Source organism: Apteryx mantelli, chromosome 2 (assembly GCF_036417845.1).
Source record: "Apteryx mantelli isolate bAptMan1 chromosome 2, bAptMan1.hap1, whole genome shotgun sequence".
NCBI classification, from domain to species: Eukaryota; Metazoa; Chordata; class Aves; order Apterygiformes; family Apterygidae; genus Apteryx; species Apteryx mantelli.
Window position 1 is genome coordinate 7,502,981 of NC_089979.1, and position 144,179 is coordinate 7,647,159.

General features: G+C 38.1%; 1 protein-coding gene across 4 annotated transcripts; it reads right to left on the reverse strand.

Moving 5' to 3' along the window:
* Positions 1-18,501: 18,501 nt before the first annotated feature.
* Positions 18,502-120,739, reverse strand: KHDRBS3 (KH RNA binding domain containing, signal transduction associated 3). 4 transcript variants are annotated; one of them, XR_010883265.1, is made up of 12 exons: positions 120,289-120,739; positions 90,905-91,023; positions 80,164-80,280; positions 73,662-73,808; positions 67,048-67,187; positions 53,184-53,294; positions 51,519-51,711; positions 40,983-41,065; positions 26,078-26,136; positions 22,891-23,040; positions 21,488-21,544; positions 18,502-19,257 (listed from the first exon to the last, which is right to left on the reverse strand). XR_010883265.1 is itself a non-coding variant. In XM_067290123.1 (10 exons), exons 1-10 carry the CDS (start codon positions 120,374-120,376, stop codon positions 22,949-22,951), a joined length of 1,146 nt encoding a protein of 381 aa, XP_067146224.1. In that variant the 5' UTR covers positions 120,377-120,739; the 3' UTR covers positions 22,437-22,948. The 4 variants fall into 4 exon arrangements, 3 of the variants coding, with proteins under 3 accessions (XP_067146224.1, XP_067146223.1, XP_067146225.1); XM_067290123.1 differs by lacking the exons at positions 18,502-19,257; positions 21,488-21,544 and having other exon boundaries at positions 22,437-23,040; positions 53,184-53,291; XM_067290122.1 differs by lacking the exons at positions 18,502-19,257; positions 21,488-21,544 and having other exon boundaries at positions 22,437-23,040.
* Positions 120,740-144,179: the final 23,440 nt, after the last annotated feature.

The window sequence follows — 144,179 nt, forward strand, 5'->3', positions numbered from 1 at the left end:
CCACCACTTCTTTTTTAAAGCAAAGAATGGCTTGCGCTCTTGGGCTCTTTGTAACCCAGGATGAATATACCTACAGCCCTTGAGACACACAAACAACAGGGGATTTTCTGAGGGGGTCATAACAATTTAACAAAAGTTATCACCTTGGACTAATCTGGTGGCTTACAAGTCTCTTGTGTAGCATCACTTGGGAACTCCACAGTCGGTGAAAAGGTGGTATCCAGTTCCTCAGTTTGATACTCAGCCATGACAGGCAGAAAATCCTCTCTCCCCTCCCCTACTCTGCTTTTATTCATCATACACCTTCTAATTGCTGCAAGAAGCAAGTTCTCTAGGCGGTGGGGCACTTTCACTACACAGTCCTGATGCATCTATGGAGCAGGTCCAAAACAGGCATCTGACATGTGCACACACTTATGTTATCAGTGGTTGGAAGGTAACATATATTCATGAAAGGCATCAGTTCAAGTGGCACAGAAGATGTTAGTTCAGGTGATTCCCAAGCTGTATGTTGTATATATTAAATAAACATGAAAGTAAAACTTAACAATAAACAGGTTTCTTCTTAGGAGAAGACAGAAAGGGAATCTTTGTTTTTGGGTTACAATATGGTTAGATGGTTATGCTAGAAATTTATATGTGTCTGGGATCATTCTTTGGCACAAGGTGGCCCATATCTGTACTGTTAAACTCGCCTAGCCTGCAAAACAGGGCGAGCACATCCAAACGGCCGACCGGAAATGGTCCCTGGTGTGTGCTGATTCCCAAACTGTGTCCAAGCAGTGTGTGGGAGCGTGCCAGCTGGCCTGGGCCAAAACCGTAGCAGGAGGCGTTTAACAGGAGGGGTGAACAAGTCCCGGTCCCCGTGGACGTTCCCTGGTGCCCTTCAATTAGCTAGCATAGATCTAGTCCAAAAGTCTAAACTAATTACCATGAAAAGAGACAGTAATTCAGTGGCAGTGTTTAATTGCCATATGCTGGCATCATTGGGGTCTGGAGAGCAAATAAAACCATCCTAAGTAGAGCTATGATAAGGGAAAGCTTTGAAAGACAACTGCGATAGGGAAGCCATTGCAGGCATCATTTGCTGCATCACGAGTAGTGTGAAGATGAGCGAGGGAGGAAAGAAGACGTCATAGGAATGGGACAAGATGAAACAGTACTTCCCTTACCTCCTTTCCTACTATTTTAAGGGAAGGAAAGTATCGTAAGAGGTTGAAGACACAAAACACCTAATTACTTATGAAGATGGGCTGAGTAGTTTAAAAAAAACAAAAAACCCCCACACCTTGAACGTCATATTGGCATTGCTGGACTATGGAGTTGACCACAGCCTTTTCCATAGAAAGATCACAAATGGTCTCCCGTTTAAAAATTTCAAGATATGGCATCCTGAGACTGTGTCTAGGAGACAGTTATAGTGAGGAACATTTACAAGAAATAGAAACACTTTATTAGGAAGTCTTACCAGACAAGGCAAGTGTACTAGCAGCCCAGAGTCAAAGACCCTCAAATGTGTAGCCTTTGAATAGTGCACAGAATTTCCTTTCTTTTTCCTTCTTCCCCACCCAAATTAGAAAACATTTTCAAAGGTATACATTTCCTTTTAAAAAAAAAGGTCCCTTTTTATTATTTCATACCAAAATGAAAAGCACAGTTTGGTCGTCATGGTTAATTTTTTTTCTTGCAAGGGAAGCATGGGTAAAAGGAGGCCCTTACAGAACAACATTTTTCTTTCCAGTTATCCAAAATTTTTGATGATTTTTTCCAAATATTTTTCCTACACCATACACACTTGGCCCTTGTAAAATCTGAACTTTTCAAGTGCAATGACAATTGCAAATGATAAATCCCTCTTTAGGTTAAATTACTTTCTTCATACATACACTCTCACACACAAACACACACAAACACACACACACACACACACACACACACATTTTAGAAAGAAATATCAACTAGTCCTACTCTGGCATGGATTTACCAATGGGCTAAAGGAGCTGAAATGATCTATCTTTTTGCAACTACTATTTGGGTCATGCACTGGGTTGTAGGAGAAGGAAGACATTGTATTGTCACATTTTGTTTTGCTACTGGTCTTGCATCCATACCTGTCAAACCTCTGGGGCCAGCACTTGTCTGGCTCATGGGAAACCATTGCATCGGCAAGGAGGCAGACAGCTAGTGAAAAGACCTTTTCTTGCGCTGTGGCACCGTATCAACTAAATGATGCCCTGTGAATACAGATTGATCTCCAAGGGTGGAGAGAGAGGGTGATAAGTTCTCTATGTTTACCAGAACACCAGTTGTGACATATGACAAATGTCTCATCCTTCTCTTGCTAAATGGAAAACTTCTGACTACTGACCTCCTCCAACACAGCTCAATAGTGAAAAGAAGTCTATTATAACCATTTTCTCTTTGGGTGGAAAACATACATGTAGGACATGATGGACACAAAGATAGTTTGGTTGCATCTCAACAAGTTCTCCTTTATCTGGAGAAATAAAGAAAATGCCTCTGAGATGTGCCTCACTGACCATTTGCATCTTGTTATAAGGAGAAGTTGTCACAACATGATCTATATACCCTGTTGGTTTTAACCAACCTCCACTCACTAAATTGTGGGAGATGGATAAAGGTCAATTGGTGGCTGAGAAAACTGAGTTTAATCACCAGCCATCTAAGTGAGGAAAGATATTACCATCTGGCATTAAATAGTACATTAAACTGACTCTTCTTTGGCCTGTAAAGGTCATTATACGTTGTGTGGCAAAGGTTGCTCTGTGGAAATGCTAACCGATTTTTAATACTGGCTGATTGTTTTCTTGTAGAGGATGTCAGGTGCCTCTTGGGAGTACTTGCTGACACTCACTCCCAATTTAGTCATAATTCCCATCCCATGCCACCAAAATCAGATGGATTTTTGACATTCAGTCCAGCAAAGATGGAAAAGGATTAGAGACACAGTTAATAACCATGACTCTGCCACTGAATGACTGTACCACTTTTGTCCAAGCTGGGCAGTACCTCTGCATCTCTCATCTAAAAAGCAATATGATATGTTCCTCTTGCCCATGGGATTCAGGGATGGAAAGGGCAAGTTATCATTCACTGGACAGTTCCAAGTACTGTTCAGAGCACTTGGTCCCAGGTCCAAAGGGTTTTGAGTGGCTAACTTGCACTATATTTCAATTGACTTAAACGCAAGTTAAATGTCCTGAGGATCTGGGCCTTTATCCTTACTGGATACAGGGAGAGCTGCTTCAGTAGAGCTGGTTTTAGGCAGATTTGGTCCTTTTAGTATGAGATGTATTACACAGTCAGTGACTGATTTGAAAGAGCCCCATTAATGACAGGTTAACTATACTTATATCTGCATGATGGAAAATTTGGCTTATGGATGCATGCACACAAGTGTCACGGGTTTTGCTGGCTCCACAGAAGACATAGCCTTCTGCCATTATCCTATCTGGCCATGCAAGGCTCAACTCAAGAATGAGGGATGAGGCCAACAATATCTTGGGCTGTATGAACAGGAACACAGTCAGCAGATTGAGACTCATTAGACCACATCTAGGTACTGAGTCGAGTTTAGAGGGAAGAAGTGGGCAATACAGGAAAGACAATGACAAGCTAGAGTGAACTTAGCAGAGGGCCACCAGGATGGCTGGGGCTGGAGCACTTGCCCAGAAAGGAGAGGCTGAGGAACCAGAGTTGGTTCAGCCTGGAGAAGAGATGGTTTCGGGGGCACATAACAGCAGCCCCCAGTAAACTACAGGGAGGTCATCAAGAAGACAGAGCCAGGCTCTTCACAATAGTCCATGGTGAGAGGACAAGAGACAATGTGCTCAGAGAGGCTCAGGATGGATACAAGGAAAAGCTTTTTCCCCACAAGGAGAGTCAGGCGGTGGAGTGGGTTGCCTGGGAAGGTTGTGACATCTCCATCCCTGGAGGTTTTCAAGAGCCAAATGGATAAAGACCTGAGCAACCTGGTCTGACTCCATAGCTGACCCTACTTTGAGCAGGAGGTTGGACTAGAGATCTCTTGAGGTCCCTTTGAACCTGAATACCTTATGACCCTAGGAAAGCGGCACTTTGGTGCTGGATACTCCCATTGTGTGAGCTGTTTGGGAGAATGGACAGAAGCAGGGCAGGGTAGGAGGTGGCACTCTCCACCTCCAGCACAGAAAGCATTCAGACTCCAATGTATTTCCACAGGCTTCTCCAACCTCCTCTGAAGAAGGACACCTCAACACCACTCTCTGCAGGGCAAAGAGCTCAGTCTGCATGATGATGATTTCCTTCCCTTCTGAAATAAAGCCAGTTGATAAACTTATCAGGCATTTACATACATGCAAACTGCCTGGCTCACAATGATGAACAGCAATGGCAGGGAAAGTCCTTGGCATAGCACTGGCAAATTTCTGTGTTGGTAATTCCCAGAACCCTAAAACGAATTCTGGAAGGCTGATCATCAAGTGTAACAGATCACTAGCATGTAGGTATAGCCACAAGCTGTGAAAGAAAGTAGACGGAAGTTAACATTGAAGGCACTTAAAATAATAATAATAATAATAATAATAATATAAACTTAGCTATTTCAGAAATGTACATTTCTAGAAAAAAATTAGCTTTTGAACTGAGACTTTTTAAAGTGACACTTCTAGCAGTTTAGATGTTACATTTATGTTCAACTTGTCACAGCTTTGCACAAATGCTTAAAATGAGAAAAAAAACAAAAAGGAAATGAAAAAGCACTACCAGGGCTTAAAAGGAACAGAGGAAAACAAAAGACGACTCACTCCCAGTGCAATCCAAGCTCCTTTTTTTGTCAGATTTAAAGAATTTTATCCATTTTCCCCATTAATCAGCTGATAAAGGGGATCCACAGTCTGACACAAAGCATAAGATAATGTCAATGTTATTTGCAAACTGCTACATTACAGTGACAGCCTAGTGTTTATTACTGTCAAATTACTGTCATTTTATTAAAAGGACCAAAAGAGTTGGCTTTGCTAAGTACAGCTCTCGGTCCCACTAGACTCGCGAATCTGCTCTCTCTTCCCCCTTGCTGTTCTCTGCGACTGGAGCGTGGTATATCCATTAGCTCGTACCGACAGCTCTGTGAATATGCTGGCTAATGAACAATGCATAGAATTTTAAATAGGAGGAAACCTTTTTATCTGAATACCCTTTGTTTTTGGTTGTCGTCTTTCCCTCCAACACCTTCATTTGTATTATCGCTGCAGTTTGTTCTAATATGTTTGGGCTGTTAGGGCCAGATTCTGCTAGACTTACTCCATTTGAAGGAAAATTCTCTGCTATGTCAGTTCTGGCCCTTGGGGAGAAACAGGCTATGCGATTTTAGCAAAATATCAGGATGCCACCTTCTAGATTTGCATCCTCTGGCCACACGGAATATAACATTTTCAGCGCCTATGATCTCCTAGTCCACTGTAGAAACATTTGGTAACCAATCTGGGCTAATTCTCTCCATAGGCTTGCACGTCAGCACCCTAAAATGCTTTTGACCTTCTTAGCCTAACAAGAGCTGGAAGTCGGACATCGCAAAATTCAGCCTTGAAATCAGTGGCAGTTTCCTAGAAGTAGGATTGTTAAGCACTGATACGGTGCTTTGGAAAGTACTACTGGACTTGCATTTTTTGAAGGAAAAAGGACATGAGTCTCCCTTGATCACCGGTTACGGACATGAGCAGGAATGGGATTTCTTGTGCTGCCCTCAATTTATTCATAACATAGTGGTTCGGCTGACGGTTATTCATTTCTTGCAATAGAACTTACCATGTCAGATTATCACCTGTAAAGGTCAGAAGGACTTTTTTTTTTCCCCTCAGTTACATGCATTAAAGAAAAAAAATAAAAAAGCATCAGAAGGACATGTTCTATTGTGCTCCACTGGTCTGTGTCTACAGAACCAGGCTGCTTGGCATGACCCTTGCCTCCAGTGTTTGCTTTTACAGCTGCAATTAGTTGGCTCAAACGAGAGTTAGAATGATCATTTAAACTTTTTAGAACAGAGAAAATAAACTCTGGACACGCCCCTCTACACATAGGTGAATACATCTCAGAAATATATATTAAATAGCAACATACTTACCTGTAGTAACATACTTAATACGATAGGTGGAAAATGTAATGCTCAGAAGTAAGCTGAGGGTTAAGAGCAGTTGACCTTGGCTGTCATTGGCAGATCTGTTAAGTATTAAATATTCCTGGCTAAAATATCCTCATCCCCCAGCCCAGATCTGTGTCCAAACCAGGAACCATTCATCTATTTGAGTTTTACTAGCTGACTTCCAGATCTGAAACTGAAGTTGGAGGAGTCAGCCACAGCAAAGCAGAACCAAAAGAAACTTTGTTAGGTACCTTCACAGGAGAAACTCGTGACTTCTCCCAGCACTTTGTAAGCTAAACTCTTAAGAATTCTTAAGAAGCTAAGAATTTAGCTTCTAAAGTTAAATTTTAGCACTTCACTTGCTAAATTCTGAAGCAGAGCATCTCGTATGAGGTTTTATGACTCTTAATTAATCCATTTTAAATTAATGTCTTTGGTTAACTTGAATTCCTTATTTGATGTCCTCCATGTAGAGAAGCACCTCACCCTCCAAGCAAGTGACGATCTCTTGCCCTGTTCATGTGGAAACAACCCATCTCTCACATGAGGTATCTGCTCCACACTGTAGAGATGTTTCATGTCCCTGCTTGCAGCATTCCTGTGCAAAGTTGCCAAGATGAAGATGGCCATGGAGATTACAGAGCAGGTACACAGAAAAAGAGCAGTCCTGAGGGTCTGGGAAATTAGCATCCTCTGAAGACTGGAGGAGAACTTTATGACTTGACTTGGCTAATATTAAAAAACACAAACAGCTCATAACTGGATCTTTTTCAGTGCCAGGAAGGAGTAACCTGAAACATGCTCCTTGCATACCACACACGTCTAATTGGGAATGAGCTTTCTGCATCAAGGCCACATGTTCACTGTCCTCATTCCATGTTGTGTGAAATTGCCAAGATGTTGCTTCTGCTTTCTTGGGCAAGTAGGCACTTTTTTTTCTTTTTTTTTAACACTCATTTGCATCATAGATAGTTTGCTTATTATTCAATTACACCAAAACACTTAGGTCAGATCTTCTTGTGATATAAACTGTGGGAGTCAGCTTAAAAATTGCAGTAGGAATAAAAAGCAAACTCAAACTAAATATAAGTCATCCCAAGAACAGACAAGATGAGCGCATCTGCTAAAATCTTAAGGCTGTTTCTATCAAAAGTTAATTTCAAATACAAATGACCTCCAGCACACTGAAATTTAATTGCAAACATTTAGTCTGATTTAGTAACCCTAAAAGTCTGTCTGTTCCAGGAGAGATCACTAAATTATTACGGGGGAGAGGGGGGAGAGAACTAGTCATCTGTAGGGATATAATAATTTAAGGACACATCCCTACCAATACCTAAATCATGGCTCTTAAATCTGCGGATAGGTGTGAAAAAAAATTTTAAAGTCAAATGAGGCAGAAGAGTAAGAGCTCTTTACTCCTAGGGAATTTCACATGCTCGAAGAACAGCAATTGCTTTGTCTTTTCGCTGAAATGCAGCTCTCTCTGGGGTAGGAAGAAGCAGCTGTGTAACACCACACAGCAGTGCCGCACAGGAACTTGACAGGAAAGGAAAAATCACACATGCAAGCACAGCGGCCTCGGAAAGTTTGCTAGAGAAACTGTGCGGTCTTTACCCATTTAGATCACCGGGACAGAGATGGGAATTAGTCTTCCTATGCCACAGGGTCTTTAAACACCCCTGTGCGGCAAAGGTCGAAGCTTGATGTCGTGTCTGAAGGTTGGCAAGAACCACCTCGCAGGGCCCTTTGCTCCGGTACTGCTGCTGCAAGTGCCGTTCTCGTGTCATAACTGCAGATACATTTTCATTGAGGAGCAGCATTTGGTTACAGACGGAGTTTGCTGGTGCTAATAACTTGGGCTGCTTCCAAAAAGGAAAAAAACCCAAAAAATAGCAGGAAAGGCAACAATCCAAATATGAATCAAAAGCTGTGCAACCCACTGAGTCAACAGGGACCTGAACTGAGACAGTAAATACCTGGCTCCGGATGAACATGGGAAGCCCTAACAATATAGTTCGTGTGCTTCTTAAAGCAGAAAGTGTAGGGTGAAAAATGAATGCAGTTACCAAAAATCTGAAAGAAAAATAACTAGCCTTGCGAGAGGCTCAGGAGATGGTGGGTTTGCCCATAAAGGAATTTGCTACAAATGATTAAAATATTGGTAAAACGTAAAAGGCATCTAAAGAAAGAGTACCTAAGCAGTTCTTGTGAGACTCACAAATCACTGCTATAAACAGGAGGCAGGTCTGGTTACTACCTTCCATGGGTTTTGAGTCAGCAAAGAGTTCCCATTTTTCACAGCTACACTTTGCATGACCTACCCCTATCACTTTGTCACTAACCTATGGGCTTCCTCCGGAGAGCTAGAGATGCTTTTCATGTCCAAAATTTCATATCCAAAATATAGCAACATGAGCTTGTGAGTCCCACTGGAGGCCTGATCTATACAAATGACAAAACCACTGCCTGCAGCAGCGCTGGAGTCAGATCTGCTCCTTTCTTCCACCGTATATGGACCCAAGGTCTAGCAGCCTTGTATACTGAGGCATTCAAACCATCCACTCTCTATACTGCACCTCTTGTGCAGTAAGTACCTTTGCCTTCCTTAGATATCTTAATCAGACATCACTATATGAGACGGGAGCAGGGAGACTGATCCAAACAAACCTCATCCAGAGGCCATTACCCCTTAAATTTTTTCAGCTTATTTTATCCCCTTGAAATTATTACGGCATACTGCTATACATTACCATAACAGTACAGTATTCGTCCTGGAGCACAGTATATAGATAAGTAAAAAGAATTCATGATTAGAAATAATTTCAGAGAGTTATAGCAGAGGAACGAGAAACAACAGATGATCCTTCAGGCAGGGCATTCATAGGGCCAGCAGGACACAGTTACACTGAAGGCCGTGGGACATCTGTTCCTAACTCATTCTGCCATCCTGGAAATGACCCTGAAAAAATTCAGCTCTTAGGACCCTCAGAATTTGTCCCCCCCTCAGGCGGACAAATTAAGCAAGAAAAGAACTGTCAACCCCCATTTCAAAGTCTCATCTCACTTAGCAGCTCTGCCTTTTTCGGATGAATATAAGAGCCCTGACTTGCAAATAGGACCCTAACAACAAAATTGTGAACCTTATTTGCTTCAAGACTGGAGACTTGTACTTTTGGGTGAGCAGCTGTCTAAACCAAAGCTGTAAAACTTTTGAGGCTTGTTCTGTCCTAATCAAACTACAATACATTACATCAAGGCACTTAAAATTCTGACTGCTGTTCATTTGAAAAATACAGATGGATCAGGAGGTGTCCTATAATATGTCTGAGGCTTTTTAAATTTTAAAGCCTATTACACAGAAGTAACAGGAACAATACATTCACAGATACGTGAAATAAGGCACTGTTGCGTTCTGCCCGCTAGATGTGAAATGCTGCAGGTGCTCAAAAGAAAGTAAATAATAAATTGCAGTGGGCTATTTTTTTCTTTTTTTTAATACTAAGAAACTCATTGAAAAATAAATGCCTGCATATAATTGAAAAAGTTGCTTGCTCTCTAGATGTATCTGTAATAGAACAAAAGATCTGCAGGGATGAGTAACAAGTAGCACTGTTTCTCAAGCAGCTATCTGATTAACAGCATTCCCACTTACACAATACTCCACTTGAATTCGCAGAACAGGGCGTCTTCAGTGAATGACACTAATGGGATTGGTGGTGGGGTAGCATAAGGAAGTCAGTTCTTTCCTGCTAACACATGCTGATTATCAGGAACTTATTTATAATCAGCTCACTTACAGTCGGTGTTTGCACAAGAGAAAATAGCGGAGGGAGCACGGACTCAATGCTTAGTGCATTAATTTATTACTAAATTAATTATATTAGTATGTTAACAACTGCTGTTATTTCAACAGTAGTTCATGAGGGTCAGTAAGGAAATGCCGACTAACCTCAAGCAACCAAAAAGGACTTCGAGCATAGGAGGAAAGTCCTCGTGTGTTCCTGAGGTATGCCAGGTCATACCCTGCAGGCATGTCTCTGCCTTTCTTCCACAGCTCTCTCTCACAGTTGTCTATAGAAGAACCTAGAGCAACTACAGCCCAAACGTAAGATCTCACTAGCTGGGATAATCCTAGTCCAAAATACCTGAAGTGCATAAGCCTGGCTATGAAGTGGAGGGATTTACACACCCTGACACTGTAAGTACCTTTGGCAACCCCACAGATCCTTAGAGAATCTTTCAAGAACGGGGGCTGTAATGAACAGGATTGTTGTAACGGTCCAGCGCCTGTTGGCAGCAGGAGAAAAAAAGGTGCTTAAATATCTCTCATGTGTAAGAAACCATGCCATGAGCGCCTTAAGGAGAAAAAAGTAACACCAAGAAAGTATACAGTATATTTTTAACCTTCTTTTAATGTATTTTTATAGCGGGGAACAAAGGAAGGATCTCTCTAGTTTTAGGTTCCTCTCAACTACCTTGAGTTACATAAAAGTTGAGCAACTAGTCCAGTGTACTAGATAATGCAGCACGGAGGAACCTTCAGGGGAAGATTCATATTGCTTCAATGTTTTTTTTTATGTTGGATGCATCAAATCAAATCAAATTTGGCAAATGAGTGAGGTTCCTGATGACTGGAGAAAGGCAAACGTCATGTCTATTATCAAGAAGGGAAAAAAGGAGGATCTGGGGAATGACCGACTTGTTGGCCTAACCTTGGTCTCCGAGAAGGTTATGGAGCAAATCCTCCCAGAAGCTTATTTCTAAGTGTATGAAGGACAAGAACATGATTGGGAACAGCCAATATGAATTTACTAAGGACAAATGATGCCTGACCAACCTGATTGCCTTCTGTGATGATATGACAGCTTCATAGTCTTGAGGAGGGCAGTAGACATCATTTACTTTGGCAAGAGATTTGACACCCTTCAGCCAAACTGGAGAGAGAAAGAGCAGTTGGGAGGACTGTGAGGTGAGTGGAAAACTAAGCTGGATGAAAAAGAATCTGCACAGCTGGGCTGAAAGGGTTGTGGTCCTTGGTTTCCATCTGACTGGCAGCCAGTTACTAATGGCATCCCTCAGGGATGAATACTGGGGCCAATACTGGACAATAGGACAGAGTGCATTGCAAGCAAATGTGTCGATAACGTCACTTTTGGGGAGAGGGAGGCAGGGGACCAGTTAATATACTGCAGGGCAAGGCTCCATTAAGACAGACCTCAGCAGGCTGAAGAAACAGGCAAAGAGAAACCTCTTTATGTTCAGCCCGAAGAAGGGAACTGTAAGGGGGTGTCTAATTGCTGTCTTAAAATACCTAACTGGTTATCAAAGAAAAGGTGCAGTCAGACTTTTTCCAGAAGGTAAGAAATGAATGGATCAGAGGCATTAGGCACAAGTTACAACACAGGAAATTTTGAATAGATACGAGGAAAAACAAATTCGCCATGAGGAAGAGGCTGTCCAGAGAGGTTGCGGGATCGCCATTTCTGGAGATCTTCAAATATTGACTAAACGAGACTGTGAGCAACCTCATATAGTCGGCCTTTCTTTGAACAGGGCATCAGATCTGATGGCCTCCAGAGGTCCTTCCAACCTAAATTATTTTATGTTTCTATACTGTTTCTGTATGTAAAATGCACATCCTAAAAGGCTCCCCACTACCTCTCTTTGGATCTTTTCAAGGACAAGATGGCTTAACTGTATACAGGGGTTTGTTGTTAGTTACACCTTAATTGTACATCATTCATCTTAAGACATAAATGCCTTAGTGGCTCTCTAAAAACCTGTTCATGACCTTCAAATCAACAATTAACTCCTCTGTGACTGAACTACAAGAATTCACTTTGTGATAATCTGTTTTCTACCCTAACACACTAACAATTCTGTGCAACTGAAAAGCATCTATTTTTTGTAGTAGATGAAGTCATATTATTATGTTTATATAGAGAAATGCAGTTTGTGCACACATTAGGGAGTTCTGCATCAGAATTGTGGCATTCTTGTCTCTGTTTTTGTTTGGTTGCTTGTTCTTTGTTCCCTCCTCTTTTTGCTCCAGTTGAATTTCTCATGTCTTTTGAGGGGCCTTACAACAAACACCAGGAATGTCTTGAGAAAAAGGCGTGCTTTAAAAATACATATCTTTGGAAAAAAAAAATTTGAAGCAAGTTTATTTTGAAATAGTAACTTTGTTTCCAACATGTGCTTTTTTTTTTCCCCCCTAAAAATGTTTTCCTGGGAAAATTTGTGTTTGAGAAAAATCAAAATTCTGAGTTTATTAAAAAGTTTTATTGGTACGGAATTATCCTCTGGAAAATTGCACTGATTAAAAATTTCAAGCTTGTTTCGGCTCCTCTTCTGTATAGTGCAAAACAATCTACATGTATTACCTCTTCCTTAACACAACAGCATTTGAGAGTTAGCGAATTCCTCAGATGTTAAGAACCATGCAAGTGTAAAGCCTTAGATTCCTGTTAACAGAAGTGTTGCATATAAGGGATTTTTGAACTGAATTTTCTATTTCCTAGATAAAAAGGTTTCTTACACATGATCCAAAGAAGAGCTAATCTTATTCATACAGCTCTTGATAACTGGATAAGTACATTGAAGGTGTTTATTTTTCTCCTATTCTTCTTTTCTTCTATTTTTATTTTCCTTCTAATATATTGCTTATTAGTGAGGGCTGGATACTAATATTTTAGACACTATGCTGAAATAGGAAATCTTTCACTTCCAATTGTCAGTGTACTAAGCTTTTAGGCATAGAAATTCAACCACACTTTCTAGTCTCTAGTCTTTCCTTTAGCCGATCCCATTTAAATGTCTTCCAGCAGCAACTCACATTTACAGATAACCATAAATTTCTTCTTGCCTGAGACCACTCAGCCAATCTTCTAGCTAATCCTTAGATTTAGAGTGCTTATGAGCAAACAAAACCATGAAGCCATGTTTAAAAGGTTGTGGAAACACACTGTGTGAGAAAGTGTCCTGATAAATATATATGCCAAGAAGGCCGCGTCAGAAATCTTTGGAAGCGAAAGTCATCAAAACACAGTCTACTTTTCTTTTAATTAGTTTCAACTAACTCAGACCTCCTTACCAGAAAAGTTGCGACAGAACCTAGAGAACAAAACAGAAAATATAACTATGCAACCGTCAATCTGTTAAGTTCTGGTCTCCTCCATCTCATGATGATACAGCAGCAGTGGGAAAAAGTACAAAGAAGAGTTAAAAAGGTGATCAAAAGAAAAACTAGTTTCCATAAAAGGAGCAACTAACTGGACTAGGATTCTTCAGCCTGGAAGAGAAACAGCTGACAGAAGCGTGATAAAAATAAAAGTCCAAAGGTATTTAGAAAATACACGTGAAGAGCACCTGAAGGTCAGTTATTTGATGATATACACATAAAATAGCTACGTATAGTTCTGACAAAAGTGACCCGTTCCCTAACTATTGTCTCCTCCTCCTGAGTTGCAAGCAGCAGAGCATAAAGCTTTTACTTACAGATGGATGGATGGTTGGTTGGATGGATGGAAGGGAGGAAAGAAGGCAGGCAGTGAACATGGTTACGTGCTCATCTTCTCATCTACTCTATTTGGAATAGTCCCCTCTATATTGGGTACCAAACCACATCTTGCACACACAACACTATGAGGTCTGTCGTCTTCAATTTTTCCAAGTTTCTAGTTATGTCAAGACCCTATCACTTGCTGCTGTCTACAAGGTATCAAAAAAGCTGAATTTGGAACATAAATATTATGAGTGGGATCCACCACACATCACTTTAGACATCTGAAGTGAAAACACACAAATTTAATCACCCGTAAGAGTCAAAGGGGAGGAATCAGGTGCTTTCAGAGGATGAGTCACCTGATCTCACTGTACTTCTGTTGCAGATAAAACTAGTTATTCTTTGCTCGTTTCTCTCTGTTGACTATAAAGGGAGCCTAGGCAACCAGCCTAGAGGTTGTCATCCGGTTGGTAGATACATAAATCAAAACTGACAAACCCACCCTGTTTCTTTCCTTCAACACAATTTACAGAGACTTTTGTTAACTTAATAGGTAGATGATGTTTTTTAAAAGGCATAATTTGCAAGTCAACTACAGCAATGTACAAGATCTCTAAATGGTTCTTGTATGAGGAACAGCAGTTGTGTTGGGCTGTTAATATCAGTAAATACTGGCTTACAGTTGTTTTCACCATTTGCAAAAGCAATTAAGAGTCATGTAGCACCTTTTCTTTTTTCCCATATAGAAATGGAGAGCTCATCCTTGTTAATAAAATGTATTTTGATTATCTTAGCCCTCACAGATTACTCTACCAGCTTGCAAATCAGAAAAAAAAAAAGCTTTCTTTTCTTTCGCTGTGATGGTTAGAAGTTTTATACATTCATTATTGATCCACAAATCTCGAGTTTGGATATGGTTATTAGATCATTCAATCTAGCCTCCTACATGGAAAAAGCCGCAGAAGCCAGTTCGCCTGAACGCAGTTTGCTGTGGTTAATGGCTCCCATTTGAACCTAATCTCTCATTTAAAACTGCAAGCTTTTATACCCAACATTAGATCTTTTTAGTTTTTTTTTTTCACTACTAGATTAGTCATTTAGTACTTGTTTTCTCCCTGTGCATGCAATTATAAACCATAATCAAGCTTTTTAAAGTATCTCTTCTTCCGTCCCTTGAATCATTCTTCTGAAGAGCATTTACCAAATACGTATATGCATGCAGAAATATTATACAGGAGTACGCAAAGTGACCTTTCAAAGGGGTACTTGTGGCATTTACAAAAGTCACCTGTTTATATCTTTGAAGGATGTCACCAAAATTAATGAGCTATTACTGCTATATGAGAGATGCCAATGCCAGACTAGCTAGATACAGAGAGGAAAAATGGTACAGGGATTATAGACCGCCTTTGGGACCTAGATTTGCTCTTACAGGGTAGCCCTATGATCCTGCGCGGATCCACCTTTTTAACACCAAATATGCATAAATCAATTTTGTTGGAATGGCACTTACCAAAGAAAGGACAGTTTTGAGATTAGCAGCTATTGCATGTGTGTGCGTGTGTGTGTGTATATATATATATATATATACATACACATATACACACAAAAGTAAATACAACTCAAGATCATCACCAAAACACATATTAAGAAACTGCCACAATTCCTTTATCTCAAAGTTTATTCAAGGGGAATAACAGCCTAACTAAGGATCATGTTTCCTTAACTTATACTTTAAGTCTTCTATCAATCTTAGACGGCCTCTACTTCTGAGGTAACAATAATTTATTCTTGAACTGAATCTTGAAAAAGTTATACCCTCAGTCTTAATCAAATGCTGAATAATAGAGCCATCATTAGAAAAATTTAACTGTTTTACTAGTTAACTAGTAAGAGCCTCAACTGACTTAAAAAGAATGAAACTATTAAATAAACAGAATAAGGTTAATTTTCACGGTTGAATAATTCTGAACATCATCATTAAAGTCAGATGACTTCCAAAACACACAAAGGTAGCATTCATCAAAGCGTACATTTGGTCTTCTCATTTGCTTTCAAGCCTCTAATTAAATATCCTGAAGGGTCTAATGAATTTTTAAAACAATAAATATTTATATTGTGATATGAACATAACAAAATGATTTAGCAAGAGCCCAAAATCCGGGAATACACATTTAACAATGTAACTCCACAGCTGTTCTGCATGCACCTGAAGTAAGAGCATCCATATCTATAGATTTTTTGAGCTGTTTGCCCATAACTGCACTATCAGAAGAATGAATTTAGAAAGATTTTTTTTTTTTTGCTTCTTTTTTAGTATACCTTTAACTTCAGTATACTTGGAGCCTGCGTATTCTCTCTCAGTAAGAGAAACACAAGAAACAGCTACCTCCACATTTAAAAAAAAAAAGTTAACAAAAGAACTAAGAAATAAGATAATTTATGGAGGTCAGTAAAAGATTTCCTTTTGACTTCACAACGGGGCCAGCATTTCATTCCGGGTAAATCCTTCCTTCTTGATTCTAAATTTCAGTAAGAGTATAAATTAAGGTAAGATCATTTATCATGTTATATCAAATGGCATAAAAAATTGGAGAAGTGTTTAGCTTTGCAAAAGCAGAAACTGAACTCCATGGACTGATTTACATTTGATTTTGCTCAGGGTAATAAAAGCAGAACCTTGTTTAGTCAGGAATCCTAGCTCAGAAGCTTTCTATCTTGAAAGAGCATGAATTATTTTGATTACTTGATATAGTAAAAGACTTCTGAGAAGTTTTGACAGACACTTTTATTAAATCTCAATTTTAATTTCATAAACTTCAAGTACGCCTCTGACTGAAAGCTAGAGGTTTCCATTAAGCCTGTTCCCTAATTTGCTATTTTTAGTAATAGTGTAACCATTTCATGCATTCTTAATACTTTCCAATGATGAACCTAAAAGAACTACACAGCAAATCAGCTTTATATCTGCCCTTGGCTACAGTTTCTAAGCATTTTTAAAATACAAGTTTGTCAGGGATGTTCTCTCAACCTGCAATCCTATGAAAAGCCTGCCTGGAGACAAGGGTCAGTGCGCTGCAAACTCATTCAAGTATCTAAGACCACACAAACATCTATCATCCTCACAGTATGCGCTTTAACACTAAATACCTTCGATAATTTCCATTACCAAAAGGGTTTTCTTCTCCCTACTAAAGAAATGCAGCTGTCTTGGACAAAGTTTGCGCTAGTGAAAAAAATGCTGAGCCCCTTGAACTGGTTCATCTTTTTCATAATCTTGAAATCAAGAGATATTCTGATTCTTGCTGTGCACTAGTTGAGCTGCGACAGTGCCTACAAAAAGCTAAACAGAATGCTAAAATACTAGGAAAAAAAAAGTAGTAGTGCGTGGAGAAACGGCAACTATCAAGGTCAAATTCGATCCTATTTATCAGCAGGTGTGTGTGTACATGTGCATATATACACATATACATACTATATATTATATATATATATATATATAAAAATACATAAAAACTTTACCACTTTGTATTTTGAGCAGTTCCTTTACCTGGAAAGACAAGGAGTTCCAGCTTGAAAAGTACGTTCCGCAACACCCTTGAGAAAAAAGTACGACTTCAAGGTTTGTTCCAATTCATAGCCACAGCATATTATTAGGAACGCTTAGGATCAAAATTATTCCTCCAGTTTCAATTATAAACATGACTAAAGCTGTACATAACAGGGAGATGCGCACCTTAGGAAGACCACCACCACCACCGCTGGAAGTACTGCTGTGCAGACTGAATGCATTTTAGGCAGCAGGCTCACGTCCTTGCTCTAAAATCCTTAAGTAAGGCAACATCATGTAAAACCGGTAACACAGAACAGACTCAGGGCTGCTGCCTCGCCAGGAAGGTTAAAGCCATCAGGGCAGCACAGAAATAGCTGTGCTACTGCCATATATTAAAATAAGTCATATGAGCAAAACATTTGAGCATTGACTTTAGGAAGCTCTGCCATTGATGTAGTTTTACTGAAGAGCAGTCCACCACTCCAGAGTGAAAACCTGATGCTTTACCCATTAAATAGTTCACCTCACTCCTCAAATGAGACTGTTGGTAATCTTAGTGTCCAGCCCAAATTACAGCTAGTGAAATTGCATTCTGCTTATCTAAATTCCTCCCACAGTATTTTTGTACAATTTTCATACCTGGCTAGCATTTAAAACGTTAGTTGCTGTTTCACATCAGAGGTTCCAGCCTATCAGTGTGAAGCAAATCCATTATTATACATATCTCTTGATCTTATTCACATTTTAATTTTACTTTTATTTAAATAATCACCATCTATTGCTGTGGAAAACATTATAGAAATGCAGTTGTAGTACTGTGAAAGATGGTGGTAAAACGTTTTGGGATTATGAGAGTAACTGATTGCCTTAAGTGTTCAAAGGTAAAAAATATATATATACACACAAAAACAGACTTTTTTATGCAATGGTCAAAGCTTTTTACAGTCTATTAAAAATGGTATCATATTCAAATCAAGATACTTTGATAAGTGTGAAGAATAATATGAAAACTTAATTTCCCCCCCACAGCCCTCTAAATTTCAAAGCCATTCTTCCACAGTCAGTATATTGTATCAGAAAATATCAATACATGTTGAAGAGGAGGTATTTGGTGTGAAGAAGCTATTAAGTGATATTGCTCATTTTCAAAATAAATGTAAAGGAGGCAGGCCCAATTTATGCTCTTCTGGAGACGAATCTGAGATTCAGTGAATACAGGCCACACAACGGATGGAAACACACCTGAGGTATGGGATGACACTCACGCTTGGCAAGCGGCATTTACAACAAGAGCGCAAGGAGTTAAATTATCAGAAGTTTATTTCTGTTACAAATTATCACAACCACAATTAATATAAAACAGAGAGAGCATTGAGGAAACATGACTGTTTGATACAAGATTTATCAAGGCATAAAAGCCTCATCCAGGATTCTACCACTAGAAAACGTGTGATTGTATAATATTAGAAGAAAGCACTTCTATGCAAAGACCAAGTGAAAGAGAATAAGCAGTATAATATACTCAACAGGGATTAAAATACGTTCATGTTGTATAACAAGTTGCTGAAGGAAGTGGAAGTTGGAGCATTATTTCTAACCAGGAGCCTTGTTCTGAGTAGGCCTGTTTACATTCAGCTAAAAAGAAAAGCTTCAGCATGAAACATTAATCTTCATTTTTAACTTATCCATGTTGCTCATACATTAGACAAGCTATTTCCAAAAGCATATTTAAACTTTAGTCATGGGACTTCACACACTCTCTCTCACACTTGCTGCATAAGGCTAAAAAAGTCACTGAAGGAACATGAGGTTGAATTATTGCTTGGTACAAGAACTGAAATGAAAATTCTTTATTGAGATCCAAATAAAACACTGTTGAGTCACTAAACAATTATGGATTTATATACAATTTTTTAAAAAGTGTATAATGTTATACACTTTAAGGCTTTCATACAAGATACAGAACAGGATTTTCATATTCCGAAGCCAGTCTCGTTGCCTAGGTACGCTGACAAGTGCAATGCTCTAAGCAGTCCGTAATTAACATGGCAGAAGTCCCTGAAAAAGAGCAAAATGGAATTTATTTGTATACGTCTGGAGATGAATGATTACCAAGTCTCTGGGGACTGCCAGATTGCAAGCAATGGGATCAGGCAATTAAGTAGGTAATAAATGTATGTAGATTTATGGAAACCATTGCAGAAACTGTGCTATCACTGTAACTCAGTGCAAATATGATCAAAAGGTTCTGTTCAATAAAGGCCAATTAATAATATGATTAATTATAATGATTATCTTATTTGTTTGACCATGTTTGACACACAGCAATTGACCAGTGTAAAAACATGAAATCCTACTAGAATGGTTGAATGTTCCTAGCTAAAGTTTGTTGCAATAAAGGAAGGCCGATTTCTACACAGGAAAAAAAAATTAGGCACCTTTTTAGATTATTTTTCTCCCTATACGAAAGCTAACCAATTCCATTTCATAGATTAATCTAAAGAGGAAATAACAACAAAAAAACCCTAAACAGAAATGCAATAGCAGAACACAATGCTAATGCATGTTATTTCAGGAACTGTCAAGAGAAGTTTTGTACTGCAAATTCGCAGTTTCTAAGAATATCTAAAAAGCAGCTGGTTGAACTGATGTAATTCATTGTATACACAAGTATAAGACATGAGCATTTATATAAACTTTTTTTTTTTAAAAGGCATGAAAACTGTCTTATTTCTGCTAAGAAAAATCTGATGAGTGTGAGGGACTCTGGTTTTAAAATTCATACCACGCTATTACAGTCAATATACATGCAGACAGTTTTTTCTTATGTATCAGATTCTGCAACTCATTAAAAGAGCAATTAAAATTGGACTCCAGTGTTAACCTTTTGGTCAAGGTGGGCCACAGTTACTTAAAGGCAGCACTGTATGTCCACAGAGTAGGAGGAAGTGCAAGGCTCACAGGCTTTTTGGGACAGAGCAGCAGCAGCAAGACAGCAGAAGAGGATGCTACTCAACTCATCCTCCCTACAGTAGGCACCAAGGAAAGTTGCCATCAAGAAACACAAGTTGGATAAACACTCTGGCAGGCTGAAGTCACTTCCAATTCAGTCATTCCTCTATTACTCATCCCTGCTACTCAGTATTTCAGATTGAAGCCATCGTGTTTCCTCGTAGATAGTATATGTAAACTTTGTGTTTACCAGTGAAGATCTCATATGGCTTATGTAACACTCCCTGATATTACGCAGCTTCAAAGATGTCAACAGAAGGATTTGACCACTATGTATTTTAACATGATTTATTTATATACTCATTCTGCTGTAGCAGCTCTAGCTAGCCTTGCTGTTATTGAACCTCTGCTCTTTGAGTCCCAGAGGGCAGAAATCTTGTCTGACCTCTGCTAACCTGTACAGGGCCCTTTTATTTAAATCTTTATAATGGTCTCAAATTTGTTCTAAAGCTATTTTATATGTGCAAAAGGTTCTTTCTGCCTGCCTGTGAAAGCAATCACGTGTGGTATCCAGAATCAGTGCAATATGTGCAATATTTCAAAATATAGAGGTCTAAAGCACAAATTAAGACACTGAGTTCCTGAAATTAGTAGGAAGAATTACCACTCCAAGTATAAAGAAAAAACTCTTCTATTTAATTATGTATATATACCTATTCTGAGGACAAGCATGGCCAAATTATTTTATACTTTAAGTATTAAATTCATCAGAAACAGTAAGGCAAGCTATTCTGCAGCTAATGTCTCTCAGAGGACTTGACCTCTTTAATATTAAAACCCAGTTCACTCCTTGTGCAGAAACGCTCGACTTATAAAATTACGTTCTACAACGCTTTCTTCAGCTTTGTCAAACAAGCTTACTGACGTGTTTACTGACTGGACTAGAGTTTTAAATTCTCATTTGAAGACTACTAGCATAAAATTACATTCATTTTCTCTTGCCTTTATCTGTCTGATGAAACTACCTACTCAGCTGAAGTGTAATCAAAGCTAAGTACATCTTTTAACTTCTAATCACAGGTGTAGTTAAATTGTAAGCACCAAAAAACAGCCCATAGGACAGTGTCCACACACCAGCATAGCTTAATGTCATATTACTTTTTAAAAGCTGTGATTTTTCCAGAAAATTCAAAGTAGCCAATAATTTTGACCAGTCTTGGGGTCAGCACCTGTAACCATTATGTAATTAAAGCCCTGTGTATACAAAAAAATTAAGGACCTGATTGAAAGTCCCATTACCTATCTCAATTTCACAGATGAGTAGAGAGATACCTACCAAAGAATCAGAAGATTAAGGTTTTTGTTCTCCTGGCTCTCCAAGGAGTTGGGTTTCCTGACAAGAGGAAAAACAAATTTACTAAATATGAAAAACTTTCAAATAAAAACTGAAAAACCAATGAAAATTAACTATAATTAAAAGCAACTTAATGATTAATAAAAAGCTTTAGATAACATTTGTAAGTTACATTTAAGTTACTAGAATTTATGGAAAAAGAATATAGTACAAACTGTTGGTTATGAGGTTTTACATTTGTTTAATAGGGAATAGTTTGCCAAAATTAAACTAACTAAGCTGAGGCTTTTTAGATTACTAACACAAATTGAACGTTTTAAAAGGAGAATTTAGGTGATCTTGAAGCCTTCCCTGAACTCTAAAATGAAACTAAGTTGTAGTCTCCCTGTTTTTATTGGTTATATAAATTGAGATTAAAATCTTATTTGATTTATTTACCTTTGCAAATGAAGACCGTTTTAAGGGTTACACATCCTCTGCCTCTGACGAAAGCGACCTCAATTAGTCAAGTCAGAAAGTCTTTAAAAGCTTTGTGTTTATTGCTTCCAGCACGGAGCGAGGTGGTCATTAACGTACCAAAATTCTCATAAAAATTCCAAAGTTGCACTATTGAAAAAACGCTCAACAAGATGAAAACTAGTCACATCTTTTTCAGAAAATTCATTAGCTATTTTAAACCATTTTTAACAAAAATATTTTGATTTAATGTGGCACTCAAGCAGATCCATACCATTTGGATACTTTAAACATCATTTAAATCTACTGTGAGTATATAAGTGTACATTTAGGTTTATACCATTTTTTTTTAAGGTGTGCAGTGTTTAATATGAGCCTTTTAAGCTGATCATTGTTAAATGGATTTCTCCCTGTTTACTACTATTTATGAAGTTTTATTATAAAATAAAGCATAAAATTAATCTCACACACACTGTTTTTCTTTCAAAAGTTTATTTAGTATCAAGCAAGGGTAAAACTTTGCTTAACACTACAGAACATTTCAAGACTTGAGTTACAAAATACCACATTATTTGCATTTGTACTTTGCTTCCCTTTTTACGCATATTTGCAAAGAGAAAAACTAGCAAATGGCTGAAAATAAAAACTAAAAACTAAATTGTTGAAAACCTTTAAAATAAAAGGTTACGCTTATGTTAAAAGAATGGACTAACATATTTAGTAAACCTAGTTTTTTAACACTAGTTAATCAAAGGTTATTTTTTGATTGCCTATTTTTCAAATACAGTTTGGAAATAACAAAATTCCTTGTTTTACATATCTTTCTGTCCAGGTTGTTCTTTCAACAACATATTTTAAGTTCAGTCCATCCATTCAGATTTTTAAGCACTTTGATTTAATAAAAAGGGATTGTTCATAGAAAAAATTACTTTGAACAGTATACAGGACTGGTGGAGATTGGATATTTCACAACATCAGACAGTAAAATCAGTATCTGGCATATGGCTGGTCTCTGTAGACTCCTTTTGTTGTCCTTGCTGAAGGTGCCTTGTGTCTTGAGTTGGTCCATTCTTCTTGCCCTACAAGAAGGGAAAGCATAGTTAGACTTCTTTCAGTGTTCTCGGAGATACTGTACTTAATTTTTTGGTCATTTAATTGTGAATTAAGACATTTACTCAGAACTGTAGAAACTGAAGTCTACAAGGGAAAAGCCTCATTTTACTGCAAATACCTGTGGCTTCCAGTATAAGCTAGAGGTAACATCGGACTTCACTGCAAAGATACTTCCTCTAAAATGCAAGAGCTAGGAAGGCAGCTTGTTAAAAAATTAAAAGGGCAAGGGACATTGCTCATTTGAATTGTGACAAAAGAAACTTGTGGAAAACCTTTATGTGCTATATTTAATGCTTCATAATCCTGTCATTTTAATGGTAATATTAATGAAAAGTAATGATATGATAATAAATGAGAAACAGAGACCTACTGTGCCAGGTATTTACAACAAAAGGAATGATGCAAAGCCAAGAGCAAAACAGGCTATAACTACTGAAACAGGACTCAGGTGGGTTTTAATTACTTAAAGCCAGATCAGAATACCATTTAGCCCTGGTGAGAAAAATCACCACCACGACCCCACATATCTGAAAAGAGCGTATGTGCTTTTGTTCTGCTTTTTGGGAATTGCCCTGCCCTAAGGCAGACAGGTGCCTAAGTGAATCCCATGTAATCCAGAAACTGGGGGTGGAACTGGGTAGTTCAATGACTAGATATGGTCAACCAAAATGTAAGCACCACCCTGTCTTTCTATTGAATAGAAAGTCAAAGTCAACAGTCAAAGAACCCCTGAACTTCTCCGAATGGGCTAAGTAACTCCCTCAGATACCTCAAACCAGGTGACAGGATTCCAGAAAGCTCCAGAGGGTCCAATTCCATAGTCTTTTTATAAAAATCTCATCCGAGCTACCCAACTTTTAAGATTCGGGTGTTGCCTATGGAGTGTAAATTAAACAACCCATTAAGTGGACAGAACATTTGTCCAGCAGGTAAATGGCACAAATTCAATTCCGCTGCCAGGCTGGAAGAATAAAACCCATAACTTAGGTGAGCTCCCCACCATTTGATTACAGGGTAACATGCATGAGAATCGACCTCTTGCGCTTTGTCGTCACAAGCAAAGCAGGATTCAAATCCAGAAAGAATAAGAACCCTGGCTTAACAGTTAAAGCAGCTGGCTGAGGGGAAGTATTAAAGAAAATCTCAGATTTTAAGCACTGCTACAAGAAACTAAGTTTAAATGTAAAAAGCAGTCTTGGTTAAGTAGAAAGAACAGTCTAAGATGACTACTTGCTCCCTTTCAAGCGATTTGCCAGATCAGTAGGCTGAAGAGTCACATTCCTTTCTATTTGTTCTCTTTTTGGTGCCATTAGGGGCTCTGAATCCTAAAAAACCCTTCTTCCTATATGCTCTGGACTTCAGCTTCTCAGAGGAGGAAAAAATTTAGATACTTTACAGGACACTATTTTTTCAGGGCCAACTCTAAGCAGCTATCTGCTCAGTTATGCATCTTATTCTGAGGCATCTAATGTTCCTCACGTACTGTATAGGTGATGACTGGTATCTAATTCTGCATTTAAGGATTTATTTGCATTAAGAAATAAAGTGTCTGACTTGTAGGCACAAAGACTTCATTGGTTGCAATCCATATACTTTCTCCAAGGTATTTACAATCTTCTCCTCAATATGAGGAAATAAGTCAGCATTCTGAGTGGCTGTTCTTTAAAAAAATAAATTCTAATAATTATATAAATTATTATAATAAATGACAAAATCAATTTTAAGTGCAAAACCAGTGAAAAGTAATTTCAGTCTTAAATACTGCAATCTACATTTTTCCTCTTAATTAACTCTACCTAGATTAGACTGTTTTGTACACTTTTCCCCATCAAATTTTCATTAATGAAATACTCATAGAAATCAGATTTACACTGGCTAACAGTTTATTTTAATGCTGAAATACAAAGTGATTTAAGGCATAAAACTATCACAACCAATTGAAAGTGCTGGCAGACAGAGGAACTTCAAGTGACCTCTTCTTTTGATGAACTGATCTTTCCCTTTAGCAAACTGAATTAGTTTAAGTAGATGACATTAAACAAACCTCCACATTAGATGCATTTATCATGACAAATAAATCTTAGTGGAGGTAATTTTTGTTTTCCACAGGAAACACTTTAAGATGAAGTTTAAGAAATACACCATAGAATACTTTCATGTGGGTCCTAAAATCACTGTGATATCCACTACCCAGAATCACAACTCGCATTAGTTACTAGCAATCCTCCAACACTGAAGGCTCTTGAGTGATCAACAATTCTGCTTCTCTGATCTCTAGCCAGAGACTTAACATTTATCCCTTAAGCAAAGGTGCCTTTTAACATGCTTCATGCTTCTAATCCATAACATTTCTTTAATTAAACCTGTCACCACTGCACTTCTAGTTCAAAAAAAAAGTAATTTATCCCACTGGCATACGCCTTTTGCTTCATTATGCATTGTTTTGTCTCCGTATGAGTTACCCACTGCCCTTATGTCTATGAACTACCTAAAGTACTTTCATAACCTTTACATAACGACTCCCTGCTTGACTTCATGAGAGTGCAGCTTGAAAGTGAACTAATACCAAAAGACCATACAAGTTTAAAAACACACTCAGTTAGGCCCTGATCCAGCAGAGGACTTCAGCATGTTCTTAGCTCATACCTAGTTTGGTGCCAGCTGTGCCCCAAAACATCTCCTTTCATGGGTGAACAACTCCTGAACTAAGGCTATGCATCCCCAATATTTTCTTAAGTATCATCGAATGTTACATGAAAAGGGTACGCAAGCGTACTTAAAAATCAAACCAAACAACAAAACCACCCCACTTTCACATGATTAGAGTAGCTAACAGATCATGGAGACCTCTTGCTGTATTTGTCGCAATACCCACATGTGGAGCTCTGTGTCAGGAATCTCTGAACAGTAGTTATCTGCTACAGAATTCAGGTTTTCCTTAGGGAGATTCTTTTACGATTATTTTTTCAGAAGCCTTCCCTACTTTAACCATACGCTACTCACCGTAAGAGTCGTACGTTTCTTCACTCAGTCCATGCCCATAGTCATAGTAATCTGCTCCACTGTACAGGAGGAGGAGGAGGGAGCAGAAAGAGAAAAGGGAACAAGATATAACAGTTACAATTTAAGAAACAATGCTTACCATTTCATTCTATCTTTGAAAAGAAGAAAGCCGGAAGGACGTAGACATGTCCTCCACCAGGGAAGCTTAGCACCAAAGAACCTAAGCTGTCATTGCATCACATCTGTCCATTTACAAGAAGGGAAAACAAACTCTAAAGTTATTTACATTCACTTAGGATTGTTTTACATCAATGAGCCCCTGGTCCATAGTGCTAAATGATGCTGCGGGATTTTTATACTGGAGAAATCTTGGGAAATGAACATGCATTCAAAAGCACTTTGCATTGTATTTTCTTAATTCATGGTATCTTATGTAGTTGTTCAAACATTACACCTCCACCAAACAAAAAAAATCTTTTTGTGAAGTGCCTCCAGGCTATGAAGACAAAGAAACCTCTGTATATTTATGGAAAAGTGTCACTAGATCATAAACAGAATTGACTCCACTCTTCCCTGGAGAGAGATGAACTGTTAGCACTACTTACAGATGGGAAGGTTGAAGGTCTTAGAGTGCCAGTGAAGGAATAGCGTTAGGTCTAGGTATTGAATGCAATTCCTTTGCCTTACAAACCTCTCTACTCACTACCTACCATTGTCTAGTATTTTGACTTTGCATCTCTCCATTTTGAGAAGTCTATTAAAAAATACCTCAATTTTGACCAGAGCAGTGAATTCAAAATTCACTGGTAGAAAACACAAAGGACAGGCAACATACTGATCTGAGGGCAAAATACTGTCTGAGGACCAGTCTTCAAAACAAAATGAATGTACACAGATTCAAAGACTATCATTTTAATAATTATCCTAGAAATGGCAACAGGAACTTCAGAGTTAAACAGAAATCTGCAGCAGCTAGGATTCAAGAATCTGTAGTAATATTATAGCCCATGGGCCAAAATAGCCTTTGAAATTCATTATGAGGCTCAGGAGGAGATGATACTCAATGGACTATGAAAAATCTTGAAACTGCTTGTAAGTGGAAAGCAATTTTGTAACTTTAGGACTTATTTCATAATGGCATTTTTATTAATATACAGACCACTGAATGGAAATCCCAGGACAAGCCTTATTCCATGTTATTTTTTTATCATGTTTTCATGTTTCATATAACTGTAGCTGTGGATAGCCTTTATAGTCTTCCATAGCCTATATACAGCAAAGTCTATTAGACATGTTTAGAGGACAAACGCAAGTCTCTAAATTTGTTGTTTTTATAAAAAAGGACAGAAAGATAAATGATTGTTCAATATCCCATAACCTGATCAGGGCTGATATTTGGGAAAAAAAATACTCTGCAAACCGATGCTTTACCTTTAGACCAAGAAGGAAATCACTTTAACATATGATCACTAACAAGCAATTACCAACATTGACAAAGTGTTCCTAACATAAGATTGATTACTAACATAAGATAAAAATCAGAGAGATAAAGGCAATTTATAGTCTTAAAGCAAGTTAGCAGATAGAGCTTTCGTATAATACAAGTTATACCTAAATCACAATTGTTTAAGCTGAACAAAATTACAAGACAGAAAGACAGGTCACTTTTACTAACGAAAGTTTTAAATTACAGAAAATAATCCAGGCTAGAAGAATGAACATCCTAGTGTCTGCAAATGCATACCGAAAAAATGTTGGTGAGTATTTGTTATTCCTAGCATATGAACCAGCATTTTAAATAAAAAAGAGAAAATAAAAACAACCTAGACACTATCAATGGTTTGTCAGCCCATGCAACACAGATGAGTGTAGCAAGGATGAAATTTGAAAAATAGGAAATAATATAATTTTGTCCTGAAGCAGCTCAGTGATAAACAATCTTTATTCAGACAGTTAAGAACTCAAAATTGACATTGACTATCATTCCACATGGTATTTGACTATTTATTTTAAGGCTGTCATCTAGTTTAGAAATATATAGCAGCTGAGCCCTATCACTGCATCTGTCAATCCTGTCAGAATTACTTCAGCAGGGTTTCATTTCACAGACCTAAAATATCTATTAAACAAAAAATGGCCGATTTTATGGAATGTAAACTGCAAAACTAATAAATGTTGGAATGGAAAAACGTTTCACTTGCACTGAAAGTTTACCATGATCCATCTTTATTAGTGGACACAACCTTCAGAATTAATAATCTGCCCCAAAAGTACAAATTTATAACATGCAGTTTCTCAGTGTGGTGCGGTACTCTATTCCGAGCACTTTCATTTGTGCTCTGTAAAGAAAACACCACTAACTCTCTCAACTCAACTGTATATTAAACAAATGCAAAGCTTCAGGAAAGACAACTGAAAGACTATGACCCAAAGAGTACATGCAGATAGCTGCAAGGAGTTCTGGGTAAAAGCAAACCTGAATAAAATATTTTGTTTCACATGTAACAGTGTCTGAATTGGTCTTGGCTGTGAAGCCCAAGGGCTAAGGTATCCCTGAATTTTCTAGGAGAAATTATGCAAATAAATCTAGTATTATACATTAAGTTAGCAACAATTTACAGAACTGTGTTCTTTCTGAAGCAAGCACCTGCTAAAAGGAAAACTAGTCAAAGGAATCTCTAATATCAGAAACAAACTTCTCTCCAAATTGTACGTTCAAACTCATTAACTAGAGATAGCGGAGGTCAATTCTGTTGTAAGGAATTTAATATCTACAACAAATGATACTTCCTCTAGGCAGGAAGTGTGATGTCAAAACAGATGTCTTAAATTTCCAGACTACCACCTACTGTAAAAATCACTACACATCAGTAAAACAAAAACACCAGAAGGACCTACCTGTATGATTTCTGTTTGAAAATCAACCTTGACATCCATTTTTTTATATAGGTTCTACAGCATCTTAAGAGTTCTGACCAAAGACTTAATATTTTACATTTCCTTTTAACTGATCTATTCTGCAAAGGACTGTTTTCCTCCTATTCCCTCCATTTCCTCTTATACAAAGGAAAAGGTGGAGGAGGATGTGTTTTCATTTATGTGCCTCCCTCCTTCCAAAAGCCAAGGAAAAACTTATCACAGGACTCCTTTCCTCTAACCCAGCAAGGCTAAGTCTGGAATCTGCTTTGAGTTAATACACTTTTAGATGTGTCTTGTTAAGGCCATTTTCCCCAATTTTTCTGAAGTTTTTCTTACTTCTCCAGGTGCCCGTTAGCAATTTCTGCCTAGCAGCAGATAGAAGCAGTACCTGAAAAATTTGCGGTGTCTATCTTGTACATGGATCATTGTATAATTTATTATAGTCGGGTGAGCTTTTCAAGTGTTTTCCTAACCATCAGGTAAGGAGTACAAGTATAATCAACACTGAAATATCAGCTGTGAATCAGATCTTCTGTACAGAGCCCTTGTTTGTACCTACTCATATTTAATAACTTTTGTATTGCCATGCTGGCACAATGTCTTTGGTCTGACAGGAAAGAAAAATGAGCAATAAGGAAAAAAAAGACTCTTCGATTCTCCATGTCAACATAAAAACAAGGAACCTGCCAAATCACTTAGTGGTACAAAGGGATTAGCAAACAACAAAGTACGCTGCTTCTAATTGCTGAGAGCTGGACATTAATCCTATAATGCTTAGAGAAAGTGTGAAGTGAGGCCTAAGTAGTTTTAATATGCCCAAGGGGAAAGTGTCTGCTCTCTGTCCAAGAAGCAGCCTGATATCCAGTAGAGCGAGCTCAGATTATAGCACTGCATCACTGATGAAGTAAAGCCTTAGAAGAGCCGTTTTCTCCAGGAAAACAGAAGACAGAAGCTACCTGCCAATTTTCTAGAACGATTGTGTCTTGTGAGACAAATACTTTTAATTTAGAGGTATTCCAGATAAGCTCTCAGAAAATAACCTTTCTTGGGCTTTTCTGCTGAGCTGATGATTTCTGAAAAAACCTTGATGACCCATAATTAAAGAACAATTTTTTATTAAATAGCAATAATGGTTCTAAGCATTACAGTTAAGTCTTAAGGAGCAGCTACCTTTAATACTACGTTAACCAATAGCTTTTTCTGACTAGAGATGCTGGGATGTTCTCTTGGTGACAGATTTCAACAGAACAGTTGAGTTTCAAGAAGCTAACACTCATGCAGGTGTCAGAATAACTCATTAGGCTATTTTGGGGACAACCCTAGAATCAGCATGTCAACCACAGTGCTGATGTTCGTGTATTTAATGCAAATACTACAGAAGACAGACAGAACATATTGCAACTAATGAATGTGATTGCACAGCCCTCTAGATCAGGTATCTTCTAGTATCAGTATTATGCCACTTCTGTGTTTGAAATAGCAGTAGCATGACAGGGAGCCTGACTGCTAAGGGGAAACTAAAAGGTCTCCGCTGCAAGCTTAGAGTTCAATGGAAACGCCCAGGCTGTTAGTCATCAACAAGCCTGGTTACTGGATTTCTAAGCACAAACTGAACCAGCACTCTCTTCTCTCCCTCAGTGACGAAAAACCAACTTCTTTACAACCAGTTCAGGTTCTTGAATTAGTTCAACACATATTAGGGGAAAAATGGCAAAAAAATCCTTTTTTTCTTGTGCACATTGGTATCAGAAGTAACTTGGAGGCTGATCCCTTTAACTAGGAGTCAGGGCAGTTTTTCAAAGACCAAAGAAAGCTACCCAACGTGGAAAGCTACTTTAAGAATAGCTCCACAAGCATCATCATTGTCCTTCTACAAAGATATAGCACAGAACAACAGCAAAGAGAAAGAAGAAACAAGGAAGTTTCTAGCAAGTGGAATTACATGGTAGACCCCGACTGATACAATCACATCTGAACAGAACTTTTCCACAAGGACAATGCTTTGCTAGCTTCCTATCAGCTTTTCAGGCTCAACTGGTTCTGATATCAAAAACATCTGTCAACAATAAGCAGGATGTTATCCCAAATGTTATCGCTAAGACAACTACTCACTATAGCAAAGCTTGTCATATCTCCAAAATCTTTTGGAACATTGAGTTGAATACCTGATCTTAATGCTTTTGTGGATCATAAAAAAAAAGATTCTGTAACTCTGCTGCTTTTAGTATGGTAGCATAAAAACAGGATATCAATAGGAAATCCATGTTTTTTCTTGCATCTTTCAGATAAAATTTTATGTAATGCCCAGCTCTGCCACTTATTGGCACAAGTACCTTGGGTAAACTACCCTCATAACCCTGCATCTCAGTTTATCCCTCAGGAAAATGGAGACAATGATCTCAGAAAGCAATTGTGACCTATATGTGAAAGCTTTCTAAAATTCAAAAATATGATGTGATAATCCTTAAATTATATCCTATTGTAATGTCATATGAATAATGCCAATTGCAAATCTATTTCATATAATCTTAAAAGATGACCAGACTGTCCTCTCAAGGATTCCCTAGCTATCAGTATTTAGAAACTACTTTATGGCTGAAATTGTAATAAGTTTCACTTTTGTAGAGGGACAGTGAAACACCTTCAGAGACATCTGCATTCTGTTGCTAACTACCAGGCACAGAACTATGTCTATCTATATATTTCTAGCAGAAGACTATACTTTGTCCTAAGGCTAGCAGCTTTACCATCTGAAATATCCAATTTTTACTCTCTGGGAACTTATTTAGTCCCCCCCGACTCATGTCTCGTCTCTCAAGACACAAGAGGTAAATGGCAAGTAGCAGCGGTGGCCCTGAAGCACACTGAATGAATACATCAGGCTTTCTCTCAGGAGCAGCAGTAGCAGGGAGCTATAGCTTCATCTTGAAACCACAAGTAGAATAGAGTAACTATCCATTCCCAAACATGGGAGACAAGTAAAACAAAAATTTTCCTTATCAAACAAGAAAGAACCAGCAGAGAAACTAAAAACCTCAGGACATACATTAGCTATTTGGTTTGGCCCATTAGAATCAAACCCCAGTCATTCCCACATCATCCGTCTGGTTTGCAAAGCAGTTATGGGGCAAGTGAACTAGATCCCTATCAGAGGAAACTAAATGGGAAGGTTTAAAAAAATCCAGGGGTGTACCAGATGTGTTCAACCCCCTAAAATGGGCATAGAGATCTGAACCAACATGAACATTATTATTAAAGAGGATGTGCAAACAGACAAGGCCATTCAGGACAAGAGAAGCGGCAGAAACTAATGAAGATTTGACCAGTATCAGTCAAGGACTTTTAAGAGTGCCCACTGCCATATGGAAATGAGGGTGGGCAACATACTAATTCCTTCTCTTATCCAACATACCTCTCGGTTATTCCTCTTGCATCCTGCATGAGATGTTGTTAGAGATTTGAGATAACATAACTTGTCACAGATTGGAGTACAAGATAACAACATCCCCTATAATACATTCTCATCCATAAAACCTGCACAGACAGTATGCCACCATTCTGGTATGATATACATCATACCTTGTCTTTCTAATTTATTGAAGAAATACAGTACAGCTTTCAAACTTTCCTATAAATTTGATACTCTTACTCATCAGTGGGAATTTAAGAGCACTTGAGAGAAAAAAATATCATTCCATCCCAGTTTTATATGATGATCATTCAAAATAATAAAAGTGCCATCAAGTAATGTATTTGGTTAAAGAAAGACTGCGTCTAACTGCTTTCAGGGTTGTGTAAATTGCAAGTATGTGGCAGATCTTAAAAGCAAACATTACTATGTTTGAGATCTTTCCGCTGCCTCCCTAATGCCCCTTACACAAGTCGCTAGCAAGGTTCGCGTCTTGCCTCTCCAAGCACCATAAGGCAGACCGCTTCCACTTGTGCTAAAAAGATAATTCAGTGCAGCTAACTGCTAAGACTTGTTTGACTTGCTCCTTCTGTGGGCTCCATTACTTGTATCAACGTGTATGCTGCAAGTGTATTCCATATTGCTCCCACCTGACACACGACTATTCCACAATAAACTGCAAATTCTGAGGGATACTAAACTGAGCATTTTTCACTATTTGGCATCTGAATGATGCTGTGACCACCTGATTTGAGGGAGCCTGATTTCTCATGCGCTTGTGTCACACAACCGAGACACAGGCTAGGACAGTGTGAGCTTCCAGGGAAGTTCCCTTTCACTCCCTGCTCCCAACCCCAAGAGTGGAGAAATAAACCTGCCCTATGTGTGTTCTTCACTAAGTGTGAATTTGTGGTGCTGTCCTTACTTTAATCATAGAGACACTGCGCAGCCTCTCTGTCCTATCTGGGTATTTCTTTTAATGAAACTTGTAGAAAATTAATCATGATGTATGACATTTGAAAAATTATTTAAGTTCATAATAATAAACTTAACTTATAAAATTTGGAAGCTTGATTATCCACATTCTGCGTCCAAAGACCATATATCTAGCGGTCATTGATACAGCATCCTAAATCCTAGCTGCTGGATACTTTCCCCAAAACATGTCTTTCCAAATCCTTTTTGCTACTTACTAAACCTAACTTATTTGTTACCTCCATCATCTGAGCTTAAATTACCTTTGTGAAAACATACTGTAATTAAATTGGAATCCCTCATAATTAAGATATTTTTAAACTATGACTAATTCAAAGTCACTATTAATAATCTACAACATTGTATTTTAATTATTTTATCACTTTTTAATGAGTTTCTCTCCATATTAAAGACTTCTTAAAACAAATATCCTCCTTGACCTATCCTTTTCTTATGACTTCAGCTGTGTAGTCAGCCAAGGAAAAAATCCCAAATCTTACCAATATTCATCCTCTAATTGTATTGGGATAATTCAAACACACAGGTTGAAGAGGCTGTGTAACCATAAGTAAAATTAAGTCATTCATGCAAAATAAGTTAAGTCTGAACAGAACAAATTCCTTCTTTGCATTCCCCAAATATTTGAAGTTTGACATTACTATACCTGTCCTTAAATGTTTTGAAAACATGTACAAAATTCATTTAAAAATAATTTAGAGACATGTTGGAGAATTCTTCAGGAGATGTTATAGTGGTACAAAAAAAAGTAAAGTTAGATAGCGATCCCATGAGAGAAACCAAATCAATATTATCTAAAGGCCATTTCAGAGTATTAGTACAAATTTAAAAGTAACCTTAACAACTATTAAATAATCTACTACCATACTTGTGTTATGACTCATTTTTCCTTTAAAGATAAGGGTTTTTCCTTCATTCCACTCAAATAGCCCTAATCGTATTCCTGTTTACAGATTTTGCAGATCAATGATTTCTGCAAGCCACATTTTTTATTTTAATTCAAACAAGTATGCTAAAGTCAATTAAACACCTCTGTGCTAAAGAGGAAATTCTGAATATTTTATCTCATCACAGCTTCACAGATGACAAAAAAGGAAAAACAAATACTTAAACCTAAAAACCACCTACATCCGAAGGACTGCAGAAAACACTTTTCCAAAAAACGGGCATAAAAATTTACACAGGCAACCCCATGGCAGGGATTTTCAAACTGATCAATTCCTGAAAACCTGGAACTAATTTTCAGTTAAAAGATACATTATCTTGCTTATACGAATGCTCTGAGGCTTGATTTGTACAGAATTATAAACTCCAATAAGCACAGGAGCAGCAGCAAGTTGCAGAATCCTAGCCATTTGCACTATCACAGGAAATCAGACTGCTGTGGCTTGGTTTGATCGATTTCTGCACAAGTCAGAGCATGACAAATAAACAGCTACTGGCATTAAAATCCAGAGAATTACACCTTGAAAAGTGACAGTAGCAGACACTGTTTTGCATATAATGCATATTTATACACCCTGGAAATGCATGATTGCTGACAAACTTAATGTAAATTTAAAAGGCTGAGCATTGCAAACAAAACGCTGGGAATTAACTTTTAAATACCAATCGCAACACCTCCATGAACTAGGTTCTAATATGCTCAATGCTTTATTAAAATCATCTTAAACAGTAATGATATCTTTTGTATGATTGAGCCTAGTTTCAGCATGTGCCTGAGAATTTGAGCTCCTAATGGTGAACATCAAGGAATTTGTCTCTGGGTCTTGGCAAGCAATTAGTTTTTTCAAAATTAAGGTACTTCTGGCTTGGCACAAATTCAGGGGCTTAGGAACTTGAATTTTAAGAAACCAAATCACTTGTACTATTTAGACATTCAGTCTGACAGTGGCATAAGCGACCTGTGCCTTTTTTAGTCTTTTAAGTAACTACCACAAGCTACTAAATGTGAACTTCCTCAAACCTTTCAAACCACTGGCTCCTTGTTCATGGTCTTCTCTACTTAAGTCAAACTCCATGCCTTGAATCATCTACGGTTTCAATGAATGCTAAAGAACAAACCTCCCCCTGCATTGCATCCGTACTGTGGGGTTTTAGCATGCTGGGGAATTACCATATGTGCAGTTATTCTTTCATGCTTTTAGATAAATAATTGAAAATAAAATTGCAACACGCACTTTACACTTCCCAGCACGTTAACAAATGAACAAACACGACCTAGCGAGTTAGATGCACAGAGTAAACACAGGTATAACTGCAGGAGATTTGTCATTTCCCCAGAGGATTTCAGACTAGCTTGACTGGATGACTAAGACTTTGGGCAACTTGCAGTTATTTGAATGTATTGCATTTGGATGTAACTGGAAATGGTAAGTTATTTTTACACATGCAGAAAAGTGACTGAGAAACACACTTTACGTTTAAGCCAACCTCCAAGAGAAAACTAGAGCATTAATAAGCAAATGGGGAAAACAGAACAGTGCAAAAAACTGAGCAAAGCCAGCAGCCACAGCAAATCCTAATCTTTCCCCTTTTATATCAGTGCCTAGATTAAATACTCTTTTATAATAGCTTCCACAACTCAGTGAAGGTGAGGTCACCCAGACCAATGATCTAAAGCTGAAAGATATTGTGTATGAACATCTATTTCACTTGCAATACTTCTTCCTCCTGGACTGATTCAAGGATAGAGCTAAATTACAATTAAACACCAAATGATTACATTACTACATGAACAAATTAACATTATTTTCCTCCTATGCAGACATAAGGCTCGTAGAGCTACGCAAACTATTGCTTTTACAGTTGAGACTGCTAACCTCTATTGTAGGTGAAAAACAATGAAGCTAGTGAAAAGCACCCTTTTTTCAGGGGAAAAAAAAGTTATTTTATTCAGTAGTAAATATCAGCAGAAAAGCCTATAAAACATTATTTGAAACCTCTGCGTGGCCTAAGGCAGACAGATAGGGTCTCTGTAAGATCCTCTACGTTTTTTGGGTAACAGTATTAGCTGCTATCTCTTGATAGTGTACTTAAAAGCAAATAGCAAACCTTCAATGCTGTTGGAGAGGTAACAGGCATCCCCTTTCTCAGCAACCTTGTCACATAATCTGAATTTTAGTAACAAACCTCGTTCTCTGGCATGTTAACTCACTGCAGCATCTGTCACTGCTATGAATGGTTGATCATAAGTACCTCTGTAGTCATCTCAACGCTATTAAGCAGATGGCAGCGCTAAATCCGAATGATGTAGTACATCTCCCTAGTGGACTTTGTTTCCATACACTACCATTATTCTACAATTCCTCAGTGATAAATCTTATGTATTCTGGAGAACATTAAATAGTGAACTGACAGTGCCAATTGATTTATTAGCACCCGTTTCCCTTTGCCCTATTATTGCCTTCGCAAACACTTGTGTAGATCGTGCATGGAGCCACTAAGGGACAAAAGCATGTCTGTTTAATCTGTAACATAGTATTTCAGAGATTTAAAATTAATAGAATTTTTCTTCACACCAAAAATGTTTAGAAAGATTTAAATTAAGACCCAATTAAATTTTTTGTTTCCTCCATAATCTCTGAACTTTCATAATAAAATTGCTCTAGCATTAACATCAGATCATTAAAATAAATCCAAGCAAAGAATTACAGTTCAAGACAGATTTGAGAAGTCCTTTAGGCATCAGTCAGGTTTTGTGAGTAACCATGCACGTGGGTGAAGCTCACAAAACTGCATGCACGCAACCAACATCAGCACCAAGCGTCACGAAAGGAGGCTGGGTTGGGGGCATTTCACACATGCAATCCACATTCTACTGTAAGATTGCAACCATGCGTCCCGCATACAACTGTACGTGTTAAACTACTGCATATATATGTAGGACAGGTGTCACGAAAGAATTACTGCCTCCGTAATGCAAAACCTGCCCTCAGAAAAGCTATTCTAGGGGTGTATAGTAACATTAATTTTAGTCTTTAGTAATTTCTGCTTTCCTTAGTTTGGTGTTCAGGATCATTCAATGACCACAGCTTTTTAGAGTCTTCAGTACACTATTCATGTGAAACTGTCTGACTGCCAATTTAAAACTGTTTGCTAGCCTGATTTTCAGAAGTTGAGAAATATTTCACTTGTTAATTTTTTTTTTTTTTTAAAAAAACAAAAAGTACTAAACAGCCCAGATGATTAACCATGCTAGTTTGCACTGGTATAACTTTCATCTAACATTAATCCTCTGAAAAAAGCTATATAGTTTAGTCACATCTCTTCTAAAAAAATGTGGCGATGACCATCCAAGTTTGGTACAGCTCCTACGGATATTTTTTAAAGTCAATTTAACATGAAAAATAATTCTGTTAAGACATCCTCAAAGCACTGTTTGGTGCTTTGTTGTATAAAACAATTGTGGATTAGAAAATGTTTTAAAGGACAACAATTTCTATAGGATTACAGGGCATTAAGATGGATGAGAGCTGAGAGAACACTCCAATGATTCTCTCCCTGTTAGTCTAGGGACCAGTTTTAATTAAAGCTACAATTGTCAAGTACAAGAAAGGACACAGAAGTGGCACACGATGACAAATGCAATGCCATTAAAATTTAAACAAATATGATCTGGAAATAGCAAACAGGATATAAAAAGGAAGGATTGTTCATAAAGGTGTGCAAAGCCCCAAACTACCTTAATGCACACAGAAATACACAATACGTTAATCCTCATATCTGAACATATCACCCATCCCAGGCCCTCTCAGATTTGGCTATTTTGGGGAAATACACTAGACAGACATCTGTGGAAAATCAAAAACAGAACAGGAGAGTGCGGCTGGGTTGTACTGGATGGTCAAATTTGGAGAGCACACTCCCGTGCACAGACATCACGCCAGAGAGGTGCTGTCATGGAACAACACGCAGTCAGCCGCACACCTACAGAAAAACTGTACTTCCCCATTCTATTGCAGATTTCCATCTTCAACAGAAGAATCACTGAAATGGGCAAAACTTATAAACAAAATGAGCATTTCAATTGGCTCCACTGTATCACACACAGGAAGAGAGTCTTGTGAATGAAAAACAAGTTTGCTGAGACTCAGGAACAGGGATTATATGCTTAAAAACTAGTGCAAATAATTTAATGAACAAACTTATATTTTCACTTGAGCTATTTCTGAAGTTTCCTCATTAATACACAATATAATATGATTAATATCATAGTCTATTGGAAAAAATATTGGAAGAAATACTAGAAATTCTATTCCTTTTTTCCATGGAGGGAAAGAAAAATTGTTTTACATGATAATCACTAAAGGGTGTGTTTTAAACACGTAAATGTCATCTTTGCTCAAATGCATTTTCCTTTCATGCTTTATGAGGGCAAAACGTCAAGTTGATATACAGCTGAAGTAGGAAAACAATTCTATTTTCCAGAACTTGCTTCACACTAAAGACATTGTAATGCACCTAAATGTGATAAGTATCTCTCAGTGGTTCCAAATGACATTTTGCAATACGGGCTACTATTTGATATTCAGATTAAAAATAGGAATGTTGTCCTAGGTAGCTCAGATGGCTGTTTATAGTTATTACTTTTTTGCCTGCCAATACAATCCTAAAATTCTTTTTGCCAAGCCAGAAAAAAAATGCCAGAAAGTGAGTGTTCATACCATGTGAGAAATGTATGAGTGAATCATTTGTGTTTCTTTTCTTTTACCATGCAGCACTTAATGTAAAGAAAAAAAAATGAAGCAATCATTCAGGAAATAATAAATTAAAAGAAATCTAAATGTATATATTGTGAAACTACAGATAAATTATAATAAAACAACTGTTTTATGAGGTGCCTCTCTTTCCAGATCAGGCTAAGAATACACTTTATGTATTCTTACATATGACATAAGAATATGATACACACTACGTACAATAATACTTTATATGAAGAATTTCATTCCTTGGGAGATTTGCTTTTTGCTAATTTTAGTTCAAAGGAAGAAAAATCGTAGTTAAAGCCTTCTTAGCATGGGGGGAAAAAAAAAGTAATGTTTTTAGTTTTGGCACAGTCAAATGGCTTGGTAATGAAATCCAAATGTTTGCGTGCAATAAACCCTGTTACCAACACTAGAAGCAGTAACACAGAATAGAATTACCAACATAAAAGTTGAGGACTATTTTGATAATCTTCTTTTTGGAAAAAAAGATTACCAGCAGCTGCTCTCTAAATGTAAAATCCTACAGAGACTCATATTTTGGAGGTCCTGCACTGCTGGTGTCTTAGCTCATATTATTGTTTATCGATTTTTGGAAGCTTACAAGACTCTGTAGGAGTAAAGTATCAAGAAGGAGGATATTTTCATCATGATCAGAAATTTCAAAGCAGTTTACAACAATGACGACACTTCAACTTTCCATTAAGCTTTTTTATATTGAACAAATCAGAAACTATTCAATTCTGTAACAAAATTTCAGTTGGGTGTGTCTGCACCCAAAGCATTTCCCGATTTTGGATCTAAAGGGCTTTGTCCGCAACTGTGCTGAGAGTAGTTCTGTGGTTTTTCAGATGAGGCTACACTGAGAAGAGTTGTCTTAAACATGTTTAGTGGAAGGTAAGTTCTCAATGACATTACAAAAGCTACTACTGCTCAAGTTACGAGGGTTTGTTCTGGAAGGAAAAAAAGGAATAAATTACAACCAAGTAAAAAATGCACAAAATTTCCTTTTCTTTTTTTTTTTTTTTAAAGATGTGCACATTACAACTATACCTCATACTGGGACCATCAGCCAAGCCACTAAATGTGCCACTTCCTATTTGCCATTAAGCTTTAACTATGACTTAAGACAAGAAAGTAGTTCATAATTCACTGCATCTAGTTCTTTCATCACTGGAAACTGACAAGAATTTTCTTTGCAATTCACGGAATTTCAGAATCATAGAGACTCATTTTAAAGAAAGTAAAATAAGTAAGTTAGAATTGCTTAAAAATACTGTTGGCAAAGTACAGTGGGAGAAGGGACACAGGTGGCAAGAGATTCAAATTCATCAGAAAGATCATTCTACAAGGGAGCAGAAGAGACTAGAGGATATATATATATATTACATTGCTGTAAATATAAGGTAAAATATTTGAATATAACAATGTTTTGAAAATGTGAAAATTCAATGAGCTCTGTATCTCACATGATTTAATACTTTTCATAAAGTTCTCCTTTCCAGGCAAAGATTAGTTTCTCTTTGTAAGAAAGTATCCCCCCCCCCCAAAAAAAAAAAAACCCAACAACAACTCTTGCCAGAAGGAAAAAAAAAAATCTTTCCTGAATTAACTTCACAAACTGCTAAAAACTATGATTTACAATCTGTCATGACTAAAATTCTTTATTTCAAGATCTCTATCCCTACTTCTTTCCAACCAATCACATTTTCAACAACTGTTTTGATACTGGATACAAAAATAACACTGGTGGTTATTTCTAATAAAACTCATAACATTCTTGCTGTTTAAGATGAAATTGAAAAAAGATCATTAGCATAAGAGAAAACTTTCCAACTGCGGAATATTTCAGATGCAGCTAGAGCAGTTTGAGACTTACCTTTGTGCTTGAGCGCTATAGCTGTTATCATAGGAATCGTAACTCTGTTCATCATAAGCAGTTCCATAACCATCATCATACTCCTGAAAGGAAACAAAAAGGTAATATTAACCTTAAGCACACTCTAGAAACAAGGTAGCAACCTAGTTCTAAATAGGAAAGACAATGCTCTTCCAAAATAGATTTCTGCCACTACGCTTGGACAATGAAGTGGCAAAATCTTAATGCTTTTAATAATAGACTAACTCCACCTAAGAGGCCACCTACTTTTAACATATTGTGTATTTCGAGCTATTGGCAGCCACGTGCTTGGAAAAACAAGAGACAGCGTTTAATTAAACGCTGTCTCTTGTTTTAATTAAAAAAACACTTGCTTATACAGAAAAAACAGTACAGCTATCCCTACATACTTAAATTTGTGACCTTAAAGAAAGCTCCAGGAAGGACCTCTGTTAAGAATCAAAGCATCCAAATAGGACTGTGCAACTGACTTATGTAGCAGCCTCTTAATTTTGGACACTAAATTCAATATTCCTGCATAGACTACAGATGGGAAAGGCAATGAAATTGCCTAGAGATAATGTTTGCAAGAAATGCATCTTTTACTTCTTTTGCCCTCTGTACACACTTAAACTCGTAGGATTTTAGCATTCAGCACATTAGATAAGACACTACTGAAGTAAGGACTGCAATATTGCTCTTCCCAAAATAGCACTAGATTTAAATACCAAGTTGAAGAAACCACATTAACTCCAGGTGCAAGCCATACAGGAATTTGAACAAAACAAATATGACAATGACCTTATCTTTTCCTTGAGAAAGATGAAGTGTGGAAATCCAATGAACTGTCACTAATTTAGAGTTTGACAATACATCTGAGCTAAACAAATGAGGACTAAAAATGATGTTTCCTTTGTATTGATCCCTAGAAGTCATATGATGAATTAGGAAATCCTATCCAAATCTCTCAGGCCTCAATGGATATTTGGGGTATCTCATCCAGTTTCACAAAATAAGCATATCTGAAGATGACACTTTTCATTGGACTGGGTCCCTATTCAAATCAAGCATCAGCTTACAAATGTATAACAGGAACTAGAATGGTGTCTTCAGAATATATGAGTGTGCATCAACCTGGCAAAATAAGGGTAAAGTCTCAAAAGAACATCATTTCTCCTGGGAAAACACATCCCTTCAATGAAGACTCAAAACAATCAAACCAACTACTGGAATAAGTTAGGTAGGGAATACCCAAATGATGGATTGTTTTGTAGAACACACCTCCAGTGATTCAAAGCTGACAGCTTTCTAGATCTCAGAAGGAAAGCCTTCCACAGCAGGAGCAGCCAAGGACATCCTTGAAACTAGAGAGATGAAGCTGTGAATTTCCTGTCTGTTGAAGTGTTTTGGGAGGAGGTTGTTGGATTTCAATAGCATTTTTCCTGTCATCTGAAATTGCTTCTAAGGAAAACCAGGCAATCTACCATCAATACTACCTCACCATTGCCAGATCAACAGATATGATTATTTCCCCACAACGGTTGGTGGAAATGCGTCTGAATGTTTTGATGCATAAATGAGTCTGACAGCCTACTGGTGGCCTACGGAGAGAAACAAGGTTTGTTCTAAACGCTTGCAAGGAAACCAAGGGAAGTGGTCCCACTTGAAAAGTAAAGAGATCATCTTCTCTTCGAATAATTCATTGTCCCGAAGCTAAAAATTAGAATCGAATTTTAGCATTTTCTTTCCCATTTGATAAGGATATGGATTTTCCTTGATGAGCAACACACTAAACCCACAAAACCATTGCCTCCTGGCAGTTATGAACAAGCACTTTATTACTTATTGATGCAATACACAGACATCTGTTAACATCACAGACATTGATCAACAGCAGAAGCAATCTCAGACAATTCGCTCTGTTCCAGAACATTTACATGACATTTGGTCTCTTCTCGTAGGATCTACGAACTGTGAACCATCCATCCCAAAGAGGGGGTCCTAAACTTAGTATGCACACATCAGTGACAGCAAATGAAGTAGAGGATTGAGATTAACCTTTTCCCTTACATTTTAGGAAAGCTTTGCCACTAAGGTATCCTTGGAGAATTCTAAGCAATTGGTCCCATTATTCACACTTCTATTAACTGTTTTACTAAAAAATTGATCATGAAAGAAAAGGTGGAAACAGACTACTCTACTGAAGCTATGGTATATCTGACTACTTGTAGACAGAAGCAAAGGAACAAAGTAAACCTGAAATAGGAAGAGTCTTATTAGGCCAACAACATCCAGCAGAATGAAAGTAGAGTGCTTGGGAGAAAGGACAGACTTATATTTTGTATCAGACTTAAGTGTTGATAGTATTATTGCTTCTCTTCCATAAAAATTTTGCAGAGAGCTATTGCTTATCATTTTGTATTGTAATTTCAGTAGTAGTGAGTTTGAGCACCCTATATTGTGATTTTGCTCAAGATGACACTCCTACTTCTAAGCTTTGAATATAAAAACTAGATATAAAATATCTTTCTAGGTAGGATTCTTGTCACTTAGGTTTAACAAGATCAACCTAAGCAGTCACAGTGACCATAATCTGCTAAAATAGATTATCAGTTTTTTCTTTTTATTCCTGTATTTAGTTATAAAAAACAAAATTATATTAAATAAACTGCATGCAAAACATGCTGCAAAAATAGAATAAGACCCGCTTTCAATGACTTGTTCTGTTGAGAGATAAGAGATCCAAATTCCAAAGCATTTGTTACCATGGACAAGTCCCTTAAAATAACAATTATGCAGGGGCAGCTCAAGTATGTTTCAGAGCTTTCACTTAATTAGGCCTGACATACTATTTTCTCTCCATCATACAATATTTGAAAACTTTCCCTTCTAGAAGGTTACAGATAAGGTTAGCCAAGGTAAAATATTTTAAGATTAAATCCCACTATTGGAATATTTTGCTAAATTTGCTTCTGAAATACCAGACATTTTATGGCTTCAGTGAACATTTTCTCTAACCGTATTTAGTATCCATGAGAAATATCCTCAGCCATCTGACACATTTCAGTACTATAAAATATCATGTTAACTTGAATGAAAATAGGTATTTTTACATTTATAATGGAGGCACAGAAGAAAGAACTTTGTTATGGAAGAGCTGTGTATACTTAAGTACATCCTAGATAATCACTGACAGGCATTGCTATAAGGATTTCTTTCTACAGAATACACAAAAATCACACCTTCATACTTTTCCTGCTGAGTTTCCGACACATTTCAGGTATTTATTGAGGCTTCCAAAGTATTTATTTTTATTTAAAACCATTTTTCTTCATAAAGACGACAGCATTTGAGTTATACCTACCAAATACAATATACTAGCCTCCCCCCCCCCAGAGGTATGAATACCTCTTCATAAGAGTAATTAGTAATCTATAAATAGTGTCAGTTAACTAATGAAGCCGTATTTGCTCTCCTACCCCAAAAGAAAAGCCCCAAATCATTTATCTTACGGACAGAAGCATTTTGTTTCCATTACTCATTATTCGACTATTCAGGAAAACCTAGAAAATTAACTCTGAGATTTAGTCAAATATGCTCTACAGTTTATGTTTACAGTACAAAAAATACAGGAAAAAACATACTGGTCTGAAAATCCTACAGTCCTCTTAAAACTGCACACCTTTTCCACAGCACATTTGAAATAAAGAGAATACCAAGAGATATTGTCCTGATTTCTGCTCATTTCAATTTTAAGAATTTCTCCAAAATAACAGAACAGGTCGAATTACAGGAGAGATCTTCTGAAAGGTATATGAAAGGGATGCGTTTCGTAAAATAGCTCAAGCCCGGATCGCATATCCTTTGTTAAGCAGGTCTGCAGGAATCACGAACTGTCTTGGAGAAAGTTTGTGCCGACAGTTGTCCCAGTGATGGTGTCTGCAGTCGATGTAAATCCCGAGAGCGGAGAGCAGCACTGCTACCAGTTATTGTTCAGTTCAAAGGGAGAAAGTTTTTCATGGACAAAACTAAAAGCAATGTGTAAATATGTACCCTTCAAACATATTAAAGAGCAAGTTACTGTCACAGGTCAAAAGCTAATGAAAGCAATGAGAGCAGTCTTGGCTGAAACTTCTACAGCTACCCAACACATTACAAATCATGGCAAGTCTTGCTCGTCTGCATTTCTTCCTAATTATTAAGTACTTTAAACATAGCCTTGTTCATAGAGAATAGGAAATGGTGGCTTTAAATTATAATCTGCTGGCAGTGACAATGACAGACTAGTACTTGGCCCTTCTTTAGGTGGAATTAACAATGTTTCAAAGAGAACAAGACAGAAGTAGGAAGAAAAAGAGGATAAAAAGTTCATTTTAACAAAAAAAACATTTGCAGTGTTGGGGGGAGGGGAAATCAAATCAATAAGAAATTAGTTTCCCAGCTCTCCTCAGCCAAGTAAATACATCCAAGGAAAAAAAAAATTAAGGCTGTTATCACTACCACTAAAAGGCTGTTTTTCCTCATCATTCTCTGAAATTAATACTTACAACAGTAGCTTATCACAGAATACTGGTGGAATGCTTTCTGTTTAGATAAACTATCGCATCCAAAAAATCTGTATACAGAGACTGAGTAAACCAAAGGGGGAAGAAGGAATGAGACTACATCAGCATGGTGCAATAAAGAATATTTTTGGCAAATTAGTATTCCAAAGGGAAGGAATAGCCATTCTGCTGTGCAGAAGGAACATCTCCCCATCACTCACTCAACAGGAATATAGGGCAAACAGAACGATTATGGGCAGCTACTACCCTCTAAAGTCTGAGTGAAAATATTAAGGACTTTAGCAGCAAATATGCACAGACTAAGCTCTTATTTCATAGATTTTCATCTGGTTTCATTTAGGAGCCTAGTGCACTTTCAGCCAGAACAAATAAGATAAGTGGAGTAAGAGAGAAGTACAAGTGTATTTTATCTTCACGCATCTTTGAAAAGAAAAAAAGGGGAAAAAAAGAGTAGCTAATGAATATAGGCAGTGACATTTAAACCAGGCAAAAAAAGAGTTTGGTTTTCTACATACAGTGGCAGGAAAGAAGTGTCAGAAACCAGAGAAGGACTTGTGCTCCTGCAATAATACCATGTCACAGAATGGTCAGCTAAGATTAACAGTTTAAATTTTGCAATAATTTGAGAAGGAAATAATTTAAAAAGACATTATAGGGTAAGTTTGAACTTCAACATATACAGGTGGAAAAACAAGCTTTTCAACCTTTCCTTCAACAAAAGCCTTCCACTGGTTTCACAGCCACAAAGAGATGTCTGAGAAAATGACATTTTTCCACTCTCCCCACAAAAAGGCAAACAGCTAGGAAAATGTAAAAAAAAAGTTTGAAATGAAACAAAACAATAAATTGAGGGATTAACAGCAACTTTTTAAATTTTTTTTGCTTGACCTATTCAGCTAGAAAGTTTCATGAAAATATCAGAACAAGAACATTCTGATATCTGTAAAAAAACTTATTCTGAAAACATTGAGATAAAATGTTCTGATATTAAGAACTTGCTTTCCTCTCCCCTGTTCTAACCAGAAGTATTAACCGAATTCATCCTGAATTAAAGAATAGTTTTAACCCTTCTGAAATGTCAAGGTTCGGTATATTAAAAAAATTCAGAGGATTTAAGTGGAAACCCACAGCATTCTCCACAGAGGTGGAGAAAAATATCATTGTTCCTGCAGGTCCTAGAGAATGAAGTTACCTCAAACCCTTCTCTAGGAACAAAATAACTCCACATTCAAAGCAACCAAACAAAAAGACATCTAAAATTAATTTGGTTAAAATTGTTGCAAGTTATTGGGAACCGATCAATATTCAGAAGACCAAGGTAAGTTAAACAAAACATGGTGTGGATCTTGCAAAGTGAGATTATAATCATACTGGAACTCAGTCCAGAGAGAGTTTCTAGTCTTTTCAAAGTCTTATGATCTCTGTACTGACCACCACTTTGCTTAACTTCCCCCTCCCCCCTGAGGCCTCCCAGCCTTTTTCCCCACTGAGAAAGGTTCATTTGTAAATAAAAAGCTTTCCCCCCCTTATTTCCCCTTTTTGGTATAGATCTTCCCTATTCAGCCAAGAACAACGAATGAGCAAATGAGTGTGAGACAAATGAGAAAAAAGTCTACTTTAAAAATAGGTTACCCTGCGAAATCAACATTCTCTTAATAGCTCCAAGAAAAGGCCTTCAGAAGTGCTTTATCCTCATTTTCAGCTTTTTCCAGTATCTTCTACATCTGATCTCAATGAGGAGATAAGAAAGGATCCTTATAAGTCAGAATGGTGTCTTAAAAGGGTTATCTTTAAAGTATCAAGTCAACTAAAACAGACTCCATATAGACTGCAGATGCCCCCAAACTAATGTTAAAACACCTAATTGGAGAAATCCACCTAATCCAACAAACAGAGTATAATACTGGGGGAATGAAAAAGTGTATTTGTGTCTTAAACAGCAGCTCTTTAGGTCCTGAAGCATATCCCCCTGCACACAGAATCCATAGTACTAAACTCACCCACGATTTGGCATTTTCTCATAAAAAGACAGAAAAAGGGATATTGTTTCCACTTTTGGCCAACATCCAGCAACTGCAGAATTCAGGCTGAATGCTCGAGATCAAAACTGAATTACTTTTCCGTGACAGAATCTGAACCAGCTTTTGAGGAAGACACATTAAACAGCCTATAGGTTATTCAGCAGAATAGCACTCACCTGTAAATAAAAGACTCTCCGGCTTCATTCTTTACAGTAATGGATGCATTCGTATTTTATAAACAGCCACAGAAACATGAACTGGAGTCTGAATTTCTATCTTTTGTCATTCACCCTAAATATCACCTGTGAGCATGCCCCCCCCCCTTCCTCCAGTTCTCCCTCCAGATTTGTAAGGATTCCCTGCAAAACATAAAGGACCAAAATCACTTCTTCTGATGCTGTGTACACGAGAACAGTCAGTAGCCTGGTGGTCAGCACACCCTCTCCAGAGACCTGAACTTTAGTTAAAGACATATAGCATCACATCTTCTGTTGATTGTTCGGATGGGATACCATTAGCCAGAATATTATGGTAACATCTTTCAGGCCCTTTCCCATGAGATATGGGGATAGAATTACAAAATACTTAATTGTGAAGCACTGCATTGTCCACCACCAGCAACAACATAGTTCCGGAAATATCCAGAAACATGTTTCAGGAACTACAAATATTTAAAACTTAGCAATTTCTAAATTTTAGGCTCTTCCAAAATCAGAGTAACTGAATGTTGATTTTAAAGATTAGATTTTGAAGGTTTTCAGCATATGTTACACATCTGAGCATTCTGTGCACCCTTCCTCAAGTGGGTATCTTCAAATTCAAAAAATGTTGGCCCGTAATTGGAAATAGTACATAATGTTTTTTCAAGTTAAAATTTAACATTAGAAAGGATCCCTAGGACTAACTGGTAGACATTTCATCTTAATTAAATTTCTTATTACAGAAGGCAATCTCATTAAAGCATTCTAATTGAAGTATCAACTGTTAGAAGTTATACATGTGGTCAGCGCATTAGGAAAATCTGCTATTAAGGTAACCCTTGTCTGAACACAAAAACAAAACATCAATAAAATAGCCAGACAAAACTAAAGCTCTGCCACCATTTTTTTCCACATACTAAGAGGAACAACTGGAATTAATCGCTTTTCAAAGTAGTGGTGAAGCAAGTTTTGGCCATAGCTTGCCAGTTTGCTGACCTTTATTTTTCAATGCAGACACTCCCCCAACGCCACAACAACAGGTTCAAAAGCCATGTTTTAAAGACGAATCCTTGATGCCTATCTAGAATCCAGCCATCAGCTTGGATAAATCTAAAATTCCATTTAACACATTGACTTGACATGGAATCCGCACAGATGTTCAAAATACAAAATTCAAATATGTACAGAATATTACCTTTATGAAGTGAAAATATCAAATAAAACTAAACTTAAAGTAAAACTTCTGAAATGTTGCTGCACCGGTAATTTAGAAAAAGCCTCAAAGGTTTGAAGCTGGTGGAAGAGGACAATAGCAAGAGGCAGAAAACCTCAGCTAGGCAGTAATTTAGGATGAACTCTTAAGTTCAAACTTATGTTTGACTGAATATTGGTTATGCAATAGACACTACAGAAACCAGTGAGCGACTAGCATACTACAAAGCTTTCTGCTTCTTGAAGATTACAGAAAAGTTTAAAATCTCCAGCTAGTAGTTATAAACAATTTCTATCTCTTATTTTAATAGAGTTCTATCAACTTAAAAATACATGGAAAATATTTTATTATACATTTAGTTTGACCCAGTGAACAGAAAAGCATTCTCTTATAATTAAGAAAACAATGTTTCTCAGACTATCTGTAAATGCTCCAATAAATCCGGGGAGCACCTAATGTTTTCCCTTATCCAGGTATTATAAAAAATAATTCTGCCCATGCTATGTATGTGCTACTAAACTTTCTCCTGACCTGAGTGGCTTGAGAACATAAGTAGAAGGAGAATCAGCAGATGTAAATGAAAATCAGGAATTCTAATCACATAAAACAAAGAGCAACAATGTTAGAGCAGTAGTTCTGAAGATGGCTGGCTATAGAGGCCCTTTTTTCCTATTATCTAAGCTGATGCTACAGCTTCATGGATCCTTGTAGGCTTTCTAATCCTCTGCGGAAAAGTTCTAAAAGATGCTCTGTAACCTCACTGGATATGCCCGTCCGCAGCCCTGAAACTATATGCACAGAGATGTTGTTAAAATAACTATGATCCCCACAACCTCATTAATGGTCTCATTCTATAGGGATTTCAAATTGTGACACTACCCTGTTCAGATATTCAGGTTTGGAAACCAGTGCTTAATACTTGCCTACTGCTAAACACCTATTAGTAAGGAACAGACAAACATTACTGATGACTCTTACCACATTACTGTAACTCATAAAATGTACAGTTAAGGCACTTTGATAATGTACTACAATTGGGTGACTGGGAGAAATATCATGCATCCAGTTTAATATTTGACACACCATACACTAATGTTTCGTGTTCTAGCAAAATTTTATTGTAACGAAGCTCCATTTTAACAAAGGAGACTCAGAAAATATGGTAATCTTAAAAATGGATCAACTAGCACTACTTTATCAATTGTTTTAAATCTATATATCCCAGTTCAGATACCTTGTTTGGATCCAGTGATCCAGTTCTAGGGAACTTTTTTTTAAGAAGTTATGTAGCATAGTACTATCTTATTTTCTAATCATTCTCTCAGAAGTTAAGAGTGTATGATTCAATCAGCTATCCATTATTACCATGCCATACACTATGTCTGCTACCTGCATGCATATAACTCGAAATCACTAAAACAAGTTTATTTTCTACCACATTGCCACTTTTTACAGTGTAGGCCTTTGGAACAGGTCCTGACAAGAAGTTTAATGGAAGTACAATGCTCTCGAAGCAATTGGCAATAACCACCTACTTGCAGTACCCACCTTGACCAGTCAGTCGAGTACAGGCAGAGGATATTTAGATACATTGTTCAAGTACAAGTTCTCATAAGATTGATAAACTGCATTAGCTTCTTCTGAATTGTTCAGGTTTATATAAGTGTTCACGCTTATGGCATTAACCTTACTTCTCCATGAGCCTATGAATGTTACTTAGGAAACTCAGATTTCTGATCAAAGGAAAATGGTTGAGATTTGATTTAGGGTGGATGGGGGTGGGGGAAGAGAGAAGAGAGGTTAGGAAAGGTTTTGAGAGAAAAGCAAAAGTTTGAACACCACCACTTTCTTGAACAGGAACTCCTTTTTTGCTAGTCTGAATAATAAAGACTAAGTCTTGACAACAGCCTTGGCTGTAAAGCTTTAAGACTTAAAATCAAAAAATGTATTTGAAATCGTTATTAAGATTAAATCCATTTTTATGAATATAGCTTTGATTTGGTAAGTTTTGTTCATCCCACTGCTCTAAGTTTTATTATGTTACAAATCAAGATAAATATGTAAGGCTTATTGAGAAATGGCTATATAATTGTTAAAACTTTAGGATTGCATTCTGAAGCTTTGATAAAAACACTTTGTTAAATTGTTGAACAGTTATTTGACCATAAATATGACTCTAGAAAGAGGAGCAGAACATCATTCTCCCAGCTTTAGTTAAGAATTAAAAATTTACTGCAATTTTTGCAAAGCAAAAACCTAGCATAACACACTTAGGTACATAACTATTTTGCCCAGTGCACTGCAAATGTCTTTATCTGATCATACATAAGCCTAATGTTTAGTAATATGAAATAGTTCATCATCAGGTCTGGAAAGGTGGTGAGAGATTGCCACGTTCTCTGTAGATTCAAGGTGCAAGACTTAATTACACACTAATTAAAGAGATGCTACCAAGAGCTGAAGTGATAATTGGGATCATCCCTTCAAAATCAATACATGTGTAGTATGTCAACAGCTCTGAGAAGAGCTCAACTTACATATTCGCCATAAGTCTCCTGTGCTGGCGGTGGTGGAAGGGGTCGATAGCCTGCAGGTGGAGGTACTCCTCTTGTGCGGGGTGCCAGAAGTCCACGGCTACGACTGACTGGTCCTCTACTGGGAGGCACTCCTCTTGGTGCTGGTGCCCCTCTTGGTACTCCTGCTGGTGGCGGAGGGACTCCTCCACGGCCCCTGTGAATAAATGGATTAGATATCACACCCTTGGTCTCCCTTTCAACAGATCCCTCCCCCGCCTCACAACAATTGCTTCACTACAACCAGACACAAATTCTGTGCAAGGGTAGGTTTATAGTTTGGCATTTGTCTGTACACTTTAATGCAATTATACTGCATTATGCAATAAATACTGAAAGATACAAATTAGGTGTTCATGACTTAGCGGTGAACTTATTAGCTTGAGCCATTCTTTTGGCTAACTGCATATGCAAAGACACCCAAGCCAATTTACTGTGATCAGTCAGCTTCACTACAGCTTGATTTATTGTACATGAAATTCCAATCATAGACTATCAGGTTAATTTGAAGCTGTCAGGCTATATTGTACTCAAATTCTGCACAGAGGAATCAGTTGCATCTCCCTTCTGATCCCACGTAGGCTTCTGAATGCAATCCAAAGATCACTCTGCATGTAAGAGACCAAGTGGGTCAGAATATATAGACTGTATATATATTTTTCTGATTCTTAAGAAAGACAGACTTCCAGCTGTGCAACTGCACAGTCACAGGAAATATTCAAAGATGTATAGTATGTGCAGGGTGATTATAGGATATAATCTGATGTTGTGTGCACTTGAGGACAAGAAACAACTTTATACATTTTTATACAGATACGCATACATACATTTGTTTTAAAGTTCTGAAAGAGTGATAAGGGTTAAATTGCATTCTATTACTTGGACACTTCACATATGAATAAAATCTGAAACCTAAACTGTGGCAATTTTCAAAAAAAAATTTTGATCAATTTAAAGGTGGAGTCCCTTTGTATATCTTTAGAGTCTACATCTGAGCTAGTTCCCCCCGCCATCTCCATAGTGGCCAAAGGCAAGACCAGAAGGCACAATCAGTGCGAAATTCAGATCACTTATCCTCTTTTAAACAGGATGTTTAAAATATGACTAATAAACAACTTTAAATCCATTTCTCCCTATTGACTATAACTGAGATTAAGTGACTGCTGTGTAAGCACATATACTTGTTCAGATGAAGTAACACCCTTAATGTCTACCCTAACAGGTAGAACAGGAACACTCAAGTTCTACACTACCTTCTCACCTATCACAGCATTATTCTACTTAATCTCAACAGTAGCAATTGAGTGAAAATATTTTGCCCTGATATCAATACAAATTCCTGACTCAGCCAATAATATAAGACCCAGGTATGCTCTTGAGTTTTTCTATCTCATTTCAAGTAAATCATACCATATCTCATCAGTTAACTTATCAGAGAAACAAAATTCTCATATCACAGCTAATTAGTATTTGAAAAACCTGCATCAGGGGATGAAAAATCAGAAATGCAAACCCTGACTATAAAATCAGGATAGATCTAATTAATCCTAATAACTGATCAAAAACAGTCACAGAGCAGAATATTTTAAACAAGCCTAGACAGTAAGCGATTAAAACTGTGCTTATTACTTGGTTTTGGCTAATCTGTAGAATGCCTCCTCAGCACAGGGTACCAGCTGCTTATTTGACTTCATTGTAGTGGGGGCAGGGGTGAGCAGTGAGCTTCCCAGACACAGCCTGCTGAAGCAATATAAAGAAATAGCAAATGTGATATTTTCCAAGTGAAGCCAAAGAAAGGGAAATGAACCTATTGGCACAGACAACTGTCAATACCACAAGTTTAAAAAAAAAAAAAATCAGATAGACTCAAGAACCACTAGCCATAGTTTTCTTCATGGCATTCTTCAGATAACCTGCCAGGGAAACAAGCAGGAAGTGGGACAGGCTGAAAAAAACATGGAAAAACATTTGAGGGGAAAAAAACAAGAACAATTTTTAGAGCTAACAGATTTATTCTTGAAGAGGTATTACAATACCAGATCCACATGATGACAAGAGGGTCTTTTTGCCTTTTGAAAAAAGAAACAGTTAATAGGACTGGGGTGGTTATGGTGCAAAATCATATTTCTCCTGTGTTAGAAGACTATTTGCATAGTCTCCTGAGGGGTTCCTGTAGCAATCTTAAGCTGAGAAGTGTAGTTCTGCATTACACCACTCAGTGGTTACTGCACCCAGCTGAAGGGGACTAGAAAGGTGCAGACATTGAAAACCCAGTAACACGAGACTTCAATTACCACCACACAGACTGAGTTAATGTCAGGGCACGAAACTAAGGCTAAATTTTTAGACACTGTAAATTGTTATTTTAATAAGAGTTACCAGGGAACTAAAGAAACCGATTCTGACATGAATAATGAACAAACTGACTCAATGCTGAAGAACCACTTGAATAGGGATCATTGTATACACAGGTAAAATGAAGATCAGTTACAGTACTGCTTAACTGAAAAGAAAAGGGTGTTAAAGATTTATATGGGACAGCTAAAAGAGGCATGTAGGCAGCATGGGAAAAAGCATGAGCAGTTAGAGCAAATATACAACAATTGTCAAAAGAAGGCTTGAGACAGGGCAACAGGAACCACTAAGACTTCAGCGGCAGAATAAGGAAGAAAAAGCTGAACCCATCTCAACTCAAAGGATCAAAAACTTTAATAAAGCAAAAATTAAAATAGCCAGAAAAGCAGGTTAGACAGTTTAAAGAACAATTTGTAAAAAAAAAGTTAAAAACGTTTTTCAAACACTCTGGAGTCAGGAAGCCTGCCAGAGCCCAAGGTCAAATTGCCCATGAAGAAAACTCTAAGACATGTACATATATGTATATATACACACATATATTAGAACAATATAAGTGTGTATATATACATATATAAAATATTCATTTTTTGCTACATAACCAAGACTGGACAAGGTTCTTGGGCTAGAGCCTTTCCTTATGGGGCATGCACTGGGTAGTGCATGCAACTGATTTATCAGGACAGATTACAGAACAAAAGTAGCAAGTAAAAGCAACTATAAATTACAGTGGGAGTTTAGATGCTAGTTCTTTAATCTGGAACAGAATCCCAATCTGAATGTCAAGGAAAGGAAAACTAAACAAAATTCAAAGCAGAGCCCAAAAGAAGTTGCACATGGGAGTTTCAAAACACACACTCCTAACAGTATACAAAGCGACAGGCTTTTAGCTATTACTACCCATAAAATGTTTATAACTCCAAGACCGGCCCAGTGGTCAACATGGTAGAAAAATAATCAAATTTTAGAAAATATGAGAATAGAACACAGAAAACATCACTGCACTACTGTATACATTTATGGCACACCTGTGTCTTGAAAATTACTGCAATTGTTTCCTCATTTGAAAAGAACATAAAAGAACTAGAAGAGCATCAGAAATAATGTCAAAGAATCAACAGTATGGAACAGCTTATACATAAAGAATAATAAAAGACTAAGGCTCTGCAGACTACAAAAGACAGCTGAGGCTAATATGACAATTCTATAAAAACATGAATTGAAAAGGTACAGAAGAAATGATTCATCGGCCTTTCCCAATAGAAGAAACAGGTGACATGAAACAGGAGAGACTGGATACTAAATGGGATAGTCCTCAGGTCTGAGCCACTACAGCTCTTCTCATGAAGAGCAATGAGTCCACAAAGTCATCTTATACTCATGTCCACCCAGCAGAGCTCCTGGGGCAGAACTGAAGGCACCATGCCAATTGACTCCTTCCACCCATGCATCCCTTTTATAATCTTTCCTTGCTAATCCTTCCACTTACCTCAGCTCTGATCTGTCTTGCCTGCTCTTGCTCTCCATTTACTACTTTATATATTTCTCCAGTTCTTTTGTCTCCTACTTAAAGTTTAAGGTTTTTTTTTTTGCGGTTTTGTTTGTTTTTAGGTTTAAGTCCCCCCCGCCCCAAGCTAACATACATGAACATAACCCAGTTTACTTCAATTTCTAAGTTCACTGAACTAAGTTAAATAGACTTTTCTCTTCCATTTCCACCCTAGACAGTCAGTGGTGTGCAAATACATGCCATATTAGAAAGCACTCTCACTGGGTATCTAATGACCTGTTTTCAGCTACCTTCTCCATGTTTCCTCCACATATTCCATGTGGTGTCTCCCACTGCTGATCCAGTCTCATTTTTCCTGTTGAAACCTTGTTTTATTTTTCTGGGCTTTCCCTTCCACTAATAACCTGCTTTTCAGGGGCAACTATCACCAGCTTCTTCAACTCTCTGCAGAGACAGCACAAAGTTTCTTCTACAACCATCTCACCTACAAATTTGAGCACCTTTGTGCATCTCTTAACATTTAGATTCATCCTTCTACTTGTATTTCATCCAAACAAACAAAAAACCCCCACTCTTTTCTATCACCTTCGTACAGATACTTTACCATTGACTCAAATTCAACACGGCTCTTAGTCCCTCCAAGTCCTTTTTCACTGCTTGCTTCCATGATGACTGAGGATATCATCCTGCAGGCCAAATTTCAGCTGTCATCACCAACTCTCCTGGTCCTTGGACACAGCCTACACTCATACTGTGGGTTTTTTTTTGTTTGTTTGTAATATGAACAGTACCAAAAATATGGCCTTTCTTTTCAATTCACACAACTTTGGCATGAAGATTTTAGGTGACATCAGAAGTTTAAGACAATGAAAGGATCCCCCCAACCCCTCCCCATCAGACATTTTCATATGAAACCAGGGTTTACAAAAGTAGATTTTGGAATTTTCTGAAGTTTCAGTGAATAGATACCAAATTCCCATTCATTTTAATGAAAATCATGTTGTATTTGTTCAAATAACTATGAAACACCACCATGATCCACAAATTAGGTTCAAATATATAATCTATGGTTTCATCACAAACAGCACAATTACTGGAGATATATTTTTTCTTTCAACTAAGAACACTGTGCTATATTAACATCCATTCAGGCTGCTTCTGATTCTGAAATTTGATCATTCTCTTAATACATTGCATTTGTTATAAAGGTCTTTGTTTCCACTTCTAAAGGCCACAAAGCATTATCTCCAAACCTTACACACTGTACATTATCAAAATACTCATTCTCCATCAGCCAGTGATGCCAGCCTTCATTATCTGCTCATTATATTTGAGTAAAAGGGCCTTTTTGCCATTTTGTTTTCCCTCCTCACTACTGTGTTACCTCATTCTCCTTCAGAAGTCTTCTGAATGTCCTCTTTGCCCCAAGGCCCATAGGTACATCTTTACACCACTGAGACTGACAATACACATAAGCTAATTCTGTACCTAAATGGACACTGGACCCTCCACATGTCTGCCTTCAGACTTTTCATATATTTTGACTGTTAGTACTTTGAAACATGGTTACTGTGCAAAATGGTATATGGTCCTCATCCATGGTCCCTCAGATCTATGATATTGCAAATACATAATTATGCACATGATCCTACAATAGTTAAGCATCACAGGAGACATTAGGGGTTTTTTTTGCTATACTTCACAGAATCACAGAATCGCTGAGGTTGGAAGGGACCTCTGGAGATCATCTAGTCCAACCCCCCTGCTCAAGCAGGGTCACCTAGAGCACATTGCACAGGATTGCGTCCAGGCGTGTTTTGAATATCTCCAGAAAAGCAGACTCCACAACCTCTTTGGGCAACCTGTTCCAGTGCTCTGTCACCCTCACAGGGAAGAAGTTTTTCCTCATGTTCAGATGGAACTGTCTGTTTCAGTTACTTATGGAAAAAACTATATCATTCTGAATCTTAAGTCAGTACACTATCCAGAATCCCACAGAATTTCTCTGGGTGAAGAAAATCCTCTTTCTTAAGTACCTATTAACTGTATTGCTTACTCAGACTGTAGTAGATATATAGTATTTAAACACAAACTCCTAGCTTTTAGCCAGGTACTATTATCACCACATCCATCCATGTTTTAAAGATAAAATGATAGCATTATGTAATTAAGATCACTCCCAGACCTAGTCTCAAAGAAACAATTTACTGTGATAAAACAGATTAGGAAGTTTGAACTAATTCTCCATTTCATCATCAGTTTGGTTTTGATTTCCCAGCATTTAGTAATTGGTAGTTGCGAATCCAGTAAAGGAAATTAACCCTTCCCCATTAAGTGTACAGGCAACTTAGGTCATTAAATTAAAAATGACTTTTACTCATAGAGCTTGGTAATTAACTTCTAGGCTTTGCACTGAAAAAATGCACTTTCAGTCTAGGGCCCAGGGACAAAATAAAGTAGAACTTAGTAACTCTCTTTTAATATCCTTGCTTTTTGCTACACAGCATACTGGAGAAGTGGGAAAAAAAATTAATGTCACAGCATCCCTTGAAGGTAGTGTCAAGAAAACTATTTTTGTCAGCAAATGAAGCTTCCTATAGTACTGTTTTATTATTGCACTTGTGATTTGGTGTGAGAAAGTGAGGACAAAAGACAGTAAAAGCTTCAAAGGACTTAATTTCTATATAGCAATATTCTCAACCTATCATAAATACACTAAAGAATGGGAAAACAGATCTTTCACAGAAATGTTAGAATATGGCTAGTATGATTTTTAAGGATAGTACAGTGTAATTACAAGGAAAATTTTATTGTACAGAAATTCCTTAAGTAGTACACCTTACCTCAGTACAGTTAAGAAAAAAATAAGCATTGTGTTTTGTAATATCAAACTCTTCGTGTTTGAATACAGAGTTTGACATGTGGAAAAACATTCTAAAAATCTAGTACCTCTCAGAACCACATTATACTATTTGTTAGGCTGAGAGAACATTTCTGAACATTTCAAAGTAATTCACAGATTATTAATAGACTCCTTGATTGTCAATGATGCAGTATTTTACTGGCTCGTAAAACTTAAGTACATCCTTACAGAAGTATTTAAACACTTCTGCCTCTTTAGCCTTAATTAGTAATTTTACCATATCTAATTTATAGTAGCCCTATATTATTTCTGCAATTTGTTTGCAAAAACTAAGTTATCATCCTTGGCCACAGCCACCATAGCTTCTAGCTGAGACTCCCTATGAGCTTCCCTCAACAATAATTCTACTTCCTTACCTTTTCATTTATCACTACTTCTCCTCTCTTCTGTTATACATTTTTATTTCAGGTTTCTTCTTTCACTGTACAATTGAATGGGTTAATAAAAGTATTCTGATTACAAAGTCACAACCACAGTCAGTTCATAGCTTTAACTTTCTATGTTTTAGTAGAAGAACAATGCAAATAAAACTAGTTCATGCTACATGAAGCTCCTTTTCAATGCCTCCCTCCAGAAGACAAAGTAAATGCAAGAATGACTAAAAGAATACCTCCGAAATTTAGAACCAATTCCCTAACACCTTATTATTACTTATCAATGAAGAAATAGTTTGAATTCTTAAATTTTAGCACTCATAGTTCCATCTCTCTGCAGAGATTTAAACTGTTCAATAAATGGGTATAATTTGTTACAGATGTTGAGATATTTTCATTCTTTGAGCATAGGCAACTACAGCGTTCTTCAAGCAGTATTTCTTTTTTATTTAAGATTTTACATTAGATATCTGAAAAACAGAACTGTTACTTTTATATTTTTAAGTCAACACCAAATATTGAACACTGATATCTAGGGGCCAACTATAGATACAGAACTAGGATTTCTGCCTTTTCATCATTACATTATTTTTTAATATATTTCACCACTGAAGTAAGCAATCCTATAAAAGTTTTATTTCACATTTTTATCCAAAAGCAATACAAGTTCAAGTTTCATTTTCTGTTATAAACGCAAGATTTATCACATGATAAAAGAAACAAAACACACTGAACAATACTTTTTCCTGCTGATTTCTGAACCTGTTCTTCCAAGATTTTTTGTGCTATAGTAACCTTTCAGAGGACATTTACATGTTCTCAACAAGGAGTTATTCTTCAAAGAAACCAGTTGATTCCAGACATTATACAACAGGAGTGACTTAAGTTTGATCTGGTGACTCAAAGAACAGTTTAAGTTGGAACACACTACAGCAGTCATCCACATCTCATATCATTTCCAACTTAGTTCAGCATATTCTAAACTATAGCCTTTGTGTAACATTTTCCCCCAGATGTTAGACATAGGATCACAGCCTGCACACGTGGAAATATGAAAAGAAAATGGAAGTAAAAAACCTGCAAACTCATGCAAGCATAAGACAGAATTTTGTTATTTTTAATTATACTATTCATATATATTGGCTCTATGAAAAAACTATTTCAATTGACAATCCTGATGGAAGATCAGTTCCACAGAGGCCACCACTGCAGGACAACAGCCATACTCAAGAGAAACTTGGAATTTCTCTACATAGCTCAAAATCTCTTTGAAACAGTACAGACCCCAAAACCACACAAAACATGGTAGGCACAACATTTTGAGACACTTAGTTCTGCAGCCAGACAGTAAATTTCAATACAATAGTTTCTTTAAAGATGCAAGCATCTGCAGTGCATAAAGACAACATTGAAGTCATGCTGCGCATATTGCCACAATTGGTCCAGAAAAAGGTGAAGGAAGTTCCATTCAGAGTACTTCGAGTCATTGTTGTTATTCATCCTGAAACTGCTCAAAGTCAAATACTTTAAGAGAAGCATGAAAAAAACATTAACGCTCTTTTGATTGACCAAAAGAATTTCCTTCCCTCATCCTAGTGAAACCAAAATATTTGCTTTCAGATATATTTCCTCTCTCAATCTGGGGAGTGAACTCAATCTGTTTTTTCAGTTATGCACAACTGTTTGGGTCCAGATGATTTCACAGTAATGAGTTAAATGAAGCTAGAAAATGTGCTGAATGACAACAGCAATTCTCAGCTATTAATGACACTCATGACTCTCCCCCTCACCCCACCCTGGGGTAGCAAGGAATGTTAATCTATCCATACCCTTAGTATCACTACTACCATCCTCAAATTCTGCTCTTCCAATGCGTTTAAGCTTGAGTCAGGATTCAGATTCTTAAATCTCATTTTAGCTTAATCATAAAATCAGACCTTTAAGTTGCAGAGAGGAAGTGCTACTTTTATAGCTGCAAAATGTCGTCAGAGGCATATATCAACATGTGTAAACACATGCCTGTATATGGACTCTAGTTCATCAGATGACTCTGTTCACATTTAAGTCTTACCTATCATTTATACAGCATTGACTCTGGATGGGAATTCAGATGAACCTTTATTTAGAGAATTTACAGTTAATGTTGGTTCTATAAAATTCCTATAAAAGTATAGTGATTTTCTCTACACATTTTTGTTCTTACATTCTTAGCTAAGTAATTTATTGCACAATGCATCTATTCTGCTGCTTCTCTTAATTTAATGTTATTTAAAAAAGTGATAATTATATAGAGAGGTTTACTTCTTTAGCACTGTAGTCAGCCATCTGTAAGTGCTGGCAAATTACAGTAGAAGTCTTACTTGCTTTCCTGTAATAAGGTGGTGTTTTTGCTAATTTTATTTAATGGTTTGGGTGGCAGTAACATTCCAAGAGGGAGTAATAGTAAATGTAGCTTTGTTATAAAGGGATTTGCACCTCCACTGGAAAAAGTTTGTCTGCACTGAGAAATATTGAAAACAGTTCTTTCGGTACTGATCAGTAGTATTTTTGGCATGAAAGTCTTCTATAAAGGTGTATGTGTTTACTCATGTTATTTGCTTCTGTAAAATGTATCTGAATTGCTATTGTAAATTTGATTACTATCTACAGATATCTGTCTTTGCATTTGTAGTATCGAACTCGAGTTAATTTCCACTTTGGATTATATTTTCAATTACTTTTTTAGTAGTGGATAGTCCATGAAATTAAGATTTAGATCTATTTCTTTGCATATTTAATATATTGGTATACTGCTTTCTGTGAATGTCATTTTTTTGCAGATAAATTCTGTTCTTAAATATCTTTAACTTTTCCATAAACATCTGTGACAGCTCTGCTACACATACTGTGGGCTCAGTACAGACTTGCAGTTCTATTCCATGTTTTCTTCATTATTCACATGTCTGTAAGCTGCTGTGATACAGTAGCTGGTTGTTTGGTCAGATCTGGTGTTTTTATCACTAAAGTTTTTTGATATCTGATTTCCAGTACTAAGTATCTACTCAAATGCTTAACTAACTATTGATAGCACTGAATTTCTAACATAACTTTAGTTCCATCTTCTGTGAATTTTGGTAACTACTTCCTTTTATCTAAACCTGCTTCTAATGAAAGACACTTATGCTGCTTTGTGGCTCACTATATCTTTTGTAGTTCATCCTATTATCATACAACCGTTGGAGCATTTTCAGAGAATCTAACTGTTATTAGTATTTGATTTGGAGGTGATCTTGTAAATACAAAATGAAATTATGTCCTCTCCCTTTTTCATATACTGTCTAAAAACTGGAAGCTTTTCTTTTTTGACTAAAAGACTCCTTAAGTGATACTTATAACATAGCTGCTGAGGTATGAAAGCCATTGCATTAAAGATCTCAAACTTCATGTAATGCCAATTCTTTTCTTAGCACCAATTGACTTCAGTGAGTAATACTTTCATCGAAGGAAGGCTTTGTTAAAGGCTGTGTCTTATTGTGTTAAATAAAAGTTTGAATAACAAGCATCCCTGAGACCTCCAAGAGGCTGCACAAAGCTTGTAAATGATACTTGTGTATCTTCAAAGTAGTCTATAGCCTGAGAAGACTTGTAAAACGAAATATAAAAAGCTCTTTAAAGTATCACACCTCAATCCTACCTCTCTTTATTCGGTAGAATGTCTTTAGGGTCTTAGTCTTGACCCTCAAATCATCCTGTTGAGGATGTGATAAATGACTGTGTTAAAGTTGCTAATTTTAAGCCTTTATATACTATATTATTCCTGAATAGTTTTAATTAGTAAATACTAATTTATGCCTTTTTACTCCTTATCAGATATGTTGAGACTGAAAATAATGCATCTTATCAAGTGCTTTCTTTTAAGATGACATATTACATGTATGTTTAGCTTAATATAAAAGTTTTACTTTGTGGAAAACAGTATGTTTGTTCTACTTGCATATGAAATTCTAGCTTGTGCACAGGTGTTCTTGTATATGATAAACAGTTTCCTAATGGCTGTGATTTGACACTAAATTTTTCTACTATTTCTAGATAATGTTTTTGATTCGAGCCAAATAAGTTTTCTGTATTAAAGTTGGAATTTAATGACTGTAGAAGGGTCATCTACCTTTTGAGCTTCATCTTGAGGAACCTGCTTTTTCTTCTTGCCATTGATCTTGGGCTTAGAGCTGTTTCCTTCTGCCCTCCTCTCCTCTATTTCTTTTTGTTCATTCCTCTTAATACAGTCAAAGATGACCTTCAGATGCATTCATAGCATTCCTACCTTGAAGCTGTGGGGATTATGCTGAACATCTAACCTTTGTAGATATTACCTGCCCATTCTGTGCAGCAGAAGAGAAAGGGACATGAAATTTGCCCTGGTGAAAGTCCAGTTTTTATTCCTTGAAGACTTTTTTCCATTTTAAACTCTGACACTATTCATTCTTAAATGACTTCTTGGAGACAAATACATAAAGGATTATACTCTTTAACTTACTGTGCAAGCTTAGAGTATCATTTTGTTTAGTATGAAGCTGCTGCATCTTCTAGCTACTCGCTATAACACAGCTCCTCTGGAATCGGTGTTTCTTAATGCATCTGAATTTTAGGAAAGACAGGCCAGGAAAGCGAGGTGGTGGAGTTGCTCTTTATGTGAGAGAGCAACTGGAATGTATTGAGCTGTGCCTAGGGGTGGATGAAGAGCGAGTCGAGAGCTTATGGGTAAGGATCAAAGGGCAGGCTAATAGAGGTGACACTGTTGTGGGTGTTTACTACAGGCCACCTGATCAGGATGAGGAAGTTGATGAGGCCTTCTACAGACAGCTGGAAGTAGCCTCACGATCCCAGGCCCTGGTTCTCATGGGGGACTTCAACCACCCCGATATCTGCTGGAAAGACAACACAGCTAGGTACAAACAGTCCTGGAGATTCCTGCAGAGCATTGGTGACAACTTCTTGACACAGGTGGTGGAGGAGCCAACAAGGAGAGGTGTGCTGCTGGACCTCGTACTAACAAACAAAGAAGGACTGGTGGAAGATGTGAAGGTTGGGGGCTGCCTTGGCTGCAGTGACCATGAGATGGTGGAGTTCAGGATCCTGCGAGGAGGCAGCAGGGCACCAAGTAGGATCGCAACCCTGGACTTCAGGAGAGCAAACTTTGTGCTCTTCAGGGACCTACTTGGAGGAATCCCATGGGTGAGGGCCCTGGAAGGAAGGAGTGTTCAAGAGAGTTGGTTAATATTCAAACATCACTTCCTCCAGGCTCAAGAGCGGTGCATCCCTATGAGTAGGAAGTCAAGCAAAGGAGGTAGGAGACCTGCATGGATGAGCAAGGAGCTCCTGGCAAAACTCAACCAGAAGAAGGAAGTCTACAGAAAGTGGAAAGGGGGACAGGCCACTTGGGATGAATATAGGAATGTTGTCAGAATATGCAGGGATGCGACGAGGAAGGCTAAGGCCCGTTTGGAATTAAATCTGGCTAGAGATGTCAAGGACAACAAGAAGGGCTTCTTCAAATACATCAGCAGCAAGAGGAAGACTAGGGAAAATGTGGGCCCTTTGCTGAATGGGGTGGGTGCCCTGGTGACGAAGGATGCGGAGAAGGCAGAATTACTGAATGCCTTCTTTGCTTCAGTCTTTACTGGTCAGGCCAGCCCTCAGGAACCCCAGACCCTGGAGGCAAGAGAGAAAGTCTGGAGAGAGGAAGACTTTCCCTTGGTGGAGGAGGAGTGGGTTAGAGATCATTTAAGCAAACTTGACACCCACAAATCCATGGGCCCTGATGGGATGCACCCACGAGTGCTGAGGGAGCTGGCGGACATTATTGCTAAGCCACTCTCCATCATCTTTGAAAGGTCATGGAGAACAGGAGAGGTGCCCGAGGACTGGAAGAAAGCCAATGTCACCCCAGTCTTTAAAAAGGGCAAGAAGGAGGACCCAGGGAACTACAGGCCAGTCAGCCTCACCTCCATCCCTGGAAAGGTGATGGAGCAGCTCATCCTGGAAGCCATCTCCACGCATGTGGAGGAAAAGAAGGTGATCAGGAGTAGTCAGCATGGCTTCACCAAGGGGAAATCATGCCTAACCAATCTGATAGCCTTCTATGATGGAATGACTGGCTGGGTAGATGAGGGGAGAGCAGTGGATGTTGTCTACCTAGACTTCAGCAAGGCTTTTGACACTGTCTCCCATAGCATCCTCATAGACAAGCTCAGGAAGTGTGGGTTAGATGAGTGGACAGTGAGGTGGATTGAGAACTGGCTGAATGGCAGAGCTCAGAGAGTTGTGCTCAGTGGCACAGAGTCTAGTTGGAGGCCTGTAGCTAGCGGTGTCCCCCAGGGGTCAGTCCTGGGTCCAGTCTTGTTCAACTTCTTCATCAATGACCTGGATGAAGGCACAGAGTGCACCCTCAGCAAGTTTGCTGACGATACAAAACTGGGAGGAGTGGCCGATACGCCAGAGGGCTGTGCTGCCATTCAAAGAGACTTGGACAGGCTGGAGAGGTGGGCAGAGAGGAACCTCATGAAATTCAACAAAGGGAAGTGCAGGGTCCTGCACCTGGGGAGGAATAACCCCATGCAGCAGTACAGGTTGGGGGTTGACCTGCTGGAAAGCAGCTCTGCTGAGAAGGACCTGGGAGTGCTGGTGGACACCAAGTTAAGTATGAGGCAGCAATGTGCCCTTGTGGCCAAGAAGGCCAATGGTATCCTGGGCTGCATCAGAAAGAGTGTTGCCAGCAGGTCGAGGGAGGTGATTCTCCCCCTCTACTCAGCCCTGGTGAGGCCACATCTAGAGTACTGCGTCCAGTTCTGGGCTCCCCAGTACAAGAGGGATGTGGCACTACTGGAGCAAGTCCAGCGAAGGGCCACAAAGATGATTAGGGGACTGGAGCATCTCTCTTATGAGGAAAGGCTGCGAGAGCTGGGCCTGTTTAGCTTGGAGAAGAGAAGGCTGAGAGGAGATCTTATCAATGTGTACAAGTATCTGAAGGGAGGGTGTCGAGAGGATGGGGCCAGACTCTTTTCAGTGGTGCCGAGCGACAGGACGCGAGGCAATGGGCACAAACTGAAACACAGACACTTCCATCTTAACATGAGGAAAAACTTTTTCACTGTGAGGGTGACAGAGCACTGGAACAGGTTGCCCCGAGAGGTGGTGGAGTCTCCTTCTCTGGAGATATTCAAAATGCGCCTGGATGCAATCCTGTGCAATATGCTCTAGGTGACCCTGCTTGAGCAGGGGGGTTGGACTAGATGATCTCCAGAGGTCCCTTCCAACCTCAGTGATTCTGTGATTCTGTGATTCTGTGATTCTGCATTGTGTTAACAATCAAACATCAGGAATCAGGATATACATAACTATATAAGCAGATCTTTCTAAATAGACTAAAGCACCTCAGTGCTTTTTCCCTTAACACACTTAATCCAAGTTAAAATACACTTCAGAATATTGTTTTGAACTGATTTTAAATGCTCAAAGGTAACTTGTATTAATGAGATTCATAGCCAAAATTGAAGAAAAATGGTTCCTCTTAGAAAACTACTATTAAATGCTGCAGCCACAATCTGTACTGTGATAGAAACAGTTATGTACTTCATTTAGTTTTGTTTCAGAACTCAAAAGAGCTGAAGGAATACTGCAAGGAAGGATGGGGATGCAAGAGTAAGAAACAGAACGCTTCCTACATCAAAAAAAAGTACAGCAAAATCAGCAGCAAGTTTACCTCTTCCTGAATCATGCAAAAGCCACTTTGAAGTGTGTGCAACTGAAATGAGCGTAAATCCAAATTCCACCTCCAAAACACTTCCATGATGCTAGATTTTTATCACACCATCATGAAAAGTCACTTTCACAGTCAATACAATAGTCACAGTCAATACAATAAAAATTAGTGTATTTCATAAGTTAGAGAAATCATTCTGAATTTCAGATGTCATTCAAGGCAAGAGACATTAGTTTGTCAAAGCTGCAGGTTCCAAGCTAATCCTCTAGCACCTAAATGCTCCTAACAAGCAGCTACTTCAGTTGGGAGTCAAGCAGGTGCCTACAGTAAGGCTGAGCACCTATGACGAATGATATCTGCATTAAGAAACAACATACAAGTTTCACAAGATGAATTTTGCCACTACTGTTGGCTCAATTCAGAACACAAACTAGTTAGACTATCTGTGAAGAATCAAAATTATTTCTCTTACCTTTTGTTCTTTCTTTGGCTGTCCTTATTTGCTTCATATATTTTACTTTTTGGCTTTTAAATTTTCAAGGAAAGACTAAAATACACACATTCAAATCAAATTGCCCTGCAGCTAAGATACTTACCTGGACAAAGCAGGAACTGGTACTCCTCTTGCTCGAATAGACGGTTTTCCTCGAACAACGGGAACTTCTGCATTTTCTGAACCACCATTCAAATATGTTAATTCTTGAAGCTGTGCCTGTCTGATTTCATCATTGTAGTCCTAAAACAGAGGAGGAGTAGGGGGAAGAGAACTATTCAACCATCACACCAAATTAGTACCAACACACACTTCTTCTAAATGAAGGTCAACCTATTATTGAAAAGTTTAAGAAATACACAGAACAATATTATAAGCATATCATTCAGCCAAAAATTCCAAATTAATTTTGTGTATTAATCGCAATTTTTGCTCAGGTCACATTTTTCATCTGCACTGCATATTACCTCCAGGTAGCTTTGCGACTTAAAATACAAACATTTAAATGCTGTAGACGACTTGGGGCAGAGGAGAGGAGGGTAAAAAGGGTGGATAAATCAAGGTCCCATATTTTGAGCTGATATCTGGTTTGTAGTTGTTTTGGGTGGAGAACAGTCCATTAAAAGCAGTGAAAATCCCAATGTCCAGTGTTGCAATGCAGTGCAGAAGAAATATTCTGTTGAGAACAGTCCCTCGTGAGCAAGGAATAGACTAGGTGCCTACCCCTTTAAAAGGGAGATAGAAAAAGAATAAACAATAAATTTTGTTCAATACAAATGCATTCTATTATCTAACAAGAAAGCATTAGAGATCTCCATTCCTTCAATATGCAAAAGTGAACAAGCTGGAGACACAGGATTTGTTATTCTGCACAGATCTTCTCTCAAGGTCTACAGAAATGAAAGCTGAAGTTATTTACATGGAATTAATACAGTACTTCTCAAATACACAAGAGTCTCTTCAAAGACCTTGAGCCAACCTCCAAATCTGGAACATTACACAGGAATAACAAATGTCACAACAAACTCTTTAGAGCTGAATGTATTTTTCAATCACTTTTCCCACGTAAAAGGAGCCAAGGAATGCATTTTCAGAAATGAAAAAACAAAAAATATTTTGTTCAGCATGTAAATGTACACATTAAGTATGTGAAAATATTAATAGGTCCTCTAATAAGAGTGAAGTGATAATTCTGGCATAAATTGCTCTTATCTTCCACCATTTAGAAACTGTCCCACAAGGGCTCCCATTTCAAAGAAGGCTTGTCCAAATCTCACCAATTTTACAATCTAGTTAAGAAAAAAGATTCTTTGCTCTCTTATCAGAAGTCTAGTTTTATTGCATTTACGTATTAGACAGCAACCAAAAGAATGTCAAGCAGTCTTGCACCAGACAGCTCACTCCAAAGCATGAACTCTGCACTGCAAGATGATGAACGCTGGTATGAATTCCATGTTGCTTAATTATTCTTGAATCCTTCTGCTTCCCCATAGACTTCCACGAATACAAATGTTTTAATTTTTATGCCATTCCTGAAGATAGTTACCAGTGTTAAAGGTCTGTGACACTATACAGACATTTGACCAATCAGCTGACTTTTTCATAGGTTCTGAAAGTTAATTCCCAGCTGCCCATTTAAGATCATTCTGTATTTAGACATAGCAGAAGCCAACAAGCAAGCAAAATTAATCTTCTCACACTCTGCTGGTGTCAGTCTGTGAGTTATCCAAGAAGGACAAAGCTCTGGAAGACCAAATCAGTTAAACTGTTTCGACAAACCAAATATTTGAAGCTTTTGAAAGAGATTCGATTACAAAACAGAGGTTGGACCAATACATAGTCAAACTATCCGAGCCAAACTATAACCATGTGGACCAACTAGTGTACAGAAACCTATTTTGTATTTCCTGTTTCTGGACCTAACATGAGAACTCTGTATGGCCAGAGTTGGCTACAAATACAATTTTATACAAGGTATGGAGTGAAGAACCTTGATCTTGAAATGACATGTTAATGTTTGTTAAGACTGTACTGCAAACACATGATACCTTGGTCACAAAGTTCTGACACAGCACGTGACAGATGTCCTTCATAATTTCTCTACAACACATCCTCCTCAGAATTAAGGTCCTAATAAAACACCTGTCATCAAGCAGGCATATGGCATATTAATTTAATTTTTTTAAACAAGATGCATTTGGATTGCCACTGTGCATACTGGATCCTCTTTCTTCTTGATACCTCCTCCTTTTTTTTGCAGGACACTACTGCAGTACCTAGCAGCCTTAGTCACAGCAAGGACTCCACTGTGCAGAGGCACAGAAAAGATGGTCCTTATCACAAATGCCAGAGGCAGCAGAAGGATATAGAGTGATAGGCCAGTACAAGGAAACAACAATACAAGCAGGCATGATAAGTGGTGGTGTTAATCCATTAGGCTGCAAAATGGATTCTTCAATTATAGCTAACAGATGGTCGATTTATGACTATCTGCTGCTGGAAAACAGCATACTTCAAGTCAAATTCAGGAGATAGAACAATCTCGCCTCTTCACCAAGATGACAGGATGGGCATGGAAACCTTTCGGACTACACTCCTCTATACAATTTAGGAAGAGGCAAGACTGACATTTCAGTGAAACACTACTGACAAGTTCAAAGTAAACAAACTGAGCTGTTGTTGTACTCTGTAGTCAATAGAGCCAGGGTGGGCAGCATTCACAATCTTCTGTGAACGCTGAAGATGTTTTCTTCTGTAGGAACCACCACCTAATCAAGACTTGTATACGAGATCATTCCTCGCAACATATAATGCACTCATTCTTGGTGAACAGGGTTCCCTCTATACTTTATCTGTACCTTGAGAGACTGCATTCCAGTTTTGTTTGCCAAAACATTAATATTTTATTTTTTAATTTAATGTCAGGGCAGATCCCTATGCAGTACATCTTTCTATCCTGGCAGCAAAGCATTAGACGTTTTCACATTCATTTTTCCAGACACCTTTATACACACCTTAGTTTCTCTGGCCTGCCAAAAAGCATGCAAGAGTTTCAAAAACCCATCAGCCCTTTCAGACACCATTAAGAGCCATTTCATCACCAGATCTTACAGACTCTGGATGTGCAGGCAGCAAAGCAGAGTACATGAAAAACTTGTAAGTTTATATCATGCAAGCAGAACTTACCAGTACATATTGTTCTCTCAAAAGTGTTTGTATACAGTGCTTTAAAGACAATGAAAATAGTTCATCTATCCAATAACATAAAACATAACTAATGCTGTAGCTGTCAAAAGAAGAATGACTACCACTACTCAAAAATTAAGAAAAAAACAGTCTGGCAAGGCTAATTTAACTTCCTAATTTAAAGGAAGGGAAAATATAATCTAAGTCAGAAACAACAATTCTACCTGCAGAAGACAGGCTAGAATCAAGTCAACTTCATAAACACTTTTGACTGGATTAAACTTCAAGGCAGCTTTTATATGTCTTTGTTTCAACTATACAGATAGTTTCTGGGGGAAGTACACTGTTACAGCTGCTTAAGACTGAACTTCAATGTAAAGGTGCTTGTTCATGGATCTGAAAGATTTGAATAGAGACACTAAGGGTTTTTTGTTTGTTTAAGTGTCAATTACTTGAAGGATATTTTGTATCTTACATTCTAGCAAACCTAATTGTATATTCAGCCCTGATGTGAAAACCAAACAACTTCTACAATATTTGTAAATTAGGATCAGCACTTAATGTTGTTGAAAGCCATAACTAGCTTCCACTATAAAGCAAACACACATTATAAAGGTCAAACAGACTGATAGCAAAACTTTCTTCTTGAAAGATAACAACTGATAGCTTGCTAAAAAGGCTACACTACACTTTACAGAAAATAACATGGTTTTGCAGCAGTTAACCCAATGGCAGTTTTAGAAGGGACAAAGCTGCTCTTATTGCCTCCTGGAGTTGCATTGGTGGGGGGGCACACAAGAGCAGGAGGAATTAAAGCTATTTAGAACCGTTCTGATAAGACCACCTTTGAAAAGTCAAAGGGAAATTAAGGCAGCATTGCCTTGATGCCATATTTTAGAAAAGATCATGTACCTTTGCTGTACTGAGCTAAACTGATGCTGTAAGGATCAAAAAAATTGAGCAGTAAAAGTATACAAATAAATAGATTTGTTCTTGTCAATAGTCTTTAATTATATTGGTTTAACAGCAATACACTAATCACTAGGTTTTGATAAACATTTGTCTGATGAATTATGCTCAATGAAGAAAAATTAAGATCTCCGATGCAGAAGTAGAGGGGATTCACATACATATTCTCATTTCCAGTGCACAGAGGTCTCTTATCAAATCAAGCACATTTTCAGCTAAACAGGAGACAGCTGTTTGTTCATCAGAATATCCAGTGACTTAATTGCATCATCTCTTACTGAAAAATATTAAGTCTTCACATTTAATCCTAGAATCGGTAATGAAGATCAACATGTAAAGACAGCAACCTCCCATGCTATGACAATGCAGTATTCCTATAAATATTCTGCTAGCTGTTCCCTACCAAACCAGTTAGGATGTTTGAAGAGAAGCAAATTTACCTCTTTTCATACACATAACAAAAGCAGTTTGGAAACTCTGGACAAAGTTATGATCTGGTGCTCGCTTATTTGCATTGAACATAAAGCTCAGGACATTCCTTTGGACTTCAACTGTCCTAAGTGCATCCACATTAATGCTTTAGTTTGCATTAGGATGTATTTTGAATGACCATCCAGATCATCTCTACTTACTGTGCTTTGGTTCATGTCATGGAGTAATACTGGAGCATATAAACTAGTTTTCATTCAGAAAAAAGCAAGCCAGAAGAAACTCAAGGAGCTCATGACCAACTCCAGTCACTCCAGGACTTTCAGGTTCACATATTTAGACTAGAGTTAGTCCAAAGTAAAACCCCCAAAATGCAGCAGCAATGCCATGTCATTAGCACCAACTGTTTCACCCGAGAATAGGAATTGCAGTTCTACCTCTAACTGGCTGTAGTCCCTAACATAGCCATATAAAGGTTTCCAACTAGTCCTTAACAGTTATGGTGTCTACACTCTGAAACACTTGTGCACTGCTGTCACACAGAAACATGCATCTTAGTAATAAGGTTCGCTTACCTAGGTCTTCGGTATTTCAAAGATCTGATATTTATTGTTCAAGTGATGATTAGTAACAGAAGTAATAACAGTAAAATAATAAATAATGGATTTGAATAATAAAATGAACCAGTGTACCTTGAGCATGCTTTCTATATTCTTTCATCTGAAAACCAAAAGCAAAAGATGAAGGTTCACTGGAGACCTTAATCAGGAATTTCACACCCAATAATATTACTTCTAGTGCCCAAGCTGTACTTCTTAACAGCACAGACTCTTGCAAGCAGTTTAACACCGCAAAGTAGTCAAGGTTGCTTCTTACATGAAGAATAGGAATCCTCTACGGAAGACACTAGAAACCCTAAGATGCCAATGTCTCTACATATGCCCAGTCTGGAATACAAACTAATACTGAAAATATTTCATTTTATACATCCAAACATCAATTTCACATCCAAGCTGTACAGTTATCCATACATTTGAAAGTCCTATTAGAGTGACCCTGTTCTTAATTGCAGCAGTTAGAGAAACTGGAAATCTATTTTTTTACTTATTAATATTAAATTTTCCAAACAAACACTGGCCCAACCACTGGTTTTATATTTAGCATATCAGCTTTTTTTTTTCAGGGAACAAGATACAACTCCAGGCTTCAAGAAAGGATTTATATATATATATAATTTAGACTTATCTATGTCCAGATAAGAGGGAGCTCTGGTATTGCACAAGTATACTTGAATTCTCTGCAATTCTCAAGAGTTACTATTTTGTCTATCAAGAGATCTACCTTTGAGTACCTCAAAAGCCTAAGCAGAGTAAGCACTGGCTTCAGAACTGTCAGTTCTCCTCAAGTATGCATCAGAAGCACAGTAAGAATGGCATACCCAAAGTATCATCACTAGCTTTATGAAAGAAATAAAGCTAGACTGTGAAGTTGTATTGATTCTCAGCACTGACTACCAACTGGGGATTAAGTGTGGGAGCAATCTTACCACTGCAAATTTACTCATTCTTAGTGAAACAATAGAAACCTATGCTGATGCTTCAACATATAATGGAAGGAATAACCTTTATCTAAGACATATCTATCTCTTAGATAAAGGTTATTTTACAAATGATTGAAAAATCTATTAAAATTTGGAAAACCTAAATACTTTGCACATGACCAGTTAAGTAAGGATAAATTAGCTCTCTCATAAGATCATACTATGAGATGACAGCACATGTGGACAGTTACATATTGACCCAGTAATACATAAAAAGTTCAAGCAGCATGATCCGACCAATATCATAAAGCTAGTTTTAGAGACAATAATAAAAATTGGAGTCCCCAGTTTTAAATCCAGTGCCCTTTCTACTACGAAATATTGTCTTATACAGGAACTAAAAGCATTTGAATCCACATAGGAATATCAAAACACTAGGACATAGGACTTGAATGAGCATCAAGGACAAATACATGGTCTGGGAATTGTTTATTGCTCTGTAAAGCTATTACCATATTCAAAGCCCAATAAAGGAACTTAGAAAATTGTTCATTCAATACCAGAACCAGAATTCTTAAGAAAAAAATACTAACAGGGATGAGGAACTTCTTGATTTCTTCCAACGCATGTCCCATTCTGGCATATGCTTCTGCTGGTGGAGCAAAGACTTCAATTAAAACATGCAGGTCATCATTTAGGTGAAAGTATTTTGCCTCACCACTTTTTCTCAACTCTTCTTCCTAGGAGAATAGAAAAAGGGTTGTTTTTTTGTTCTGTTGTTGCTGTTGCTGCTTTTTCCCTTCATTTTAAACATAGTATCATACAAGACAAGTGTTAATTAAAATTGCTTTGGAAGCATTTACACATACTAATTTATATCCAGATGTCAACAGCTGAAAACTATCTTCCTGATACACTTCAAATTATGATTTTAAAATATCAGAACAATTTGCCTATCCATAATATGTGCCTGGCAACACACAAAGCAGGACACAAAACCAACCTCTGCTCACCTACAGAAAGAGTACCACAAGGAAGAAAGTTCTCAGTTTTCCTGAGTGCACCTGTTTGTATAATAATATATAATAGAGAAATTGAAAAACTTCTCAAAGATAAATGGTCTTCAGGAACAGATTTGATCTAATATTCCATCACCCACCAAGATTTTTATCCAAGTTTATTTCATTCTCTTCTTAGTATTATTGTACTACAACTCTTCACTTAGTTTGTTCTCACTGACATTTCTACCCCATAACAAGAATCTGTTTCACAGACCAGCATGTGCTGCATGGATATGAAACTAGCATTTCCTAGTATTTTAGGGAGAGGGTAGGGAGGACATTTCTGAAAGCTAGTGAGCTTTTTGCTCTGTTTCTTTTATTCTGCTTCATCCAACCCACTTCAAGATGACTGCAGAAACTACGGCTTCAATGTAGAGAAGAGTTCAGTTCTCTGAAGTATCTGCATTATCACATACATCCTAAAGGACATAATTTGCTAGTTTCAGAAACAGATATATAATCTCACCCATATCTCATGATATATATGTGTATACATATCTTTATGATACTTATCACATGTATGTAGATATCTATATTATAAGCATGCATTTACGATGGGGACATCACAAAAGAATAAACCACTTAGAGCATTACAAACTCAATGCATTGTACAATACAATTGCACTGTATTACTAGATAGCAGATCTGCTAATCTAGGAACTCGACTTTAAGGTAGCATTATATTAAGAATTTCTTTCTGCTGTTTATCACATTTAACAAGCACCAGACAAGTACTCTTCCTTTTAGATTACCTAAAAATTATAGCTTTGATGACAATTGAAATCTCCCCCATTATAATTATGGGTTGGAGTTTATAAGTGACAAGAAGTTTCTGCTTCTCACAACTAGCATTCTTGTTGTCATACTTAGTGTTTGACTATTTGAAAAAATTAGTTAAAAAGCAAAGCAGAAAATCTGATTAGCTGTGAAAGCACTCAGAGCAAGAAAATTAGCAGGCCAGAGTCAATAGACTTAGACTTTGTCAACACAACCATTATCTTGTCAATACAAATAACAAGGAGAACTTAGGAAATAAACTCATATCAGCATTACTGCTATTAAATATATTTACTTTTAATAGCAAATGTTTCTTAAATCTTTATTTTAAGCAGTTATTCAAGATGTATGAACAATCATCTAGCCCTGCAAGCAGTTATGCTTGCATCAGTTGAGTTCCTTATATATTTCATCTTTTAAGATATGGATGCCATCAAGCATCCTCCCCCCCCCCCTTTTTTAAAGGGGAGAATAACTGAGCAGCTAGATGTGCAGGGAATTAAAAAGAAATAAGAAAACTCTTTTCTTGGGCTTTATCAACTATATTGTCTGATATTGTCCGATCAACACTTTCCCCTCAGGCCACTTGGCATAGGTGCATCTCCGTCTTGGGTATCAAGCTACTTGCACACACTGTGTAGCACCATTAACTGTCTAGTGTTATTAACGCCCAACTCAGCACTGTTGCTTTTACCAGCCGTCAGAGTTAAACTCCACCATACTAAGCTGAAATAATTTCATAGCACTAAACCCTACAACACTGCAGTACTCCAAGTAGTTCAACAAATGAAGTTCTCAGGCAGCTAATTTGTTTCAGAAGTTGGGCATCCAAAAGAACAAGAATGAACTTCAACAGCAGGAAGGAAGTGAGAAATGTAAACATAAATTTAGCTGGGATCAGCTAGTTTTTGAATGAGCCTCTCAAGAAACAGAAACCATTAATTAAAGAGTGAACAAAAGATAAAGATACAATAAACTTGTATGGCAATAACAGCAAGGAATAGAAAAGAGTCAATTCATGTGTAGTGGCTAGTGAAAAAGGAATTAAATGAACAATTTTAACAAAATGTACAATTTTTGAGCAACCTTCATTTAAATCATTTCCATAGGTAAACTTTTGTCTTGCTTTGCTTTTTTTGGCAACATTTGCTTTGATTAAAGTAACTTGTTTTAGATTCAGTAACATAGTTTGGCAATATATTGGTGTCCCCAGCTCTTAGCAGCACCATACAAATGGGAAAGAGCTCACCCACTCCTACCTGCGTCCTGCATCTCCCAACCATGGGGATACACTCAGCATTCCAGGCCTTTTTATTCCTCATGATGTCCAACACAAAAGCTACAGCTTGCTCCCAGTCTAGTACTCCTCACCAACAATATTTTTAGCTCCACAGTATACTCTACCTTCCATTACTTGGCAGCATGTGATCTGGCTGGGCTAGTCTAGTCCATGAGTGCTGTTTGGCTGGCTAGCAATCAAAACAAAGAAATATATCTTTTTCCCCTCAACTGCAAGAGAGATCAAGTGTCTTTGAGATGCACACAGCCCCACTCCAGATGCCTTAAATTTTGCTGAAAAGATGAAGGTGAACTGGATGTGGAACAAGGAAGCCAAAAGATGGCCAGATGACCACTTCCTTTGTTTTTTTTAAAGGAAAATCTGGCCTTTCAGTCTCTGGGCCTGCTCACAGTCTATCACACCAGAAGTAGCTCATGGCTTGGACAAACTGGTTGAACTTCACATTTTTGCTAGGCATGCACCCCTGCAGTACTGGTCTCCAGGAGTCTTTGAGGAAGCTTACCCCATTCCCACAGCACCTCATACCCTCTCATGTTATACTCCTTAACAGTCCAGAAGGAAAGCAGAGCATTAAGCACAGGTTTATGGCATAGCAATACCATTCCACAAATGGCATCTACCAATAGGTCTACTAAAGACAGTTAATGCTTTTCTCCCTGCAATCTATTACATCTGTAGACCTGCCAGCTTTCCCTCACACTCCTCTTCAAGCTATAGAGCTAGATACCAGTCCTAGAAGTCTACTGCTTTAAATACAATATTTGAGTACCTCTCAAAGCATGCTCATAGCATTGTCCATTGGCATCTTCACTATATCACCTTGGATTTAGGTCCTAAGTTTCTTTAGGTTTAGCTGATACATTAATGTTTTCTGAAAAAAGCCAAGTTTCATTTAAGATTTTACATGCCATTCATATTCACAATATTGAAACCAAGGCCTGTACCAGTCTCAGAAAGGGAATATCCTATTGTATTTGGAAGGTTTTAACTGTATTATTCTTCAGATTAGCAATATAAAAGCATTCTTTCCATAGAATGAAAAAATTCTCCCTGAAATGAATCCTTTGTTTCACACTCTCATAGACACCTGAAAGCCTGAGTAGTGCCCTGAGCAACCACTAGTGAAAAGGCAGTGATGAAATGACAGCACAGCTTGAAAAAAATTCATACATGCAAACTGAAGAGGAGAATTACTGAATTTAGATATTACTTATCACAGGTAAATACATCAAATAGACCCCCAGAAGTTGACAGAAGAGGGCAAGAGAAAGTAGACCAATTCTAGAACTCAGATGTTTAAGGACTAACAAACCAGGCAGATACAGAAAGACATCCTTAAACACTGTTTTTAACTCAGATTTCCTATCAGCAAGCAGACAGAATACTCTGAAAAGGTGATTACAAAAACTGAAGAAATACCATTGCCCCAAAATGATTTTAGTGAGACAGAATTCTGGGTTTCCTGTTTTATCTATCTCTTTCCCTAGTGAACTTGCAAAACAAGTCATTAATCTTTGCTATTAACATCTTGTCAACCTTTTACATCAGTAGCTTCCTTCCACAGGCTTTTGAAGTTCACCTCTTAAAGCTCCAAAAAGTTCAAGCAATAAGAACTTCAAGATCTGCAAATATCCTGCTTGGAAAGTTTAAGAAACTTTTACCACCTCAGTTCTTCAGGTACTCTATACACTTAAAATTGGTAACCTAGCATGTGTGCAAACAGATTACCTGTGAAGAAATATCTGAGGATCTGATCCAGAGCCTCCAGTCATAAGCTTATCCCAGAATCTGTGATCACCATCACCAAAGCTAGGTAGCTTAGAGAAGTCTAGCTTGTTGATGACAGCAGTCAGAGATGCAATAAACTTGTTATGAGACACGAAGATCTGATGTGTAGTCTTCACCTGTTTTTACAGTGCAACTTTGCCTTCAGAATCAGTACTAATTTACACCAGCTGAAGTTTTCCTTTAAATCCATGGTAGTGTGAAGAACTTTGCTATCTTAAGCACTGGTATGGTCAGAATTTTTGATTCAGAATTGAAAATAGTGTATGATTTTGAGGTCTTAAAACTACAGTTTACAAATGCCATTGAAGTGCATCTTCTAGGCACTTCTGAAACCCTCTGCCTGAAACCCTCTACCAGATTACCATAACAAAACATTGCTCTAATGTCCTGATCAACAGGACAATACTGTATTGTTCAGGAGACTTCACTTTTGTCTGACCCTCACATGAATCACTAAGATTCAAGAACCACCAGAAGGAAGTGCCACATAATCACAATTATACTTTCTTGTCAATTCTGCCTGTCCTAAGAGATGCAAATTAACGGACTAGAAAATCATGGTTTTCAGCTTGCTCACACAGTTCACTGGTAAACAGGGAGAAGCTATCACACTGGAGAGATGCAAGGAGACAAACTGCCATCAGTACTACAATTTGAGGCAAAGACCACTTGGAGCCACACACAATATTTTGAGTCTATAATGAACTGTAGGTAAGCTGGCAAAAAAACATCAGTTTGACATCTGTTCCACAGACAGGAAGAGTTCATCAAGAATTAAGATATTAGGAGCCATATATTCTTTGTCAGCCTGGTTTGCAGCAAATCTGGCTTACATGCTTGTTAACTAATCTGAATCTCAAAGAGGAAGTAAGATAGTTCAGTTGAGTCACTTGTAATATACAGTGTTTTCCATAGCTGAGATCCTAATCAGGTGACTTAGTCTATACAAGTTCTATACAATTAAGCTGCAACCATATTATACATCACACAACACAGCTCCCATTCCAAAAACATTCCTTTTTCACATCTTCCACAATTTTTATTATATGGGAATGTATTTTACAAAGTATTTTCACAAGGAAATTAAGAGGAAAAGTTTAATCTAGTTTTACAGCACAAAAATCCAAGCCACTTATGGGCTCTAATCAAGTTCTTGATCAATACTTTAAATCATAACATTTACAGTTTGCTGATGGAGAGTTATGCTGACAAGTTATATCTTTAAATTTAAGGAAATTCAGGAGAAGCCCTCTTAAGTCACCCTTCCATGTGCATGTCATTATTGAGCTTTATAGCACACAGTATTTTTACATTTCAGATTACAGGGTGAACCACAGCAACAGATTTCACTAGAGGCCTCCCAAATATGGTATAGTACAGTCAAGAATATTTTATTTTCCATGTTTGATTTTTATCATTTGGAATACTCCCAATAACAAAATACAACTCACCACATGCATGTGCATCTTCTCATGTCACCTGTGATATCTCCTCAATGTACGGTGTCTGCTACAAATCTAGTCGGAACCTTATTTCACTACACAGAAGAATCAAATTGGTTTGTACAGACACCTACAAAGCAATGGGTTTCTCTTCTGCTGTTGACTGTGGCCCTTGTGATGGATATTGCCACCTTAACTAAACGCCTCCCATGAGAAGCGGCTGACAAACTGATTGCAGTTAAACTGTATAAATCAACCAGAAAGTCAGGTCTGATTTTTTTTTTCCCTCTCATTTGTATTTTGCTGTCTCCTTTCCTCAGCTATTTTTTCCACTTATTTTCTACGAAAATGAATGTTTGTTTGAGTCTATCTGCAAGTCAGTTCTTCAAAACTGAAAACACTACAATGTTCACTTGGGCATTACTCTCAAACTGGACAAGAACAAGCTATATCGTGCCTCTGATAATGCCGCAGTTACTTTGAAGAACCCTAGGTTGGGGGGGAGGGCGCTGAGAACAGTTCATTGTAGACTCAAAATATTAGTATTGAGAACAGACTCCATAGGGAAAACAATTCCATATGGACCTAACCCGTATTAGGATATCTGATACTTTATATTTGCTTCCCCCACCTTTTTGTCACAGGCTTTGTTCACCTCCCCAGAAAAGTTAGAGAAAGTTAAGAAATCCAGATTTTACTTTCCACTAACATTTTCAGGTCTTTTTACCTTTGTCTTGTCCCTCATAGAACCTTTTCCCAAAATAGACATTTTAGTCAGTGTTTCTTCCTGTAAGCGCTTTAGAGAATTGCCACGTGGACCCAAAAGTTTTCCCACAAAGTTGAACTGTAAGGAAAAAACAAAAAAATTAGCTTGTTACACTGGACTTTCAACCATCAAAAATAAATGCAAGAGGGAAATATTTTGCTGAAACATTTTGTTGTAGGTGCAGTCATATATCAGATCATAAATTTTACAGCCATTAAATACAGATGAGTAGGACAGTTACTAGCACTTCAGTGGCTCTTCCAGATACAAGTAGAAACCTAGAAATATCTGAACTCAGAATTATCAATTAGTATAAGAGGAACTCATGTTCACAGTTAAAACAGATACTTGAACTACAACTCAGGTTTTCAATGGTTGTTAGCATGTACATAACCATTAGAACAAAACTGGCAGCAATCTCCCACAGACGCAATAGCAACCAAATCTTTGAAGAGGAAAAAAACAAGTGGCTTATCCTCCCTTAAAGTAATACAGTAACACATACAGTATACTCTACAAAATCACAGAAACAGACAGGGAACAAAAATATAAGTACAGTCCCAACCAGAATTATAACCCTTAAAGACTACTTCTCAGCTGCCACTCAACCCCTATACCCTGATACCTCAGATATCTATTTTATTTTTTGTGGGTTTTTCCCCCCTAAATACTGACAAAAATCAATGCTTTGAAATTTGTATGGAATGTTGTGATTCTTTAAACAAATAATTTTCTACCAAAAAATGAAATATATAATTACTTATCAATAAAATGCTATCCAGAAATATTTACCATCCCCAATAAAGCTTTATAAAACCAGGATATTCAGACTGTTGAAATATAAAGATCAACCATGTTGACAAAAGACAGTCTTAGGCACAAGTAAAATACAATAATTCTGTACAGTAAAGATTTTTATTTAAAGTATTTGTTTTTGTAGCCTCAGTTTTATGAAATGGTTTTTATGTCATCTTTGACTCTTCCTTCAGTGTGTCATTAAAGGGCCAAGGTAATCTCATTTGATTTCCCAATTCCTCTAAATAGCTGAAAACACTGACAATGGCATAGCAGCAATAACTGATCTTGTTTGAGCTGCTACCAAAGTGCTGATGAAGAAAGGCGCAGCCACATCAGTCACCCTACAATGAAGAAAGTGTACAACTCCTTTACTTAATCTTTAGACAAAAAGAAATGTAAGCTTTAAGTCTATTAAATAAGAAAATCTAATTGTTATACCTTCAGTTCTTGCAAGTTTGATTCCCATTATGGGCGTGAGTTAGAACCAAGACATTGTTGAATAATCATCTATGGATAGTCCACAGAAGCTACTGAATTTGAAGTCTCTCATAAACCAGTCTTTTCTGAAATTGTATTAGTTCAAATATCAAAAAATCCTCAGGTGATTTCTTAGTGTTTTGATTCAATGTATTACAACAGTATTTTTATAGTATTTATATGTATTTGAATTTATGCTGCTCAGAGAAGTAAAATTTCCCCTGTTGGAAGTACTCAAGAGAGCCTCAGGGCCCTGTATAATTTAGTTAAAGGCCATGATTTCAACAGAAGATTGGACCAGATGTTCTCCAGAGGTCCCTTTCAACTTGGAATTCTAATTCTATGATTACTGGAGGTATAGATACAAGGAAAGCATTCAAAATACTTGAAAGAATGAGTAAATATAGAACTTCCAAAAAAATCAACGATGAAATCCTGTCAAAAATTCCCTTAAATGAAGGATTATTTCTCAAGAACAGTGACTTTACAGTTAAACTCAGAGAGGTCTTCATGTAATGAAATATCACATCAACATTTCAAGCATTACTTAGGATAACTTGTTTATTTTTAAAAAATATACTTGTAAGCTATTAAGAAAAGGAATATAAATAGATATTCCATATATTTCTAAATGAGAGTTTCTATTTACAGTATACAGATCTATTTCAGAATGTTGCATACCCAGTCTGATATAGCCCAAATTTCTAACCAATAGTTTTAATACATTAATATATTCAGATCTAATATTAGTCAAAACAATCTGACGGTGACTTAGGAATAGGAAAGCATGTATTCAACCATGTAATGCATAGTGCTGAATATCACTTCCTAACCGAAACAAATTCAACCATTCAACAGTTAAAGGAAACTGAAAACATACAAATTAAAGTGCACACTTGCAACCAAGGAAGTGCATTCCACTGCACATGTGTCATTTTCAGGAAAATCACCCTGAAACAAAAGTAACTAAAAAAACAGGACACTTGTGTGCCCCAAAGCTGGTTTGTTTATTCCAGCAGTATTAATTATTCTAATAAAAACATTGAGGTGTTTGGTTTTAATGTCTAAAACTTGCCCTATAAAACTCCACTACCACCAAAAGTAGTCTTCTCCTCAAAGGCAAAATATTTCTAAAGTGGAAGCTAGACATTATGATAGCTGTACAAGCAGCTGCACAGATGTTTTAGGCAACACATTTAGTGAACATGAAAAAGTATTAGCTGTATCTTGAGATAAAGTGAACTATTCTTTCCTGTGCACTGAGGCTCAAAATATTACATTTGTCAAGTTTGAAGCATGAGAAATCTGTGCTGCAAATCTGATAAACCCTGCTGATTTGAGGATATGGTACTTCTAGATATAGCCTAAAATCACAGGAATATTAGTGAAGGTTACTAAAAAGCAGTTTACAATGTCACCCCAAAGTCTTTGCTCACAAATAACAGAGCTTAAAACAATGGCACATTTCAGAGTTCATCTATTATTCCATAAATAAAACCCATTTATTGATGAGATTGAATAAATTCTTTAAGGAAAATTCAGTACCTATTCATAGTAAATGATTTGTTTCTATTTTCTTTGAACTATTGTTTCACCTCTTACTTCATAGGGGATATTTGAACACTCAAAGATATATCAACCACTAAATTACTACTGTTATTTACATACCATCAATTTCATTATCCCCAGTATCAAGGAATATGAAAACCCAAACCTAAAGGTATAAACACACAAGACAGAAGTTTTTATTAACAAATTAACAAATCCAACCTAGTTGCTGATGAACCAGAAGCAAATAATCCTGGTGGACCAATGTTAATTCTTACCCAAGTTAGCTCATGCATGAATTTCACACGCACTTCACATCACATCCTAGACATCACATTCCTAGAGAGCTTATGCACCCGTATGTTCTCACAGGAACAAAAAGGAAACAAATTCAGGTCTGGTAATCAGCTCAAGCTTGCAAACCATCTTTGAATCAGAGGCACTGGATAACAACAAGGTACATGGGTAGTTCCAACAAGTCAGTTCCAGTCACTTTAGCTCTGGCTCAGAATCAAACTAGCTAGACTCCTCTCCAATGTTCTCCCCATACCCAAACTGCATGCAGTTACCTGAAGTTGTAATCAATCGCTTTAACACTGTATGAAAGCAGTTGCACTGCTTTCCAACCCAAGGTGGTCTGGAAGCTGTCACCATATTCATATATCTATAGACCACCTGAACTCTGAGCAAGTGCCAACCATGAAAAGTTATTCTGTAATGTGAATGAATCACCTATGTTAAAATTAGGGATGGTCTATAAGTTAAAGCAGCTTCTGATGTCTTAGGTAAGAATCAGGAACTTATCCTGGTTGATGGTATATAAACATGACGATAAAGTCCCTATCTCAAAGCTGCTTCTGGACCTGCTCTGAAGGATATGCCAAATATAGCCTGAGGAAATCAAAGACCCCAGTTGTAAGTTTAAGCCACCTTTGCAACAACAGCATCAAAATACAGAACAGAGCTGTGAAAGGGATTAGAGAAGATAAGGAAATGTTACATCAGCTATTGTTCAAACCAAATAACTCTAGTAGTTATGAGTGATGCCCACAGAAATCTGTCAGAATTATATCAATATCACCATATACACATTATGGTTTGAGCAAGAGGATGCGAGATTCAAGAAGAAACATTCCCCTCCCTATCTCCCAAAAGCTCTATCTTGCATCACTGAAAGTACATCCCTTTCCACCTCCACACCTCTGGTTTAATCTGTGATTGAAGTTACAGCACAAAATGTCAACATCACCCTAGTTCCTCAGGCACAAGAGTCTCTTGGCCATGCTGTCCACTAGCCTACCAGTATAGCTGAACTACACTGAAAGCATTAATTCCCCTTTTAAAGATTACTTAACTGTTGTGTAACTACAAGATATTTCAATTTGAAATACAGGTACAACAGAAAAAAGAAAAGATTTTATACTAATAAAACCAGAAAACTTTTCTAACAATAATCAGCATATTTTGCATGAAAATTGTTTCATCTCTGTATTGATAAGTCCTTATTTTAAAAAGCATTTTTTGCACAGACATAGTACAACGGAGATTAAGGAAATCACTGCTTAGAACCTATTTCCTTCAGAATTTTGGTTTGCCAAAATATGCCTACAACAGTAATCTGGAGAAATTCTTACCAGTGCATTGCTTGATATTACTCTCCAAAAACAGCTCTGGAGAAGACTGCTACAAAGAAAGTGTACAAATGAAACATTTTCATGAGCATTTGATTTACTATATGAATTTCAGCAAAAAGGAACCAATGCCAGTGCTACAGCATGTTTAAACACAAATATTACAGAAATGGAGATATAGAAAAAGCAATCCTTGTTTATCCCAACCAAGATGCATCTGCTGAGAATGCTTCATCCAGCTTAAAAATACTTAGTGAAAGAATAAATGCTTGACCAAATGCTCCACTATAAAGCTCCTACAAGCCAACATCAAAGCCATAGAAAGCTTTTCTTTTGGCATGTTAGCTTTCTCTAATAGTTCCTCAGAGACAGGATCACAACAAAAAAAATACACAGAATCACAGAATGGCTGAGGTTGGAAGGGACCTCTGGAGATCATCTAGTCCAACCCCCCTGCTCAAGCAGCATCACCTGGAACACGTTGCACAGGATTGCATCCAGGCGTGTTTTGAATATCTCCAGAGAAGGAGACTCCACAACCTCTCTGGGCAACCTGTTCCAGTGCTCTGTCACCCTCACAGTGAAAAAGTTTTTCCTCATGTTCAGATGGAACTGTCTGTGTTTCAGTTTGTGCCCGTTGCCTCGCGTCCTGTCGCTGGGCACCACTGAAAAGAGTCTGGTCCCATCCTCTCGACACCCTCCCTTCAGATACTTGTGCACATGGAGAAGAGAAGGCTGAGAGGAGATCTTCTCCAAGCTAAACAGGCCCAGCTCTCTCAGCCTTTCCTCATAAGAGAGATGCTCCAGTCCCCTCATCATCTTTGTCGCCCTTCGCTGGACTTGCTCCAGTAGTGCCACATCCCTCTTGTACTGGGGAGCCCAGAACTGGACACAGTACTCCAGATGTGGCCTCAGCAGGGCTGAGGAGAGGGGCAGGATCACCTCCCTCCACCTGCTGGAAACACTCTTCCTCATGCACCCCAGCAGACCATTGGCCTTCTTGGCCACAAGGGCACCTTGCTGCCTCATGCTTAACTTGGTGTCCACCAGCACTCCCAGGTCCTTCTCAGCAAAGCTGCTTTCCAGCAGGTCAACCCCCAACCTGTCCTGGTGCATGGGGTTATTCCTCCCCAGGTGCAGGACCCTGCACTTGCCTTTGTTGAACTTCAGGAGGTTCCTCTCCGCCCACATCTCCAGCCTGTCCAGGTCTCTCTGAATGGCAGCACAGCCCTCTGGTTTATCAGCCACTCCTCCCAGTTTGGTATCAAACTTGCTGAGGGTGCACTCTGTCCCTTCATCCAGGTCATTGATGAAGAAGTTGAACAAGACTGGACCCAGTACCGACCCCTGGGGGACACCGCTAGCTACAGGCCTCCAACTAGACTCTGCGCCGCTGATCACAACCCTCTGAGCTCTGCCATTCAGCCAGTTCTCAATCCACCTCACTGCCCACTCATCTAACCCACACTTCCTGAGCTTCCCTATGAGGATGTTATGGGAGACAGTGTCTAAAGCCTTGCTGAAGTCAAGGGAGACAACATCCACTGCTCTCCCCTCATCTACCCAGCCAGTCATTCCATCCTAGAAGGCTATCAGATTGGTTAGGCATGATTTCCCCTTGGTGAAGCCATGCTGACTACTCCTGATCACCTTCTTGTCCTCCACATGCTTGGAGATGGCCTCCAGGATGAGCTGCTCCATCATCTTTCCAGGGATGCAGGTGAGGCTGACTGGCCTGTAGTTGCCTTGGTCCTCCTTCTTGCCCTTTTTGAAGACTGGGGTGACACTGGCTTTCTTCCAGTCCTCAGGCACCTCTCCTGTTCTCCATGACCTTTCAAAGATGGAGAGTGGCCTAGCAATGACGTCTGCCAGCTCCTTCAGCACCCGTGGGTGCATCCCATACAGATAGTCAGCTTTTAAGATTCAAAAGCACTTTCCCTTACAGTGAGTTGAAACTAGAAGAACCTGATGATTTTTCTTACTCATTTCAAAAAGCATAAAGTTTCTATAGAAAGGTAAGTACCTCAAGCATCTGTGTTGTACCACATCAAATAACTATTTCCTTCACACAACTTTCAGAACATAGTAGCAGATCTTTAAACATACTCAACATGAAACTTGGTCAATTACTGTAAAGTAATTCAACAGTTATTTCTGGTAGTAGAGCTGATGCTGGTTCTTCCACATCAGCTATGGCTTTACAACCAAATTCTTGTTCCCCATTTATAGTATAAGAAATCCATACAAAACTAAGCTATTATGCAAAACTTTTCTCCATAACTTCTTGTAGTAACTCTAGATATACTCTATAAGGTGATGTCATTTTTAAATAAATATTTTTACTCAAAATATTGAGCTAAAAAGGTTTAATTGACCTAGCATCAGTTGATGTATTCAGCTGACCAAATAACAGAGTATATTAAAATCACTCTAATGCCTGTCCTGACTAGATCTCATTCAACTAACTGAAAGTTAAACATCCAGCATCCATGTGGACTTCCACATACAGGTGACTTAATCCGGAACCGAATCCTACCTCAAAAAGCTGGCACTGTGAGACTGCATAAAAACGCTAACCTTCCTTCCCTTTAATCCTGGCTTGTAGCACAAGTCCCAATTATAACAGGAGTGCAGAGAGTCCTATCAAAGTATATCCAAGCCTCACCTAAGCACTTCGGAGTGCGATTCCCATATCACAGGCATTTCTCAAATGAGTCTGCAGAGTTGGATCAACCTGAACAATTTATAACTCTGATTGTATACAATCAGAATTTGAAAAGACTTGACTAGACCTGCAATCTATAGAGGAGTTTCCATATGGTTTTATCTCACCAAGTAACACTGTCATCAGGTCAGGACAGAATAGTTCAGTTTTGTTTTAATGTGTAATGTGCTGTAAAGAACACAAATTCATTTAATTCAAATACACAATTAACCTTGAGCAGAAACCAAACATAACTCCTGAGACTCACTATCTTGTCAAATTACTTCATAAAGCACACAATTTAGGCTGTCTAGCTGTAGTATGAGATATTAGGCTTAACACTGTCAAGATTTTAGCAAGACAAAAGGACTCAGACCGAAAGAAACATATATGGTAGCACAGAAACAACTAAGAGCTGTTAGGTAGGAGGCAGGTTTAACATATCCACACAAAGTGGAAAGTCTCATCTCTGAGCACTAAGCAGAAGGCCAGTTAAATGCATGGGATTTTTTTTCCAGTGGGAACAAAGATGCTCAGATTAAAAAGTAGATTTTTTCCACTTTCTGAGGTCTATCAGATTCCTTTCAAAAAAAGGGAAAAAAAGCAGGAAATCAGATGTTCTGAGCTTCAGTTGAATAGCTTTCTGCTGTAGTTACCCAGTCATCTTCTAGGGCTGCCAGAGGTAATGAAGCTGAGTATGCAGAGGACTTAGTTATGGTCCTGCGTGAATATCTGACAAGACAGGCAATGAGACTGGGCATGGCAACGATAAGTTGACCAGATCAGAGCTAGAACTGCCTGACCTCTGTTGAGGTTATTATTCTGCTAACAAAAATCTTTCACTTGTAGTTAGTTTAGTTTTCAGATATTAAACTAAGGGTTTAATAATCAGTTTTTCAACCCAATTTAAGTTAAACAATGCAGCTTTTTTCATTTGGGAAAAATGTTGCTCTGTTTCCAAAGTTAAAGTGGATTTAGATTTTCCTCCTCACTTTCTCGATGTGCAGGTTTGCCAAATTCAACCCAAACTAGTACATAGATTAGATGCCCCAATGCTCGTTTTTGACAGATTTATCAGTTACTGAATTTGGTCAGCTCTAAACAGCAAGTCCTCAGTTTACCAACACCAAAAAGACTCTACCTCCTGGAAGACTGGAAGTATCTTTCTGTCCAGGACCTTGTACAATAGCTAACAGCTTTAGCATGGACTGTAGGCATACAGAAAGCAAAAGGACAATTAGCTTGCCAAAAGAATGTCTCTGAATTCAACATTTACACATAGATAAGCTTCTTGCACAGGTTTTGCTCATATATCTCAGTCTTAACCTTCAAGCTGCTGAAGCATTTGTCACTAATACCAATTAACAGAGAGGAGGAAACTACTCCAAAACCAGAAGCAAGCCTTTTAACAATTTTTGTGAGGCACTGTCACTTGGCTCTCTTCTAATGATGCACATTTGCATCATTAAATATTCTAACACTAACCCCTCTTGCAGGCAGAATAGGCGAAGTCTGGCAAACCACACACAGGCACAGGAAACCACGGCCTAGAGGCAGACATCATTCACATGAAGTGCAACTTCAGGTTTTATACTCACTGTGCAATATCTTCTGCTTCAGTTCTGCAGAATCTGAATATATAATGCATGCACTCTAAATTCAGCTCAGTTGACACCAAGGTGATTGGAGTATTTTCGTATCTACCCCCTACAGGGTTGATAAAGCATTCCTAATTTGAGCCCTTCTCTGAACACACCTGACAGGAAAAAGATTAGTATTTACAGCAAATGTTAGGATACTGAAGACTTTCAGACCTCCTGTTTACAGGCATTCAAGCCTGACATCACTCACCACAGACTATACAGTATCCCAGGATAAGGCTATCAGTTTGCCATGTTGAAGCTTTGTACAAAGTATTCACATTTATTAGATTATAAAAGGAAAACAAGAGCAGGCACAGTTCTGGTAAACAAGACAATACCAAACTCCAGTGACTGCTTGTTTGCTTAAAAAAAGTCTGTTAACTTCCTTCCTTCATCATTCTGTACATATAATGTTGGATATAATTCTTTGCAGTCACTAAAGATGGAACTATGAATTTGAAGTCAAACAGATGCCCACATATACAGAGTACTCAAGCTCACAGGAATTCATGGAAGCAAACTCGCAAAACTTTGAAGCCTGGCTGTAAAGCAATCCCTACAGGTTACCCAGCATGGTCTAGGAAGAAAACACGGATAGCATGAATAAACATACTTAGAAAGGATTCAGAGTGAAATGGAAGAATGAATAACTGAATTTCTTTGCTCCATAAGCAGAGACAAAAGCAGTCTTGAAGTTTCCAGTAGGAAAAAGAAAGCCATTTCAAACAAACAAAAATGATATTATTCTGATTTTCATAGCATTAACCTTAAATTTGAAGGAGAGATAAAGTTCCACAGCCTATTGAATGTTGAATAAATGCTTCCATGTAGCAATTCTTTATTCCAGAATAACAGCTGGCAGGAAAGAAACATTAAGAATTCATGATGGCCAAAAATATTAACAAAATAGTCCCTACTTTCCCTAGGACAGACTACATAACTTAGTAGTGCAGGTAAACCTAATTCAACATTACAACACAGGCTGAAGTTTTTAAAATGGATGAAAGGAAAGAAAATTTACATAGTGATCTCATTTTCTAGTGGTGTATTTTAAACTGCACTTTTGCCTACAATAAAAAGCGTCAAAGCACAGCACTACAGACAACTCAGATATAATTCATCCCTTTTGCTATTCTGAAGATCCTGCTTTCTGAGGAGAATTTATTTTTAGCTATCTGAAAAACACGACTCTTATCATCCGTTCTCAAAATACTACTTTTTGCATAACTGGCAACACTCTACTGCTCATTTATTGTAACAAGAAGCTTTCACTGTAGAGTTCACTTGAGTCAGTGCCAAATACTACTTTGAACAGAGAACTAAGCCATCCCCTTTCTAACCTTTAAGAGAGAATAACCAGCCTGAACAGTCCAATATTAAATGCAAGTCAAAACCTTATCTACAAGGTGGAGAGAAAAGATCCTAGCTTTCCAAATAACAGAAAATATAGCATTGTACACAGAACAGCATTTAAAAGGAGAAAAAGTAACTGGAGACATTTAGGCCCAGATTACAGAGTATTTAGGCATATAATTCTCATTTTAAGCTATAATTCTTAAAGCTGACTTGCAGATAGGTGGTTTCTTGGAACTCAGACTACATTTTCAGTGCAACACAATCATTTCCTTTTTATTATGTAAAACGGAAAATATCATATTTCTTCCAGCACAAGCAGGGGGAATATTGCTTGCAACAGTTTACCTTAGTAAGTATGTAATAACATCCATGTTCAAATCTATTTTCTGTAAAAACAATTCCATAAGAATTTCTATAGAACAGACCACAGGATAGAATTATTAGGGTTAATACTGTTTTAAATGCAACAAATTCCTCTAATATCTTAACTAGGTAACAACTATCTCTTAAAAGCATTTAGATTTGTAAAGTACAAGTGGACTTACCTTAGGGAATTGTTTTACTGGAATCAAAACTTTTTGTCCCAACTTCATATTTTTATTGATGACTACATCAATATATTTTTCTTCTTCCTTCCCTTCCCCTTTTTGGAATTTTTCAATTTCTGTTCAAGAAAAAAAGTCTGTTATTTTCTCAGTTTAAGACCACAATTTAAAAGCTGTGATTCTTCAAAATCAGTGTAAAAAAATCACTTTTGATTTAATGCATTACAGCATAATGCATAATGGCATTAGATACACAGGTCCATGGAATAAACCATGCTTACTATACGCTTATGAGCAAATGTCAATCCAATCTCTTTCAAAATTTCACAAATGCTATTAAGCACAAATTATACCCCCAAATCTGGGATTAGTGCTATACCAAAGATCACGTTATTAGGAATGATATTTAGAAGATCAAACCTAGACCTCATGATACTACGCATTCCAGAGATATTTCAGGTATACACAAAATTGATTCTTCATTATAACTGTCTGCTGTGCTAATGAAAATACTGCAGATTGCATTTCACAGGTGGGGGAAGACAAGGAGTTCACAAGGAGGCTGAAAACGAAGCATTTGTTGAACTAGTCTACATCTAAGTCACTTTGTTGGATTGGATTCCAGCAAGCTGGAAGATGTATTATATTAAATGTGTTACCACAGGACTATCAAAATACAACCAAATACAGAATTGCTACAAAAGGTCTTCCAGGCTAATAAACATTTGTCCTCCACAGTCATCTTTATAGCTTGTTAGTTCATAGTAAAAACAAACATACATTTAAAACACCCCCACACCACCACTTAAGCTTGAATTCTACTTGACCAGAAGTTAGTGAAGGTTTCTTTAGTGTGATCAAAAGAGGCAAACAGGAGACAGTCACAGAATTTGAGTGCAGTCAAAAGAGACCAATTGAAAACAGAAAGAGGAAAGCATCCTCTAGCTACACTTTAGAAGACAAATTAGTTTGAAATGACTTTTCTTCACTGATGAAAAAATAGAAGGAACTATGACTGGCAAACCAATACATTTCTTCCTATTGAAAAAAGCATCAACAACAGTTTAGCTTAATGAATATTAGTTCATTCCCATATACCACCACAAAAAAGATACCACTAACATCTTCTCTCATAACTGAGACTTCTATGTTTTTCCCTCAAGTTCTTACCTCACTAGCACAGAATAGGGAATAAATACATTTTTTAGCCAAGTTAATGTCTTATAACAGAAAAACTAGACAAGTAAGATCAGGCTCGAACTAACCTGAATGTTGCTGGAAAGTCTTCTACACTTATGCTTTCAAATAATTTTTGGTAAGCCCCTAGAAAGCTTTTGGGGGATATGGATTCTATCAATATAGAAATCTAGAAATAAAGTCTAGAGGATTCATATTCTATAAAGCAGCCTTTTCCTAAAGCATCCTTTATGCCGTAGCAGCCCTCAGTCCACAGACCCACAGGCTGAAAACAGCTATTTTAGGAGTGTTATTTTAACAGGTAAGTACTAGTAAAGGGCAATTCACATGTTTCTGCAGATGCCACTTATGCACTGGAGTGTTATGGCCAACTAGACAGGTAAAATTTTGAAATTCCTTGCCAGATGAAATAAGACTGAAGTCCTATAGAGCATGGTGTTCCCACTCGTAGAAAGCAGATGCCTGATATTTTATTCGCTTCAAATCTGAATGTACTTTTCAGAAACTGAGTGTAATACTATTGCAGTACCCCAAAATACTAGTGAGCTACTAATATACCTGCTCCCCAATATAACAAGGGTGGTTATGATGAAGCTCTTGGATTTCTCTTGGAAAATAAAGCTGGATACTTGGAAAGGTTTATATGACTTATGAGGAGAAAACACAGAAATATGGCACTGATTTTTAACGTCACAGTATGCACTAAACATATTTTAAGCTCATTCCTCTGACTGCAAAATTTCAAGTGTTTGAGATTCCATTCTTAAGGGTATTTTTTAAATAATCTTTTACACTCAAATATACCAAATATTAAAGTTGTAATAAAAATGCATCTACTTTGTTATGACCAAAACAAGTGCAATTGCAACAGTTTAATAAATGACATAATTTAGCATTAGTGTCTAATGTTAGGATTAGAAGTTGTTCAGAAAAACAAAAGTATCCAGCATAGTTTGACTTGTTTCAGGGAGATACTAGAATTATAAAACAAGATTCAAAGTGAAGCTAAGCGCTGTGATGTAGTATTTGGGAAAAGATCAGTGCACTGCAGACTTCTGGTAGTTAGATTGACATAAGACCTTTTTAATTTTCCAGCAACTAGATGGAGTAACTATTGTTACAACAAAGACAAGCTTTAAGCATGTAACAGATCACCTGAATTTACAGAATAAAAGTAGCTTTAACATCAAAAAAAGCAAGTTCACCATGTTTTTGTCAATGGTAGATAAAGCTAAAAAATTGTTTTCTCCTACTAAGGCATGTGCTATTGTAGGCAACTGAAAAGTATGGTATATGTTGCCCTTTCATCCTCTGTCCACCTGGAAATTTAGTGTCATAAAAGTTGTATTTAGAAGAGTAAGGCACTGTAAACTGGATTTATGAGCAAACAGTGGTTCAAGGACCTTCATAGGAAATGACAGAAGTATTACAAAAATGAAAGTGAGAGCTTCCATTCAGGAACACTGAGGTCTAACATTTGTCATTGTTCAAATGCATTTGAAGAGTTAAAAGAGGAGCTCTAACAATATCAACCGTAATGTTCCTCAGATGAGCCAGCTGCACAAGTTTCTCAAAAGACCAATAAACTAAGTCGTACATATTTCCTAAATATTTTAGCTTACATAGTAAAAGTTATCTGAACTCAGTATTTGAAGGATTTGTTAATGGTCACAACTTGATTGATGCTACATACCTTCATGAATAATTCTAAATATTTTGATTCTTCTTCATCAATATTTAGAGTAATAAAACGATTTAATATAAAAAACCATTGAAAGGTTGCTAAAGAATATTCCCTTCTCTTACCAGTAATCACACCTCTTGAAGAGGCCAAGAAAAATTTGGCAGACAAAAGATTAGTCTGAAGATCAGCTTTCCTACTGTGAATAACGGGATACTTTTCACTGACCATTTTGAGAACCACCATTTCCTTACCCATCCTTACTTCCACTTGTTTGATCAAGACAGCGAAACCCACAAGGGGCAGCCAATAAACTGTTAAGCAATGGATGATCACCATTTTTCCCATTTGTTTTAAATTCAAATGACTTGTCTTATGATAAACCACCTTAACAAATCACACTACAAAGACAGAAGTTCTTCCTATTTCCTGTTCATGAGCTTATGCAGCTTCACTGCTATCAAAAGATTTTCATTTTGAAAGAAAAAAGAAAAAAACAGGTCTTATATGCTGCTGTTATCTTATGTCAAAGACCACAATTTTTTCTTGTGATCTTTGTTTTTCCTGTCATTTCTTTGCATTTGAAACTTAAAGGAATATGAAATAAAATTAAGCATTAGACCCAGAAGATTTGCACAACTCATTTGATATCTATCATTCATGTACATCAAGGCTTGGATAATTAGGGAAAATCATGCCAGATCACTCATCAAATCCAATCAGATATTCAAGGTCAAGTGGATAGGAAGATTTGCCTTTTCCTAATCCTTAGATTACACTCTGTACTGCTTAGCTATATAAAGTGATGACATTTCCTAGATCACAAACAGCAAGTGAACATGCGATTAAAGCTTCACATAATGCTAGGGATTAAAATCCTGTGTTCTCAGACCAAGGATGCAGCTACTGCAATAGTCCAGGAGTTTAGCTCAATGAAGTAATAATTGCATGGATTTTTTTTGTTTAAATTTAATCATAGCAGAGAGGTCTAAGCAACGATTACTCCTCAGTAAATCCACCGAATAATGTTGGCAGATGCATCAGATAATGACAAAGGATAATTGTTTCACTTTAATCTCAAGGTAGAATTAATCTTCCTACAGCAGAAGAACAAGACAGGAATCCCACTACCTCTACTAAGACAGTATAAATACTTGTGCTCATGCAGAATTAAGTGATGCTCCATACTTGTCATTGTAAATCAATATAATCAGTGTAGGACCAAATGCCAAACTTAAAGGCAACAGAAATGTGTACTGCATCTGTCCTTTAGGACCTCCTTTATCAAATATTTCATAAAATTATATCACCGCAATGTTTTCCAGCAAATAATGTTTACAAAACATGATCAGAAACAAACTAGGTATGTCTGTGTGGAAGTACCTGAGAAAAATTTTACCATTTCTCCTTAGATTCAGAAATCTTATCAGAAAACCTACTAGAACCAACTGATCATTTCACATTAAATTCATATAATTTTTTCTACTTCAGGTGGAAGAGTAAATGAAGAATCCAAGGCTGTACTTCTGGGACATCCAAACATAGCTTCAGAAAAAAAGAAAACTTCACCACAGTTTCATTAGAAGTTGGAATAGTTTCCACATTCATTTGGGAAATAAAAGTACCATAAGAATATTACCCTTGGTGATCACTCTCAAATAATAGGCGATTATGTAATTACCACTGAAGGAATTTTGGAGATAACTAACAAACAATAGCTATAGTTAAGAGTAATAAAGGTTAAACCTTAAGATGAGGTCAGCCAAGCTAGTATGTCATAAGAAATTGCTGAAATAGGACCCAATACCAACACCACTTCTCAGTAAATTCTCAAGACTTCACAACATTACTGTTAGATATAAACATCTTCTGTTCAGAATGGAAAATTAAAGGCTGGAAAAGTATCATTATATGCTTTCCCTGTCCTTCTATTTCTCAAAAAATATCTGCTACTGGCTACTGCTGAAGATACAATACCAAATTAGATGGGTATCTGGTCTCACTGATACAGCCATGCTTTATGTTCTCATGTTAAAAATCAATAAAAGAAATGATGGTACTACAATAACAGGAAGAACTCTTGCATTTCTGTAAAGACTTTTAAGGAACACACCCAAGCTCTGAAAAAACATGAAAGGTTTCAAACAGTCAAAAAAATTCAAAATCAGGTAGAGCAGAAAAACATTTTGCAGAATTTCAGGACAAATATTTTCTCCTTACTGGAGAAAAAAGGACAATACATGAGCTGTTCAGTTTCTTCAAAACTTATGGTTCTTCCAACTCCAGGCATCAGTAACTACTTGCGAGAGTCTCAAGAATCAAAGTTCTTGGAAGAAATATTACTTTTATACCCTATGTAAAATTCTCACTTTTTCCTCATTGGAAAGTTAATTGGGGCCAAATCCATTCTCATATCCCAGGATTCACAGCTGCAGCTCACTGAAAACTCCAGCAATTAGAGCTTTTGCACTGCAGCAAAGCTGCTGAAAGAGCCTGTAACACATGTGCTGATCTACTGCTCACAGTCCTTCCACGACTCACTCCTCCTGGTTAGTCCAAAGGCAGCAGTACAGGATGATGAACCCATAATAGTCCTAATTTTCCTGTTGAGGAGAACTCAATGAGATTATTGCCATAGTAAAACTGATACTGACTGTGCTTCAGTTTATATATCTCTTAGGCTGGCCTCCTTTTGACTCCTTTTCTTTGAAAGAGGAATACTGATAAGGCAATAAAATTATCTGAAACAGTACCTCTCCAACAAATATTTGTTGTCTCTTCAACAAAAAAATAGTACAGCATAACTTGCACTTTACTCAGAATCACATACAAGACTTTAATACATTTCAAAAGGCTTTCTGAAAAATTTCTTAAAAAATTTCTGATGCAAGTATGCACTTGGACAAATTCGTTTACATCCATAAGATTTTTTTTCTTCAAAAAAAGTACCGATTAGTATATATCTTCATGAAAAAGGCAAATTACAGAACTGGACTAATCAAGCAAATAAAAACAGCCTTTTCACCTCACTAGCACAGAATGTAAAAGACTTGCACGTGAGGAGGTTAAGTATATATGGAACCATTACATCTAGACTCACACTGAATGAGTATGAGTCGCTCAAGAACAAAAATGCAGCGCAATTTTCAATCTTTAATACAGCCACTCTACCACCACACCTATCCATGTTCCTCCATATAATAAACTTCAGAAAACTCCACCTTCCCTCCTCGGCCATCATTTTGATAATTAAAAAAACAACCACCATAAGTTTATACTCTGCAGTAAATCCTAGTTCTGAACTGGAATAAAAAGGAATACATTATGAACATGAATTGTTTTCAAGCACAGGAATTTGTTTTAACAAATGCATGGTATTCCAAATGTCAAATTCAAAGTAACTGTCTTATCAGATACCTTAATTCTGTAGAAACATCTGACAATGAACCTAATTTGAATTTACAGTAAAACAAGCAGCTCATGCTAGAAGGATAGCTGCAATATTCAGCATACTCAATAACATTTCTGTTGAAGAACTTACACCAATCTTGATATCAATTACATTGTAAATTCTATTTTAGAGTCTAAATACTACTGCCTGTACTGGTCTGAAAAATAAATTTCAGTCACCAGTATGATGAATATTTTGAATAATCTAAGCAATTCAAAGCTAAATGAACACCTATTACCTTCACATCAAAAATGACTGCACTAAAATCTGTTCAGACTAATATTACCAATAAACCAGAAAGTACTACAGTAGGAATTGTCAGGATAGAAGTAACATCTGAGATATGTACAGATGTTCAGGCACACAAAAAAGATGTAAACATTGGCTTCATTTAAAAAAAGCTCCCACATGCCCACCCCACTGAAAATTACAGTGCATCTGACTGAAGAGACAGTTTTGAACTCGTATTTGTATGAAGTGCCACAAGTTCCCATATGCTTTAGCAACTGTTGACAATTTTCTTTAAACATGTGCATTTTTAAATAGCAAGTTTAGGAACGTGCTAACTGCAAAAAAGACAACTAATTTGTTCCATGCCTTGAAAAAGTAAGTTTCCAACTTGGATATCCAAGTGGGATAAACACTACTTGATGTTCTACACTAAATACTTCAAACTTGGATGCTGCATCTTAAAAGGATGGAAGAGTCACTGGACTTCCATGCTCCTCCCCACTTCAAAATATCTAATCCTGTCACCTGAAATATTGGGAAGATAGTATTGGCATTCGTAGATTAACAGTCTACAGCCCTGCTTTGAGCAGGGGATTGGACCTCCTGAGGTTCCTTCCAACCTCAACTATCCTATGACCCTATCCTGTAAGGGCAAGGTCCCTGAAAACAGACCCTGCTGTCTTGAATTTATCCACTGTGCAATACAGATAATGCAATTGTCTCTTTGCAAATACTTTTTGGTGCTGTCATATGGCAGCACTGTAGACATGAAATAAAATATACTGGAAAGCAACAAGCTGCACTGGCCTACATTAGTGAGCAAGGATGTCACTCTTTCCATTATGTTAGTTTGAAAGGTTTAATTCCTTTATTCACTTCATATCACAATATGTATTTAAACAAAAGTGTGGTATATCTCAAACTGACATGTTGAGCTTTTTTTTTCCCTAAACAAGTTGCAAGCTTTCGTTGCATCAAAGAAGATTTTACACAAGTGTTCCTCACCACCTTACACTATCATAAGTAGTTTAATTAATGACATTAAGAACAAGCATACAGAAGTAAAAATCACTAGGACAGTTTAATATCAGAAAAGAACAGACACAAGCAGATTTTTAAATGGTAGTTTTCACCTTCTCATGAATTGATAGAGGCCTTATATAAGGCTGTGCTCTAGAACTCAGTCATCTTATGACAAAACCAATATTCCAGAGTTAGCTTACTAAAACCAATTTGTGAATTCAAGTTTTCACAAATTCAAGCATTAAGTCAACTAGATCACAGCAGATCTTTTATACAACATTTACAAGTCTGAGTCAAAATGAAAGCCAAAAATCAATGAAAAGCAGTGTCCATAATGAAAAGTTCAACAAGCACAGCAAAACTTTAAAGCATCTCCTTCCTAAACTACACTACAAAAATGTCACTGAAATTCATATACTGTATATACAGTCTTGAAGGACAGAATTGAGTCTAAGGGTTAAGTTACATTTCCTTTAATTTAAAGACTACTTTGGTAACCTGCTAAAGACCAGCTGTCTCAGTCATCCAGCTCTAGAGGTCACCAATTAAAACTGTCAATGATTTGGATTAAAATACTTCAAGTAGGTGAAGTAATGATCCAAAAAGATGGGTTTTGTTCAGACTACTCTTATAAAACCTACTTCCCTCTGTGTAAAGATTCACTGTCTCCTGTTTATCCTGCTGGCACCACACTGAGAGTATGACTGCACTAATATATTGTATAAGATGTGTAAAAAGCATTTAATTCTGCATTTTTTCCACTAGATGTAAAAGCAGACCAAGCCACATTTTTCCCTATTGACCAGCTGCAAGAATGTTACAGGACTTGCACTAGAACAAAGAGGGCCCAAATAAATAACACTAGGAAGATGCATTAACATTTCATTTTAGTCTTCAGATTGGTTTGCTACGTAGGTTTTGCTAGATAGACAGTATGACTTTTTATTTGGGAGAAGGCTTTTTAATATGAAATGTCCTATACTATAATTAGTGTCAAAAATACACCTCAATAATCCAACCTCATTTCTAATGTTTTCACATTCATTTCACAGGCAAGTGACATGGGAGATTCATTCTTAAATCCAAACAGGCTATGAGAAACATTTACTTCTGGACCAGAATGAAGTTATTTTTAATTGCTGCAGGAAGCAAAGTTAAATGGAGAAAATTGTCCGGTAAGACTAGACAGTACTGTAAGAACAAAATGGAGGAGCCAAAGTTTTAAGTGATCCTTATTTTTAGAAAACATTTCTTATGGAGATTTTTTTCCCCAAAAATAGAACTGTTTTCACTAGTTCCCAAATTAGCTTTAATCAGAAAGTACAATCAAAGCCAAACAATTTTGTTTCATGCAAAGTTATTTCAAACATCCATATCCAAAAATTGAAGCAACTAATGCACTTTGGGATATCAGTTCAGAGGCACTAAAACACAAATGATAGGTTATACTCTTCCACTATATACACACACACACAAGTAATAACCTACAACACAAAGTTAGTTCATAAGCATTTGAAATTACAAAGAAGTTTCCTTCACAAGTACTTTTCTTCCCAACAGTACATCCTGCATGAAGCCCTCACCATACTGAGGTTAGTGGAAGTATTGCCATCTATCCTAAGCAGCAAGGTTTTCATTCCCTAATAGCTTGTAAAAAAATTCCTTCTGAGTATTTGTTCATCTTGGTTTAAATATCAAGACTTAGTTATGAACTAGAATGATAAAAAAATAATTTCTGAAAAATATCATTTAATGTAATTCCAGTTTTTCCTTGTCCTCATCTTCTTCTCCCTCACCTTAAAAGCCATAGATTTGAACAGCCAGAGCTAAAGACAGAGGAAACTAAATATAGTGAATACTAAGTTATTCAGATATTTGAAGGGATTGTTTCACCCCCCACACACACATACCATATTTACTACACCAGAGCATTTCAAACATGCAGTTTTCAGTATTATCAGATGTTCTGAAGTATTAATAATTCATTTTTTAATCATACCACATTGGGAAAGTGTGGGAAAAAAACAGCATAAACATAAAGGTAGGATCACTATATAAACTCCTGTTTATTTGGGGGTAAGTTGGATATACTGTCCTGATACAACCTTAAAAGTTGTTTTAAGCATTAGCCTAAAGTAATCCCCTCAAAAAGTAGCATGTGCAAGCATGAAAACTGGCTATAAAGCTATTTCAGATGCATAATGCAAATGTAGATCTATAACTATTTTTATTTCAGAAGGGGATCTGACATAAGAATCCTTTATAAGACTTGGACAAAATTAAATTAATATTTTGCATCAAGAGCCTTTACAAACAGTTGTTATTCTGCCTTCTCAAATTACAAACACCATCACATATTCCTTATACAAGGTTTTTCAATACTGAGTCAGTGTGTATATCCTTTCCTCCCCATTATACACATATAGCACTTTCTATACCATAAACTCTCACTGTGATTCCTTTGTCACCATCCACAGGCATGGAAAGTGTAATTTTATCTCATATTTGAAGAGCAGATATTGTCTGCAGCTCTTCACATGTATATGTTATACTTCAAGATGCTGCTCAACTGAAACAGTTATTTTATAGCCACCACACATCCAGTTTCTGAAGTCTAAAGCAGACAGACTTGGGCACTATCACAGACCTGCAATTTTAAGTTGCTTAGTGTATTGGCAAGGCTTCATAAGTTTGACTATGGGTTCAAATACCACATGTAATATTGTAAGGAGATACCTACACTACCAAAACATCTCAGTCAGGATTTTCATCCCACACAGCATGAGGACATGCATAAAAACTTGCATATCGTATAATTGAAAATTAACAAAATTTAACAGGTCTTTACCTAGCACTATGCAAGATCGATGCAGCCATCAAGACGAAGCAGTGTTGTCTTCCCCTACTTCTCTGAAAATTATTTTCAGTAAGCCTGGAGCTTTCTCAGCACCCTCCATCCTAAGCGACACCCTCAAGTGCAGGGGGAGCTAAAAAGTCACTTTTTGAAGGGTCATGGAAATCAGGAGAGGTTCCTGAGGACTGGAAGAAAGTAAACATCACTCCTATCTTCAGGAAAGGTAAGATGGAGGATGCAGGGAACCACAGGCTGGTCAGCCTCACCTCAAGGTCTGGGAAGGTGATAAGAGTATATCCTTCCGGAAACCATTTCCAAACATATTATGGTGATCAAGGGTAGTCAGCACAGATTTGTGAAGGGGAAATCATGCCTGATCAGCCTGAGAGCTTTCTATGACAAAAGAAAGTTCAGTAGATGAAAGGAAAGCACTGGATGTTGTTTCTCTCAACTTTAGTAAGGCTTTTGACCGTTTCCCCACAACATCCCCATGACTAAGGGGGAACAGGCTATGGACAGCAGGGTGAGGTGGGCTCAAAATCAGCTGAACTGCTCAGCTCAAAGGGTTGTGATCAGCACACAAAGTCCAGCTGGAGGCCATCACTAGTGGTGTTCCCCAGCAGAACATACTGGAGCAAATACTGTTTAACACCTGCATTAATGACCACAATGGTCATAAATGGATGATGGGATCAAGTGCCCCCTCAGCAAGTTTGCAGACAGTACAAAAGAGGGAGCAGTGGTTGATACACTAAGCAGCTATTCAGAGCAACCTCAACTGACTGGGGAAATGAGCTGACAGGAACCCTATGAAGTTTGAAGGGAAACACAGTCCTGCACCTGGGAAGGTATAACTCCACGCACCAGTATAGGCTAGGGGCTAACTGGCTGGAGAACAGCTTTGCAAAGGACCTGGGGGTCGTGGTGGACAAGTTGCACATGAGCCAGCAATGTGCCCTCATGGCAAAGGTGGCCAACAGCCTCCTGGGCTGCATTAGGCAGAGTGTTGCCAGCAGGTCAAGGGGATCATTCCTCTCTACCCAGCAATGGCGAGCCACATCTGGAGTGCAGTTTCCATTTCTGGGCTCACCAGTACAAGAGAGACATGGACTTACTGAAGCAGGTCACAGCAAAGGGCCACAAAGATGATCAAGGGAGGGGAACATCTCAAGCATATGAGGAGAGATAGGATTGCTTAGCCTGGAGAAGGCTGCTCAGGGGGACTTTTATTAATATGCACAAATATGTGACTAGGAGGAATAAAGACAACTGAGCCAGGCTTGTCAGTGGTATCCAGTGAAAGGCCAAGAGGCAATGGGCACAAATTGAAATACAGGAAATTCCATTTAAACATTGTTTACTGTGAGGGCGGTCAAGCACTGGAACAGGCTGCCCAGAGGTTGTCAACCCTCAAAATCCAACTAGACATGGCCCTGAGCAACCTGCTCAGACCCTGCTTTAAGCAGGTGGATTAGACTAAGTGATCTCCAGAGATCCCTTTCAACCTCAATGATTCTACAGAACTGAACACATCTGAAATTTGAAACTTCTGTTCTGATTAAAGAACTTGATCATGCATTTTATTACTTGGCTAGCTTATTGAACATTTGATTCAAGTTTCTTCTGTCTTACAAAATTAAAAAGTTCTATTTTACATGGATAAAGTCAGTCAACATGCCACATGAGGAATAAACTGGCTTGTTAAAGTACTAAACTTTTGAAATTCTGTCAACATTTAGGTCAGAAATAACTTGGTAACAGTAATATAATTTGGTGATTTTACAAGAGCAATTTTGAACTTCTATGCTAAAAGTATGTATTGTTATCAGATATGGTGGGATATAGGATACCACAATTTATATGAAACTGCAGTTTAAGAAAACTGCCATCCTTATATAAGGCAGAAGTTAGAGTGCATTTGGTGCACTGAAATAGCTTATTTGTACTTGCAAAAGATTAAGTACTGTTTCTATAGCAACTTGTAGAATCTGACCTTAAGGGTCTCAATAAATTCTCCTGTTCTCTTCTACAGCCAGAATTGATCTCCTGAACACATGGTTGATACCCATGTCTAGAGATTTAACTTGGGGTTTTACTCATTTTAAAGTAGATCTGTGAAAACAACTTTCAACAGTATTTCAATGAACTGATCTATCTCCATCCCTAGAGATATTCAAAACAACTGGACAAAATCCTGAGCAGCGTGCTCTGACCCTGCTCTGAGCAGGAGGGTTTGGATTAGATGATCTCCAGAGGTCCTGTCCAACCTCAATCATTCTGTGAAGCAATGTTCATCCTATCAGCAGCTACGGGGGTAAATCCCTCCCACTGAAGAAGGCAGAGAAACAAACTGCTTATAACTTAAAAGTTGAAAGTAACCATTACATACTGAAGTTTTAGCAAGGCACTTAATTCATGTCTGATAATTCCTACTTAATTTTACAGGAGTTAAAAGTATTTTTAAAGGAAAAATTTTTGTTGCATGTTTATTTTTCTTTTGATAATACTAGTTTTCCTGAATTCCATTCTGCCACCAACTCTAGAATTATTTCTCATGAGAACTCACCACTAATCCTCTAAGTTAATGGCAATGCACTTTTGACATCTATTCTGCAGTTCTCTTCTTCACTCATGCATTATTAACTATATGATTTTTACTGATGATACTTGATACTTGCCTTCCAACCATCAGGATGCCCATCAGTCCCTCCTAAAGGGAAACTGATGGTTACAATTTAATCTAGTTGGCTTCTCCTTCCTCTAAAAAGGAATGTATCTACATATTCAAGGAATCAGTTCCTATCCTGCTAAAATCATTTACTGACATGAGACATTGCCATAAAAAATGCTACATTTCATAGTTCGATTGATTTTTTTCATAAAATGAAGCCACACTGCACTTCTGAGTGCTGTGAAAGTTGTATGACATCCCTTAGCATAATACTGTAGCCCAGGAAAACTTGACTTTTGATACCTTAAATCATGCTAGAAATTGGTGTTGCATCTTCAGATAAGATCACTGTATATGCTCCACTAGTCTACAGAAAGATTCAAAGGAGTGATCTAATATACAATATTCTATTGTTTCCATTCTCCACACCCCCATCACTTCTCTTGCATGGCTGAAAGCATACTCATTTCTCCAAAGTTGACTCTTTCCACTGTTTGAGAACATACTGCCTAAAATATGTATTTCAGTCCAATAAAAACCTGATACCATTTGTTTCACAGTATGAGAAAATGGAATAGAGATGAAATAATCATGCGTCTATGTTTTTGTACTTTCAGTAAAACTAAGCAGTTAGCACTGGACACAACGGCACTGTCAAGCCTTGAGAAAACCAGTATCTACTAGAACTAACATAACGATTACCTGCAAGTATAATAACAAATACTAAATAAACTCAATGTATTGGGTATCTAAAATACTTTACTGTAGTTATGTCTAGTCTTGTCTTGAAAATTCCATCCAACAGCACATTTTATCACCTCTGAGTAACCTATTCCAATGCTTAACTATCCTCAGGGTGAAGAGTGTATGAAGGCTGATCCATAACTCATTATAGAAGAGCTATACAGATTTCCTTCTTTGTTAATACCACTTTATCTACACTCAAGTATTTCAGAAGGCATTCTAAATATTAAGCTTGTTTATAAGATTGTGTGAACTTCCACATGCAGTGGAAAGTGAGGAAAACAGCTACATGCTTTCGTCAGTCTAGTTCATGCAATTTCTCTGCCTTCAGTTACCTTTAGGTCCTTTATTTACATGTGCTCTGCAAAAGCAAATAAGTAGGCTAGATCTTTAAATTGTAATGATAAAATGCATAACTATATTTAGTTTGATTCCAGACTGCCGACCCATCTGAGATTTGTCAAACAGGTACAAGATCTATGATGTTACCTCACCAATATCATTTCTAGAATTTTAGAGAAAATTACTCACTTTTAACAGAAACTATTGATAAATTTGAGACAAGAGTCCACATAAACTGACATTACGCAATTCTATTTAAAGCCCTGTACAGTCCTACAACACAGATAGTTTACTTATGTAGTGTTTAGAATATTGTTGATAAACATATCACAGAAAACACTTCATTTCCACTATACAAGACTACAGAAACTAAGGTAGCCATGTTTTAAAATAAACTTTATAACCATAAATTATTGTGAAGAGTAAAGAAAGCATTACCCAAAATCATGCAATAAAATTTAAGGTATCTAAAAGCAAAAGGAGGAGCATGGGAGCATTGTTTCACCTTCTCTTTTTAGCCCTCTGGTTTTTACCCTATATGAGAATCTCCCCAAATTCATGGAAATTCAGACTGAAATTGGACTTCCTTACAAGTGTGATCAATCTTGAAAATCCAGCTTATAGACCATCCCAACTGGAATTCTCACAAGCCAATGAGGGACTAAACTTGTCTGCCAACAGGGTAGGTTTTCAGGGAAGGAATGAGAGCTAAGTCTGCAATAAGTCTGTTCTCTGTAGGACCACGCGCTTATCCATTTAGTAATTTCACTCAGGAAAGCCATCTTCCAACTTTTACAGCATCTGCCTAGCTGAGTGTAAGAGTGGGAGTTTTTTATTATTTCTTAAACTAATATTTCCAGAATTCACCTAACAGAATACCACCCTTGTTATAATTCTCCAGTTTTAAGACTGAAAATGAAACAGACCTCCATGATTTATACCTGCATAAAACATATCCATTTCTGCCACCAAGCTTTAGCTAAAGTAAATTGAAATTCTCTGTATAGACAGAAAAAAGTTTAAAAACAGGCTATAGTTCTAGTAGCATCTATGATAAGAGTCTCTCCATAGATGTTCTATTTGCCATAGAAAGTGGCTTTGAATCACAAATCTTTAATCCAAAGTAGGCATCCTCATGTTTTTAACTTAAGCAAAACTGAAGCTTCCTCTGAAAACAGATCATAGAGGAGATTTCAGTGGTGTATTTCAGATAAATAAATCTGTTTATAAAAGGCAAGTGTGCATTTCTTCAGGAAGCAGTATTTAAAAAAAAATCTAAGGTCAAGTTTTTCCAAAACACACCAATTCTTTCCATTGTGTGCAAGAAGCAGAATATCTGCATGAAGTTGCCTTTCTATACATGGACCTTGTACAGTCAAAATATTGCAGATTCAGTTGAATCTAAGAATTTATTTTTAAAGCGATTTAAAATCATGTGCTCATGTGAAAAGGGAAAATTTGGTGCTTCAGTTCTAGTTTTCTAAAACAGCAATACTAAATTGTGTAGTTATGTGATAAGCCAGCCTTGTAGAATTGGTACTGTTTTTATAACTTTAATCCACCTGAGTTTAAAATTCCTGCCTTTTACTGAACATAACTACACAATCATTGCTGGGACAAAGTTGTAAGAAATTTTCTTTATGGTAGTTATTCCTATGTTGGACAGTTCCCTAATAGTTTAAATAAATCTCACTTTGTTTCTACAAATTTTGCACAGAATAGCCAACTATTAGAAAGCAGCACATGCACAAGGCAGCTTAAGATTTACTGGAATAGTTCACAATCAGTGAGGTACACCTACATCAAAACTGAGAGCAAAAATAAAGCTCAACAGGTACTACTGGCTTGAGATGCCAACAGGGCTGCGAAAACAGCAGCTATCACCAACCGCAGACCCCTGCCTGCCTATCTGACCTATCTTCATAACCACACACATTCAAGGGGCTGCTGCTTCTCAGCACTTCTTGCTATCAAGGCACAAAAAGGAAAGTGCAAACCAAGAGCCTGAGGGGTCCATATTTCTGGTTTTGGTAACGTTTACATTTCCTTTTAGATGGGAAAATTTGATTCTCAGTTTTTCCAAAACATGGAATAAGAAAAAAAAAGAGCTAAGTTACCACTCTGCCACATCTAGAAGATAAGGACTGCATTTATAAAAATTCTAGGTAGCTGCCCTAGAAGCACAGGGTCACAGGGCCCAGAGGATGAACAGACAAGAAGCAATAACTACTTAATAACGTGGATTATTATTGTATCGCTCCTGTAGCAGGCTAAGCTTCACCTCTCACTTTCACCTTGATTCATTGACTGTATTTTACAGTAAGTGCAGGAATGACTTCATCTAGTTTGAAAAGATAATAACTACTTAAAATGCTTGAATGTGTGCTGCTTAATACAAACCTATGAAATAAAGGTGCTTAACTGAACTGAACAGAAACCAACTGTCCATTTGATACTAAAACTGGAAAGAACAGTAAAGAAGTGAAAGTTAACAAATTCTTTTCCTCAAGCCATCAGGACATAAACATGCACAAAGACTTCTATCAGGTTTCTGACATGATGCTTTAAAGACAGTGGTCACAGTGCATTTCATAGAGCAAGAAAACAACATGTATGCCAGAAGGACTCTTCACAGAATAAAAAAAGGAACTTCATTCTCAGAATTGTTTTTTGCTCGTAGCCATTTCTGAAGCAACACGGATCTTATTTAAGAGTTTATTATTCCAATTTACTATAGCTATATCTTAAACTAAAAAGATAACCACCACACTACATTATCAGAAAGACCTAGGACAGGAAAAGTGTGGGTTTTTTTCCCCTTTTTCATTAAATTCATATAGCTGCTGTTTTACCTTTCTTGCATAACTACTAGCAATTGGCAGTACCTCTTGAGAAGAGGCAAGGGATTAACTATGTAGCTGGCCAGGAGCATCTATTCTCTTTAATCTGTTTTTCTGAAGGAGCCATCTGCTCTTATTTCTTCATGTTGTGCCCTAGCTTAAAACGGCTTTCGCCATTCTGTGAGGATTTCAATTAGTTACACATAAAAAATTTTTCCATCTCAGGATAACTGTCTTGAGGATGAAATGCTGTAAGGTGAAGAGGGAAAGGGGTTATTACCAAAGGCTGATTGACTATACTTTTTACAGCTCAAATAGCTAATTAGTCATCAATAAAATGAAGGGAAAATAACCCACTCTAGCATTTGTTTTATTACAACACAGCTTGACACCTATTACTGACAAATACACATAGCCATGTTTTAAGGTGTTGAATCAGAATAGAAAGTGGACTATATTAGTTTTTGTAATCTCAGCACTTGGCACTTTTCATTCAGATGGCTGTGCACAAAAGCATCAAATCTCTGCTTTGATAACAGCACCAAAACCTTCCAAATGAAGTGCCCAAAAGTACCGCAAACACTGACAAGAGACAACTACATGATTAGCACTACTTGCACAGACTCATGAATAATGAACAGTTACTTCTGAAAAAATTTACTCAACTACAAACTACAGACTGGAGTTCTAGCCAAATATTACCCTAATATGATATCAAATTAAGCAAAGGATTCGGAAAGACTAGATAAAATGAGGCCAATAAAGTTTTACTATCCTCTTCATTCAAGTGCCAAGTAAGAGTACTCAAGCTTAATTTCATCCATCCATTTCAGTTTCCCCCAACACAAAGACCAAGCAGGAAACTATCCAGCAATTGAAATTCTTAGAGAAGCAGATCAGCTAGCTTCTCAATATCTTCAAGCAAGCCAACATAACAGGTAGCCTTTAGCCTAGACAACCAGCCATTGAGAGCTGCCATTCAAAGTCTTGGTCATTGCTTTGAGCACACTGACAAAAACTAGGGATCATTTCCTTAAGGACCTACTAGTTTCCCTCACAGGCAGAAAATACATTGTTTGTTAGCATAATGCTGAGCATGCCACTAAATGAAGTCTAAAGAAACTATGATCTATGGGTCCATTTCCGTGTAGCAGAAGTATTAATTTACAACAGATATTTCACTGGAGTTCTTCATAAAGAAGATCTGCAATACACAGCCACCTACTTGCCACTTATGCATTAATGAAATACAGCAGCACTTTTAATTAACCTTACATTCAACTGAGCCAACCATTATTTAGTGTTCCAAACAGCACCTGTTATTTCAGAGGACTTGTAAATTCTGGAAGCACATCTGTGAACAAATGATCCAATAAGTAACATTATGGAAGTTTCCCTGCAGCTTCAGTTTAATCAGCTGATAATTATGTGAGATTCTAAAACAGCTTAGAGTTTTAAAAAGTTTGATGCAGAATTTCTTGTAAAACTTCATTTACTGCTCAAATTGGACTGACAGCCTTACTTATTAAAGCACACATCCAGAAAACAGCATAGGCAGAAGTTGTTTCTATTTCACCAACATACCTCTACCGTATTCAGAAACCTGTAGCCCCAAAATAAAAGTTTATTACAAATACAGCATTTGGCCCATATTTGAGCCTAAGCTTGCAGTCAAGGTACAAGGAGTAAAGAGAAAAACCTGTGAGGTGGCAAAGCAGATGCAATCAGAGCTAATTTCAAATAGGCAGTTATCAGTTAAAGCCTTTATAGTCTGAGCAGCAGCTTTTCATATTCACACAGTATGGCTACAAGTAATGTTTATTAAAAAAACAGAAGAGCCTGTAAATACTGAAGTCTCCAGATTATCCATTTATGTCTATTTTCTTCAGAAGGGACCTGCATTTCAAGAAGCCGACATAACACAAAAGTGCCTGGCTCCAAAAATTACGATGCTGACCAAGCACTGACGACCGCAGCAGTCGCACACGGTTCCCCACGACAGCAGCTCCCTGGTTCCCTTGCAAGGGGCAAACATCAGGGCCCCGCAATTTCCTTCCCCCAGGGTGCACCCTCAGATCACGCTGACACGTTCTGGTCTCACACTTCAGTAGATGTTTTTTAGGCTGAATATCGGCTCCCCCTGCTGGCACATTTTCAGTATTAGTTAAGGGGCTGTGGTATCACCCTGAAGACACAGGCTGTTTTTTTAAAAACCATCCAAAAATCATCCAGAAAGTACTTCAAGAAAAAAATGCAAGCAAAATAAAAAATGCGTGGTGATGGATCTAACATTTCTTGACAGAGACAAAGATACTATCCAAAAAGCATTCTTGGTAAGCTAAGTCTCTAAAAAGTCAGCATTAAGATATTCTACAACTATCCTATAGGAAATGCCACAGTGAAAAACTTCTGTTCTTTCCAAGGTGTACTCAGACTACTATTTCATAATTACCAGAGATCTCCAGACAAGCTTGCAGAAAAAAATAAGGCTGGAAATCTTAAATGGATCTAATTTAACCCCTTCCTGCCTGATTACTCTACTTATGTCATTCCTGACATTTTCTTCACACTGTCTTAAGAGACTCCTGAAGACTTCAAATAGGATTGTCTGCAGAAAATAAGATTGCTTAAAGAACAGATACAATAAACTTTAAAAACTCTTCTGTTGTATTCTGTTATCAAGTAGGCTAATAAAAACCTAATCATTTCTCTGACTAGGGATGCACAGTGTAATACAAAGGTCAAGGGTATATGATAAATGAAGAGAATCTTTAAGACAAAGTTGTATTACAATTGTGCTAGAAGACAAAGTGGATCAGGATATTCCTTTCCAGTCTTAAAATCTAGTGTTGAAGAACCACATTTCACCTTCCAGATTCATGGTAAGGCATCATTAGGACAGTCCTAGAAGAGAAACTAAGTGTTAACTAGGGCTAAAGGTATCGCTTTAATATATCTGGTGTAGACCTTCAACTTAAGCCACACAGATGAGAAGTTCCTTCATACGCGACTAGGATTTAAATGGAGAAACCAAGTCAAATCATTAGGAAGGGTGTGGGGTTTTTTTGGGGGGGGGGAGAAACTCCTCTACCTACCCCCAAAATTTTGCAGAACTCCTGTAAAGGCAGAAAACCTCAGAACTCAAAGAACTGACACTCCTATCTGTTGAAATTAGGGCATCTTACTCCCACCCAGAATAAAGGCAGGCTGAAATACTGATCATGAAAGAGTCAGACAATTAGTGCAGTGAAAAAATCACTTAGGTTTCTGAACTGCCATGACTGTACAAATGGACTAATAACATTTTACCTAACCTATATGAAGTCCAGAAGAGAAAAATATGAGTTAGGGATATATGGAACAGTTAAGCATAACAAAAAGCCACAAAACAACCAAAAGAACATTATGTTGGAACTTAGTATTTTCACTTTCATAAAACAAATTCTACCGTTTGACATGATTAGCTTGGAGGAGGGTAGGAGGGTAGAAGGGAGAAGAGTGAATTAAAATACATGTGTCCACTTCACTGATTTATTTCATAGAATTGTATCACTTAAGTCTGCATGGGAGATAGCAGAAGAAAGATGGGAGAAGCGACATACTAACAAGCTGAAGACATGAATAAAAACTACAGACATGAAGAACACACAGATACTCAGTGTCTGATAGTTAAGGAGCTTGGCAAACTGGGACTGGGCAGCTGCCACCAGAGATGCATCATCCTGATAGATGCCAATAGTGTTACTTCCCTGCCACCTCTGGTTGTCCCCAAGAAACAGCAACCAGGGTACAAATCAAAAGGAACCAGTAATGAAGACTACTGTCCATTATCAGTAACACAAAAGGAGACATCCGAGCTTTCACTGCACTGAAACCAGTCCTTCAGCTTCTACATCTCTCCAACACCATCACTATTATTCCTAAGCAGCAGAAAAACTGTCTGAAAATACCTAAAACTTGCTTTCCAGAGAACTGTTAGTACAGCTGGATGATCAGAAATAGAGACTGAAGATGCATTCACTCTCCAAGCATATAACAATGAATGTAGCAGGATATTCAGTGTCAGACCAACCACAGCAGCAACCACAATCTCATTCTAGATCTTTAACTGCCACATGCATAAAGAAAAATCTTCTAGCGAGTACTCCTTTTGCACAACCCACATGGATTGAAGTTCAAAAATTTCTAGGAAATTGAAACTTCAAATTAACTGTCACTACATTGTGCCTAGATCTGCACAGTGGAGGAAAGTTATAATCCAAAAGAATATTTGTTATTCAGTGAAAGAACAATAGCAAGGGCTTACTGAAATGGTTTCTAATCATTGAGATTAAGTATTTTGAGATGAAATTCCTCCCTCTCCCCCAAAAAATCATGAAGATCTATAAAGAACCCCTTTACACTCAAAAGAATTATTTACCAGCAACTCACATTAAACTGGCACATTTGTTGCCTTGCAACTTTGTTCCTGTTGAGCTGTCAGCTGAAGCCAAAAGCCTGATAAACACATCAAATAAGAAATGGAAGGCAGCCAGCAACATAACAGCAACTGGAAATGGAGAATAGGAAGGAGGAAAATTCATTTAACTTTCCTGTTTCTTATTTTGCCTTGACAAAGAGGTGACATGATACGATGAAAGATGACAACACCAGAACAGACTAAACAAGAGAAAAACAATAAGTGATAAATATGACAAAGTTGAGCTCTGGCAAAGGAATATTTTAAGATAGAATAAATACAAGAGCAAAACAGGCATTGCTTAGCTGTCAAGACACTCAAAATACAGCTTTCTCAGTTTATGGCACAAAAATGTTTCTTCCTTCCACCTCTCCAGTTGCTACTCTTCAATTTGCTCCTTGTACTGAAAATACAGTCTGCACCTACCGTACACCCCAATTCATTGACAGCTCCCCATAAAGAGCCTAACAATCTACTGCTCAGATCAAATGTCCAGAAATGCATCTCATTTTGAGTCAAAGATGTCAAGAGACTGAGAACCTACCACCTGTATTTGTGTCAACAGTTAATAACACAGATAAATTACTGTGCTTTATTTTTCATCTACACTTAGTCACTGCTTCTCACCACACATTTCACCACTAGATTAAAGGGCCTCTTAGTACTTACGTTCTTCTGTGTTTCTTCTACATTCAAAATACAAGTTAATGATCATTATTTTCAAGCCAAACAGACTAGCAACAGACTTACAGATGTTTTCTCATGCTTGTAAAGTATTTTGTGGACTTTCTCAGATTGGCATACACAGAATTCTGCATGCCAAATGTCATAAGAAAATGAAATTGCCTACTCCTACTCTGTACACCCTTAGTTATAAGGCCATAGAGACAATATTAGTTCTCTTGCTACAGTGATACACTTGGAAGTGACACTCAGCTAGCAGTAAAGGCCCTTAAGTCATTCCTAGAACCACTATGACCCTACAGTCCAGCTCCCATTTTGTAGACTAGACCTGCTTTCCTGGGCCTCAAGTACTTATATTTGCAAATAACCTGACTTTATCAGGACACTCAACTTGTTCAGTGCAACTGGCATGCCCTTATTTACCATTTTCCATTTGAAAAAACAGTATAAATAATGTAAACATTAAGCTTACATTAAGCTCTTGTAGAGCTCAGCTAAGAACCATCAGCTAATTCACCATAAAATATTAGGTATGTCAGTTACCAGCTAATCCATTTAAACACTTTTTACTGAAATTGCTTAGTCCTAATTAAAGAGTCATGCAGTACCACATTAAATATCTTATAAGCTACTCAACCCTTAACTTTGATACCTTATTCTTTCAAATCAAAGGGCATACAAAACTCATTTCTCAATTATAGTTGAAGTCAGAGGGGAGACAACTCAGAGGGCACAAAGGTCACATATGTAGATTTTAAACTTCATGCAAGTTAAGCCAAACAAGCCAGGGGCCAGGAGTGCAGCCTCTCAGCGCTGTGACCTTCCTTCTGATTTCTCCAGTAAATAAGTTCTCAGAAGGTTACAGTTTTAATTTGCATGGCTGGTGTCGAAAAGGATTGAAAGTGACAAACCATGCCAGTTTAAATTTGTAGCCTTTAAATTCGATCTCTCTCATTGACTGCCAAAGTAAGTGTGCAAGTAAATTAGAAGTCAGTTTTAGACTAAATGTGATCATTGGTGAGTGGCTGCAGGCTAGAGTCATGCTTCAGAGCAGATAAAACCTAGGGTGAAATATGTATGATTATCTTAAGCTGCATTTTGCAGCATCCCTGTTAATGAGTAGAATACTCAATAAATCACTTCCCTCTCCTTTCAACAATTACAGATTCAAACCTTTCTAATTCTTAAGAGCTTCCATGACTTCACCAATACAGTTTTGTTGGAGTGAAAGCAAAGAGCCAGCCACTACAAAAACATCAGCTTCCGAAACAAGCATGTTAGTGAACATACAAAATACAGCCAGGCTGAGGCATGAGAGAATCAGTCCAAATACTGCTTCTTCACTCACAGATCTAAGAACGCTGACTTATTTCTTCACTACTGTGCATAGTATTTTAACAAGACAGAAACAACCTAACTCACTCTGCCTTGGTTTCATGGGGCTGCCAGCAAACCATATCCATGCATGTTACTATCACTATTAAATTTCTCCTGTGCATAAAGTCTGCCAAATAACTTGTTTCCCTCTGCCCTCCAAGTTTTCACAGGCTTTACTTCTCTAAAATTTGATTACTAGAAGGTAATAGAAGGGTTTTTACTTTCTGGTTAACCTCTAAGAAGGACAATTTAAAGTGACTTGCTGTCTGAAGACTCTTGCAGTCTGAGGAACATACCTACCTATCTCACAAAACTTGAGTACCTCCCTCAGGATTATCTGGAGCATCCTATTAATTAAGCACCCCAGTTTTCTTCATCTACACTTCTATTACAAAATGCCTATGACCTGCATAGTGTTTTGACAGCCTCAGAAAGCAGGACACTTGAGAACAGTGTTGCTTCCTCCTCGCTCATACGAGAGGCTGCAATGACAAATGAAGGAGAGTCTGAGGTTTTACAGTAGTTGAGTATGTGTAAGACCATAAGGGGCTGAGAACAGACAGCAACATGCACGTCTGCTCCATGTTGCAGAACACATCCTTGTCCTCAGGAAAAAGGAGACAACAATACACTAGCAAACTGATTTGTGTCATAGAAAATATGACTATCATTTAACTACAAAGTACATCTTTTAGAATTGTGAAAATTAGAATTATGAAAAATTAAGGAAAATCCTTGCTGTGTGTCCAGCAGCCCTTGCATTCCAAGGGAGATTTCAGAGTAAATATCATCTATGGAACCTTGATTTATTAAGTTCCTACTTCAATTATTTTTACAATGCTATCCTCTACTCACTAAGCAGAAAATCAGACTGTTAATAACCTGCACTATGCAGTAAACTGGTATGCTTTTACACTCTCAAGCCTCCTCATATGGGAGGGATATGGGAAATACTAGTTTTAGGAGATTTCTAGTTAATTTTTCACTATTCCTGGAAGTAAGCACACAGGAATCAGCAAACCTTTAATGGTCATTACGAGTTGCATGAATCAGTAAAGTGATTCGCTATATAGCTAGCACATACAGCCATCTACTGTTGGGAAGGCTTGTTATTCCCGTATATCTTGTTGTCACAGTAGAGTCACCAATTTTTAGACATAGCCTCAATTCCCAGAGTAGCTAAAACGAGTTTGGAAGGAAGAGTTCCACAGGTATAATACACACAGAAGGAAAAAACTGTCTTTCAGCAATAGCATCAAGACTCATTAGCTTTTGGAGTGAAGATTTTAGCTGTCCTAGCTTTGATTACAGAGTTCTCTACACCTACACACTTAACATTACACAAGATAAACAAGTGCTAGGCACTGGTTTAATTCCTCCCTCTGTTGCAAAACATGTCTGGTACCAACATGTTTTATTTACAGCTAGCTTCTTCAATCTGCAGTTTCACATACTTTACCCAACAAGCACAAAATACTTGCCATAAATCAGTATTATACACAGGTCTGCAAGAGAATGAAATTAAGGTAACAAAATTATTCTTACTGATCTTTTTCTATGTTGTTTATAGCACCAGTTGTAAACTAAACTATAATAATCAATAGTGTACATACATATTTACAGACATCTTATGTCCAATCCATAAGGCAAACAGCCAGCCTTACAAACAAAACCTTGCTTGGAAAATGGTGACATGATCCTACATCACAGAAGTTGATAGTGAACCACGAGAGGTTCAGCATACCTAAAGCTAGACAAGCTGCTTGGCTTGGTTTCTCCAAACCATCGGCACTTGATTAAAATTCTTTAGGTTTTAAAGAGTGGTTTTGTTGTCAGATACAAAATGAACTTCTGAAAGTGTGGCAAACTTAACTATGACAAGGTAAAACAGCTTCTCCCTTACTCCACAGATGATTCTTATTGCTCTTCTCCCATGTTAAAACTACTTTTAACCAGGAGTACTTTATATTCTCAGTTCTCAGATAAATAGAACTGTGCATATATATATATATAATGTATATAGAAAATATTTTCATATTAAAGCTATTTACAAAGTCCATAAATGTTGCCACTTTATCAAGCTATAGATATTTTTAAAGGTTGTGACATAGCAGCAAGCCATCTCAAAGAAGGCTGAAAAGTAAAACTACCCATATCACCTTCCAATGATAAACACACAGAACTAATACAATTTCAGAAAAAGCACCAATTTCATATACAAAAACGTTTTTCAATTTTCACATGCAAAGACATGGCATCTGACAAAATTTGAAATAGGAACAATGCAAAGATACTAATCTTCTGCTGCTTCATAGGGTAATCACAGAACCTTATCTTTCCCAAGGTTTTTCCCCTACAGAAGCTGCAATATTTAAGACAGTAATTGTGCATAACATTGCAGTTCCTGCTATTTGCTACCAGCTGCAGATTAATCCCATTAGCATGGCCATCTTGCTACATATTAGAAGCCAGCTTGTTTTGCATCCATATACTTAAAAGTTTACAGATAAACTTTAAGGTTTAATTGTCAAGTAAGCAAGTTAAATATCTGATTCAAAGCCAAAAAGAACATATTCTAGTCTCCTGCAAAAGATTTCTCACATTCTAAAATTTAAGCAGTGGCAAGTATTTCAATGTTTGTTTAAAACACAATTATAACAATACCTTTCTTATTTGTTTCCAAAAAAGGCAAGTCCCTAGAGACTTCAACAGAATTCTCAACATGAAAAATCAGTACTTCCATGTACTATGCCAACAACAAGGGATATAGATATATAGACTGTAATGCTATCAAAATACTGAAAACAAGGTTTTACAGGTTGAGGGGAGGTACTGCCCTCCAATGCTGAAAAAAGATTAGTAATACTGTCCAAAGTACTCTCCCAGCATCCTAGGCATCTCTGTAATGTTCTTTTTTTTCCTGAAAGGCTACACTGGAACTCTTAGAAAGACATGCTGAGCTCCTCCCTCCCCCCATATCATTTGCAATTATGCAATTTGTGTATCCAATTTATAATTTGCAATTATAAGCATAAAATATGCAAATGTGTCCACTTCCATTTGAGAACTATAATTAGCAGATTTTGAAAGTCTAGATACAGGACCACTTCTCCCTAGAAACCAAATTTCAACATGAGCAGAGATTTGCTAGTGATTTTGCTCTTCTGTCTAAGCAGTACACGCGCTTCAGTCCCTTCAGATTCTCAGAACAATTTCCTCATTCAACTGTATTTCTTACAAATCAACACTAAGTTTCTGAAGAAAGTTGGCTTACCTACAGTATTTCAGTTTAAGTAAATATAAACAGTAAAAATAATGGTATTAGGACAGCCAGAAGTCAAAACACTGTTACATAATTAAGCTGGTCATTTTAAGCAATTACAACTTGTCATTAAGAAAGTCTCACAAATACCTGGGTGAAGCCAAACTGAAAGAAATGCCCATTCCATTCTAACCTGAAAAACTAAAACACAACCTTTCAGTTAAAAAAAAGTTATACCAGCCATTTCATATGAACTACTATAGAAAGAGGGAAAGAACTTGGGGGATCCAACTTACAAAGTGCAAGCCGGAGCAGTTACAGATGTCTTCCCAATAATAGTTAACCACTCCACCACAAATAATCATTACAATTTAGAACAGTAAAATAATGAGCTAGTCACTTCTAAAGTTAGTGTCATGATGGCATGGGATGGGTTTATAAAACATCTTTTCCTAAAGTGGTACATTTCCCAATTTATTATACAGATGTTTCACCTTATTTGGCTCCTTGGTGACTACACAACTGCCTAAAACAGTTATTTTACACAGAAATTACACAGATCTACATTGTATACTACAGTTAACAGAACACTGTGCTTCACTTTTAGTTATTTGTCTGTAATAGGCAAAATACTCAGATTTTTTAAACAAGACCACACTTTCAAAGTAAGCAAAAAATCCACAGACATACTAGAATAATGAGGTTGCATCCATGTATTCATCCACATTCATTTGTTCATTGAATGTATCGCTTATTATTGGTGCTGAAAGTATATGCGCAGATATCAAGTATTACATGATTAAGAAAATGGGCAAAAGTTTTGTTTCTGCTCTCTAATTGTTTCAATGAGGACACCCAAAAAACTATCAGTCCCAAGAAATGTTACAAATATGCACAATCATACATACTTTCATAAATTGTAAAATAAAATAATTGTAAAATAAAAATTCACATGCTTCTGTAACTTCATTAAAATAAGTTACACACATGCAAAAACCATCGAAAACAATTCTTCCTTCAATATTTTCAGAGGAACTTCCCTAATTTATAACCATAAAAGTCTCAGCCGTCAAGCTAAAAATGTTAAATGAGTTTATTTACAGCACGTAATACAAAACTATTTGCTAATATTTCCCCTTCAACACTACCAATAGTGCCACTCGGTAAAAATGCCATTGTTCATACTGGCATTTTTGACAAATTCATTGCTTAAGGCTAGAAAGTTAGGAAAAAAATATGCAAAACACCAAGTCCAAGGACATGCAGCTACAGATCACAGGGCACATGCATTCCACAGCTAAAACTGATAGCTACCTAAAAGACAGTATTTCAGAAAACAGCTGACTCCTTCAGGCTTAGAGATTGACATTTTGTAGTCCATTACACAAAAAGCTATGTCAAGCCACCGAAAGAAATTACATAACTGAAACGACTCTAAATTATTGTGAGGTAAAGTACACCAATACAGCTTTGTAATCGCTTCAAGTAATTGAAGCCAAAGTCATTTGTGCTGTCATTTTAAATTGTATTATAAAATCAGTTCACAGCTTGTTATATTTGACCATTCCAAGCACCATTTGAGGCATCTGTCTCTACAGACTTGCATTTGAAAGTCACCTGTCCGTTATACAACATTCCAAGTTTACATTAAGCCATATTGTGTGAATCACATGGAATTGCTTTTATATTCAGTACAGTGTCATTTAAACAAAGGGGTCGTACTTTAACAAAACCACACGCCAAATATTTTAAAGTGAAATGTGTCGGGGGGGGGGAGAGAATGCGTGGAAAAAAATTCTGATAATTTGAAGTTATATAATTGCAAAAAAAACCCAACATGCTTTAGGTATTGCAAAAATTCAGCAAGATGCGTTTTTGATTCCTTAATAGAGTCACAAGTTTCCAGGAAAAGGCTTGGTTCGCAAGCTCCTTTGAAAAAATCTGAGGCACACAGAAGCAATGACCTATTGTTTATAAACAACCTACCCAGCAACATTCTGGAGAGGCAAAAAGCGCTCCGGAGAGCAGCGCATCGCTTTGGGTGGTTCAATAGCGCAGCCTGCCCCAAGCCCAAGCCGAGTGCAGGACTAAAGCAACCCTCCTCACGCACCAACCCGACTCGGGATAGTTTCAGCGAAAAAACACGCGTGTGCTAGCGTGAAGAGCAACCTTGGCGGCGGCAGGCTGGAGACCCGGTGCCGCGTCTTCTCTTTTGGGGTGGGGGGAGGCGAAGAAGGGAGGCGCAGCCCCGGAAACCTCATTAAACGGAGGCGACGCTCCGGGTCATTTGAGAAACACTGCCCTTCGCGCGGCACCCCCTCACAAAAAAAATTAAAAAATAAAATAAAAATTAATTAATAAATAAAAAGAAGAAGAGAGCCAGGGGGTGCGAGACAAACCGGAGCGACGAAACCCCGCGCTCCGCAACTCCCTCCGCCCGCCCCGAGGCCGCGCAGCGCCGCGGAGGCCCCGCGCCGGGTGGGGGGGGGGTGGGGGGGTCGCGGCCCGCGCGCGGCCCCTGAAGGGCGGCCGGGGGGGGGAGGGGCGCCCCCCTCCCCCCGCGCTCACCTTGGCTGACGAGGCGCAGCGCATGGGTGAAGGACGGGTCGAGGGAGTCCTTCTCCGCCATCAGCTCGGGCAGGTACTTCTCGTCCATAGCGGCGAGCCCCGCCGGGGCGCCGGGGGCGGCGCGGGGCCCGCTCCCAGGCGGTGGTAAATCCTCCGAGGCAGCGCTCCCCCCCGGCCGCCTCCCGCCCGCGGCGGCGGGGATGCAGCCAGAGGGAAGCGCCGCGAGCCCCCGGCCCAGAGCGGGCAGGGGAAGGGGCGCAGGCCGGGGGGGGCCCCCCGGGCACGGGGCGCGGGCAGATCCCTCCGCGGAGGCCACGGGGACGCAGAACCGCGCTCCGAGAGCCGCTCGGGCCGGGCCGGACGCCCCCCGCCCGACCTCCGCCTCACACGCGCGCTCAAAAGAAGGGGGCGAAGAGCTCTGGACGAAGAAGCTGCACCTGCCACGGCGCTGCGCCGACTGAGCGGGCGAGCCCTTCGGCGCCAGGTTTAAATACCCCCGAACAAGCCACGCCCCTATCACCGCCCCTAATTCCCGCCCCCTGCCCGCCAAGCCCCGCCCCGCTGCCCCCGCCCGCCGGCTCCTCCCAACGGGCGGTGCTGGCCCAGCCTCCTTCGCTATGGCCCCGCCTACTCAGGCGACGTCTCCTATTGGGTGATTTGGGGTGTCAGTCAGCGGCCTACCGCAGCCTGGGATTGGTGGGTGAGCTTCGCGCCGCACCCTCCCCTCCCCGGCCGGCGTGTGGCGAGCGGGCTCCGAGCGGCGGCGCCGCCTCACGGAAAGCGGCAGGCGCTGGGCAGCGCTGCGCGGAGCCGTGAGGGGACGCAGCGAGAAGGGGCCGGCCGGGGTCTGCCGTTAAAGCACGCAGCTTTAGTGACCCTCTCAGCCGCTATCTCCCCCCGCCGAGAGAAGGGCTGGCGCTGCTCCTCTGCGGGAGCTCCCCAGCGTCCGTTAAAACGCGCGCCCGCGCCGCTCTGCCACTCGCCACGAGTGAATAAAATAACATTTAAAAAATAAACGCGCTTCGGGGTCTGTGGGCGCTCGTGCGCCGCGGTGCGCGGGACTGAGCCGAGGCGGAGGGGCGAGGCGGCGGGGAGCAGCCCCGGTGCCTTCCCCTCAGGTCAGCGGCGGAGGCGGCCGCCGCTTGGGCCTGGGCTGGCGAGGCGACGGCCTGACCGACCCCGTGTAGCTGCTTAAGGGGGGGAAAGGCACGGAGGTAAGATTTATTCCCAAAGGAGAAACAAAACCCCATTTGGACTCCTTCACCCTCCCCCAAAAGTCACGTTTTAGCCAGTGTTTTGTACTTACCTCTCTAGTAGCACAAAGCACTCCATAAATACGAGCCAAATAATCTTGTTTTTGCTTAGCTATGCCCGTAGGCCGCTCTAAGTGGGTTTGTGATGTGGCAACCTGAGGAGCTGCAGTCTCACACAAGCCCTGCTTGGTGCGAAACCCACTCACCACCACTCTGGCTGCAAACAGCCCCTTTCACAGGTAGGAGAAGCAAAGTTTGAGATTGTGCTCAAGCGTATTTTGTTCCTAGATATTTTTCGGAGGATACATTTAGTATATTAGGTCATTATTCGTTTTGGTCTGTAGCTTTGAGGCTTCACAGAACCTTATTTGACCTTAGGAGATTCATCAATGAATCCTTGGTGACAAAAACCCACAGGAAGAGAGAACAGCTATTCTCCTCTGTAACAGGGCACAAGGGAGAAACAGAAAATTGCTAAAACACTAAAGCCAAAATCATAATGCTAGAGTAACATTTTTAACCACATTTATTGGAAAAGTCAATAGGGAACGTTCTAATGATGAGCAACAGTTAAAAGACCACTAAAAAGATTCTTAAGTTGTGGTAATCAAATCATCTCACATTTATTACTGTACCTAATGCAAAAAAGTTTGCAATATATCTTAGTTACATCCATGCAAGATGGGGAGGAAAAAAGCTCTGAAAAAAGACTAGCATAAGAAATCACTTACTCAAAACTTAACAAACAAAGTTAAGGCTCCCTTTCCAGAATTACATACGCTCTTCCACCCTTAAAACAGAAGGATAAAAAAGCATAAAACAATGTCTATTATGTTACAATATGAAATAATTAATTTACCTTCCATATACAACCCATTCAAATATATCTGACCCAGCACTAATAACCACAAACAAGTTTACTTTTTTTTCTTTCATTTTTAAAGTTCTCCTGCATGACATCAAAATTGAGGGTATGACTAAAGCAACTGAAAAAAGTTGGATTACAATTAAGGTTTTATTTCAACTTTCCATATACTTCTTATACACAACTACTGAAACGCAGCCATCTGTTGTGAAAAAGTGAGCCACATACAACTTTAACGCAGAACAATGTGTAGGAGGCTAATCTTTATTGAGTGACCTGGAGGAAAATTATCCCTACCTTTGCCAGTAAAGCTAAAAAGGTATTTAAAGTCCCTCTACAGCATACAGGAATTCAGTCAGAAAGGTAGCTATGTTTTATAAATGGTATAAAACATAATGTACCTTTCTTGGACAAAAGATTTATTCTCTCTGGTAACTGATTGAATAAACATTTGCTGTTTCAAGAAACCACAGTATTTCTTCCCAAAGTATACCGGTTCCCTCTGGCTTACAATATAGAAAGGCTTACTGGATGTCTGAAGACTTGTTTCTCACCATATATATAATAATGCAGCAGTTATAAAATTATCTACATTATATCCTATTGTTCAAACCCATGCCTGCACATAACAAGCACATTGTTTTCTCCAGTGAAATTCACACAAGAGGGAACAGGGAACAGAAAAGATAGGAAATTATGAGCTACAAGCTGTAAAAAAAGCTGCCTAGGATGTGATGATCTGGGAAAAGTCTGCTGAGCATCATCCTTACTAGGAAAAGCAGGAAGCACCAACTCCTGAAGGACTGACTGCTTTCTTGTTACTGAAATCTATACAAAGCTTGAAAAAGTTGCTTGATCAAGGAACTGCCCAGTAAATAGTAGCATTACTATTAACACAATTTTAAAAGCCATGAGTCTAAACTTTTAAAACTCATGACTCATGATGTTTTCCTTATTTGCTGGGACAGCATTACAAGCAGTATTTCATCATTAAGTCTTTGCTCCTAATACTGTAACTACACTTAAGTTATTTTTCCTACTGTACTGTCAACTCACACTTTTAGTTCATGTCACCTTTGTTCATTGATCATACCGAGTTGCCACTGACCATTTAGACTTTGCCGAGATTTAGCGTGGTTTTTACCTCTTGGTCCCGATTTAAAGCTCAGACCATAAGAGACTGTTATGGAACAGTTATTTATTTGAGTCTTCGGCTCATTAAAATGCATACAGCTGAAGACCTATAGAAGCAGAGTCTATTTTGGGAAAGAGTTTGTCACAAATACCACATCTAGTGAATATGTCCTTGATGTGACTCACCACAGTTCTGATTAGCATGTTGCTAAGTAGGTGCTGGCTTCCTTAGTATTCCAATATATCACTTGCCAATTTCTATTAGGCACATTGAAATTTTCGTTGCACTTCTTTCTCCAATATTCCTATGACCTTTTTCTTTCTTTTTTTATTTGCACGTGTGTCAAAGTATGAAAAAATAGACAAGAATGTTCTATCATATCAAGACATCCTTTTTCAGCAGCTCTGGATGCTTTCTTCTAAAAATCATGGCTTTGTCTTTTACCAGTATTTGCCCCATAGTTCAAAGTTAAGACTATTTTCATCCCAAATGAATATTGTTCCAGTAGCAGCCATGGTGATGCTGTTTCTTTTAAAAGGTTTGTGACATTGTTTTCATATTTCATTCACTCTTTCTGTAAATTTATTTCTAAGAGAAACAAGGTTTGCAAGAAGAAAATACCATGTATTAGACTGATACAGCTAGAAAAAAAGAACATTTTTTCCAGACACCTAAGCTCATTGCCACCTTATTCATAGCCACTGTAACATGCGTAGTGTCACATGCACCTGTTCATTCAAATCTTCCACTTCTTTTGCACCTTGTTTCATGGTATTGTACAGAAGATATGCCAAGCAAGCTTTTGTTTGATTGGTTTGGTTTGATTTTTTGAGGATCATATGCTTTTAAGTTGTAATTTTATATATTCCATTATAGAGTCAGTGCTGAATAAGCCAAAGGTTTATCAAGATTGTTCCACAGAAAAAGAATTGATGTATAGCATCCACAGCTCCTTTTCTAATAAGCATAATTTCACATTATCCAAGAGCTACTCTAACTTCTACTTATTAAGTATCAGCCTACAGTGTGTTTCTGTGAATGATCTGAACTACTACAGTAGGATAAGTAAATGACAGTCTTTCATGTTGTAGAAAACATCATCTGTGATATCATCCAGACTGTGATCCCAATATCACGTTCTTCCTTCCCTTCCCAATTACTCTAGATTTCTGCCAGTCTTAGTCATCATCTTCATTATGATTTTCAGCTCTTATAGGAAGAAAATATTTTTAATTGCTTTAACCACTAACTCTGAAGAGAGTTTGCTGCCTCTTTCTTCTTAGATACAACCAACATGATTCACTTACTTGCACCAGTTTTCCATCAACTGTGACTGAGTTTTAGATTGCAGCTCTCTTGTATCTTTTGCCTATCGTCATTAGGATTTTGCCACAGCCTTTTTGTTGTTTCAATATACTAGAATAATATTAATTCCTGGGAGTTCTTCTGGTATTTCATTGAGCATTCCTTAAAAATCTCTTGTGCAACAGCCATCACAAAAAGCATTTCCTTGAACCGCCATCTTCCAGAGAGTTGAAAAGTGAGCTGTTACTCTTTGCTTCCCCTGATCTCCTGGTATCCGGGTTGAAGACCTCGTACATGGAATGTATGAGAACTGCAGAGCTCACAGATTACACTACCTCTAGCAGGTAAATTTTAACACTCCTTCTTATTATTCTGTTTAGGTCTTAAAAGCTAATGCACTGCATCACACCAGTCTCTCCATTTTCTAGAGCAGTAATTGAGTCAATACATTGCAGTGAGTTCACCACCGTTTTCATTATACTCATATACGCTGGGAACTAAATGCTTTTTCTCTTCTTTAGGTATTATTGCTAATGACAGACGTAACAGTGCATGTAGTCCTAGAACTGCATGCGTATATTGCTTGATTACATGATGTGTCTGTAGATATCAAATAACTTTCTTTTTGTTTTTTTTCTAGTATGAGGTATTTTGTTAAGATTAAAGATTTATTTCTGATTTTGTTTTAAATCAGGTGCAGTGATTTTACAGCTTTCTGTCCCAGGATTGGCTTTGCACATGTGTTTATTAAAAATCTAGATTCTAACACTTTGTATACTCACTAATACTCACTTCATATAGTTCTATTGATGCAAAAGATACCAGTAACAACATGATGAAAAGACTCTTTTGTATATTCTTTTTCTCTTGTGTCATATTTGAATTCTGTATTCATTTCTTCTGCATCTACTAAAATGGATACAAATACTTCCTCATTTCTTCTTTCATACTACTCATTTCTTGAGCCTGTACTGTAGCTATAAAAGAATGTTGTATTACTGCTAAATGCCTATGCTAGGAGCTTATGCCAAATTGTATGCACTTAACTTTTCTATTTTCTTGTGTAGCACGCTTATAAAATGGTTTGCTTTGTGTACCTTGTGACTGTCTTCTCCAGTGCTGGACAATCAACATGTACTACAGACCTTGATGCATCTGGTCCTCCCACATACCTCTTTTATTACTCTGTATGTGGGTTGTGCCAAATCCATTGCACCCTTATCTCTGTTATACATGTCTTCTTCCTGGTTGTAACTCTTTTAGCACATTAGGATTTGTGCTAATTAATTTTTTCTTTTGTTCATAGGTGAGCTTCTTTCAATGTGAAATTGTTACTATTTTTTTTTTCTTTTCTATTCGATCCCATTAAAAGCCTCTCTCTCACAGACTGTCTTTCCCATCTACCAAAGCCTTATCAGCCAAAAGTGGGTTATACACTTATCAGCTGCCTTACTAAGGCATTGAAATGTCTCAAAACACTTTTCTTCGTATGGTGATGTTTTCCTTTAAAAAGAAACAGGCCTCAAATACTTCAGAATGATAAACCTGTGTTCTCTTGTCTGCATCTGTGAATTTACTGGAGACCTGAAGTTTGAAAACAGCCCTAACCTTTTTCTTGTTACCTTGTGGAAAGGGTGAAGAATATTATCAACTCTAAGCCCGAAAAGAATCTGTTCATTAATATCTTCTATCTGTCACTGTTTTCTGCAATACTTCTTTTCAGATCCATTTCTTTCATTATTCTGCATGAAAATCATAGTTAATTTCTTTTCCTCTGGTAGTACATCAGAATAAATCATTGCTATGACTGCTCAGATCCACAAAGAGTTAAATCAGAGCTATTTTACAGTAGAGGCTGCCTGGTGATGGTGGTTTATTGCATTTGCTTTAAAACAGGGTTAATTCAGACACGGTAATCATGAAACAGCCGTATAAAAGACAGTTCTTGAGCTTCTGATAAGGGGGAGGAGGGATAACAATCAAATGGCAATTTTTCTTTAGGAAGAAAAAAAATCTTTTTTAGTCCAGGTGCTCACCTGCACCAGCTGGTCTTACTTCTACTAGAATGAAGCTTTGTTAGTGCAAGGCATGCTTCACAAAAACTGTGCAGAGCATGACGAGACCAAAATACACACAAAAAGAATGAGGCTTATAAGTGACCTTCCCGCGTCTGCGTATCTGAATTGAGACTGTGAAGCAAAACAGCGGTTGTAGAAGAGCCCCAAAGGAACCACTGGAAAGTAAAGTGCTGTTCTGGACCGGGAGCGTGCTCCTTCTGCTCCTACAGGCAGCAAACGAGAGAGGATGAACTCACCTTGATGAACAGCCTGACTTCAGCTCCTGCACAAAGCACACAGGCAAATCAGCGAGCGAAACACTGACATTACAAGCACTTCCGCTCTGCTAGGCTTGTATCCTACAAGGGAAGGATTAAGCAGCGCAGACTGTTCTTGGTGTCCTATGTTCTAGGTATCTTTTGTGTTTCAGAGAGATGAAAAACAGAAACAGAACCATCAAACAGTTGCCATCCGAGATTTTCCCAGGTCACTTGCAGCTGCTGAACAGGGTAGCGTGTTTTTCTGTCTAGCTCCAAATAGTGGCATTCGCACTTTGAACACTAAGTAGTTCAGCTCTCTAAGGCTCAACGCGCTCAAGCCACCTATTGATACCAGCTCCGCAATGAAATGTTGATTTGGGTGTTACTTATGAATACTTTTGTAATATCACAAAGTAAGCAGCCAATAAATATATATTTTTTTTTTTCAGGAAAGGTTTCAGTTGTGCATATCGTGTTAATTATTAGTAATAGAAAAAGAAAGAACCTGGAATGTGGTTGAGGCAGAGTTGTGTCAGATACTGTGATGTTTGTCTCACAAGAAAATTGCTCTGTAAATCCATTACGTATGTTAAAACTCTGTAGTTATAACGCAACTTCTGATCATAACACAGTGTTACACATTTCAAACACATTTTGAAATAAAACATTTCTCTACTAAACTTTAATTGTCTCTAATTTTTTTTGTTGCATGAAACAAACTGAGTCTTATCTCATTACCTGTAGCATATCTTGATGTAGACATTATATAGACCAGCCAATTTCCATTTCAGCGCCAGTCTGATTTCATTTGTAGGTTTGCTTGTATCTTAGATGTGAACTGAAATTTAGAATGTGTGCTCTGCAACATGGATATTACATAAGAATAGTCAGTCTTGAATTCTTTGAAATATTTCTATATTTTATGATTATATAAAATATATAATTTTATATTATATATTTATTTCTCTATTTAGGATAAGTTAGTCTGAATGAAAGTATGAATTTAAATTCTTTATGGGGATTCATCCTCAGCTTTAACTGGCTGACTGTAAGAGAAAAAAAAAAATGATTTGTGTCATGCATTGGTCAAGTGTTGATGGTCACAGTATCAGGTAGCATTACATGGAGAAAAGAGCGAGGGGAAGAGGGAGTTACTACTACAGTTACCACAACCCTTTTTTTAGTTTTACAATTATAACATGCTATCTTGTCAGCTGTCTTACATGTCCTTTACTACATGCAACCTTCAGAGTGTTTAAAGGGGTTAAATAATGGGCCCAACGTCTCAAGAGATGAAAAACAGTATTAACTTCCTAGTTAAAAAAAAAAAAGTCCAGGAGGAGAGGGTATACTTGCAAAGAGCGTATGGGGATTTCCATGGTGTAACAAAAAAAGAAATTCTGCAAAAGTCTAAAATCTAGTTACATTTTAAAAAATCTCAGAGCCCTAACAAATCTCACGGGAAGGCGCTCTGGGAGTACAGTCTGGCAGTTGTGTATTAGGAGATTGGCCTCTGGGACTTAAAGAGCAATTCTAGAGGTTGTCCCAATTCTGAGAGTCCTAAACGTGTCAGGGAAACAAGACAAAACACACAGAGCAGAAAAACATAAGAGTTGAAAGAGCTGTTGCTTTGGGGCTAGTAAAAGGAAATGTGTCTGTGAGAAGAGAAGGAGAAGTCAGCGTTAATAATAATAATAATAATAACAACATGTTTCTACAGACAAAGTATGGCTGAGAATTCAGTGGGTGAGAATGACCTGATTTCAGATTTTAATTTAGAACTCAATTGGGAAACAATAGTCCTGACCATATGTTCACAAATATCACAGCACTTCTGTCCACATATTAATTTTTAGCAAAATGAGGGAACCTAAGAAACAGGACTATTTCCTCATACTTCAGTATATCAAGTAAAATGTTAAGACAAAAATATGCCTTTGCTTTCCTGCTCAAAAGATTTTGAGTGTAGTACCCCTCCCTCAGTCATTTCCCTTAATAATTTTGGATAATAACTTAACACAGTTCTGTGACTTAAACTGGGAAATCTATTTCTGGGAAAAGAAAAACAGGTTACTAAAAATCAATAGTTTGAATTTTATTGATGTATTGTCTTATTATTTTAGCGGTGAACATTCAGGAATGTAAACTTGAGTAAGAAGTGCTTAGAAAGCATTTAAAAATGCTTAAAATCTATCCAAGCAAGGATTTTCTTAAAAATTATACATCAGTGGACTAATACCTAAATTCTGGGTATTATCCACAAACCTCTAGAGAGTTTTTTTTTTGTTTTTTTTTAATTAGCAGAGAATTAGAACATAATACTCTCCACGGAAACAACCTCTGTTTTCTTAAGGAAGCTGTTAAGTTTTATTGACTTTGGAAGAGTTTACCTCCTAGACAGTTCAAATAAAAGTGCAACGCTTGAAAAAATAGGATATAAATGGGTCTTTTAAATTACCTTGAGAAGCTAAGGCTATTTTTATAGCATTAGTAGTTGGTAATTGATGCATTCATCCTAAATCTCAACTTTGCTGTTGCAGCAAGTCCCCCAAATTAGCATAACAATCCCAAAGAGCAAATGGGTCCCTAGCTGTAAGTTTCTCTGCTGCTTATTTTTTCATTCATACTGTGATTTTTTTTTCCTGGTCCTTTGCCACAGATATTTTCTTTACATGATATAATGTGCAGTTAAAATTATCTCATTTTATATCTTTTTTTTCAATAAACAGAATGTGTTACATAAACGTGCTTTATTCTTGGTTGTGCTATGAAACAAATACAATGCTCTAAATGACACATATAATTATTTTTTTGATATTGATTGTTACATGCTTATTTTACTTCATGGTTGTCTACATTATAGCTGTAAGGATAATAACATGATCTCATGTTATAAACTGCATAAGATTTCTACAGCAGATTAGGAAGCAATCCTACAAATATCAAATCCTAAATATTAGCCAGATATGTTTCTGTTTCATTTTTTCACAGTACTTAAATCGAACAGCTATAGTTTTATACCACTAACGGATCTAACTTGAGTACAAACACTTCAGGTAGGCTGGGACAAATTAAAGCATAAAAGTGGGAATGTGTGAGAGAGATATATGCTTTCATTTCAGGGTTTACGGTATTTAGCTATGTCACTGCTAAAGACCTACTTTGCTTTTTTTTTTTTTTCCTCATATTGAGACAAATAAGAATATTCATGTGTCCTTAACATGACAGGCCAATGGTCAACTGCAGCTTTGCAAAAGAATACTTTGGCAGCTGCTGTCGTCTTCCACATGCACAAAAAAAAACTGGCCCGATTTTTTTTCTTGACAACACAGTCTTACAGTGAGCTGCAGGATACAGAACCGTAGAAAAACGGGGTCTAACAGACCCCACAAGTTCATCTAATCCAGCAGTTTGCCTAAGGAAAGAGTCCAGGGAGCACTAATAACAACCAAACTTCCTTGCCTGAACATAATTATATTAACAATACTCCAAGTAAGAGCCTTTCTTGTACCTACCAACATCCCCCTTGATTAAAGCGAAGTGTTATGGGCTGCAAGTGCGCCAGGATAAGGGTCACCGCAGGACTTGATCTTTTGCCCTGAAGCTGTAACACAACGTATATAATATTTATCCCACTTGTTCTGCCTGCAGAGGTGGTTTATTCCTCCCACACCTGGTCACTGATATTCACCCATCCCTAAAGAATGTGCAAAATTGCATTATGCCCTAAGAACATGTCTCTGTACAAGTGCCTAGAGTTTATTATTTTTTTTATTTTTTATTTTTTCTAATATAAAGCACATTAGATAAATGCCTCACTTTGCCACCCCACACACTATACCATCTTTCAGGGTATAAATTCTTTTTTCAAATTAACTCAGTGCTCACAGAAGATGCCTAATTGACAGGACCACATCTATTTATACATAGAATGAGTACATTGCACACAGGAAGAGTCCAGATGCTTTCCACATTGCTCTTCTAATGGATGTCACTCTTCCACAAACATAGTTACCAAAATAATACTTGTGACACTCCCAATTAGACACTTTTTTAAGCCTAAGAGATTAATGCTTCATCTATTCTTTATTTAAAACCTACAGCAATAAAATTGCTGCAGACTAATGGCCTTCCCTGTCCCAGTAAATGTAAAAGCCAAAGGACAGCACTTGGGAGAGGTTAACATCAAAGTTACAGGCTTTTGAAGAATAAATTCTGACTAAATTTTTCACAATTAAAATTGTAATGTTTCAGTCGTTTTAGTCAGATTGCTAAGCACTGCACTATGGAATGGTTGAGATTCAGAAACAATAGTCGATCTTAAAATTGCTCCAGATGGAAAGGACTCAGAAAAATCAGTTGAAAAACAGCCGTGGAGAGCACTACTACTACAGTAACGATAAGACAGAAGATCTTAAATCCATTCAATGAAAGAGATGGAAGGAAATCAAGAGAAGGGCGCTTGTCTAGTTTTTCTTTTCTAATGTAACCTTACAAAGACTTAAAGGAACTTGATGTCAGATGAGAAAAGCAAATTCCTGTAATTTGAGGAATGAATAGGTTGCTTCCTTCTAATGAGGGAAACCCAAGCCTGTACTCTATCTGCGGCCCTAATCGTGAAGGATGGTTCATCCCTGTCAAACAGCTTGCGAGGTCTGGACGCACGGCCGTTCCTCCCTGTGGCTGTTCTGTGACTGCAAACACCAATGTTTGTATCCTTAAGGAGAAGAACATTTTCAACTACTTAAGTTATTGTTAATAAAAATGAGAAAATTTCATCCACATCTTCATGTCAAAGACATAACATTGCATTCAACATGTATTTTCACAATAGCGTATGAGACACAGGCAGAAACAAAAAAACTAAATTATAAACCAATTTAACATTCATATAATCTTTGTTGCAGCTACCTTTTTCCTCCTTAGACTGAGCGCTCAACTTTTGTTGGAGGGTTGTTTTTTTTCCTTAATTAAAGAAAAGAAAACCCATACATCATTTTATACAGTCTACTTTCACCCGTATCTGCTGATACAGCAGGAGTATTTACTGGAATAACTTCTAACCTGACTTTTTTAAAAAAGCCATCAACCTCCACCCTCAAAAAACACAAACCCCTAAAGACTCACACGGCTAGTGATATTTGTAACATGTTTCTTTACCCAAGTTAATTGAGGGGAGGAAAAAAAAAAAAGCTCTAGAATACTGAATCCCTTTCTGATCCTTACTAATCTTACAACCAATGCACCAAGAAAGCTGTAATTATTCAAAATTAGAAACAAATAGACATTCAAACACATTAAAATGGTGAAAGACTATCAGCTCATGGTAACAAACCCGATGTGCATTTTAAAATTTTTTATGGGCCAAAACCTAAAGTTTTCAATATTGCCTGAGGTGCTTCCTCTACTAAACGCCATTTAACTTTCCAGGGTTCGGCAAATTCTTAACACGTTTTGTTCTCCCTCTCTTCACTTTTTTTCCCCAAGAAAGATAGTTAGACAAGAGCATACAGGTGCAACAGTGGCTTAAGTTGAGACAAGGTAAGGTGTATATATAAAAAAATAGTCTTTTGTCTTTATTTGCAAATACCTGCAAAACCTTGAGCTGAGAACAAGTTTGCAATACTGTTTGGTGTCCAGGTCTTCAAACTCTGATAAATGTTGAAGAAGAAGGTTCCCTGCTGGGTGGAGGCTTGAGAACCGTTTAAAAATTACTGCTGTGCAAAGCAGTCTGGCAAATGTAGTTCTACAAGTGGCTCTTTTGGTAATTAACACTTATTAACACGCTGAGAAAGGGGGATGCATTGCTGGCGGTGTTTTACCCAACTGTATCTTACAGCTAAAAAGAACATGACAGTAGCAGCCAAGAGGTAGGGGGTAATGGGGACCTGTAACCTTGTCTGTGCTCTGTTTGTTTTAGGTTACCAGCTGATTTTAGAGCCTGTTTTTTTTAGTCCTTTCTGAAAAGGAGACAGGATATGGCTTTTACAAATAAGTAGTAGATATTCGGTTTGGTTTTACACTATTTGTTTCCTAAAAGGATCTGTGAGCAACAAACAATAAATCACCTGTTGAAATCCATTAAGATACTTTTTTTGTAGTAGTGGAAAGCCTGAGTTTTATTGCACAGTTGCAATATTTGGACAAGGGATGGTATAGCTTTTGCTTGTGCCCTTCTGTTACATGTACAGCATGATCGATAGTTTTGCAACACTGGAGATGCCAGCGTTTCCTGCAGCGCCGATGTTGTAGTGTTCCTGCAGGAGGTGCTGCGGGTGTTGCTGTACCGCTGGAGACGTTTTTTAATCCTTCAAACCTGAATGACACCTAACATTTCCCATAAAATGAGCCATATTTAGTTTGTGATGCTACAATCTCTAACATTTTTGGAAGAGGGCCATCAGACCTGCGTAACCCCTTTTAGAAAACCTTACTGAATTATTTTTGCTGTTGTTCTGAAACTGTTCATGAATATTTAAGCAAAGTCAGCTAAGCAAAGTTGTGGTAGGACGTCTTTGCTCACAGAAGTGGACTATACACCTCCACAGAGCACGTGGTTCTGGGCAACCTGCTCCAGGTGACCCTGCTAGTGAATATAAAAATATTAAAATAAGAATGCCTTAGTAAATGCCTGCTCCTCTGTGGCTTTACCAGGTTTTGCTGTGTAACTTGAAGCTCTTCATCAAGTTTTTCATGTCCTGACAATATTTAATGACATTAGGGTGCCTTGGTAACCTCTTTAAAGTATGGAAAACAAGCTTGCATGAGAGCAGATGAAAACGACTGCCAATATAACTACTAATTGCTGTGACCCCATTGTGCTAAAGCTCATGCAGGTGCTTAGCTTCAAACAGACATAGAGGCCATGCTATTACGGCCTCTAATTAATACATTTATAATGGAGTCAGAGAGTCGCAGAAATGACAGCCTAAATGAGCCTTCTGCATCTTCTCACGTTTTCATGACTGCGTAAGTCTGTAGAGTATTAGAGTCCGCTTCCGTGAGCAAAGATATCCTACGAGAACAGCGTCTCTGCTCAGCTCTTTTCTATGCCAATACTTCAGTGAAGAAGAATTTATTCAGTACTAGCGACTTAAAGTAAAATCGTCTCACCTCCACCCTAAGGACAGGCGAATAAAGAACTTTGTTGTGGTTTTTGTTTTGTTTTGTTTTTTCCCCCCAAATGGTTATTTTTAGGTGGTTGGTCCTGAAAGTGGAAACCAAACCCCACCACGTGCTTTTTTATGCAACGCAGTGGGGAGAAGTAGTTCCCCTGGGGCGACAATCCAGAGACCCTCAGGCTCAGCAGGGAGCTGCATAGTGGTAACCGGTGGAAAATTATGAGCACGGGGGAAATCCGTTTTTGGTGATCTTTCTCCGAAATGTAGGTACAACAGTGAGTTCTGCGAGGGAGATGCTACACAGCCTCCAGAGCCAGAACCCGTTCCTGACGGAGAACGCCTGACTTGAAAGAATGGAAAAAATCTCGCGCTCAAAAGAATATCATGCCCTTCTTTTTACAAAATGACCTGCCGGTTGCAACACTTAACCAGAAATGTTTTTGCACCCTAGTGCCTAATACACTGGCTTAAGAGTGAGGAGCCCTGGAGTCTCCCCCATGCCCTTAAGGCTATTATTATTTTTATCCGTTGGCCGTTCAATGCACAATGTGGTGCCTATGGGCACGTTCGGAGTGTTCCCCTGTGCGGAAAGGGATGAAAGATGGATGCGGGTAGGAGGAGAGAGCATGGGAAAGTGTAAATCGCTGACCGGCCGGAGCAGCTTTCTGGGAGAGGGAACGCTTCCCAAAGCATACAAGCTAGTTCTCAGCAATTCCCAGGCAAGTATTGCAACCACTGGGCTGCTAGAATAGCCAATACTGGGCTTTTTCTTTTTTCTCTTTTTTTTCTTAATTAAAGAAAGAAGCTGTAAATGCATGTTGGCAGCATTTTTCCTACCGAGTATGTGCCACCATTGGGTGCCTAGGTGGGCTTAGGTGTTGCTCTGCCTAGATCCTGGATCTTGCTCTCCTGGATCCTGACAGAGTTCATGCTTCGTGCTGCTGGGGAAAGAAGGCAGAACTGCCCCTGCTTGAAACACTTCGCCGTGTTTATGCACAGGAAGGAGTTACCGTAACAAACATCCTCACGTTGTTTTTTAGTAAGCTTTTTTCTTTTCAATTGCGCGTGAGTATTCGTAAATCCTACAGCCAATTTAATAATAAAAAAAGCTTAACTACCCAAAGAATCCATTCGATAAGTATATAAAGAACATGACAAGTCTTGCAATCAGTCTTGCACGGACGTCGTTATCTTCCGGTTCTACAGATGTGATTGCGTAAGTCTGTGGAGCAGAAAGACAGCTACACACGATCTGTCTCCAGACCTCCAAGTCAATGACGTGTCTTTTTTTTTTGGGGGGGGGGGGAGGAGGGAGGGAGGGAAGAAAGTAAAATGATAGGGTTTAGATAAGCATTTGTACTTTAAAAAAAGCACGAAAGAACAGGCAAAGCACTCGTCGAAGTCCTTGGAGCCCCACTTATTGCAACAGAAAGTCCACAGCATGCAAGCTGACATTTCTGTGCATTATTCATTTTGTGTGGAGGAATACATGAGTAAAAAGCCTTGTACTGAAAAGTCCTTCTGTTTTTGCTAAACTCAGGGAACCCGCCAGGATGCCTTTCCCCATTTATTAATTTCCTGGGAGCAAAGCGAGCAAAAGCTCCGTGAGTCTGTCGCGAGCGTGTGTGCATTGCAAGAGCATCCACAGGACGAAGGAATATCATCGTGTCAGGGTCTGGAATCAACTACACTTCTTCATCATTCCTGTATTTTCCTTCCCCACTTAAAAATATTCATCTGCATGACTGATAGCACAAAACCACGTAGAAGGTCTAGTCGTGCATTCTAGTTTTTGCCCTAGTTTTTTTTTCTTTCCTGTTGCCCTTTTCTATATAAAGCATGTAAATCCAAGAACTGCCCAGAGAGTGAATTTTGTAACAAATGTGCATTAGCAAAACAGAAAAAAAAAAACAGACAAAAAATTCCAGAGAGTAAGGGTAAGTAAGTGTGTATTTTCTCATCTCACTTTTATATGGAAATAATTGTATTTCTGTACCTTGGATTAAAGCAAGAGACACTTTAGTTAGTTTTGATGTAAGTTTAGTTTAAGTTTAGTTAGTTTTGATTAGGAACTATGCATCTGATTTTCTTTGCTTATTGGTGCAAACCAGAAACAAATCTTCACTGTGAATAAAATTAGATTAATGGCAGTTAAATAGATCAGGACAAACACCGTCATGCTTATTTCTTAAAAAAAAAAAAAAAAATCCAAAATGAGTATAATTAATTCATAATAATGAAATAAAATTCTTAAAAATGAAAGCTTCTACGAGGTCATAACATTTTACAAAGTATTCCTAAGTTATGAGTTATTATTATCATGCTGTACAGCTGCCTGAGGATCATAATTTCCAATGAACCAACAGTAGTTTATAGTATTCCACTCCCACCAGCTTTAGTAGAAGCAATATTGTTCTTTGGGGCAAAAAAAAGAGCTGAAGATACTCACGGTCCTGTACGAATTCATGTTCCCAGTAACGGCGGTGGGTGTTTCATGTGGTCAGACTCAGGGTTGCTCGGAACTGGCATAGTTTGTCTCTCCTGGATGTTTTAATTTGTTGTGGCAGCCCTGGAAAGATCATCTGCCGCGTGCTCGCTGCTGAGCTACCTACCAGGCGCAAGGGGTTCGCGAAACCCGGGCTGGTCTAGGTCTGTCACCCCAGGGGCCTGAGCCTGGGCCACAAACTCCTGTTAATCAAGGTGGAAGCAAAAAATAAAAAGAAAATCATATTGGTTGAACTTTGCATTTGCTTTTCTCTCTCTGCAATACAGCTGATGGATTGCTCTTTGCTCCCGTTTTCCGGCAGTACAAAATAAATAAATACACGTAAGGAGCAGGGTTTCTTTCCTCTTCCTGAAGCTGCTGGCTGTTCTGCTCCCCGAGGCGTGCAAGCCCTGCCTGCCCAGCCCGGCGGCACTTTTCCGGAAGATAATTCGGAGGTAGTTCTCTGAAGTATGTTGCACGAGCCTCACTGCAGCAGAATCGGAGTGCATGACAGTCATTAACTGATTTATCTTTACGATGCTCCGGTAATTAGAGGGATCTTTTACAGACAGGGCTGCAGAGCACAGAAAGTTGGCCCAAAAAAAGCTCCGACAGAGCAGCGGGTTGGGTTTCGGTTAGGACCCCGTACAGCAAACCACGCTGGGCGCTAATTCTGCCCCCGACCTGGCGTGGCACGACGCAAGTCCGGAAAGCAAAGGCACGTAATGCCGTTGACTGAGGGTTTTGCCTGTATCCGCTGTCTCGGACATGACATGCCAGGCACCATCTCTGATATCCCCAAGCATTAACCTTCGAGGCTCGCTTTAAAGAGGAATATTATCTGGGGTGCATATTGCATTTCTCCCAATTTATTCTGTGTTGAGAGCTAAATAATTCAAAATGCAGCGTGCCTTAAAATTGTCCACTTTGGGCTCTTCACACTATGAATTTTTCTCTACTTCCCGCTATGAGCAAGTCTTCCTGGGTTAATTGTTGTTGGGCAGTCGGGGAAGGTGATAGCACATTTCTCAACGATAATTTGAGCGGTGTGTGTTTCCGTCTTCAGGTGAAAAACAGCAAATTTCCTGAATAAGAAATATTGTGAGTAAAAGACAAAAAGGAAAATGTTATAGGCATGGCCAGCTTCAGGGATTAAACTCTCATATATGTGTGGACCAACAGAGATCGTAAAGCATTGTTTGAAATAACTTTCATATGTGTTTTTCATTATAAAGTAAAAAAAAATGCTAAATATTACCATACTTTTCCAAATTTACAGCATCTTTTAAAATAGAATGCCTGCGTAAGACAAGAACGATAAGTGAAGTCTGCTCTGGCTGTGGCACTGTTTAAGCGAGGGTCACATTTTTTGATTAGGCGCCTTCATCCTTATGCAACGTAGGAAGGAAAAATACCTACAAGACTCTTCAAGCTGCAGACGAATTATTTATGATGTGACAAAACTGATTTTACTTAGGTGTATCTGGAAGCAAAAAGTTGGACTTTTCTGAACTTGATATTGCGATGAGACACAGTATAAGAATAGCATGTCTCGTAGGCTTCTTTTGTTTCTGATTTTCATCTCTAAAATGTGCCGCACACATAGCTTTGTTACTTCTTGCAAGGTTATAATCAAAGGGGTTGATACAGCGGAAAATTAATAAAACACAAATTTAAGGGCTTTTGTCATCCGAGAGAAGAGTCATATTCAATCACCACTTTCGGTTTCTTCCTTTACGTTGCAGTTTGCGATTTTGAAAGAGGAATGTTGACTCTGTAGAAATGCGATAATTGCTGCTCTGCAAAGCGGCTCTTTCTTAAGCACCTAAAGTCTTGGTTTGCTGTCAAAAAAAAAAAAAAAAGGAACTTTGGTCTTGATTTAGCTAACAAAAGTGTTTCATTGCTTTTTGTTGCAAATATTTTCAATGCTATTCAAGGTAGATGCAAGTGCATCAGCCTGTAAGTATCCACACGCGGTGTATTTTCTGCACTTCGATGTTCTTGTTGGGAAGTTGACCTGCATATAACGCTGTTACACTGTGCTTCCCACTGTTACAGGATCGAGGGCCTGCAGCCAAAGGAAAAGGACTTTGATAAGGTACTTGCAAAGTGGCAATACTGCCTCCCGGTGGCTTCCTGTGTCATTCATTCTGCGTGCCTTGAAATTTTAAAACTGCTTTTCAGCAGAAATAAATTAAGTTGTGGCTTTTGTGCAGTGAGTGCCAAATGCCCGCAAGGAAGCACCCTCCTTGCGTGTGTGCAATCCTACGTTATTATATCCCTACGTGCACTGGCAAGATGCTTTTTCTGCCTTTTTCCTGTGATTATTCTACTGCGGTTGCAGCAATCAAACCTCATACCGAAAACCCCACCACATTGTTTTCTTTTCATTCTGGCCTGGCAAGATTTTTAGGAAGATACACAAAGCCCTATAGTTCTTCAATCAAATGTGGGTCCGGAGTAATTCCCTTTGTGGCGTACTGGGCAATTCAGTCGCTAACAACTTCTCCTCGCTTCTGCAGAGCGTGAGCTTTATTCACGCTTTAATGAGTTTCACCCAAAACGTCTGCGTCCTTCAACTTAATGCTATGCATTAGCTTTTTTGTGCGGCTTTCCAAGAACACCCAGGCCCGTTTGACCTCTCTGCACAAAGACGACCGCAGTGTCACTCAGACCTCAGAAGCAGCTCTAGGTTTTCAAAAGCTCGAAGTCGCCGTTGCCAAGGGTCAGGCTTGCGAAGGTTTGGGGCTCTCCAGCAGCTCCCGCTGTCACCTTGATAGCCAGCTGCCTTTTTTTTTTTTAACACTTAATGTACTAAGCAGTTGAAAAATCTTAAAACATGATAAAATCATATACATATTAAGTTACATATATATGTATGTATATTGCGATAAGACATGGAAGCATGGATATGCGCAAGGCAGGCTGCCAGCTTTACCTGGCGCGCTTTGGGTGAGAAGCTTAATGCTTTGCGACGAGTGATACCGGAGTCTCTGCTGACCGTTTCTCTTTACATTGGGTTTGGGAGGGAGGAGAAAGGCAGCTTGAATAAGTGAATGTGCAACAATTTCCTTGTTTTTAGTATTTCACTTAAAAACAATGCACTTCTATTTTGTCAAGCGGTAGCTGCTGTTTGTGAAGGCATGCTGTATTAGTTCAAACAGCGGAACGAAAGGAGTTGAGCTGGATATGCCTTTTTCCATATATTTTATTCAATTATATGTGAATTACAAAGCCTAATTAAATGTCAATTTTACTGAATGTGAAACAATTCCCCTTTTCTGAAAAGTAAAATAAATAAGAAAACCAAATTAATTGTGTAAATTTAACATTACAGCTGTAAAGTTAATTTTGGATTTTTTCTATTAATATTTTAATTTCCCTTTTGAAACCACAATATGTTTGAGTTTGGGGATGTTGTTTTTGTTTTTTTCTTTGGGGATTTTCTTTCCCCTCCCTCTCTCACCTTAGGACTGTGCTCAGAATTTCATCTGTCTGTGTGACAGAAGCTGTGCTGGATGCTTCAGGCCCTGTAAAAGTTATGGCCTACGTTTTATTTTAAAAAGCCACTAATTTTTGGTAGCCATTTTCCAACGGTGATTTTAAGCATGAAATCCTAAAACTTATACTGTCAAGGCTGCCATGCATCTGTGTTCTTGGCTGCATCTTATTTTTCTGGATAAAATTTTGTCCAAAATTAAAAAAAAAATAGAGGAATGTGACCATTCATGCAGAACTTTCAGATGATGGGTCCTGGCTGGACTCACGGTCACTGTGCAGATGCTGCTTGCAACCAAATCCAACCTAGATTTGCTGCGAATGCACGTGTACAGCGTAGGCACGGGAGAGCCAATGCTCCTTGGAAACTTGCTGCGTCTGCGCTGCCAGGTCTTTAAGTCCTCTAAGCGGCAGCGATTTCCAGCGAGAAGTATAGATCTCGGGCTGGTCAGCATGTCTTAGGTTGGGCATCAGAAACTGAAGAACCCCGAAGCGCCAGTGACTTTGGTGTAAACTGAGAATATATCAAACTAATTATGAATGTAGACTTAGTATTAATGGTGGGAAATAGATGTGAGCTAGTAGGAGTATGTAGCAGCCATAGTCTCGGTGGAAGGTGGCAGTTAATGGTATAGAAATACAGGAGACCTCATCTAACTTCCGTTTGCGCTGTCTCGTCTCCGCAGCAAGTGCAGCTGTGCCGAAGCTCTGGGGTAGCCAAGCTGTGTTATCCTATATTAGCTCATACGCAGTGCATATACATGCACAGATACTGTGCAATAAAGATGTGTTAATATTACCATAGGACAACTATTTGTTGCATTTGCTTTCGGTGGAGAAATCCCTCTACTGCTTTCACGCCCTGTTAAATTCACATAGTTGCATAATAATATTTATTTCAGGCTCTCAAGCGTAAGAGTGCACGCCACGAGGCCTGATTCTCAACCGCTTCGTACACTCAGCACTTGCTCTGTGCAATTGGTACAATGTTGGTGTAAAACGGGACAGCGAGAGTTAGTATTTCCAAATCCACTTTGTAGAAAGGGAGGAAGGGACGAGAGGTTCACCTTGGGTTGCGCAACCAAAACAATTAGGTCCCATGTTTTCAGGTTACTGTTGAATCAGCATTTTCTTAAAAAGTTCCAAATTGTCGTGTCCATCAGTCTCTTTCTACATCTTTATTTCATTCGTGTGATTTCCTAAAACTTCACTTCTTGTCGTAGGATTTCTTTGTTCTCCACCGCACAGGGAAGTTTCCTCACTGGTGAAGCACCTTGGGAGATGACCAGCGCTCCCTTTCGTGTAACAACTTTTTCTTCATCATCTCTCTTGCCCGTTCAGTTCACTAGTGCCCTGCGGAAAAGAACATACTGCCTGACAAGACGGTGCTTTAATAAGTGGTTGAATCTTGCTGTGTTCCTGATAACTTAGCTCTGGGGGAGGAGGAGGGAGGATATTAAAAGCTTTCAGTTTCAGACGTGCTTGAAGGACAGTTTTGGCGCTGTACTTTGCTAGCACGTAAAGGTTAAGTGTAAGAGGGATGTTGTGCATTAGTGATGACACAAGTCTGTCAGTGCAGGGAAGCATTGTGCATCTCCTAACAATCTTTCTCAGGCATGTCTACCTAGCTTTGACTTTTTGGCAAGCTTTTAGTTTACAGAAGATGACTTACATCGCAAGAGCGGTCAGCCCAGGTAAATTATGAGTTTTTTCACTTTTCCTTCAGAACATCTGAGCCTCCAAGGCGGTATAGGGGTGCAATCCTCTTCTCCTCCTGGCTCAAAAAAACTTTGCAGAATCGCTGTTATCAGTTCTCTCTTCTGCGCTGCTCCACTTGAACAGCAGGTACGGTGCAGGCAGGATTCTGGACCGAGGATGCCTCTGCGCATTCATAATGTCTATGACATATTGTCTGAAATACAGCTTCTTGTAAGCATATTGGGATACCATTTGTAAGAGAGAGACGTGCAGTAACTACGGCAATATCCCCTTGAAGAGGCTTGCCATAAGTAAGAACCTTGAGCGCTAAAAGTCTTCCTTTTTAAGCAGTTCCAAATTAATTTATGACACCAAGATGGTCTGCGAGTACTTGCTCTGGCTTTCAAGTAGCTGGCTGCTCACATGATTTACTCTAGGTTTTTTTTTTTCCCCCTTCGTCTGCTTCTCCATGTGTCTCTATTCTTTTTGCAAACGACAGCTCAGAGACGTGTAAAAGAACCTGAATGGCGAGCAGGGAATCTAGCTGCCTCCGGCTAGAGTGGCCGCTGCGTCGGAGCAAGAGGAGAATGGCTCCGATGTTGCTGCTCCCGGAGCTGTTATTTTGCAGAAGAAAGAGACATTGCATGTGCAGAAGAGGAAGGCGAGGAGGGATTCAGGAGAACGGGCAGCGGGTGCAGGGAGAATACAACCACGTAGAGTGGCAACAGCTGAGACGAGAGCACCAGGCAACATGAAAGTGAGCACGGAAAAGAGACAGGGATGGAGGAAGTGTATTTGGAGGAACAGGGAAAGAGGGAAGAAATGAACAGACGGATGCAGGAGTGCTTCTTGCACAAAAAAGGGAAGCAAGTGCTAGCATTTCATTAAAGACCTAGTTATGAATGTGTATCTATACACATGCATATCCATATATTTATATATAAAATACACACGTTTTCTTAATACTGTCGATATGGCTGTTGGTGCCAGAGTATGAAATGATTCTTACAGTCCTGATGCCTGGTCTGAAAAAGCTGCTGCCCGCCCTTGCTCTGGAAGACAAGACAGCTTCTGTACCTCTCCGCACAGTGAATGGTCTGCAGCATTTTGATACCATTACCTTATTGCAGTTCATCTGTAATTCTATGAAGCGGAGGTAGAGGCTTGTATAATTCAAGTTTACGAGTTAATAAATTACAGTTAGAGTATACCCAGTTACCATAATAGCTCTTAAATAATTAAACAAAGCAGTCTTAAATAGGCTAGTGCTACACTGCACTAACTAGAAAGGTGTCATCTGAGTTACTATAAACCTATTCCTAAAGGTCCCATTCCACTGTGCACGTACGGTGCAGTTAGCTGCTGCTTTGTGGGTCTAGAGGAATTCAGTATAAATCAAAGGAGGTGCTATTTTTTAATGCTTGTTGGGAAGAGAGTGGAAGATAATGATGCAAATCGTATGGGTTATAGAGAATATGGCTCAGTCACAGCTGCTGAACTCTTCTGTATTGGATGAACCATCGAACCTTGCTGCTACTCAATTTACCTTTCTCCAGGATGGCTACGACCCTTTTTCTGGGCATTGCAAGAATTCACACTCTTCAAAGAGGATGCTACTTTTTTAGCAGCATCATATAGAATTCTGAATATGCAAGACTGTAATGAAGATGTTAGTGGTGTGTATTGACCGCAATTCAATCAGGCCCTGAAGTCCTGATGCGAGCAGAAAGCTCTCCTCTTGTAATTAGTTCCACTAACATCTAACAATTCACTCGCATAAATAAAGGATGCAAGATTAGTCCTTTGTTAGGACTCTTGCAGGAGCTAAATTTATACCTGCTAGCACTGAGGTAATAACGGGCAGATTGATCCTCTGTGCAGACCTAGATGAAAGGTTTAAAACCAGAAGCCTAAAACAAAAGAATAGGATTTTTTTTCCTTTTTTTTAATATTCTCATCCAATTCTCATGTACACAAAAAGTGGTCAGTGAGATAAGAATAGTCCTATTCCATGGACATATGGTCTAAATAAAAATGTGTAGAGATACGGTCCAAACGCAGATTAAATGACATGGAGCACATCACCAGAAGTCTCTGTGGAAGAAGTTTACCCAAAGGCTTTTTACTACCTGTGGGATTTCAGATGTTTTCACAGTGGGTAGGCCATATATTGCACCACTTTCTCTGAGAAATTGCAGGAAAGCAGCTGGTGAT

Bases quoted from the DNA above. Each gene is read 5' to 3' on its own strand.
- KHDRBS3 (XM_067290122.1), bottom strand. From the start codon at position 120,376: ATGGACGAGAAGTACCTGCCCGAGCTGATGGCGGAGAAGGACTCCCTC. The intron at 67,188-73,661 runs GTTAGTATTTTT...CCTCTGTTTTAG, and splicing joins TCAAGAAGTTCCTCATCCCT to GACTACAATGATGAAATCAG. The intron at 23,041-26,077 runs GTGAGTAGCGTA...CCCTTCTTGTAG, and splicing joins AGAAACGTACGACTCTTACG to GGCAAGAAGAATGGACCAAC.